This window comes from Carassius auratus, chromosome 9 (genome assembly GCF_003368295.1).
Source record: "Carassius auratus strain Wakin chromosome 9, ASM336829v1, whole genome shotgun sequence".
NCBI classification, from domain to species: Eukaryota; Metazoa; Chordata; class Actinopteri; order Cypriniformes; family Cyprinidae; genus Carassius; species Carassius auratus.
The window spans coordinates 30,089,538-30,233,716 of record NC_039251.1 but is presented as its reverse complement, the minus strand read 5'-3'; the positions used below and the strand labels follow the sequence as shown (position 1 = coordinate 30,233,716).

Here is a 144,179-nt window from a genome sequence, read left to right as displayed (position 1 = left end):
TCAATCATTGGGTTAGCTTATTTTAGGTCATGGCAGGTTTTGACTTAAATGCTTTTGTGTTCAGTCCAGATTTGAACCAGTTAGATAAATGCAAGAAGATTGAACTCCATGACATTGCAGACCATTATGACATCTCTGTGTCCACTTCTCTAGGGAAAGCTGAACTTAAAGCGGTAGTTTTAAACTGACTTATCAGTAAAGGGGTTATCACATTACCGGTAATTATGAGCAACCCTGATCCAGAGCAGAGTGTGGAGGGGGCAACTTTGTAATGGGACTCCTGCTGGTCAACGGGGGGTACAGACAGAGAAGCCCGTAACAATGCCCCAATTTGTGTCATTCTCTGTTGAGTCATCTCCTTGCTCTAAGCAGGATGGCCGGTTAAAAGTTCGTTTGTTGCGGCTACAGATAGAGAAGGAAGAGAGGGAGAGAGATTTTCAACTTCGCTGGGAGCTGGAACTAAAGAAAATAGAAGCAGATACCACACTTAAAATGAGACGACTGGAATTGCAGACAAATACTGACGCTGCTCGTCCCGATACTTCTGCTAGTGTGTTGTCTTCACAGTCTGGCAGTGGGTATGATGTGAGCAAATATATTTCCTTGGTGCCTATTTTTCATGAGGCTGAAGTGGAAGCCTATTTTGGGGCATTTGAACGTGTTGCTGGAGCTTTACGTTGGCCTAAGAAGGTGTGGGCCATTTTACTCCAGTGTAAATTAATGGGTAAGGCCCAGGAAGCGAGCGCAGCACTGTCTGTGGAGGACGGGTTGAATTATGACCGGGTTAAGAGTGCTATTATGAGAGCTTATGAGTTAGTGCCAGAAGCATACCGACAGCGTTTTTGTGGCCTACGGAAAGCTCATGATCAAAAATTTACAGATTTTGCTCGTGAAAAGGGAATCCTCTTTGATAGATGGTGTATAGCATATAAAGCAGATGATGTGGCCTCTGTACGTGAGCTGATCTTGCTTGAGGATTTTAAGAACTGTTTGCCAGAACGTACTGCTGTATATCTGGGTGAACAAAAGATTGTTTCCCTACAGCAGGCAGCCATATTCGCAGACAAGTTTGCGCTTCTGCATAAGGCCACCTTTATTAAGCGGCATTCTCCTCCACGAGTAGGTTTTCAAAAAATTTAACAGCTGGTTCATAAGCCCCAGGACAGTCGTCCCAGTGAAGCTACCATTCAAAAGGCAGACAGAGTATGTTTTTTTTTGTCGTAAGCCGGGACATCTAATTGCTGAGTGTAGAGCTTGGAAGGGTCAGCAACCCAGTCCAAATCAAAAACAACCAAAGGGGGTAGGGTTGATTAAAATGTCTCCCCAGCCCCAGGGGCTAGAGCCTGAGATGTGTGAGTCTGATGATTGTTTTAAACCTTTTATTTTTGAAGGTTTTGTTTCTTTGACAGGGAAAGTAGAAGACCAGCGAAGAGTGAGAATACTGTGGGACACAGCTTGTTCGCAGTCACTAATGCTGTCTGGTACTCTCCCTGTGTGTGACAGTTCTGATGTAAGTGCAGTGGTGAGAGGTATTGAGATGGGTTTTGTACCAGTGCCACTGCACCGGATTTTTATTCATTCTGATCTGGTAACTGGATTTTTCACGGTGGGTGTACGTGCAGGGTTTCCGATAGAGGGCATTGAGGTAATAGTTGGGAACGATATTGCTGGGGGAAAGGTGTTCCCTGTTCCTAGGGTGGTCAGCAATCCTATCCTTGAGTCTGAGCAGGATGGGTTGGGGAAAATCCATCCTCACATTTTTGTAGCCAGTGTGACCAAGGTTACAGTCTCGTAAAAAGACTCAGGAAATTAACCAGTCTGACTCACTTTTTGCCTCTATTTTCTCTGAGGAGGGTGTGACCCATAATGATCCTGTGAGCTGCAAGGTGGACAAGGCTAAAAAGATAGTGAACTCTGTGGGTAAGTTTGATCTTGCACCTTTGCCGCTCACTCCCAGTGCTCTGATAACGGCTCAAAGGAGTGATCCCTCATTGATTAAATGTTTGGCTTCGGTGGTCAAAAAAAAAGAGTGTAACTGCAAACAACCTTTCTTTATGGATAATGGGGTATTGATGCGTAGGTGGGTTTCTCAGGTAGATGAGGCAGGTATAGAACCAGATATCGATTGGAAGGTGGTTTGCCAGGTAATTGCACCGGTTGACTGTCGACAGCAGATATTGTCATTGGCACAAGAGCATTTATGGGCAGGTCATTTGGGCATTAGTAAAACCTACAACTGTGTACTAAAACAGTTTTTTTGGCCAGATCTAAAAACTGATGTGATCCGTTTTTGTAAAACTTGCAGGACTTGTCAAGTTGTCGGCAAACCAAATCAGCCCATTCCACCGGCTCCGTTGCAGCCCATTCCCGTAGTTGGTGATCCATTTGGTGATGTCATGGTTGACTGTGTAGGCCCGTTACCTTAAACTAAAGCCGGTAATCAGTTTCTGCTCCCCATGATGTGTGTTGCCACCTGATTCCCAGAAGCTATTCCCTTACGGAGAATCACAGCCATATCAGTAACCAAGGCACTAGTCAAATTTTTCACTACATATGGGTTGCCAAAGGTGGTACAAACTGATCAGGGAACTAACTTCCTTTCTAAGGTGTTTAAACAAACTCTCAGCTCATTAGGAATCACTCACTCAGTGTCTAGCGCCTATCACCCCGAGTCACAGGGAGCTTTGGAACGCTGGCACCAAACGTTAAAGTCCATGTTAAAAAAATACTGCCATGAGACGTGTAAAGATTGGGATGAAGGAGTCCCTTTTGTACTTTTTGCTGCTCGTGACACAAAGCAAGAGTCTTTAGGTTTTAGTCCAGCCGAGCTTGTGTTTGGCCGTAACATGCGTGGTCCGTTAAAGATGTTGAGAGAAAAGATGGTGTATGATGAGTCTCCTAAAACTAACGTGTTAGATTTTATTTCCCGGTGCAAAGAGCGGTTACATCATGCTGTGGAGCTGGCAAGGGAGTCACTTTCTTCCACACAGACCCGTATGAAGAGACGGTTTGACAAAAAGGCAGTTGAACGGCAGTTCAATGCAGGTGACAAGGTACTGGTCTGGGTGCCCGCCCCTGGGTCTGCCCTCACTGCCAAATTTTCAGGGCCATATGATGTGGAGAGGAAATTTTCAGAGACTGATTATATTATCCGTACACCCGACCGTAGACGAAAAACACGCCTATGTCATGTAAATATGTTGAAGCTTTTTCATTCTAGAGATGGCGATCTGGTGGAACCGGTGCAGCCTCCAACGGTGGCAGTGGTGGGAGTTACATCTCTCGTTAGTGACTGGTCTGAGCCTGATCTAGCAACGCCATGTGAAGACCATATGTGTGGCAGGTTGGCTAACTCTGAATTCATGGCTACTTTAGTTCAGAAATTGTCTTATTTACCCACATCTCAACGACAGGATGTGATTGATTTACTTCGTGCTCACCCTTCCATTTTAAGTAATGTGCCATCCCACACAACGGTGCTGGAGCACGATATTGACGCCAGACCTATTAAGCAGCATGCTTATCGCTCTCTGATAGCCAAACAAAAAGCGATGTAGAGATAAGTCAACTATCTGGTAGAACATGGCCTAGCAAAGACTAGCTACAGTCTGTGGAGCTCACCTTGTCTGTTAACGCCCAAGTCCGACGGAACCTTTCGTTTCTGTACTGATTTTAGAAAGGTGAATGCAGTTACTGTGGCTGATTCTTTTCCGCTGCCTCGCATGGACGACTTAATCGATAGGGTTGGCCCAGCTAAATGTATCACAAAATTAGATTTACTAAAAGGATATTGGCAGGTGCCTTTGACCCAGCGAGCTTCAGATCTCAGCCTTTGTGACACCAGATGCATTTATGCAATATACTGTAATGCCCTTTGGGGTGAAAAATGCTCCTGCCACTTTCCAACGCCTGATGCAACATGTATTGGGGAAAGTACCCAACTGTAGCGTCTATCTTGATGATGTGGTCGTGTACTCTGAGGACTGGGATAGTCACATGTCCAGTCTGGGGACTGTGTGCCAGCGGTTGACCGATGCTTCTCTTACACTGAACTTGGCGAAGTGTGAATTTGGGAAAGCCACGGTTACCTACCTTGGTAAACAGGTTGGTCAGGGGCAGGTCCGTCCTTTAGATGCCAAGGTGGCTGCTATCCTGGCTTTACCGATTCCCACTAGAGCCCTGCACGGGCCTCAAATCTAGGCCCGAGCCCGGCCCTGGCCCGAGACGCTCAGGCCCTAGCCCGACCCGTGTCCGACAGCTCATCAGAATTATCAGCCCGAGTCCGGCCCAAGCCCGTGTTTTTATTTATTTATTTTATTACACAGCGGAAGCCTGCCCTATTTGCAGCAATTAAAAAAGGGGTCAGTTTTGTGTTATGTTACTTTTCATTTCTTTATCAAGTTAGTTTAGAAAAATGTTTGAAGCATTTAAAAAATGACGATTAACGTTAAACAGCTGAGTCGACAGCAAGTAGCCTAAAACATATTTAATCAATTAAGCCTCTCAAATTAACGCTAATACTTTACTTGGCTACAATAAAATCCATAGATCTAAAACACTTCAAGCTTATCACACATACAGTTTATTTATTAAACCACAAAAATTAAATACTGAGGCAGGCTCGCAACAGCGCTCACAAACGAAATGAGAAAAAAGCCTATAATCTAAACAAATTAAATTAATTAAAAACAAACTTGCAGGTTATCTTTCCTCAAAAATGCACCACAGAACATGTCCATTCTTTTTTCCATTAGTTTCCAACAGTTAAACGAAAATAAAGTCCAGTCAAATGAAAAGTTAGAACAGTCTCTTACAGGGCCTCGTGGAGAAAAATAATAGGCTCCAGAGTGGAAGGTTTTAACCCCGTCCTCCTCTCTTCCCGCGGCACTGAAGACACGTTCGCTGCTGCTGCTGGCGGGACAGAGCGAGCCAGTCTTGACAGTCGCGGTAGCAGGGTCTCGTGCTGTTTCCACCACAGCAGCACATCTCGTCCATCACCTTCCATGTTGTGAATGAGGCGCATATATTGCTGTACATCATCGTCGTCATCCTCGTCCTGCTCCACATTGTTTTCAAACTCGGCCAGCACTCTCTTCTTTGCTGCGTGGCCCGCAGCAACAGGTGCAGATGCAGAAATGCATGCTCGCCACTACATGAATAATCATTTTAGAATTATTAGTTGGCCAAGTAGGCAATTATTAATACATTAATTTAGAGGCATGTAATAGCTACTACTACAATATAAGTGAAGTATAATCGTGGGTCGCGCTGACGGAAAAGCGTGCGTGCGTGCGTGAGACTGTCATGTCAGTATGTCAGTTTAATTATAACTGGTTGAATTATCAGATTATGAAAGTTTTGAGGTTATGAAATGTCTTTCTATATTTGTTTTTCTATCGTCGACGTCAACGTCTATTTTTTTTATTTTTATTATTAATGTCTAAAAATATAAATAGAAGGATAACCCAAAAAGGCCCGAGGCCCGGCCCGCATGTGAGCTATAATGTGAATATTGGCCCGAAGCCCGGCCCGAGGGGCCCGTCCGGCTCGGGCTGAAATGCAGGGCTTTAATTCCCACTACTAGACGTGAGCTTAGGAGATTTCTAGGTATGGCTGGATATTATAGGTGTTTCTGCCAAAACTTTTGTGTCCTTTGGTATCCTTTGTGTGGGATGATGTGTGTAATCAGGCTTTTGAGGCTGCCAAGTCTCTTCTTTGCAGTGCACCCGTGCTGATGGCGCCCAATCTTTCCCAATCTGTTTACCTGGAAGTCGATGCTAGTGCCACTGGGGCTGGGGCGGTGCTGATGCACAGGGGGGAAAGAGACGTGTAAATCTGTGTGTTATTTTTCAACTAAATTCAAGAAACACCAGCTGAACTATTCCACCATAGAGAAGGAGACATTAGCCATGCTCCTGGCTCTACAACACTTTGAAGTGTATGTGGGTACAAGTTTCTTGCCAATCACGGTTTACACCGATCATAACCCTCTTGTTTTTCTAGCCCGCATGTACAACAGTAACCAACGTTTGATGCGTTGGGCCCTCCTGGCCCAAGGCTACAACCTCCATATTAAACATAAGAGGGGAGCGGCTGACCTGAGAGGATGACCTGTCCGTGGGTAAGACCGTTTTTAAGGCCTGTGATAATCGCATATAAATGGTAAACTTTTACAGTGGTATACAAACTATGTGATAGGTTTGTTCTTATGGGTGGGGGTGTTACGACCCGTGAAGTCTGTGTGTGTTTTGTGTGTTGGTGTTTTCTGTCTCTATTCAGCAGGTGTCCCATATCTTGAGCTTGACAAGGTGAGAATCCCGCAGTTGAAGTGGATCAGTGGCAATTAGTAAGGGTGTATAACTTGAGCCAGTGAAGTGCTCTCGAGGTGTTCTCTTTTCCTGGGCAGCTCACGTCAAACTGTGTGGACTGCTGTGTGGACAACTGTGTGGATTGCTGTGTGGACTGCTGTGTGGACAACTGTGTGGATTGCTGTGTGGTTTGTGGCGTGATCTGCTGGGTGTTGATCTTGGTTTCTCCCCGTAACGTCTGTCGGGAGATTCTGTGGAGGCGGCTGTCGGACCGAGGTTCCTGATTGGCTGGAAGTCGGCGTGGTGAGCGGCGGGCAATCTCCACGGGTGTTCCAGTAACGCAGTGTGAGCTGTGGAGACCATATATTGTGTTGCACTTTTTCACTGAGTTTTTCTTTTTGTAGTTTACTTTATATAGGGCTGAAATAAATAGATAAATAAATGCATGAATCTGATACATGTGTGATACACACAAAATGTGTATACAATTGTTTTTTTGTTTTTTTTTCACTGAAATTTGTATATTGTTATAAGTTCAACGATCATCTTATTTGTTTATGCAATGTGCAAATTAACGTATGTATATGGTTTACATGGACAAAGAAAAAGGACTCTTATTTTGCTGCGCAGGCTTCCTCATGCCAACAGAGGAGCTGTGAAGGAGCAGACGTGACTCTCCCGGTCTTTTCATTTTATCCTGTTTTTACAGGTACAGTAATCTGTCTGACGGGCCTCCGGAGGCGGGGCCTGCAACAGATTCTTGGGGTCTCGTCCGGGATCCACTCCATGTGACGCTAGGAGGCGGATCCAAAGATTTCAGAACCGTAGGGACCAGGCGGCGTTGGGGCTAGAGGCCGGCGGCTGCTACATCCACGGAGCAACGAGACAAGAGGGCGTGTGCCAGGCAACCTGTGAGTACTGTATTCATCCTGAGGTCCAGGCTACCACAGAAGGGACGACAGGCGGTGACATAATGGCGGATCGTGCAAGTAAACTGGTGTGGGACATCAAAAAAGAGCTAATTTCCTTACCTGCTGACGAACTGTTCCGCATCGCTAAGATTATTGGGTCAACAGCTAAACACAGCACCAGTGAACTGGATCTGGAGGACAGTGGGGTTTGATTTGACCATATCAACGCTTTCATGTCCAGTGAACTTTTGCTAGAGACTGAGGACCAAGGTATGAGTGAACTGTTGTCACTGCAAGAGATGGTAAAATCAGCAAAACAGATTTACACAACTACATCTGATGTTGATAAAAACATGCACCCTACACGTTTTTCATCCACTCACCTCTCATGACACTTATCAGACACCACCACATGTTACACCTGATTCAGGGGATGTTAAGGGGACCACATCTGAAACAAACACAGAAATGCATAAAATGCTGGCACAGTATGAAGAACTTGGCCGAAAAATCCAACAGTGCATGACACCGACCCAGAACACTAACTTGACTCACACTTTAGCACGGGGGGCGCCACTACAGCACATGTAAACCAGACTGAGCAACCCAAACGTGTAGCTCCTGACTTGGCGTTTCCTATGGGGGGTTTTCAGTATATCCAGCCCCGTGAGTTTAAAATACATGGAGGCCAGATTGGAGATCACTCATCAGACATCACGTTCAACAATGTGTGGAGGCAAATAGAAAGCGGCTTAAAGGAGAACTTCAGCAATGCCGATGTTGTTAGAGGTGTGCTGCGAATTATCAAGCCCGGCATTTTTAAAGATATGCTGATGAACAAAGATGACATGACTGTAGCTGAGCTTAAAGGGTTTTTACAATCGCACTTGGGGGACCGAAATAGCACAGAGCTGTTCCAAGAACTGATGTGCACCAAACAGAGTGAACATGAAACCCCTCAGCAGTTCCTATACAGAGTCATGGGATTGAAACAAAAAATACTCTCTGCTGCAAAACAAGCTGATTCAGACCGGAAGTATAGTGCTGCTACTGTACAGGATGTGTTCTTACACACTGTCTACCAAGGACTAAGCCATCGGTGTAAAGATATTCGAAATGCTGAAACCCTTGTTAGCCGATAGTGATGTAACTGATGATGCTATCCTCAGGCACGTTATGAAGATCACAAGTGATGAGAATGAGAGGCTGCGGCGACTGGGTCCACCAACCAGAGCAAAACCATCTATGGCTAGTAGTGCCCAAGTTAGCGGTGAAACAGACAGAGATGTGAAAACTGCAAAGGGTTCTGCTGCACAAAAAGTTAAGGACGATCCGATTAAGCATCTTACTGCCAGGATTGATGCTCTAACCAGCATGGTAGACGCCATACAACATTCCATGCCAGCACGAACTGACGGGGGCTGCCAGTGCTCTGCCAGCCAACCATCCTTTAGCCGGGTGAGCCGTTTGCGATGCTGCCAATGATGTGCAGACGAAGGGCGACAGAACTGTGCACACTGTTTCATCTGTGGAGAGGATGGACACTGGGCAGTGGGTTGCCTACGACGACCTCAGCGGCAGGGAAACGGGAGCCAGCCACTGCAAAGGGGCAACCAGTGACCGCACCGCAAATGCCCCAGCCAGACATAACTCCCCTGAAGCCAGCCAGGCCTAGCGGTGGAGTGTCAGGACAAGAACGCCTGTATCAGAGACAAACAAACAAACCAATAAATGAGATGAAGTCCATGAGTCAAGGAGCAAGCATCCTGGGTTCATACAAAAACAAAAATGACAACATAATCAAACTGATCGGAAGCAAGGCACTGACCCAGTGCAACTTGAATGGCTTGACTGTAAGAGCATTACTTGACACCAGTGCCCAAGTCAGCATGGTGGACCGTGTGTGGAGAGAGAAGTATTTGCCAAGTGTTGAAGTGAGGCCACTTCGAGAGCTTCTCGGATGTCAAGATGATCTGAAAGTCTATGCTGTAAATGGAGACGTTATCCCATTTGATGGTTGGGTAGTCATCACAGTCAACCTGCTGGGAAATGAGGACCCAAGTTTATCTATCAATGTCCCATTCCTGGTGAGTAAAATGCCAATTGAGAGACCACTACTGGGTTTCAACTTAATTGAAGAACTGATTCAGGGGCAGTCTGAGCAACTGATGCCAACACTTACCTCACTACTGGCTGGAGCTTTTCTTATTTTGTCAGGGAGAGTGTGATACACACAAAATGTGAATACAATTGTGTTTTTTTTATTTTTCACTGAAATCTGTATATTGTTATAAGTTCAACGATCATCTTATTTGTTTATGCAATGTGCAAATTAATGTATGTATATGGTTTACATGGACAAAGAAAAAGGACTCTTATTTTGATATTCCGGCCCGGGAGTCGCGAACGGACTGCTAAACTGCGCAGGCTTTCTCATACCAACAGAGGAGCTGTGAAGGAGCAGACGTGACTCTCTCGGTCTTTTCATTTTATCCTGTTTTTACAGGTACAGTAATCTGTCTGACGGGCCTCCGGAGGCGGGGCCTGCAACACATGCTTTGAGTTTTCCTTGGTTTTTCCATCCTGGGTATATATTTGTTTGTTAGTCCCACACCTCTAGACAAGCTGGGGACCTAACACATATTATTGGAAATATTTAAATATATTTATTTCCTGTAAATACATTTATAATATATTAATTTGCAATATATGTGTTTATTAATTTTAATTTTTAACAGTTGTTAACATTAAATTTCTTCACATTCAATTCAATTTTATTTGTATAGCACTTTTTACAATACAAATCGTTGGAAAGCAAATTCACAGAACATTTATGTTTCTATAATATTTATTAATAGCTTTTCAGTGGTGACTCAGTTTATGTAAATATGGCAGAAATGTATGGGGAAAAAATAAATTAAAGATGTAATCAATGTGAAGTTCCCTGCACTTCCGGGAGAGTGGTGATTGTTTTCTGTGCCTACGAATTAGCCTAATGGGTGGTTCACTGACTGCACCTGTCTGGTGTACTCATTTTAAAGGAGACTGTTTAATGTGATAGGTTTGGGGACTTGGGTTGGAGTTGTTTGAGTTTTCTTCGTGTGTGTTTCCTTTTCATTTTTGGGTTATCTCTGTTCTTGTTTTAATTTCTCCAATTTTGCTTTGGTTCTGGGTTGCTTTATACATTTCCCAACACTGCAACAGCACATTTCACACTCATACAGACAATGCATTACAACGCTCAGATGACAAACACTATTAACAGCAATTACTGTATTATGTAATCAAACTTACAGCAAAATTTGGTGGTCCTGTATGTTGTTTCAGGGTTGAGGTCATCTGAGGGGTTGACATAATCTCTTTTCAAGTGTTCTGGATCCAAACTGAAGCTTTTCTAAATCCTATCCCATGGCAAAACAGAGAAACAAATAGACATAATTAGCATAGCTGCTGCTCCAACCAACTAAAATGTATTTGTTTAACCCAAGCTAAAGAATAATAGTGTGCATTTGATCAGGTATAACTGCAGTTCAAGAATATGAGATGGCATTAGTGCTGGGCGGTAAACCGGTTCACACCGAAAACCGGTTTATATTTTCGTTATGATGATGCGCCCGCGCGACACTGTTTCAGACAGACCCTTTACAATGTTGCACTTCTAAGCAGCGACTGCAAGGTGTGGTGAGGGTACATACAGCAGTGCTCTGGTGTTACATTATAACACTTGTTTCACACATAGTCCGTCTGATGTAAGTATTAATGGATTCCAGCTGCACAAGGTTGTGGTCCGTCAGTGCGTTCAAGGAGCGGTGCATCGTCTGCAGCAGTGCTGCGATTGTTAACGTACTGAGTCTATTTTTGCTGTGCCGCATGCGCTGAATTAAAGTGAAAGTGCAGTGTTCGTGGGGAAAAAATGAACATGAAAACTCTACCCTAAATTCTGCATAGGTTCTGTAGTCACTTGCCAGTTCAAGGTGTTGTGAACAAGTGTGGGCAATGGGCCTTCTTGAAAACTCATTCATTTCGGTAAATGTTACCTGAATCGTCTTGGAGAGAAATAAATCAGACCCTATGCAGTATGCTCTGGATCGGCTTAAATGATAGCATGTTACACTACCTGCCAATATCCAATAACTTCGCACAGCCATTGAAGAGGAGTGGACCAACATTCCACAGGCCACAATCAACAACCTGATCAACTTTATGCGAAGGAGATGTGTTGCACTGCGTCCCACCCCAGACCCATCAATACAGTAAAACTGCACATTTAAGAGTGGCCTTTTATTGTGGCCATCCTAAGGCACACCTGTGCCATAATAATGCTGTCTAATCAGCATCTTGATATGCCACACCTGTGAGGTGGATGGATTATCTCGGCAAAGGAGAAGTGCTCACTTACACAGATTTAGACAGATTTGTGAACAATATTTGATAATAGGCCTTTTGTGTACTTATAAAAAGTCTTAGATCTTTGAGTTCGGTTAATGAAAAATGGGGGCAAAAACAAAAGTGTTACGTTTAGAATTTTGTTCAGTGTAATAGGTAGCCAGTGCAGAGACTGTAAAATTGGGGTAATATTGATTTATCGGTAATAAAAATTGGATGCCGATAAATGCAGAAGAACATGGGAATGTAGACAGAAAACAGAAATTGATCAACCGATTGTGAGAAAAAATGAAATTACCAGCAATTCAAAATCAGAAAAAAAAAAGGAGTTGGCAATAAGAATGCTGAAAGCAAGACAAGGAAAATTGAACTTGGGTGGATGAACTACCAAGATAGCAGCTACAAACAAGAAGACCCAAAGGAGGTGGAACACGAGAAATTGTTGTTAAAAAAGGAGACACAGTGTTAAATGTTCTGAACATCGGGAAATAACTTTTTTTCCCTAATGGTAAATCAGTAAAAGGGAATATTGACAATTTCAACTTTATGCTCTGTGTCACTGGCTCTGAAGAACCAATCAAAGAAAATCAGACAGTTGGTGGATTGTACGAGGCAACACGTTACCAACTTCTTAGACTGTATGTGTGCACAAGACTGAAAGATCAGGATTCTGATCAGAGTGATGAAACTGACACAAATTTGACTCTAAAGAGATCCCGGCTTACTTCCACACCAGACGTATCTCCATGTCCTTCAGGATGTAACAATCAGAACAGAAGTCAGACCTTGCACTCCCCGACTGTTACACCTGTCAGATCTAGTGACAATGTACTCCAGTCTTCTGATGATGAAGTGGTGTTCCTGGGTAATGATGTGAACACATCCTTTGACATGGTCTCTGACACACTTGTATACTCACCTGTACATGTTGATTGTGCGGGGAACGAAACATTTACTGAAACAATACCGAAAACAGTTCCATTTGAGCCAGATACAGTCTTTGTTCCAGGTAGCTCATTCTATGAAATCACAGATGCTATAGAAACAGTGGCAGAAGATCCACCTCAGGCAGCTGACACCCAGGAGCCATCAAACAATGACTTGTTCTTTGAAAACCCAAGAAATGTGACTGAAAGTGAAACAGTAGTGATTTCGCAGAGTTCACTGTGTGAATGATATGATTCAGGCTTTCTCAGACAATAACATTCTACATGCCAATGTAACAATTAAACGTGTACTCGAAAATGGTGAGGAGGAAGCTGGCGTCGGGGATGGAGTGTTCCAAGACTGTCTTACTGAATTTTGGGACATATTTTATGCAACAAGAACCTGTGGAACAACGTACAAGATACCAACTCTGCATCATGCTTACCAAGAAAGAGAGTGGGAAGCTGTTGCACAGATTTTTGCCATTGGATGGGTGCGCTTTGGTTACTTGCCAATTCAGCTGGCACCTCCTTTTCTAAAAGAAGCATTGTCCCTTCCTTCACCAGAAACTAGTCTTATAGAGGTGTTTTTCAATTACATTAGTCCAACAGAGAAGGATGTTTTAAATGAAGCACTCCAAGACTTTCAAAGTGCTGACATGGATGAAGTCCTCAGTGTACTCAGCAGTCACAACTGCACAGTGCTTCCAAATGAAAAATGAAATTGCACATAAAGAGATTGTGCAAAAACCAACCAACATAATAAAATGCTGGCAACCCATTCTGCGATCTGTTGGGGAAAACATGACAGCAGAAAGTCTGGACAAGATAACTGAAAATCTTCAACCAAAGGCAAGAAATGTGGCAAAATCCTTCAGATTCCCACAAAGGATGTCCCCTTCTGAAACAACAGTATCAAATCATCTCTTGCGGTTTGTTAAGGAGAGGGACCAGAAGGAGCTTGGTCTTTTTCTCAGATACTGCATAGGGTCTGATTTATTTCTCTCCAAGACGATTCAGGTAACATTTACCGAAATGAATGAGTTTTCAAGAAGGCCCATTGCCCACACTTGTTCACAACACCTTGAACTGGCAAGTGACTACAGCCCCTATGCAGAATTTAGGGTAGAGTTTTGCTTTGTGTTGAACAGTGGAGTGTGGCTAATGGATATGTCATAGACCTGTGAGTGTTAAAGCTAAAGTGCCTGAACAGCATGAAAAAGATGTCTGTTAAATTTGACTGAAAATATATATACTGAAAGGAATGTTCTCATTTTTAAATGTTATGCAGTTCATTAAGTTGAAATAAAAGTTATTTTAAGAACTATTGTGAATGGAATAGTATGGTCGTCAATGGGTTTTCAAGTTTTACACTATTTCTAATAGAGTTTTAGCTCATTTGAGGATAGCTCCGGTTATGTTTACACTTTTTCATTTTTACATCCAACAGTTACTCTAAATAATCTATGGTTAAACAGTACAGTTTCTCTAGAATTTTTATTTGGAGCAACTGATTTATGTATTTTGTAAATAATAGTATACTTCATTATCATTATAAATTGAAAGTCAATTCATGTTATACATAATATCCAGTGCATTAAGTTGAAATGGGAGTAATTTGAAAAATGATTGCTAATGTAATAGTATCATTGTGTATGTATTTTCCAATTTTGCTGTTTCTAATTGAAGTTTATCAGACTGATTTGAATGGGACAGTTTTAGGTTTTCCCATCAGGTATTTCTTCAGGTATGTTCACACCTTTTTTCCATTTATACATAAAGCAGTAAATCTAAGTAATATGTTGTTGCAGTGCAAGCAGTAAATTTGCATTTGAATCGTTTTATTTGCAGCAACTGATTCATATATTTTTGTGAACAAGTGTACTATATTATCATTAGAAATTTAAAGTAATGTCATGTTACACATTACATACAGTTCACAAAGTTGAAAAAAAAGGGAATTATTGTAAAAACTATTGTGACTGGAATAGTATTGTTGTTTATGGGTTTTCCAATTTCACTATTACTAACAGAAGTTTAGTGGTTGGATGGGGCAGTTTTATGTCATCTCATCAGGTATTTGTTCCATGCCTATGCCGTTTTCAATGTATACTATATATCCAATAGTTAATCTAAAAAATTTGTTGTTGAAACAGTACATTTTCACTTGAAATGCTTTATTTGCATCAGCTGATTTATTTTTGTGTAGTACAGATAAACCACATTGTTGCTTTCATATTAAAACAAAGTTCTTTGACTCATACTTTGCTGCTTTTTCCATTGTTAAATTTTTTTCAATAAACATAGTTAAGAACACACACACACACACACATATATAGAACCTGCAACCTAGAAAAAAAGACATTCTTATATTTACACACAAAAAAAATGTTGTGCATTTTTATGATTATGGGATGTTATCTATAAACCTAAAAGTTCCCTAACCAGAGGCCGGATGTTTTTGTAGAGTCTCAATGCCTCTGTGGCTGCTGCAATTGGCTGTAGATTATTCTCCTCCATAACAAGAACACAGAGGTCATGGAGGTCACGATCACAGGGTATGTCTGATTTCCACAGGCAGACATTTTCATGGATAATCACATCCAATCTTTCAGCATCTACAGGATCCAAATAGTCTTTTATTTGATAGAGTTCTGGTAAGTTGTACATGAGGAATGGTTTCCCATGTTGTAAGTCACGACCATTGCTGCGTCGGATTCGGTGGTTATTCCACATGTTTACAACAGTGTCCAGTTCGTCCTAAACAAAGCATATTAGGCATTAGTAGAAGTATAAAGAAGTGAAGCAGTGTTTACTGAAGCAGTAGACGTAAAACATTAATTGTAAATAACTATTAAAAGCACTATTACATAAAAATTGAAAAAAAAAACAAATCTAAATAATAAACAAGTAAAAAATAATATTTTTAAATAGTAAATAAAACTATTGGAAAACTATTCATGTATTTACAGCTATTTAAAAAATAAAATCCAAAACAATTTACAGTTGTAAGTTGTTTTGGATATTTGTTGTAATATATACATGCATAGTTTTCCAGTTGTTTTATTTATAACATTTTATGTTAAGCATTAGTGCTGAATCCCACGGCCGCCTATTGCCAATTTATGTGGACAAGCAATTCAGCATCACATCAAACTGACAGCGACCGAAAATAAATAGCGAGATTAGAAACAATGGCAAGTAACATTTTAACTTCAAAATGTTAAGACCTAAAAAAATATGACATTTTAGAACAAATAACCCTGCATGATTAAGGAAAGGTCCGTGTACCTATATTTTGGTCATTTGATTTTCTATTTAAAAATAAATAAAGATAAATGACAAACAGTTTGATTTTCGTTTTGTTTAAGAAACGGAGAACATTTAGCTGGAATTTTCGTATTTTTGTTTGTGGGTAAAAAATGAGATTATGCTTTAATATTTGTTTGAATGTGTGGGCGGCGCTGAAACGGCCCTTTCATCCCTTCTGTACTGCACCGACAAGTGGCAACCGCAAGCTCAATTCATTTTCACAAGGAGAGAAGCAGCAGACAGCAGAGTTTATTAATCCTGCGGATTCTTTGCTAGTGGTGCTTGCAAGCTTATATATATATATATATTTCTTTTTTTTGACCAAACAGAAATTAATTTATTCAATGACATTTGAATTTTACTGTAGGCCTATATATGATCTACAATGACATGAAATATGCAGATTTTTAGCCTACTAATTTTATTCTATGCCTATTTAAGAAAAACCTCACAGCCTAACATGTTTTCATTTGCTATACAAACTACAGCAACTGAAGCTTTATCTTGTAGAGTGTAGTCTGCAGCACTTCTCCGATCGGCGGATCCCGATCCACAGCTTCCATCCGGATAACTAGAGGAAAGAGCTTCAGCTCCGTCAGTTTGGGTCGTAGACACCCTGAATTACATGAAAACCTTACAAAACTCAACAGGATGTGCTTTCTGTCATCTCGGTCTACATTAACTTCTTTATGAAACGTCAGAAATGAAACAGGCTTATGCATTAGACGAACCATAGCTGGACATGTCTACTTTTAAAATAATCAATTTAAATAGAAAAATAATAATAATAATTTTATATTTAGGCCTATGTAATTTAAATGAAACCAAGGAGAGGTGCAGTGTTTCCGGTCTGAACTCATTATCTGTAATGATGTCACACCATCACTATATTCATACGTCATCTACTGTACATAATTCTAAGTAGCCTATAATTAAAACATTTAAAGTAGACTAATTATGGGTAAAACTTAACTTATTTTAATATAAGTTTTATTATAAATGTGGGTTTGGGTTTTTCCCATTTTATTTTTTTATGAATGGCCTAGAATAAAATAAGTAGGCAAAAAATTATTAGTAGGCCTATATTTTACTCCATGTCGTTGTAGATCACAGGCTAAAGTAAAATTCAAATGGCCTTTTATGAATAAAGTTGTCAAGTCTGCTTTGTCAATAACATGCAGCAGCCGGGAAAATATAATATTATTTTTTATTTTATTATTAATATTATTATTATTATTATTATTTTATCTTGCAAGCACCACTAGCAAAGAATCCGCAGGATCAATAAACTCTGCTGTCTGCCGCTTCTCTCCTGGTGAAAATGAATTGAGCTTGCGGTTGCCACTTGTTGGTGCAGTACAGTTCTGCAGAAGGGATGAAAGGGGCGTTTCAGCGCCGCCCACACATTCAAACAAATATTAAAGCATAATCTCATTTTTTACCCACAAACAAAAATACGAAAAATCCAGCTACATTTTTGGTTTTCCGTTTCTTAAACAAAACGAAAAAACGAAAATCAAACCGTTTCTCATTTATCTTTATTTATTTTTAAATAGAAAATCAAATGACCAAAATACATGGACCAGGTCCTATAGGCAAGAGCATTTTAGCATTTTTCCTCAAAAATTTTTATATGGACAAGCAGATGTGAACTAAATTATACAAACAGATTACAAGTCTAATAATAAGAAAGGGTGATTGAGTTAAGCAAACATGAGTAAACATACCAAAAGAGAAACGCTGCGTTTAATGGTTTTTAATAAATGTTAAACAAATAAGATAATTTTATAGCAGAGTAAAGAACATACAGTTACCTTAATTATGGATAGAAAACAGAACTGTATAAGGCCTTTGTCAGTTGCATCGCCTGTGAAATCACCAGCTGACTGTAGTTCTTTGAACATCAATCCAGTAATCTGCGTTTTGTCGTCTGTAGATACCCCTCCAACTTTCTATTCTCTGGTTTGCTTGGCTTGTTCCTTGAAAGACACACGGCCCATGCACAGTTCCAGTCGAGTCTTCACGAAGAAACTCTTGTAGCCTGTTGACGTGGACATTTTCGGTACCAAAATCGGATCGGATTATTTTAGGGCAACCCCTTCTTTCAGCAACAGCGCGGAAATAATACCCAGCAATTACTCTAGGATTGTTATTTGTGAAGTAGGCTTGCATCCAGATGATGTGCCGCGAAAAACCATCAATGCAGCCGTTAACTGCTATGCCATACGGCTTCAGTTTGTCGTAAGAGTCCATGTGCCATAGATAGTTAGGTCCTGGCACTCCATAATGTCGCCCTACGCAACCTCCTCCCGCTTCTTTCCTCCACACCTGATGGATCCAGACTTATCTGTATCTCTCTAACCATTGCTGTGGTCGGCCGCAAACCATTCAAACGACATCTTTCACGCATCATTCGGTAGCCATGCAGACGTCCCGGTCCCTCCAGCTGACTGGCAATGAAATTGACTACACTTTCAGGGTCGCTATATTGTCTTCGACGATAAAGTTGCAGACCCGACAGCCTCCTTCTCAAGTGTCAAACACTTATGTGTAAATTTCAGTTTGAGTAAGTCCCTGATCAAAGTAAAAGTGAATACGATCATCCATGATGCTGCCTCTATGTTTTTATGCCCATACACAGAAGTCATGATAATGATAAAACGAGAAAATTAAGTCATTATAACGAGAAAACGAACTTCGTTATGTCGAGATAACGAGAAAATTAAGTCGTTATAACGAGAAAACAAGAAGGAAAAAAATTATAATGTATGGCCGCTTAGAACTTCCGTACACGATAGAAAAAGGGTGGAACGCCAAAGTTTCACGTGGAGCATTCGGAGATTTTTTTTTTCTCCATGACAGGCTGCTGGCTCCCACTGTCCCACATTTTTATTTATTTATTTTTTTGGAAACGCACTCTCTGTATTAGCTTAAAGCCCTCAAGTTTACATTGGTTACGGTATTCTTTCAATTGCTCTAAACAAGTATTTTGGGGTGACCTTTTTATTGAATGCTAGACATCAATTTGTTGTTATTTTCATCTGAAAGAAGAACTTTTTTTCAGTAACCTAGGCCCTATGTGTTCAGTAAGCTTGTTTCAGTAAGCTATGCGTTTTCAAGGCTTCAAGGTTTTATTGAATGCTATCTCTATACAAGTGCAAAGTAATGCATTCTTAGTCAGTCTTTTATATTGTAATTTTAAGAGCAATAAACATATATTGCAATGTTAAAGGGGGGGGGGGGGTGAAATTCTCATTTTCACTCAATATCCTGTTAATCTTGAGTACCTATAGAGTAGTACTGCATCCTTCATAACTCCAAAAAGTCTTTATTTTTATTATATTTATAAGAGAAAGATAGTCTGTACCGATTTTTCCCGGAAAAACACGAGCGCCTAGAGGCGTGACGTGTGGGCGGAGCTAAAGAATCACGAGCACCAGTAGGCTTTTGAGTTGAGAGCATGTGGAAGCTGTGACACAGATATCCAGAGGCTGAAATTTAACAAGAGCAGCATCAGCAAAGGCGGTATGCTATGTGGTATGTACTGAAACTGTATATATTTGCTTAGCGGTTTTGGAAAATGACAAAGTTCCACTTTATGTCGTCTTTTTTTTTTAAGCTGTACATGTGGAAAGTGCAGTTTGATGACAACATCGCATGTTGTTTACTTGATGTGCTTACGCGCTGATAGCTAAGTTAACAACACAGAGATATTTGAAGCAGTTTTACTCACCGCATGTGGTTCCAACACACAATCGTGACCCTTTTCCGTTGGGACTGCATTATCCTTAAGAAATAAACGATGTGCAATCCGAAATGCAGGGAACAAACAAAAACACTTGCACAACTCCGTTGATGCTCTGTAAAAATAAACTCCATCCACTGGTCCCTTAATGCTGTTTGTCTTTTGGTAATCTGTGCAGGGTTGTCTTGCCCTGGCAACCAAAAACACACTTCTTTTGTGACTTTTCGCGACGCTCTCGCTCTGATCAGGCTGTGCTCAGCCTCTCAGTGCTCTGCTACACTTCCGGCAGAAGAGCGCGCACTTAGCACCCATATAAGGAAATTCCACTCCATCTAACGTCACACAGAGCCATACTCGAAAAAAACTTTCCGAAACTTGTGACAAACCGGAAGAGCTTTTTTTGGAACAAAAATACTCCTTCAAACGTACAACTTAATTTTTGAAACTTTGTCCATGTTTAGCATGGGAATCCAACTCTTTAACAGTGTAAAAAACTCAGTATGCATGAAATAGCATTTCACCCCCCCTTTAAGGAATTCATGTTTTTTTCATTCAGATATGTAAATCAACATGTATAAATTGTTAGAAGTCAATTAATGGGGAGATAATCGAAATCGAATCAGTCTGAAAAAATTAATCATTAGATTAATCGATGCATCTAAAAAAATAATCGCTAGATTAATTGTTTAAAAAATAATAGTTTATCCCAGCCCTACCTTAAACATTTCTCTATATTTTATGACATTGCATGGCACAGATTAAGGTTAACCAAAATGTAAGTTACCTTTAACAGTCATGTAACGATGACAAGCTATTCAATGTGGAAGAGATGTGGTGAAGTGAAAAACTTACCTTGGAAAAAAACTTTCACCGATATCTTCGGACTGGAGAAACGCATGTACTTCAAATTTCCCATGATTAAAGAGGGAGCTAATACGCATGTGCGAAGAAAAGATCACAGATCAGACAAATTGTGAATGCACTTTAAGGTGTTTCAAATGTACCCCACACACAAAGTATTTTTTTTTCTTACCATCTTTTGGGGGTGTCTTGCTTTTAGACTAGTCGACTAACGCTAGTCGGATACAAAACTTCAGTTTAAACCATAGTCAAATTAGTCGTTGCGCAAATAGTTTCTTGAAGAATGATCACATGACTTTTTACATAAACCCTGTGACCTGTAAATGCGAAAAAATTGTTTCCATTGCAGTTTTGCAAATTATTCCTTTTTCGCATTGCCTGAAAACCACCTCATGCGAGCGTAAAAACTTTCTGATATAGGAGCATTTTTGCAAAATTGACATTTCCATTTCATTTGCGCAATTTGAAAGGTAATAGAAACGCACCAATTGATAAGTCTGCCTGATGCACACGTGAAATGTGAAGGCAATGTTTTTGCATTCAGATGTGGATTTTTAGATTAAATTCAACAAATATTCAAAATTCTCATTTTTAATTGATTGCCCTAGTTTATGGCTTTTTTCTAAGTGTGTGGCATTATTAAGATACTTTGTTTTGTTCTTGAAATAAGCTTAATATACAAACTAATTTATAAATAAGAAACTACCTAGAAAAATGCAACAAAAATACAAACTATTCTTAAATGCAGTATGTACAGTTTTAAATTGCATATGGTTGTCAATAGAATACAAGTCAGTATATCTCATTTATTGTCATTTATACTCATTACTGTACTTTAATAATTAGGTGGGGATGATATTCTGATTTAAGTCAAAATTATTTTATTGTCTAACTCAGAAAATATTTAAGTAAAGCTAATGCTAACAAAGAGAACTCATTACACTGTAGAAAAATAATCATAGTTACAGAAATATAAATAGCACTATAATATTTTATTATACATATATAATTGCAATATAATATATATTATACTGTTTAGACTTGTTGGTCTAGAGACTTTTGTTTTTTTTATAATGTGTGGACTCAGAGGTTTGTGAATTCAAAATATTTAAGATAATATTGTACTGATTGGGTAAGTGGCCTATTGTAATAAAATGACTCTACCCTCAGTACCTGATCTAATGTCAGTACCTAAACTAACGTAGATCTGGTGGCCAGTAATATACTGTAAAATCTTTACTGGTCTTCACTGGGAATTTTCTGTCAAGTTACTCTTAGTTACTATATGAATTCAGCTATGCCTGGATTATTTCATCTGTGGCAAAAGGCCCCTAAGAACCCATTCCGAATCTTCAGTATTAGGCCTATTTGTCTCTAGACCACTACATTCTCTTTCATTTAGTTTTTCTCCAAAGTGCACAATTATCTAGGATTTTTGAGAAAAACCAAATACTAGAATCTTGACAAATTTGTCTTGGCAAAATGTCACCTCCATAGTAGGTGTAATATTCAGTGCCACAGGTGAAAGGTGAAAGTTCGGTCTGCAGTAAAGTGCTGTCTGCTAGCTATTCTCTACAGATGAATGATCTGCTTTTATTTATTCATTTATTTTTTTACTGAAGAGTTGGTTAGTATCTGCCTTCCCTCAAGCTGTTACACAACCTGCCTCCTGATCCTCTGGCTTCCCTCAGTCCAGCTTAAACCACTGATGTTCTAAGATCTGCTCTAACGTCTTGGTTTGAGGCCTGACCAGACACTGCTCTATCAGATCTTGAAACTCTGTACAAGTTTTCAAAGAGGAAAAAGCTGGTTAGTCATGTATGCTCTTTATGAGAGCATAGCACAGGCATGTTGTCATGTATGAATATCTTCTGAAAAACATAGTATTTTGTACTGTATTCAATTTTAAACAGGGACAGTCTCCTGTGTGTTACACTTACTGTACTTTAAATATCAATCATTATGTTTTATATCAATCAGTTTCCCCTTTTATTTTTAGTAGCTGGGAAGTTGAACACTGATATTGTGCCAAAAATGTATGTTTGTATTATTGTTGTGTGCTGTTGTCTCACCACTGGAGAAATTTGGTATCAAAGGATGACGTGCTTTCTGCAAAACACTCATGGGCTGGTCTCCGTTTACTATCTCCAAAAGTACCATAGCCAAAGACCAGACTGTTGATCCAACCGCCTGTTGATGATCTGTATAGGAAGCAAGAGATTAATTGCTCACAGAAGTCTTTAGAAAATGAAATCACAGAGCTCTGTTAGTCTACTTTGAGATAATAAGCTTTGAATCATGTACATTATTTGACATATTATAGCATTACATCAACTCACCTTCAGAGCAAGACATGTTAATACGTTTGCTACAGCTGAAGTCTATTAGTTTGAGCTGCAGTGTCTCTGTGTTGACCAGCATGTTGTCCGTCTTGATGTCATTGTGTAAGATGCCCCGTTCAATGCAGTGTTTGGCTGCAAGCACTGCTTGCCGCATTAAACCACGTGCCACAGATTCATCCAGACAACATCCATGGCACATGGTAAATTCCAGCAAGGTCTGACATGGATGTGGATATTCCATAACTATGATGAACTGATGTGGCTGATCAAACCACTCGATCATTTGTACAATGTAGGGGCTTTTCGGAGGTGCGCACACCATCACATTTATAACCACTTCTGACAGCAGTGGTTCTGTAGATCCAGGCTGGAAAAACAAATTTTGACAAAAGGTTAGCTTGACCTTTCACTTCTGTGTGTAATATTGACATTGAGATACAGCAGAGTCTAAAAGTCTGAGAGCACAATTGAAAATGCTTCTTCTTGTCACTATTTCCCATTATAAACTACACTATAGTCAACACAGTTTTTCTAAATTAACTTACCACATTAATTAAGCTGTTCCAGAGATTCTTAGGTAGAAATTTGATAGCAACCTGCAAAGAGACAAATTGTTTTAAACATGTTTGCAATTATCTATATGTTAATTTTTACATAAAAATAAAAAAATAGTACGGAACAATGATGAAAGTAAAAGAAACAAAGACAAAACTAAAAGTAACTTTTTTTTTTTTTAAATAAAGCAGGAGTAGTTTACCTTCCGTCCACTAAATCTGTGAGTCCCCTTATACACAGAGCCAAAACCTCCCTGTCCCAACTTCCGTCCCACATCATAACGGGAGGAAAATTTTGCTGAAAAAAGAAAACATGCAGAAAGAAGTACTACTATGAGTACTACTTTCTTTTGATTCTCTTACATGAACTCCAAAAGGCAGACAGAAGAGTTATTCAGATAATGTGGCTTTTATAAACTGTATTCCATGCATTAGCTAAGAGCAGACTATAAAGGCAATCAGGGAATCAGGAAAATAATGATATACAAGGAAGTATGTGATTCAAAACAAACTCTGTCAACTAGAATGCCACAGAATTAATTTTGAATACCAAACAAGGAATTAAGATACATGTCAGGAGCATAAATAATTTATACGTTCGGTAGGAACAAATATGAAAAATAAATGGAACAATTTTTTTTTTTTTTTTTTTTACAAAAATACAACAAATAAAACTACAGATGTTATAGAAGTAATGACAGTACACTCACCTGCAGTTGGCCAAAAACCAGATAGGACTGGGACATGTTTTTGTTTAGAATTGTCCAGATCAGTGTCAGGTGTCCGCCTGCAGCTGCATGAACCAGAGGCAGATGACGGCTCGGGATCAATCAGATCCACAGCAGCTGTCAGAACGAGACTGGAACCTGGAATGGGTTTTAGCCCAGGAACATCCAGACCCATGTCAGACCCATAGACTGGCATTATCTCCTGACTGGATGGTCCTGGGACAGGTGCACGTGTTTAGATTTATATATACATAATAAATATACAGAGTGTACACCCATATATTATGTAATAAACAACTTTTATTTTGGATGCGATTAATCATTTGACAGCACTAATAAAAATACAATTACAATAAAAGTAGTGACAGTAGACTAATAATGACAGTAGACTTACCAACAGGTGGCTCATAACCAGACTGATGTGGGGCAGGCATTGGCTCATTATTCAGTTTGGATGGGCCTGGGACTGGTGATGGCTCCAGATATGTTGGCTCAGCATTAAGTGTCAGCCTCTCAAGGCTGAATAAATCTGGCTGGAGATCTGAATTATCCTGTTGAGCCACTGGGTCAATGGCAAATGGATCTGGAGCCACTTTGTTGTCTCTTTGGCCACAGAGAGCAGCACACTTAACAACCCTCCATGTTCGGCGGAAGAATGCACAGATGCCTTTCTTCTTCCTCTTTGTTGATTGTTGTTCTACAACAAAAAAAGAAGAAGAAGAATGAAATAGAAACATAATTAAAAATTAGAAACCGTAAGTCAAATACTGAGTCTAAACATCACGAAGAAGGAAGAACACTGGGTGAATACAGATGTTAGACGAGACAACTGGTAAAATGGACATGTACTGTGTGATTAATGATCTTGTGACTTTCTCATAATGAAAGAATATACATTAAGTTCAGACTAAACTACAAGGGATGATGCAAAGAAAAACTTGTGGTTCTGACATTTTTTTATGTAATCTTGACAAGGTATCATTAAGTTAGGAGCATATTATTAATTGGGCATAAGTGTAAAAGAGCAAACAAGTAGGTAAAATGAAAATCCCAAAAGGAGATAAAAAATGACAGTAGACTTACCAACAGCTGCCTCAAAACCAGATGGACCTGGGACAGATGATGGCTTGGGCTCGGTTAGATCCCTGTCCGGTTTCATCTCAATACTGGATAGACTTGGTACAGGTGTTACATCAAGACTAGATAGTCCTGGGACATTCATTGTCTCAGAAACAAGTTTGGATAGACCTAGATCCAGTGTTAACTTTAAATCGAGGCTGGATGGACCAGGGACAGGTGATGGCTCTGGATCAGCCTGATCACTGTCAGATATCACCTCAAGACTGGATGGTTCTGAGACCAATGACCCATCAGGATCAGCCGGATTGGTGTTAACTGTCAGCTCCAAACCAGATGGACATGGATCAATTGATAACGCCCATTCAAGGCCAGATAAACCTGGCTGGAGATCTGCTGGATCATCGGATGGAAATGGGGACAATATACCGTCCCCGTAGCAGTGTAGGGTGCAAATCTTTAAAGCCTTCCCAATTCGCCGGAAGAATGCATGGATGCCTTTTGTCTTCCTCTTTATGGTTTGTTTTTCTAAAAGAAAAGAAGAAACAAAGAAATAAAAAGGTAAAAAGAAATTACTACGTTACCAGAAAATTCAAGCCAAATTCTGAGGTATAAACCATAGAAAAAAGAACAATATGGATGAATACAATGGAAGTTAATGAAGTGTGACACTTACAGGTGTGCTGTATTAGATTAATTTACAGGTGTGCTGTATTAGATTAAATTACTATATGTCAGAATTTATTTTCACAGTTTTTTTTTACTATTATTAATTCTATTTATTTAGAATAGAGTTTTCATTTATATTTTCTAGACCCCTTAATCGCCTACGTCACTGTGACGTCACCGCTCTAGCTGGAGGCAAAACATAAGGCAGAACTCATAGCAGGTGCGCTAAAAGTTTGAGGTTTTGACTTTAAAATGTCTTCTTGTTGGGGTTTTGTCTGCCAGAATAGAAGGAACAGCACTTTTGCCGGATCCCGGCAGACATTCCTTCACAGAAATCAAGAAGACGGTTGAATGCAATACGGCTTAAAGACTGGACGGAGAATATCATAAATAATGCTCCTGCTTGCAGTGCACACTTTATATCAGGTAAAATAATATATGCATAATATGAACTGGTGTGTTGGTTTTATCTAGCAAATCAGCAATTAAAAAAAAGAGGCTGTCACGGTCCCGCAGAGTCAGGGACTGTACATATTCGGACAGTTTCGATCCCTATTCTGCATCCATGTTTAATAAATCCCTCCTAAAACGTGCTAGTTTACGCTTGTCAACATTGCATCCGCGCCTCTTTTTGTCTCCAGCTAAGCCCCGCCCACCCGGAGACGTTGCAATGTTTACAAACTTTTAAGGGCTCTATACTACCGTTATTCCTAACCTGTTGGGCGGTTCTCCATAGCGGCTGCTGTGGGAGAAGCCTGTTGTTCTGAAGAGCTTTTTCCTCCAGCTGTCTGTGGAGAGTCATTCATCATCAGCTGAACATCTGCTGACACTGAGCTGCTGAAGTAGAACTCCACTGACTCTAACGCAGGAGAAACGCGTGTTGACTGTGTCGCTGTCAAACTTGCTGAATTTTTGTCAACTGTCCGTCTTGATAGACTTCGAGGCTCTGCTCAGGTGAACGTCTTCGCTTCTGCTCGGAGTCTCACTGAACTGAAGTGATCTTCAGAGCGCGCGGGTGTACAGTTTATACCATGTGACGTCATAATATACTGACGTTCTCTCAGGGAGGAGGGGGCGGGGCGTGTTTCAGTGAAGCGCGCCACGCCCCTAGGTCGTTTATTTACTTGTGTTCGACGACTTATAATACTTTCTTTTACTGTCTATGATAATACTGTGTTTTAGCGTCTCGGCACCTCTGTACATTCAGGGGGCAATTATTTAATACTATCGAGTGATGCTCTTTTTAGCGCATAATGTTATGCCTATAACAAAAAGGCTTATAACAAAAGTTTGGCATATAACCAAATTGTTACATAAGTGTAACAGAGAACTTCATAATAATAATAATTAGTTTTAACTATTATTAGTAGTAAAATAAAATTAAAATCTGTAAATTATGGAAAGTGATTAATCCCATAGCCATTAGTCACACACACACACACACACACACACACACACACATATATATATATATATATATATATTAATAATACATAGATTAATATATTAAATATCTTACATTTAAATAGAATAAAATATATTTTATACAATATAGGCTACGTAAATATATTTAGAAATATATAGAATATATTTAAATATTTGATTTTGGCCACTTTTTAATATTTTTCACATATATTAAACATATGTTAATACATATTATTGGAAATATTTAAATATATTTATTTCCTGTAAACATATGTAAATACATTTATAATATATTAATTTGCGATATATGTCAGTTTATTAATCTTAATTTTTAACAGTTGTTAACAGTAAATTTCTTTACATTCAATACAATTTTATTTGTATAGCACTTTTTACAATACAAATCGTTGGAAAGCAACTTCACAGAACATTTATGTTTCTATAATATTTAGTAATAGCTTTTCAGTGGTGACTCAGTTTATGTAAATATGGCAGAAATGTATGGGGGAAAAAATCAATTAAAGATGTAATCAATGTGAAGATCTCTGCACTCATACAGACAATGCATTACAACGCTCAGATGACAAACACTATTAACAGCAATTACTGTATTATGATGTAATCAAACTTATAGCAAAATTTGGTGGTCCTGTATGTTGTTTCAGGGTTGGCATCATCTGAGGTCATCTGAGGGGTTGACATAATCTCTTCTCAAGTGTTCTGGATCCAAACTGAAGCTTTTCTAAATCCTATCCCATGGTAAAACAGAGAAACAAACAGACATAATTATCGTAGCTGCTGCTCCAACCAACTAAAATGTATTTGTTTAACCCAAGCTAAAGAATAATAGTGTGCATTTGATCAGGTATAACTGCAGTTCAAGAATATGAGATGGCATCAGTGGTGTCAAAAGTACTGGCATTCATTACTCAAGTAGAAGTATAGATACTAGGGTTTAAAAAGACTTTTGTAGAAGTTGAAGTATCAACTCAAGCTTTTTACTCAAGTAAAAGTGTAAAAGTACTGGTTTAAAAAACTACTTAAAATATAAAAGTAAAAGTAATGTAAGGGGAAAAAAATGCCATTAAGAACAAAACTTAGGCCGCACCACAGGGGCCTATTGTGCACTACCCCACCGCCTCAAAAAACATTTTTCTAAAGGCCATAGGCCATAATGACTATAATGTTATATTAAAATGTTCATGCTGAAAAATTTGGGATGCACTAGGCTTCCTGTTTCAGCCGCATATATGAAAATACAAAAATGGTGTGCACATCCCAAACATCCAATTAGGACGCAGGTGCAAGACAACTGAATGATATAGACAAATAAAGAAATGAAGTCTGAACACTGAAAACTACTGCTCCAGAGGAATTTAATCAAGCAACGTTTCGACCTTCAGGTCTTCATCAGCCGCATATATGCCCATTTAAAATGAATGCACTTTAGTACAATGCAAATACATTAAAGGACTAGAGATATGATGACTAGTTGCCAATAAGTATTGTTATGGTGCAAAAAGTCAAACTTCAGAGGCTTGTCATCAATAACTTGTGATTAATCAAAAACTAAAACTGAAAAAGAAATCATAATCCTGATACTTTCTTGATTGATAGCTTCTTGTATTTGGTACATATGTCTGCTATGTCCAGTGTTCGGGGGGGAACGAGTTACAAAGTTGGTATAGCCTACTTATCACAACATTGTCAATCACATCGTCAATCGAAATCGCTAATTTATTAAAACGTCTCGCTACCGAACTACCTACAGTAGCTTAATTTGTGGAGGACGAAGAAAAAGCACTCATTTGGTAAATGAGCCAGTGAGAAATAATAAGTTTTAAGTAGGGTCCAGTGCCTTTTCAATACTTTTAAAACGGTACCGGCTCCTAAACGGTGCCTGAACCGATACTTAAAAAAAAAGAACCACAAAAAAACTATGGATAACTTTAAAGAACATTACAAATATTTAAAATAAATCCATAGCTTGTTGTGCAAGTTGTGCTTCACTTAATCTAAGGCTAATAAATGTATTTCACAATCTGGGTCATTATTTAATACAAAACCACACATAATGTTTCTACTGTATCTCTGCCACTCACTCTGATATTTAGTTAAGATGAGTGCTGTCTGTCACTGTCTTAAATCAGTTCTGTGAATTACTGTATGGTCATTCTTTATAAAGTAGCAACAATGTCGTTTTTAAAATACAGTACTGTGCAAAAGTCTTATGGAAAAATTTGTATTTTCTCCCCAAAAAGGGTTTTAAGCCAGTTATTTATATCTTTTGCTGTAGTGTGTCAGTAGGAAATATCAATTTGCCATTAATTTTAATAATAATCTAGTGCGATTTTGAATGCACAAGCAGTCTGACAACGGCAAAATGAATGTTTGGAAATGTAAACTGATATTTTATACTGACAAACTACAACAAAATATATAAATAACTGTCCGAACACCATTCTTTTAAGTGAAAATACTAACGTGTCTAAGACTTTTGCACAGTAGTGTATGTATAAAGTACGTATGATTAAATTAAGTATATTTAAGTAAGTGTAATTAAAGGATGTGTTCGTTCATATGTGTTAAGGGTTAGATTTTCGCTGGAGAAAACGGCTGTGGTGTGATGAGCGAAAACTTTACAGATGAGAAACCGACTGCTACCTCGTGACCTTTTGTAAACTGTATTTATGACAAAGAACTGCACAGATATGGATATTCTAACAATCTATCGATAAACACATACCTTGTGTCCTCTGTTTGTTTAAGTGTGCATGCGCTGCTCCGTTCGCGGTCTGCGCCTCTGTGGATTGAAGAGCGCGCTGAAAGACGGAAGGAGACCGGTCTGATGCTGGTTTCATGTGAAATTTAAGCGGACTGACTCTGAGGCGATCGGATACCGGTTCCATACCCAACCCTACTTTTAAGAAATATATTTTTTGATAAACGAACCCAAAAACTGTCTATGTCCTGGCTGGACTGTGATGTGATTTGTGTCACGTGCAGGTGCGATGGATCGCGTACAGACCAATAGGGTGTCGGAATGGTATATGTTTATACTTCTCATCCAACCACAATCAAATTCACTACATCCGGATGGCTCGATTTATCTGGATAGGTTTTTTTTTTTTTTTTTTTTTTTTTTTTTTTTTTTGAATGATGACAAGCCGGAATGAAAACAAGCCGAAAATTAAATAGCAGTAACAAAGCTATTTTTAAAATGTAAGGAGTAGAAAGTACAGATACTTGCCTGAAAATGTAAGGAGTAGAAGTAAAAAGTCGGCTGAAAAATAATCACTCAAGTAAAGTATAGATACCCCAAATTTCTACTTAAGTACAGTAACGAAGTATTTGTACTTCGTTACTTGACACCTCTGGATGGCATTAGTGCTGGGCGGTAAACCGGTTCACACCGAAAACTGGTTTATATTTTCGTTATGATGTTAATTTTGAATATACTGCCATACTTAATTAAAGTGAAAGTGCAGTGTTCGCGAGGAAAAAATGAACATCGATTGACATGGAAACGCAGTCACATGGGTTTTTGGCTAGGTTTAAAATAAGAAAAAGAGCACTTTTAGAGGGAAAACAAGGAAAAACAATATATATGTTCACTTGTATGGCAGCAGAAAAACAAAGTTCATTAAGACCCTTGGGATTGCTTGTGATAAAGATTTAAATGCAAAATGCATGAGACTGTTTCTGTCTGTGGTGTTTTAATTTTAAATATTTTAACAAGAAAAGTAGGCTAATTATTGTGTTTAAATGTCTTGCCGCTTGCTTGAGCAGCTTATTAAACAAACCTAGAAGTAAAATGCATGAATAATTCATTGTTTATATTTATTAAGTTTAAACTAATGTCTATATGAAAGATTTTTACTGTTCTGTGATAAAAGACTAAACCGGCGCGGATCAGTAGCGGACTGCAAACGCGTCACGTGTGAAAGCACAATGAGTCTGTGCTGCGGACTGCAAAGGCACTGCAGGCAGATTATGTGTGAAACAGGCGTTACAGCCAAAAAGAGGTATCTCGTCTGTTGTTTGGAGGTTTTTTGGTTTCCAAAAATTCGACATCGACCAAACATCCGTTTTATGCAAGTGCTGTCGGGCTAAAGTTGTCGCAAAAGGCGGAAACACGAGCAATTTGTTCCAGCACCTTAGCCGCAACCGCGTCTTGGAATATCAACCAGCAGAAAATGCAATGTACACCTGATTATGCATAAATAAAAAAAAATAAAAAAAACGTCATAAACCAGAAAACTGGTATAAAAAAAACAAAACAAAAAAACATGATATACATTTTTGGTCAAACCTCCCAGCACTAGATGGCATTATTTGAATGCTTGGCCAAAGAGATGTCTTTAATCTAGATTAAAACAGAGAGAGTGTGTCTGAACCACAAACGTTATCAGGAAAGCTATTACAGAGTTCGGAGCCAGATTTGAAAAAGCTCTACCTCTGTTAGTGGACTTTGCTATCCTAGGTAGGAGTTTTGTGACTTTAGGGAGTGTGAAGGATAGAGTGGTAGAAGACTAGTTAGGTACGCAGGAGCTAAACCATAAAGGGCCTTATAGGTAAGTAATAGTATTTTGTAACTGATACGGAACTTACACAGAACAAAATTATAAATGCAACACTTTTGTTTTTGCCTCCATTTTTCATGAGCTGAAATCAAGGATCTAAGACTTTTTCTATGTACACAAAAGGCCTATTTCTCTCAAATATGGTTCACAAATCTGTCTAAATCTATAATAATGAGCACTTCTCCTTTGCAGAGATAATCCATCCACCTCACAGGTGTGGCATATCAAGATGCTGATTAGACAATGATAATTGCACAGGTGTGCCTTAGGTTGGCCACAATAAAAGGTCACTCTAAAATGTGTAGTTTTATCACACAGGACAATGCCACAGATGTTGCAAGTTTTGAGGGAGTGTGCAAATGGCATGCTGAATGCAGGCATGCTGACTGCAGGCATGCTGACTGCAGGAATGTTCACCAGGGCTGTTGCCCGTGAATTGTATGTACATTTCTCTACCATAAGCTGTCTCCAAACACATTTGATAGAATATGGCAGTACATCCAACCAGCCTCACAACCGCAGACCACATGTAACCACACCAGCCCAGGACCTCCACATCCAGCATCTTCACCTCCAAGATTGTTTGAGACCAGCCACCCGACCCGGACCGCTGCTCCAACAATCGGTTTGCATAACCAAATACTTTCTGCACAATCTGTCAGAAACCATCTCAGGGAAGCTCATCTGCATCCTCGTCGTCCTCATCGGGGTCTCGATCTGACTGCAGTTCATCATCATACCCGACTTCAGTGGGCAAATTTTTTTCACTGTACAGGGGAGATGGTAGGCAGCGTGTATAGTATTGTGTGGGTGAGAGGTTTGCTGATATCAACGTTGTGAATCGAGTGTCCCATAGTGGTGGTCAGGGTTATGGTATGGGCAGGTGTATGTTATGGACAATGAACACAGGTGCATTTTAATGATGCCATTTTGAATGCCGTGACGAGATCCTGAGGCCCATTGTTGTGCCATTCATCAACAACCATCATCTCATGTTGCAGCATGATAATGCATGGCCCCATGTTGCAAGGATCTATACACAATTCCTGGAAGCTGAAAACAACCCAGTTCTTGGATGGCAGTATACTCACGAGACATTTTTTGGATGCTCTGGATCGGCTTAAATGATAGCATGTTACACTACCTGCCAATATCCAATAACTTCGCACAGCCATCGAAGAGGAGTGGACCAACATTCCACAGGCCACAATCAACAACCTGATCAACTTTATGCGAAGGAGATGTGTTGCACTGCGTCCCACCCCAGACCCATCAATACAGTAAAACTGCACATTTAAGAGTGGTCTTTTATTGTGGCCATCCTAAGGCACACCTGTGCCATAATCATGCTGTCTTATCAGCATCTTGATATGCCACACCTGTGAGGTGGATGGATTATCTCGGCAAAGGAGAAGTGCTCACTTACACAGATTTAGACAGATTTGTGAACAATATTTGAGAGAAATAGACCTTTTGTGTACTTATAAAAAGTCTTATATCTTTGAGTTCGGTTAATGAAAAATGGGGGCAAAAAAAAAATATACGTTTAGATTTTTGTTCAGTGTAATAGGTAGCCAGTGCAGAGACTGTAAAATTGGGGTAATATGATCATATTTTCTTGACCTAGCTGCTGAATTTTGGACTACTCTTTTTTATTGAAGATGCAGGACAACCCCACAGCAGTGCGTTACTATAGTCCATTCTAGAGGTCATGAATGCATGAACTACATTTTCTGTATCAGAAACATGTAACATGTTTCGTACCTTGGCAATGTTTTGAAAATGGAAAAATGTTGTTTTTGTAACATGGGAAACATGATTTTAAAAAGATAATTTGGTGTCTAATATAATACCTAGGTTTTTGACTGTAGAGGAAGTAACATTACATCCCTCTAGCTACAAATTATAATCTACAAGATTCTGTGTACTGTTTTTTTGGTCCAATAAGTAGTATCTCTGTCTTTTCCGAATTTAATAGGAGAAAAGTATTGGTCATCCAATCTTTTAAATTTTTAATACACTCTGTTAGCTTAGATAATTTTGAGGTTTCATCTGGTCTCGTTGAGATATATAGCTGAGTATCATCAGCATAACAGTGGAAGCTAATTCCGTATTTTCTAATAATATTACCAAGGGGCAACATGTACATTGAAAATAGAAGGGTACCTAGGACGGATCCTTGTGGCACTCCATATTTTACTGATGATAAATGAGATGACTCCCCATTTTAGTAAACAAAATAGTAGCGATCGGACAGGTAGGATCTAAACCATCTTAGAGCCTGCCCTTGAATACCTGAATAGTTTTGTAATCGATCTATCGGTATGTCATGATCTATTGTGTCGAACGCAGCACTAAGATCAAGTAAGACTAGGAATGAGATGCAGCCTTGATCTGATGCGAGAAGCAGGTCATTTGTAATTTTAACAAGTGCAGTTTCTGTGCTATGGTGGGGCCTGAAACCTGACTGAAATTCTTCATACAGATCATTTTTGTGCAGGAAGGTGCTCAATTGAGCAGACACAACTTTTTCTAAAAGTTTAGACATAAATGGAAGATTGGAAATAGGCCTATAATTTGCCAGTTCACTAGTGTTAGGGGAATTTACAGTTAAAACCCAAGGACCAGGTGTTGTTGCAATGAAGACCAGGAGTCAGAGATGAGTTCAATTAATAATAATAATTTTACTTGAAGAAAATAGTTTGCAGTTTCATAAGCAGAAGTCAGCTTCAACACTCTCGAAGGAGTTCGTAGGCCGCTCTGACGTACAATACAAACTCAACCATAGTTATACTCCAGACAGAAGACATTAGTTGCATCAAAGCACTGGTCAGCAGCAATCTGATTGCTTCCAAAACCTAGATAAACTCAGACAATCTTCACATATGGGCATAAACATCTTCAGCATATCTCCAATGATTGTAGCGGGCGTCAGCACGGGTGAAGAAGACACCTCATCTCAGGTCCAGATGTCAGCAATGTCAGCAGAAACTATTCTTCTGTACCGAACATAGGTGCTGACACACACACACACAAAGCCCATATCTACAATTCAAGGTCCTCTTGCACTGGCAAGTCTCTTATCACTACGGTTGGATACACACACATAATAGGCTGACATTAATCTTGAGGAATAGAAATACAGGATATAACAGGATTCTTAATATCTAGTATACATTTAGACATGTAACAGTCTTTTCGTCCCTCGCAGCACACGTAGGGAAGGCCTCCCTCTGACCCTTTTAGCTGACCCTGTGACCCTAGGAGAAAGAATACACTCACATATGTTCCTGTCTTTTAATTCTAAACACTTCTAAAAGGGAAAATATATATATCTGTGCAAGCATGCATTTACCTATACGTATATAGATGGCTTTTTATTAATTTAGTTACATTATACAACAATCTTGGAGGTTAAATACTGATCAAACACTTGATTAATAATTACACAATATTAATGAGATAATATATATATTGAAGAAAGGATATGATCAGCGGCATCCACTCAATCCTCTCCTTCACTAGGATCTAGTTTTGGTTTCTAAATAAGAGGCTTAAGAAACACCAGCTTGAATGGTTTTGGGACGTGTCCTAAAGATAACGACGAGTTAATGATATTGAGAAGCGGTTCTTCGGCTACAGGTAACAACTCTTTCAGTAATTTAGTGGGTACAGGATCTAATCAACGTGTTTTTGGTTTAGATACAGTGATAAGTTTATTTAGCTCTTCCTGTCCTATGGTTGTAAAGCACTGCAGTTTATCTTTGGATGAAACTGAAGTGTTAGATGCTGTAGAATCTACATTCGCTATTGTATTTCTAATGTTATCTATTTTATCAGTGAAGAAATTCATAAAGTCATTACTATTTAAAGTTGGTGAAATATTTGAATCAGGTGGCGTCTGGTAATTTGTTAATTTAGCCACTGTGCTAAATAAAAACGTTGGATTGTTTTGGTTATTTTCTATGAGTTTATGGATATGCTCAGCCCTAGCAGTTTTTAGAGCCTGTCTATAGCTGGACATACTGTTTTTCCATGCAATTCTAAAAGCTAGATTGTTAACTGTCTTTATTGAATGAACTGGCAAATGAACGGAAAATAACTCGGGCTGGCACAGCTTGGCAGAACTACTGTTGTTCTGTAGCATAATGCAGCAAAAATATCTAAGATAAATTGACAGTTTATTCTTAAACCAATCAGCGAGCTCGAATAGTGGAAGCATAGTTACAGTTTAATATTATTTTTTTCTTATTTAATTATATATATGAAATTATGGTATTATGTTATGACAGACATTTTTCCATATATTAATGTTATGAAAAATGTTAATAGTAATCACATATGATAAATGCAGGGAAATAGTTAGGCTGACAGAGAAGATTTCAGAATTAGAGACACACATCCAAACTTTAATTGAGGACAGTAAGAATGTGAGGGCTTTAGATACGGCTTTGGATGCATCTAGCTCAGGGAATCCTGTACATTATTCGGTTCCGGCAACAGAGCCCCCGCAGCAGGGCAACTGGGTGACAGTGATGTGGCATAGACATGGGTCAAAACACTGCTCTTCTGTTCCGATCAAAACATTAAACAGGTTCTCCACACTCAGTGATGCACCCACTGAGAAACCTGATAAAAGTGCTCTAGTTATTGGCGATTCTATTGTATGGAATGTGAATATAAAGAAACCAGCCACCATAGTCAAATGTTTACCGGAAGCCAGAGCGCCTGACATCTTGGCAAATTTAAAAGTGCTGGCTAATGCTAAACGTAATACAGTAAGATTGTTATTCATGCTGGCACTAATAATGTTCGACTTGGCCAGTCGGAGATCACTAAAAATAACATTAAAAAGGGTGTGTGAACTAGCAAGCACGATGTCAGACACTGTAATATGCTCTGGGTCCCTATCGGGCGCCGTTTGTAAATCTGCTCATGCTGAAAATATTAACAACATTTTGTCACATTTAGCTTCAAACAATGTAAAAAAAAAAACGGTATGATTTTTTAGACGGTCACTTTTTAGCACATTTACAACAATATTTGTCAACTTAGAGATATTTTAAATAGTTAAATATAAATATTAAATGTTAAACCTAAATGTTAAATGTTAAATCTAAATGTTAAATCTAAATATAAAATCTAAATGTTAAATATAAATCTAAATGTTAAATCTAAATGTTAAATATAAATCTAAATGTTAAATCTAAATCTAAATGTTGAGTCTAAATGTTTCGGGTGAAACTAAATATTTAGCTAATATGCAAATTCAAAATGCCGGGAGTGCCAAAATAAAAGCTCTTGAGGTCAGTGTGTGTTTATAGCATCATGTTAAATAAGGAACAAATAAAAATCATCTCATCCGAAGAAATTGACTCTTGGACATGGATTATCGTGATAATTACTTTTTTCATAGTTTGGCTTGTCCTATGACTTATCAAAATTAATTTGATATGAACCAAGAGAAAACATGACCGTCAACAGCCACGAGAGGGCGCTCTATACTGCTCAATGCTCCTGTAGTTTTTATATTTTTAACTCAACTAATGTGATTTTTTTTATTTTATATAGAATTTGAAAACCCAAAATCGTTATCTCTATAATATTTTTTAAATTATTTTATGTGATTTTTTTTCTTGTATAGGATCTCATATGTTGAACACGTTAAATTTTTATTTACCGTTTTATGGCGTTATGATTGTTATTGTTAAATACAACCGTCTTACCCTGATCTTTTATGTTATAAGTTTGGCAATAATAACAAAAAGAGGTACAGGTGCACTACCACTTCACAGCATCAGTAACTCCACAGTCCAGGACAGTTTCTCTCAGTGACTCTACAATGTCTGCACACGTCGAACAGCTGCTCGAAGATCTCACCTTTGGAGAAGACTGATGATTTTGTACTCTAAAAATGTAAGTTTTACTACTCAAAAATGAAGATTACCCCATAATGAACTGCATCCTTTGCCCCAACCCAACACTTACATGCAATAATAATGATAAATGCCAACCAATAATTATGTAAATTTTTTCCCTTAAAATTACATTTTAATAAAAGAAGCAAAATGTATTTTCTGTCGTGACATAGCTATACGTGAATATACACTAATGCAGTTGATGTGAATGCATTAGTTTTCAGTCAAGCAATTAATACACAAATGGATAAAATATTTATATTTTATTTACTGATAACAAGAAACATGTTTAAATGTAGGGGTGCTCCGATCACGATCGGCCGATCGTTAATGCGCATCTCGTCAGTAAAGCCGGTTTTCTAATCAGCGGTTAATTCCATCAGGTGCGTGATTTCACATAGAGCAGCTGTTACTACACAGAGCCGTTGTTAACTGAGAAGATGGGCCAATAAACGCTGAAAATTAACGTGATTTGCGCATCTTCTCTATTAACAACGGCTCTGTGTAGTAACAGCTGCTCTATGTGAAATCACGCACCTGATGGAATTAACCGCTGATTAGAAAACCGGCTTTACTGATGAGATACGCATAACGATCGGCCGATCGTGATCGGAGCACCTCTATTTAAATGATTCAAAGAATGTATAAATGATAGCACCACAATAAATGCATACATGTACAAGTCAACAACACATTAAACAAAGCTTCATTCAAACTTACTGTTCTAACAATCATGTATTTACAGATGGTGAACCCCACGTCTTACTATCATCTCAACACAGCTGTGCCAATTCTGCTGCTGCGCTGTGCTTCACAGTCTCACTCTTCTCAACGGGGATGTCATTGAGCAACAGGATGAGGAAAACCATGATGTCAGCTCTCTGAACCACACAACCTTGAAGCGAGAGCAGAAGAACACGTCCAGGACAATCTGACTGCTGTGTCTGCTCCAAACAATCGTGTGCCTGCTCTCCATGAGCACCACTACCTTTAAAACATTTACACATAGTTTACAAGTACATGCATTAATTTATTATTTTTGTGGGCTAAACCACTGAACTGGTTCAAACCAGCAGTATGTCTGTGAGCACGACTCTTTTCTCCAGGTGGATCAGAGGAATGTAGGCGCCGGTAATAAGAGCACTGTCAATGACTTCAGATAAAAGCTCCATCACATTTTTTGATGATGCTTTTTAAGCTTCTGAAAGTCAGCCTTCATTGTATAAACAGCAGTGGTGTCAAAAGTATTGGCATTCATTACTCAAGTAGAAGTATAGATATTAGGCTTTAAAAAGACTTTTGTAGAAGTTGAAGTATCAACTCAAGCTTTTTACTCAAGTAAAAGTGTAAAAGTACAGGTTTAAAAATCTACTTAAAGTATAAAAGTAAAAGTAATGTAAGGGGAAAAAATGCCAATAAAAACAAAAGCTTGGGCCGTGCAACAGGGGCCTATTGTGCACTACCCCACCCCCTCAAAAAAACATTTTTCTAAAGGCCATAATGAATATAATGTTATATTAAAATGTTCATGTTGAAAATTTTGGGATGCACTAGGCTACCTGTTTCAGCCGCATATATGCCCATTGAAAATGAACTCATTTTAGTACAATGCAAATACATTAAAGAGCTAGAGATATGATGACTAGTTGCCAATAAGTATTGTTATGGTGCAAAAAGTCAAACTTCAGAGGCAAGTCATCAATAACCTTTAATGGAATGTAAATGTACATCCAAGCTTAGCTGCAGGTATCTGTGAGGGCAATGGACAAGAACATTGGTGCAGGCTTAGTAACAATTACCCTTGCATGGATGTCTATTTACAATAAACATTATAGTGCTGTCAAAATTAATGATAAATCCAAGTGTTTAATCAAAAACTAAAAATGAAAAATAACTCATAATCCTGATACCTTCTTGATTGATAGCTTCCTGTATTTGGTACATACGTCTGCTATGTCCAGTGTTCGGGGGGTAATGAGTTACAAAGTTGGTAAAGCCTAGTTTTAACAACATTGTCAATCACATCTTCAATCGCAAACGATAATTTATAAAAAAACATATCGCTACCGAACTACCTACAGCAGCTTAATTTGTGGAGGAGGAAGAGAAATATGGAAGGCATTTTCTGCCAAATTTAAATAAATAAATTAAATGATTAAAATGAAAATTAAAACCAGATTAACGATTTCATTACAGAAAACTGTACGCAAAATATGTGACAAAATTGAGAATTAAATTAAATGATTTCATTTTCACAGTTACATCCCTGTCAAATTGAAATATAAAATGCAATTGGTGATTTCACATTTGATTTTCAATACAGTCTCGAGGCAAGACTGCCAATATTAAAATGAAAAGCCAAACGTGAAAAATAAACTACAAATGCAGTTTTTACAAAGCTCTTTATTAACGCTCACGCAATAATGGTGACACAATTCAAATTTAAATGTAAATTTTACTTTTCATTTTAACTCCTCTTTTATTTAAGTTTTCGTTTTCATTTTCAAAGACAACCTGCATGCAAATTATATGTTAATGAGTGGGTGTGGCTCAATTACGCTGTTTCGTGGAGGAGCTCAAATGGCGGTTATGGCCACTAGCAGCAGAATTAAACCAGCTAGCAAACATTTCGGATGATGATGACTTCATTTTGCTACGAGTTGAATCTATATTGGATACACTTGGACATTTTGCAGCTCTCACAAACTCCGATGTCGATCCTCGAGTTATAATAGTCTTAGTGAGGTTGTGCATTTTCCGGGGAGTCTCGTCAGCCAGTTTGGTAAAATTGGCAAGATATTCACAGATTCGACTTTTCCGGATCAATAACTCGCGAGCAAAACGTTTTTGGTACACGAATTATGCCTCTTTTTACTCGTAGTGATGTAGTAAACGAGCTACAAGCGAGTTTGCCTGAAACAAGCTTTCTTCCGCTCTGTACAAAATACGTTGATCTCAATGCGCTGGCGTCTGAGAGACAAGTCCTAAGGGACCGTCTGCAAAGTGCGAAACGCGAAAAAGGTTACTAATAAAATACTCAATAACTTCACAGTAACACACTGTAGTGTCACCAAATTCAGTTCACACATCACTGCTCTCCTGCTGCTTATACTACAATGTTGGTTTTAAAAATAGTTGCTTTTGCACAATTAAAAAAAAAAATTTATTATGAAAACGTCAATAACGTTACTGTAACACACTGTACTTTCACCAAATTCAGTTCACACATCACTGCTCTCCTACTGGTTATACTACAACACTTATATTGAAAATAGTTGCTTTTGCACCATTTATATGATTTTTTTTTATTATGAAAAACAGTTAATAACTTTACTATAACACACTACTTTCACCAAATTCAGTTCATACATCACTGGTCTCCTGCTGGTTATTCTTCAACAATCATTTTGAAATTAAATGATGTTGCACATTTTGTATTATGAAAAATAATTAATAACTTCACCGTTATGGAACATAATAGTTAATAACTTTAATGTAACACACTGTACATTCATCTGATTCAGTTCACACATCACTGCTCCCCTGCTGGTTATACTACAACTTTCATTTTGAAAGTAATTGCTTTGGCACAATTTTCATGCTTTTTTTATTATAAAAAATAGTTAATAAATTCACCATTATTGGACATAATAGTTAATAACTTTAATGTAACACACTGTACATTCATCAAATTCAGTTCACACATCACTGCTCTCCGGCTGTTTATACTACAACTTTCATTTTGAAAGTAATTGCTTTGGCACATTTGTTATTACTTTTTATTAAGAAAAAGGTAAATAACTTTACTGTAACACACTGTACATTCTTTAAAATCAGATCACACATCACCGCTCTCCTGCTGGTTATACTACAACACTCAAATAGAAATTATTGCTTTGACAAATTTGTTTATGATTTTTTTAATTATTAAAAATAGTTAATAACTTTACTGCACTGTATATTCATCAAACTTTTATTAGTGTTTTTATTTTCAAAACAAGTGCTGTAGTATAACCAGCAGGAGAGCCGTAATGTGTGAACTGAATTTGGTGAAAGTACAGTGTGTTACAGTAAATTTATTAACTGTTTTGCATAAAAAATCATAAAAAATGTGCCAAAGCAATTACATTCAAAATGAAAGTTGTAGTATAACCAGCAGGAGAGCAGTGATGTGTGAACTGAATTTGGTTGAAATACAGTGGGTTACAGTAAAGTTATTAACTATTATGTTCAATAATGGTGACTTTATTAACTATTTTCCATAATAAAAATCATAAAAATGTGCCAACGCAATTACTTTCAAAATTAAAAATGTAGCATAACCAGTAGGAGAACCGTTATGTGTGAACTGAATTTGGTGGAAGTACAGTGTGTTACAGTACATTTATTAACTATTGTTCATAATTAAAAAAAAATCATCAAAAGTCTGTCAAAGTAATTCCTTTTAAAATCAAAGTTGTGGTATAAACAGCAGTAGAGCAGTGATGTGTGAACTGAATTTGGTGGAAGTACGGTGTGTTACAGTAAAGTTATTAACTATTATGTTCAATAACAGGTGAAGTAATTAATTATTTTAAATAATAAAAAATCATAAAAAATTTGCAAAAGCAAATACTTTCGAAATGAGTGTTGTAGTATAACCAGTAGGAGAGCAGTGATGTGTGAACTGAATTTGGTGAAAGTACAGTGTGTTACAGTAACGTTGTTGACGTTTTCATAATTAAAAAAAATCGTAAAATTGTGCAAAAGCAACTATTTTTAAAACCAACATTGTAGTATAAGCAGCAGGAGAGCAGTGATGTGTGAACTGAATTTGGTGATACTACAGTGTGTTACTGTGAAGTTGTTGAGTATTTTATTAGTAACCTTTTTCGCGTTTCGCACTTTGCAGACGGTCCCTTAGGACTCGTCTCTCAGACGCCAGCGCATTGAGATCAACGTATTTTGTACAGAGCGGAGGAAAGCTTGTTTTCAGGCAAACTCGCTTGTAGCTCGTTTACTACATCACTACGAGTAAAAAGAGGCATAATTCGTGTACCAAAAACGTTTTGCTCGCGAGTTATTGATCCGGAAAAGTCGAATCTGTGAATATCTTGCCAATTTTACCAAACTGGCCGACGAGACTCCCCGGAAAATGCACAACCTCACTAAGACTATTATAACTCGAGGATCAACATCGGAGTTTGTGACGGCTGCAAAATGTCCAAGTGTATCCAATATAGATTCAACTCGTAGCAAAATGAAGTCATCATCATCCGAAATGTTTGCTAGCTGGTTTAATTCTGCTGCTATACTGGCCATAACCGCCATTTGAGCTCCTCCACAAAACAACGTAATTGAGCCACACTCACTCATTAACATATAATTTGCATGCAGGTTGTCTTTGAAAATGAAAACGAAAATGAAAACTGAAATAAAAGAGGAGTTAAAATGAAAAGTAAAATTTACATTTAAATTTGAATTGTGTCACCATTATTGCGTGAGCGTTAATAAAGAGCTTTGTAAAAACTGTATTTGTAGTTTATTTTTCACGTTTGGCTTTTCATTTTAATATTGGCAGTCTTGCCTCGAAACTGTATTTAAAATCAAATGTGAAATCACCAATTGCATTTTATATTTCAATTTGACAGGGATGTAACTGTGAAAATGAAATCATTTAATTTAATTCTCAATTTTGTCACATATTTTGCGTACAGTTTTCTGTAATGAAATCGTTAATCTGGTTTTAATTTTCATTTTAATCATTTAATTTATTTATTTAAATTTGGCAGAAAATGCCTTCCATAGAGAAAGCACCCATTTGGTAAATGAGCCAGTGAGAAATAATAACTTTTAAGTAGGGTCCAGTGCCTTTCAATACTTTTAAAAGGTACCGGTGCCTGAACCAATACTTAAAAAAAAAAGAACCCCCCAAAAAACTATGGATAACTTTAAAGAACATTTCAAATATTTGAAATAAATCCATAGCTTTCACATTGGATGCTCTCATTTCCCAAGTTGTGCTTCCCTTAATTTAAGGCTAATAAATGTATTTCACAATCTGGGTCATTATTTAATACAAAACCACACATAGGGCCCTATTTTAACGATCTGAAACGCAAGTGTCAAAGCGCGAAGCGCAAGTAACTTTGTGGGCGGGTCTCGGCGCTGTTGCTATTTTCCCGGCGGGATAAATGGCTCTTGCGCCCGGCGCAAACTAAAATGGGTTGGTCTGAAGTAGCTTCATTATTCATAGGTGTGGTTTGGGCGTAACGTGAAATAAACCAATCGGAGCGTCATCCAACATTCCCTTTAAAAGCAGGTGCGCAAGTTCCATTATGGATTGCTATTATTATGGCGTATTTACCAGGCGCACGCCAGGAGCGGTTCACAGCCGAGGAGACTGATGTTCTTGTAAGAGCAGTGAAAGACAGAGAAGTTGTGTTGTATGGGGATGGGAGAAACCCACCCAAAATAGCGTCGGTTAAACAGGCGTGGGAGGAAATAGCCACAATTGTTTCATCGATTTTTTTTTTTTTTTCCTGGTTCTTGACGGACAAACAAATTTGTCAGATGTCCTTATATACATATATGTCTTGCCACTATCGGGCAAACAGGTCTGATCCTTAATTACTACAATTAGCCTGAATAATTTGTAAACAAGACTTCACAATGATTTCCGTCATCTCATGTGTTAATATTTTTTTAGTGTAACAATTTATGATTTGCAAAAATAACTGTTGCATCTGTGTAGATTACATGAGCAAAGTGTATGCACGTTGTGCACGCTATACATTATGGTCAAGCTTGCGCCCTTAAAATAGCATAATGAACAACGCGCAACGCGCCACTGACTTTAGACTAGGTTTTTTCTGGTCAGTGGCGCAATTGTTTAATGGAACAGCAAAATAGCACCAGGGATTGTTTGCGCCGGAACACGCCTCCTTTTTTTGCGCTGAACCGCCCAGGGAGCGCAAGTTCATTCACTAGTTTAGCGACGTGCTTCTGTGGAGGGAAAAGCGCGCTTTGCGCGGGTGCAAAATAGGAATGACACATGCGTCGGTGTACAAAGTCAATTGCGCTGGGTGCAAGATAGGGCCCATAATGTTTCTACTGTATTTCTGTCACTCACTCTGATATTTAGTTAAAATGAGTGCTGTCTCTCAATGTATTTAATCAGTTCTGTGAATTATCTACTGTATGCTCATTCTTTATAAAGTAGCAACAATGTCGTTGTGCAAAAGTCTTATGGAAAAGAAAAAATAGCATTTTCACTCCAAAAAAAGGGTTTCAGTTATGTATATCTTTAGTGTGTCTGTAGGAAATATCAGTTTGCCATTAATTTGAATAATAATCTAGTGCAATTTTGAATGCACAAGCAGTTTGACAATGGCAAAATGAATGTTTGGAAATGTAAACTGATATTTTCTACTGACACACTATAGCAAAATATATAAATAGCCGAACACCGAAAATACTAACGTGCCTAAGACTTTTTCACAGTAGCTAGTGTATGTATAAAGTACGTATGATTAAATTAAGTATATTTAAATAAGTGTAATTAAAGTATGTGTTCGTTCATATGTGTTAAGGGCTAGATTTTCGCTGGAGGAAACGGCTGTTTAGTGATGAGCGGTGAACAACGAAAACTTTACAGTGGATGAGAAAGCGACTGCTCCCTCGTGAACTTTTGTAAACTATATTTATGACAAAGAACTGCACAGATACAGATATTCTAACAATCTATCGATAAACACACACCTTATGTCCTCTGTCTCTGTTTGAGCTCGCGCTGCTCCTCTCGCGGTCTGCGGTTTGAAGAGCGCGCTGAAAAACGGGAGGAGACCGGTCTGACGCCGGTTTCATATGAAATGTAAGCGGACTGACTCTGAGGCGATCGGATACCGGTTCCATACCCAGCCCTACTTTTAAAAAACATATTTTTTGATAAACGAACCCAAAACTGGCTATTTCCTTGCTGGAGTGTGATGTGTCATGTGCAGGTGCGATGGATCGCGTACAATCCAATAGGGTGTCGGGATGGTATCTGTTTATACTTCTCATCCAACCACAATCAAATTCACTCCATCCGGGTGGCGCGATTTATCTGGATAAGTTTTTTTTTTTTTTTTTTTTTTTTTTAATGAAAACAAGCCGGAATGAAATAACAGTAACGAAGCTATTTTTAAAATGTAAGGAGTAGAAAGTACAGATACTTGCGTGAAAATGTAAGGAGTAGAAGTAAAAAGTCGGCTGAAAAATAATTAATCAAGTAAAGTATAGATACCCAAAATTTCTACTTAAGTACAGTAACGAAGTATTTGTACTTCGTTACTTGACACCTCTGAAACAGAAACCAGCAGAACAAACTTAACCAAAATCAAATCCTCAGTGTCTTTTGGTCTTTCTCTAGATGCTCTCGCTGCTCCGGCCACCGATGAGGAAGAGAGCACAGCAGCATCTGGTCCTGGTGAGAGCTGGAGTGATGGAGCATCTCATCCATATCTCTGGACCATTTCCGGATGCTGAAGTGGACTTCTCCATCCTCAGTGCACAAACCAGTCTGCAGACATTTTCATAACCTACACAAATACACACACACACAATACAAAAAGTCATTATTTTATTCTTTTGTTTCAGGTATTTCCTTTTTTCCCCTTTCCTTGCAGGTCTTGCTCCACCACAAAAGATCTGCAGTAAATGAATCAACAATAAGAAAAGTACTGTTATAACTCTTTGAAATTACACTAATGAAATTGTTTCATTTATTTTTGTAGTGTATTTACACAAATCCTTTGATGGCAGCATTCCTTCATCAGTCACTCTACAGCAGATAAACATAATCTGTTCCTGTAACATCCAGACAAGAGTCAGTCTCCTCTGTGATTTATCTGTGATATACTCCATCTGCATGTTGAGTTAGTAAATGATGTAACTCGCTTTTTATCCAACACAAATGTTCCTAAAATTATCAATATTGCAAATGGACAAATAAAAGATAACCGTGTTTAGTTACTGTATGTAGATTTGTTTGATTACATGACTTACACTTATCTAAAGCAGTGTTGACAACAATGAGTGAACTCAGATGCCTGTTTCATGTCTGTTAAATGTGCTCACCTGCAATACTTATCAAAGACTATCCTGTCAGATGATAGACATTTAGTAATAGTCTTCAAGATGTATATATGGTTTATGTAAATCCACTTTTGAGTCGTGTACTTAATGGAGCTCCCCTGTTATTTATTCACTATAAAACGTGTTTTTACAGCACAATCACAAATATGCTATATTATGTAAGTAACAAACAGGGTTTAGATTAAGCCTGGATCAGGCCATGGCTCAATTTAGTCTTGCCTGTGAAACCGGAGGATAGCGTCTTTACACCTTTTGCTTATATGTTGCTGACTTTACACCTTAGAATTTAATAGATTATTAACTCCAAAATCAATACCACTGTATGAAAATAACTTGTACTCTTAAATGTAAATAATTATTTTGTGAAAAAAATATATTCTCACCATTGTAACTCACAGCAAGCCATCATATTCGTCTTCTTTCCAGTTTGACGGCGCTTGGCATCCAGCTTATTGGTGCAATACTGCCCTCTTCTGTTCCGGAGTGTATATGTTGTATATGTATATGTAAATATGTTTTCCTACTAAACGTACACATCACTCAGATTGTTCCCTAACATTAATATCTACATACACTAGCGTACTCTTCAAATACAGTTTCTCCAAACGTGTTTATTATTTTAGGTAGTCATTATCACTATAATCCATGTCAAAGAGTCAATTTCCTCGGATGAGATGATTTTTATTCGTTCCTTATTTAACACAATGCTATGAACACACACTGACCTCATGGAGCTTTTATTTTGCCACTTCCAAATTTGCATATTAGCTAAATATTTAGTTTCAACCGAAACATTTAGATTCAACATTTAGATTTAGATTTAGATTTAACATTTAGATTTAACATTTAGATTTAGATTTAACATTAAGATTTAGATTAAGATTTAACATTTAGATTTAAATTTATATTTAACATTTAGATTTATATTTAACATTTAGATTTTATATTTACATTTACATTTAGATTTAATATTTAGATTTAGATTTAACATTTAGATTTAGATTTTGCATTAAGATTTAGATTTAGCATTTAGATTTAACAATTAACATTTTAGGTGTAACATTTAATATTTATATTTAACTATTTAAAATATCTCTAAGTTGACAAATATTGTTGTAAATGTGCTAAAACAGTTTTTTAAACATTGTTTGAAGCTAAATGTGACAAAATCATTTCATTGTCTGTCTGTATTTCCATACTGGATAAGCCGGCTTTTGTTTCTTTTGTTATTGCCTCCGCCCTCCGAGGGAAGCGGGGCTACTTAGTATGCAGCGCTCTGGCCGGCTCTAGCGAACAAGCGCTCACTGATTCTGAAGACGATCTGAGCGAAGATGAAAGCGGCATAATAAGACTGTATAATATCCCTAATCTACAACTGAGCGAAGATGACGATGAGGAAGAATGTATCGGACTGGCGTCAGACGAGTTGAACCGTAAGATATCAGAGGCTATATCGATAGTAACATTTGATGGCAAACAGAAGCACAGTGCAAACTTCGGATCTGCAAGAATACTTTTCTGTTTCTTATGGGTTGAGTTTCCATAAACCTCAAAGTTTGTTGTTTTGTGTTCATTCTAAGAACACACGTTATCTCATGTTTCGTCCATGTTTAGACCTTCCCATATCTACCTATTGTTATTAGCTAGCTCATCGGTTATCACAGAATCCTGTTAAAAAAGTCCTAATGCTACACAATGAAATCAACTCACCAAGTTTTATGTAGAAAACCAGCAAATAACAAATAAAATTAGCATCAATATGTGCTTTTTGTTTAGATAAACATTAAAATAATAACATTAAAAATAATGGCCACATTTAAAGATTAAAGATTTTTTTATAAAAAGATAAAACTCACATATTTCAGCCTCTAAATCATTTTTATAAAAGTCAAAAAAGATAAATTACTGACATTTACAATGCACATTCTCCTTTATTATTAATCGGTCCGATTTTTCCCGTTGTGTTTGTCTATGCAGGGGGTATGGCTTATCTAAATGAGATGTAAATGAGCCCCATTGTCACTCGCAGCAGTGAGAACTGCACAATCTTCAGAGGCTATTTCTGCTTTTTGAGCTTTTTTGAGTGCCTACCTTCAAATGGCAACAACTTTTCCAAATATTATCAGATTTCCATGTGTTGGAAAGCTTGGAGACTACACTTTCAGAATCTGTGAATAACTCAAAATGCCCCAGAACCGACTTGTGTCCCTACTTTCCGTGATTGGTCACAAATGTCTCAGGACCTACTCACAGTCGAAAACATACTTTAGATTTAATACTGTTACATGGAATTGATGTTGATGGTGTTGAAATTATGCAGCCAAGTGATGATATCTCAGATCATTATTTAGATTTGTGCAAACTTCATATAGCCAAAACTGTAAATTCTACTTCTTGTTACAATTATGGTAGAACCATAACTTCTACCACAAAAGACTGCTTTGTAAGTAATCTTCCTGATGTATCCGAATTCCTTAGCATATCCAAAATCTCAGAACAACTTGATGATGTAACAGAAACTATGGACTCTCTCTTTTCTAGCATTTTAAATACAGTTGCTCCTTTACGCTTAAGGAAGGTTACGGAAAACAGTCTGACACCATGGTATAATAAGCACATTTGCACCCTAAAGAGAGCAGCCTGGAAAATGGAGCGTAGCTGGAGATAAACAAAACTAGAGGCATTTCATATTGCTTGGCAGGAAAGTAACCTATCCTACAGAAAAGTATTAAAAATTGCTAGATCTGGTTACTTTTCATCTCTTTTAGAAGAAAACAAATATAACCCCAGGTATTTATTCAATACAGTGGCTAAATTAACGAAAAATAAAGCGTCATTTTCTTGACATTTCCCTTTATCACAGCAGTAATGATTTTATGAACTACTTTACTTCTTAAATCGATACTATTAGAGATAAAATTGCAACCATTCAGCCGTCAGCTACAGTATCACATCAGACAGTGCACTATAGATCCCCTGAGGAACAGTTCCACTCATTCTTTATTATAGAAGAGGAAGAATTGTATAAACTTGTTAAATCATCTAAACCAACAACATGTATGTCAGACCCTATACCATCTAAGCTCCTAAAAAAAGGTGCTTCCAGAAGTCATAGATCCTCTTCTGACCATTATTAATTCCTCATTGTCATTAGGATATGTCCCCAAAACCTTCAAACTGGCTGTTATTAAGCCTCTCATCAAAAAACCACAACTTGACCCCAAAGGACTAGTTAATTATAGACCAATCTCGAATCTCCCTTTTCTGTCCAAGATACTAGAAAAGGTGGTATCCTCACAATTATATTGCTTCTTAGAGAAAAATGGTATATGTGAGGATTTCCAGTTTTATTGGATCTTAGTGCTGCGTTTGACACAATTGACCACAGCATTCTTTTGCATAGACTTGAACACTTTGTTGGCATCAGTGGAAGTGCATTAGCATGGTTTAAATCGTACTTATATGACCGCCATCAGTTCGTAGCAGTGAATGAAGATGTATCATATCGATCACAAGTGCAGTATGGAGTACCTCAAGGCTCAGTGCTAGGGCCGCTACTCTTCACACTTTATATGTTACCCTTGGGAGATATCATCAGGAAACATGGTGTTAGCTTTCACTGTTATGCTGATGATCAGCTCTATATTTCTTCGCGGCCCGGTGAAACACACTAATTTCAAAAACTAATGGAATGCATAGTCGATATAAAAAACTGGATGACGAGTAATTTCTTACTGCTAAATTCTGAAAAAAAACAGAGGTGTTAATTATAGGACCTAAAAACTCCGCTTGTAATAACCTAGAACACTGTCTAAGACTTGATGGTTGCTCTGTCAATTCTTCGTCATCAGTTAGGAACCTAGGTGTGCTATTTGTTCGCAATCTTTCCTTAGAAAGCCACGTTTCTAACATTTGTAAAACTGCATTTTTCCATCTCAAAAATATATCTAAATTACAACCTATGCTCAATCGGCAATGTCAAATGCAGAAATGTTAATCCATGCATTTATGACCTCAAGGTTAGATTATTGTAATGCTTTATTGGGTGGTTGTTCTGCACGCTTAGTAAACAAACTACAGCTAGTCCAAAATGCAGCAGCAAGAGTTCTTACAAGAACCAGGAAGTATGACCATATTAGCCCGGTCCTGTCAACGCTGCACTGGCTCCCTATCAAACATCGTATAGATTTTAAAATATTGCTTATTACTTATAAAGCCCTTAATGGTTTAGCACCTCAGTATTTGAATGAGCTCCGTTTACATTATAATCCTCTATGTCCGCTACGTTCTCAAAACTCAGGCAATTTGATAATACCTAGAATATCAAAATCAACTGCGGGCGGCAGATCCTTTTCCTATTTGGCGCCTAAACTCTGGAATAACCTACTTAACATTGTTCGGGGAGGCAGACACACTCTTGCAGTTTAAATCTAGATTAAAGACTCATCTCTTTAACCTGACTTACACATAACCTACTAATATGCTTTTAATATCCAAATCCGTTAAAGGATTTTTAGGCTGCATTAATTAGGTAAACCGGAACTGGGAACACTTCCCATAACACCTGATGTACTTGCTACATCATTAGAAGAATGGCATCTACGCTAATATTTGTCTGTTTCTCTCTTATTCCGAAGTAACTGTAGCCACCAGTTCCAGTCTGTAACCAGATCAGAGGGTCATTGCAGTCACCTGGATCCAGATGGTGGATCAGCACCCAGAAAGGACCTCTACATCCCTGAAAGACGAGACCAGGACAACTAGAGCACCAGAAACAGATCCCCTGTAAAGACCTTTTCTCAGACGACCACCGGGACAAGACCACAGGAAACAGATGATTCTTCTACACAATGTGACTTTGCTGCAGTCTGGAATTGAACTGCTGGTTCATCTGATCAGAGGAGAACTGGCCCCCAAACTGAGCCTGGTTTCTTCCATGGTTTTTTCTCCATTCTGTCACCGATGGAGTTTTGGTTCCTTGCCGCTGTCGCCTCTGGCTTGCTTAGTTGTGGTCACTTCATTTACAGGGATATCGTTGACAAATGATTGCACAGACACTATTTCAACTGAACTGAGATGACATCACTGAATTCAATGATGAACTTTAACTGTCATTTTGCATTATCGACACACTGTTTTCCTAATTAATGTTGTTCATGTAGTTTATGGACCAGATCATGATAACACATTTATTCTAATATTCAGAAAGAATTTTAATCTACTGACTGACCTCATGTAAATCACAGCTTAGAGCCTTTGAGTCTGCATCAAACGGTGCCATTAACACCTTTAGGTGCCTGTTTGAGGAACACCTCCACATTCCTAGCTCGGACTCATAAGCTTCAAAGAGATCTTAATCAGTCAATGGCCCAAGCATGCAGAGGAAAAGACCTCCCCATGCCACTCACACACACACACACACACACACACACACACACACAAACCTTCTTGCATTTAACTCAGAATGTAAGCCATTAAAAATGTATATAAAATATCCCTTTGTGTTTGTATGTTGCCCAGCTCATATTAGCATAGTTATGATTCTCCAGTCGTGTTAGTTGACCTCTAAGTGCCTTTAAGTGTATCTTTATGTTTCTAGTTTGATCTTCTGGCAGTTTTCAGCAACTTTGTTGATTCACTTCGAAGCAGTCAACCCATGGATGAAATGATGAAGGTTTCACTCCTAACAGGATTCAACAGGAATCTATGCATTATATATGCACCGGGAAACTTTACTTTTACAGACCAGACACTTTACAGATGCAATGCAAGTGTCTTCTTGTTAACTATTAAGATGCGCTTCTAGGCTTTGACCCCTTTTTATTAAGGTGATGAGATTCTTTGATGGTTCTTAACAGATTGTGATTTGGTTTATGAGTAAATACTGCCATGACTCTCCACGGTCTTGCACATGAGCGCTCTCTTTCTCCCTCTCTCTCACTATCTCACTCTCTCTAACCATGCCTTCCTTCCGTTGGCATCTATGTTTAATGTAAGTTTGTGTGTGATGTTGCATGTTCCCTTGTAGTGTAGTTTAATTAACATCCATATGTATTCACACTTGGTTTGGTTTGGTCTGTGTTCACTGCTCACAGGAAGAGGTCACTTTAATGTTCCGGTTTCGTTACATGCTCTATGAATGAAAAAATGATTTTATTGTATTATTAATGCTATAATGCTACAAGTAATTCCTGAAGATGAATGTAGTTAAAAATAACCTGTTATGATTAATTATGTACACATCACTTTGAGCTAATTTGTTACATTCAGTTGCTTTGATGCAATGTACTTTGTTTAAAGCGTATATAAATAAAGATGACTAGACTTGACTGCTGATCTGACAATTGTCCAGAAGCCAACCCTTCACAAGGAGCCACAAACATTCATTGCTAAAGAAGCAGGCTGTTCACAGAGTGCTGTATCCAAGCATCTTAACAAAAAATTAAGTGGAAGGAAAAAGTGTGGAAGAAAAAGATGCACAACCAATTGAGAGAACCACAGCCCTATGAATACTGTCAAGCGAAATCGATTCAAGAATTTAAGTGAACTACAAGGAATGGACTGAGGCTGGGGTCAATGCATCAAGAGCCACCACACACAGACGTGTCAAGGAATTTGGAAACAGTTGTCATATTCCTCTTGTTAAGTCACTTCTGAGTCGACTTACCTGGACTAAGGAGAAGAAGAACTGCACTGTTGCCCATTGGTCCAAAATTCTCTTTTCAGATGAGAGCATGTTTTGTATCTCATTTGGAAACCAAGGTCCTAGAGTCTGGAGGAAGGGTGGAGAAGCTCATAGTCCAAGTTGCTTGAAGTCCAGTGTTAAGTTTCCACAGTCTGTGATGATTTGGGGTGCAATTTCATCTGCTGGTGTTGGTCTATTGTGCTTTTTGGAAACCAAAGTCACTGCACCCGTTTACAAAGAAATTTTGGAGCACTTTATGCGTCCTTCTGCTGACCAGCAAAATGTCTCAAACGAACTAACATTTTCATAAATGTGGACTATACGGACACAGTTAAAAGGAAGCAAAAAGGATTGTTACCAGAGTTGAGAGCCGCAAGAGAAAGGGGCGATATTGCATTCTTGCATTATGACAAGCTAATAGTTCATCCGGCGAAACAGCACACCAAACCCAGTGTAATCTCCATAACTCTGGTATGTTGAAGCACTTCTTTTCACATGGCCTTTAACAAGTCTACTATAGGAATTTCCGATTTTGAACTTTCATTAAGGAAAATTATTGAATCAAATGCTATGGATTTTGCATACTCAATCAAATCACAATATGATTTACAGAACATTGAGAGTGACATCGACCCTGGAAATAATATCTTTACGAGATCTGTTAATGACTGTCAATATTATACAGAGGATTGTTACAATTGCAAATTCAAAAATGTTAATACATTTTCTGTAATTCTCTTCAATAGTACAAGCCTTTATGCAAACTTTGACCACATTAAGAGCTAATTAACAGTTTTCAAATTCATTTTATTCATTCAGTGTGATTATAATAAAAGAAACATGGATACATAATGATAGAGGAATGGATTTTAGTATCGAAGATTGTGAGTTTATAAGTCAGAACAGACGAAATAAGTATGGTGGGGGTGTATCTATGTTTGTAGACTTAAATTATGGTTATAAAATGTTTGAAAATATGACTATGGATGTGGATGATATACTTGAATGTCTTACAATTTAAATTGTAAGGACAAAAAAGAAAAATATCATTGTAAGTTGTATTTATAGAACACCGGGGTCTAATATAGATGTGTTTAATAATTGGATGGAGGAGCACTTTTCACACTCAAATCAGAAACTCATATGTTTGTTGGCGGTGATCTTAACATCGATCTGCTAAACCCAAATAAACATTAAAAAGACTGAAGAATTTATTAATACCCTATAGGTTTGTTTCATCTAATTACTAAACGGAGTAGAATTACAAACCATAGTACTACTTTAATTGATAATATTTTTTCCAATGAAATGGAAAGTAATACAGTAAGCAGACTAATGATAAATGATATCAGTGATCACCTTCCAGTTTTTGTATTACATAAAAATGAATATCAGAAAAATTAAGAGGATACCATGTACTGGTTTAGAAGGGTAAAAACAGAGAAAACTATTGAAGTATTTAAAAAGGAACTATTAATGCAAGATTGGAGTATTATATATAGAGAGAATGACACAAACAAAGCATATGATGAGTTTGTGTGAGTATTTCAAAAAGTATATGATATAAATTGTCCAATAGTAAAATACAGTAAAATAAGAAAGTGCAAAGAAAACGAATGGATGTCTAATGGATTGCTGAAGGCTTGCAAGAAAAAAGAAAAAAAAAACACTTTATAAAAAATGTATAAATGATAGAACAAAAGAAGCGGGGATAAATATAAGAAATATAAAAGTGAATTGACAGGTATCATAAGAAAATGTAATAAGAATAATAGTGGCTTATGGCTTATGGCATATTTTAAATAGCTTAATTACAAATAAACCTAGAAAGATCAATTGCACACAATATTTCAGAGATGAGGATAAAACTATAAATAATAGGAATGCAGTAGTCAACACATTTAATAAATTATTTGTAGATGTTGGCATTGTTACAGTAATTATAAACAGAGGAGTGATGTTTATTTGACACAAGCAGAGATATCCGTGAACAATGGTGAATAAAACTGAAGATGAAGTGGTGAAGAGTGAGTAAATGGGTGCTGATACTGTTCTTGGTGTCCTGGAGGAGTGAAGATCCGAGAGGTGGTGGCTTGAGACGATGACACACACACACACAATGGAGACAGGAGGTAACTAGAGATCTCTGAAGACAGGTAAGTATATAACACGGTTAGTCCTTGAAGTTAGCAGGTAGGCTTGACCTAGCTGCGAATGAGACTGGACAGTGACTGCATGTTTGTGCGTGTCTTTTGAGTGCTGGGAGATTGGCAAGCTGATGAGTGACAGGTGAGTGTGATCAGTACTCGGGTGATGGCGTGTGCTGTGATTGGGTGGTGTTGGAGCCTGGCGTATCTGTTACAGTACCCCCCTCCTCACGGCCTGCTCCTGAGGGCCGAGGACCCCAACGTCATGGTGGTCTTCCTCTTCCCCGCGGGGCAGGTCTGTTGGGATGATTCGTGTGGAAGGGGTCCAGTAGGTTTGGGTCCAGGATGTTGTTGCATGGAACCCATGAGTGTTCCTCTTTACCGTAACCTTCCCAGTCCACTAGGTACTCAAGTTGTCCTCCACAGCGTCGGGAATCCAAGATCTCGTGAACCTCGTATGCAGCACCATCGTCCAAGGGGGGTTTCGGCTGCAGCTACGCCAGGCTCTGTGGAGAGAGAGACAGAAGGGTGGTGAGGTTTGAGGAGTGACAATTACAAGAATACAGGTACAGTCTTTAGAAGGTTGCAGGCCAGTGATGAAATCCACCTCTAGAGCCCCTTTCACACTGCCATTCCGGCAAATACAGGGGTGAAGTGTTCCTGCAATTGGTCCCTGGTCGCTAGATTTGGCACTTTCACACTGCCAGTCTTGACCCGGTATATGTGCGTGCTTTCACACACTACCCTTGAAGATCCCGTAACGACACGTGACATCAGCTCGTGAGGTGTAATGTACGAGTCGACAACGCTAGGCACGTTATACTTTCACTGAAGCAAGCAAACGATCTCGGCGTCAGTGTGGAAAGTGAGTAACTAACTGATCTGTGCTTCATTACAGTTTGCACATATGTTTTCGTCGCGAATGTTGATTTTCCTTCAAAACAGCCGGTAAAAGAGTCACGCGATAATGCGCGTCATCACTTCGACACGGAATTAGATCTGGCTTTTGTTCACACAGCGCTCATCCCGGGTCGAACCCCCCAATGTTACTAGGTCCCCGACCCGGGTTCAATTCGGTAATCAATTCCGGGACGTGGTTGCTTTCACACGGAAGGCGACACGGCAATGTTCCGGAAATATTGCGGGTCCGACGTGCAGTGTGAAAGGGGCTTAGGTGTGACCAGGGGTTAAAGTGAGGTTTGAGGAGTGACAATTACAAGAATACAGGTGAAGTCTTTAGAAGGTGGCAGGTCAGTGATGAAATCCACCCCTATGTGTGACCAGGGGTTAAAGTGGGTCAGATAAATTAATAAATAAATACATTCATTAATATAAATGATAGAGCGATGGTAGGCTATAGTTAAAAAAATGTTGCGTGTGCACTGTCAAATCTGCAGCTCATCTGTCAAATTGCAGCCTGCCTGGCTGCAGTCTTTACGCATCAAGTAATATCACCTACTGGCCCCGCCTTCACAAACACGCTTCCCATCATGTGTTATGTTCTCAGTCACGGTTCTCCTGTCTGATTTGAGGGCATCGGCGGTTCAACGCAAGTCCTGGTGTTTATAGTTGCTGTTCTAGCCATAGCTAGTGGATGTTACAAGGGGCGCTGCACAAGATCCCGGGCCCTAAGATCCTAAGATCCCAGTCCTAATGCCCCCCCCCCCCCATTGAAAATATATATTACAGTTTTTTTAAGGGCCCTGTCTTCCATTGGGGCCCTGGTAATCAGTACTGGTTTTACCCCCAGTCCGACGCCCCTGGATGTTACAGTGGAGCTAAGTCTAATATGAAGTAGGCTAATGTCAAATTTTCCTAATTTAGACAGGGCAATGAACACAAGTTAAAAAACGAGCAAGGCTCCGAGTTAGACTATTATTTGCAGTGCGGTATGACTCTGTTCATCAGCTAGTAATTCACCAAGGATATTTTTGTAAACAAAAACTGAAACTAAGACTTAAACTATTGGTCAAAGAAAAAGTTTTTTCGTTAACTGGAATAAAAAAAAAAAAAATTGCAATAAATGAAAAACTAAATAAAACTAACAAAAGTTACTGAAGTAAAATATTAATTAGAAAAATCAATAAACGTTTTTGTTATAAATAAGCTCTTTACTGTAGCGGAAAATCTGGCCTGTGGCTGTTTAGGGACATTTGCCCACAATGTAGAGAATACCATGACAACACACACGCATACAGAAATAGACAGTCAAACACTATTTCATCTTTAATATGAATTAATTCGTCTGAATTTTTCATAGTTTCTAGTTGTATGCTTTTAAGTTGCATTTGTTTATTTATTTTTTTTGTTCAATCTCAAACCATTATTTTATTTTTACTATTAAGATGTCTGCACAAGAGTTAACTAATCCGTGCAAAAAAAATTTACTTTGATGAAATTAAATGTCTTGCTTCGGTCTTCACTGGAAGTGTTCTGTTTGTTCTGCTAAACTATAATTACTAATAAAATAATTACTAAAACTGAAACTAAAACTAAATAAAATAAAATAAAAGCTATACAGAAATGTGTTTGGAAAATAATAAAAAATAAAACTATCAAAACCATTGATGAAACTAACTAAAACATCTCGGTTACGTATGTAACCATGGTTCCCTGAATAGGGAACGAGATGCTGCAGTGACGTCACCACGTATGGGAACACCTCCGGTGTGACGAATGTCTGAAGCCCTATACCATCCCGCCAATCCTATTGGCCAAATGGCGCATAGCACCACCCTACGCATGCGCATGCATGATATACCTGGGTGCAGCGCGCCATTTCGCTCAGATTTCATGACTGAAGATGAAGAAATTATCAAGGTACGGAACGGCCAGAACCGCAGCATCTCGTTCCCTATTCAGGGAACCATGGTTACATACGTAACCGAGATGTTCCCTATCATAGGTCACTTCGATGCTGCGGTGACGTCACCACGTATGGGAACGATATACCAAAACGCCTGACGTACCTGATAACTGAGATCCGAGGAAGCATCTGCTCAAGCGGAGAGAACCCGGGAGCCAGGAGCCATCCTCACATCTAGACTGTAGGACTTGATAAAAGTGCTCGGTGAGGACCATCCTGCCGCAGCACAGATATCATCCATAGAAGATCCACTGAGAAAATCTTGAGAAGAAGCCACAGCTCGAGTGGAATGAGCTTTAATTCCTAAGGGCGAAGCGAGTCCGCGCGCCTCATAGGCCAAAGAAATTGCCTCCACCAGCCAATGGGACATGCGCTGCTTTGTAACCGCATGGCCCTTACTTTTATGTCCAAAACAGTAGGGGTGTGATGGTTAGTATATAACCGTGAGACCGGCGGTTATAGTTGAACACCGTCATTAGAACTCTATAACCGCCAAAACCGTGTCATTAAAATATTTTTTACAAACATTTTTTATCAAAAATTATTTTCATTTTTTAGATAGGATCATAAGATGCGCAATATATCGGGAGACATGGTTTTTACCACTTAATGAAGTTTTGTAAATCGTCAGACATGATATTTACCACTTCATAAAATTTTGCTTTGTAGAAAACCTTTCTCAAAAACGAATTTCGTTTTGTACAAATTTTATCTTAATTTTAATAAATGTTTCATCAACCAATTGCATGTATTTTAATAAATAAAAAGCAAATAAAGCAGACAATGATAACCGTGACATGGAAGCACCAGCTCGCCGCGTTCACTTGCACTGTACTGTGAACTAGAGCGCATCTCATCGTAAATGAAACTCAGCGTAGGCCTATGCCTCATACTTTAGCATTAAATATCTTTGCTGCATCCTTTCTAGAACAGACAATGGCTTTTTTTTTTTTGCGGCTCGCATCAGCAAAGCATTGCATCGCCATAGACCGCAAAACAAGCAGCGGATGGCGGGCGGGTGCGGCTTTGAAATTTGCTATATGATTTCCATGAAGCAAAAAACGAGGACGGAATCTCGAAATCCAGTCATGAAAATGAAACTTGCATTTTAATATGGACAGTCATGGAATTTGCCAAAGTTAGCATAAAATAATCAAATCAAATCTCCATATGGACCAGTATCTGTAAATGTTAAGCCGCAAAAGTTGTTTAAAATATAAATCTGTGTTCTGCGCATCTCTGTGTGAATTAATGAATGGCAGAGACGTGCAGGTTTGTTTACTACATAGACTGAAGCGCATGATGCTTGCATTAATTTCAGCATCTGAGCTTCAGAGTTCTCTCTCCTTCAAGCGATCTGAACTTTTCAGCTCATCTCAATGGACACACAGCGCACCTGTATTTGACACTCTGTAAACTCTTTGTGAATGCGCACGACTCACCGTCACTTTACTGATAGCGCTGTTTCTCACACATGCAAAGAGAGAGAGAGCGAGAGTTTTACCACGCTTAAACAACACGCTATATGTAAACTATTCTTTGTTGTCTTCTCCTGTCAAAATAATGGATTTAATTTAGAATTATTCATATTCATTTTCGAACAAGCAGAAGACATACCAGTTTCTCCGGTAGTGGGCGGAGCTAAAGGGCAAATGGCAATGGTTTTTTTTTGCGGCTCGCATCAGCAAAGCATTGCATCGCCATAGACCCCAAAACAATCAGCGGATGGCGGGCGGGTGCGGCTTTGAAATTTGCTCAAAAAACGTTGGCGCGGATGATGAGTTTTGTGACAGATCTCCTTAATAAACAGAGGTCTGAAATCTCTGCCCCTTTACCAATCAGAGCACGCGCTGACACGGAGTTAACCTGCTATCTCCAAGAACAACCAATTGACTTGGACAACCCCCCCCCCCCACCCCCCCACCCCCGGACGGTTATGTTATGAAACGTCACATTTGACTCACGTCATAACCGTCATCACCAATTCTGAAACCGGCACACCCCTACAAAACAGACAAACAGCTGGTCAGATTCATGCCAAGGGGCTGTACGATCCACATAAGTCTTCAAAGCTCTAACAGGGCAAAGACTTAGATCTCCTGACCCAGCCTCAGCAGGTGAAAAAGCTTCCAGGACCACTTGCTGAAAGCGAAAGGGGTTAGATGCGACCTTAGGAACAGTTAGGCCTGGGCCGCAGCAGCACCTTCACAGAGCCCGGTGCAAATTCCATGCATGAGGGTGAAACAGAAAGAGCCTGTAAATCCCCAACTCTCTTGAGGGAGGATAAAGCCATGAGAAGAAGTGTCTTCAGTGTCAAGAATTTATCCGATACGGTCTCCAAGGGCTCAAACGGATGCCCTGATAATCCTAGCAACACAATGGATAAATCCCATGAAGGAACTCGCACAGGGCGGAAAGGCCTCAGCCGTCGCGCACCCTGTATGAAACGAGAAACTAGTGGATGACGCCCCACAGAGGCACCGCCTATGTATTCGTGGTAAGCTGAAATGGCTGCCACGTAAACCTTTAAAGTGGCTGGTGTAACGCCATCCGAAAAACGCTCCTGGAGGAACTCCAGCACTGAAGCCACTGGGCAGTAAACTGGATCCACATTATGATTGCCACACCAGTCAATGTTTGAGCATGGGGACTGCAATGAGAGTGTAGGATGTGCGAAAGCGGTCCGACAGCGCTCTCTAGCGGAGGGCACAGTCCCTGGCAAGCAGCAAAATGATCAGGAGCTGCTATTCGGTACCCGAGAACGAGAGGCCTTTGCCGTCGAGGTCAGGTTCAATCTTTTCCGTTGACGCTGGTGCGCCGGAGGAAAAACCCTAGGGCCCCAGTCCTTACGAGGAGGCGCCATAGGTGTGGGCTCTCTCTAGCGGAGGGCACAGTCCCTGGCAAGCAGCAAAATGATCAGGAGCTGCTATTCGGTACCCGAGAACGAGAGGCCTTTGCCGTCGAGGTCAGGTTCAATCTTTTCCGTTGACGCTGGTGCGCCGGAGGAAAAACCTTAGGGCCCCAGTCCTTACGAGGAGGCGCCATAGGTGTGGGCTCCTCTCGAGAGGCTGCTCGCTGACGGTGAGAGGAGGTTGAGCGAGAACGCGCGGGCGCTTGCCAGCGTTCAACCTCCCTGGGTCTGCGGGGAATCAGCTGGCGGAAAGCGGCTGATTGCTGTTTCGCTGCCCTGAACTTCTCCACTACCGACGTGACAGCCTCACCGAACAACCCATCCCTGGAGACAGGGGCATCCATAAGGAAAGATTTATCCTTCTCCTTAATATCGGTGAGATTAAGCCAGAGGTGGAGCTCAACCGAAATCAAACCGGCCATAGTACGGCCCACTGCACGAGCGGTATGTTTGGTAGCACGTAGCGCCAAATCCGTTGCTCTACGCAGTTCTTTCACTGCCTCCGGCGTGATGCCCTCACCTTCATCCAATTCCTTCAATAACTCCGCTTGGTAGGCCTGAAGGACCGCCATAGAGTGGAGTGAAGCAGCCGCTTGACCAGCCGCCATGTAGGATTTACCCACCAAACTAGACGTGACTCGACACGCCTTCGAAGGAAGAAGGGGGCGAGACTTCCATGCCGCGGCGGAACTAGGCGCAAGGTGTTCGGCGAGAGTCTCTTCCACCGGGGGCATCATTGTGTAGCCATATCAGAAACGGTGGCGAAATCCGCGGCCGCAGCATTAGTGATCCGCGCCAAAAACGGCTGTTTCCAGGACCTCGAAACCTCCTGGTGGAGGTCCAGGAAAAAAGGTAAAGGCCTCCGGGGCTGTGTAGGTGTCCGACTAGTTAGAAAACGGTCGTCCAGCTTAGAAGAAGGTTGGGCCTCGGCCTTGTCAACCTCCCAGTTGTTTGTTGTTGTAGGACAACAATCAACAAAGAGGAAGAAGAAAGGCATCTGTGCATTCTTCCGCCGAACATGGAGGGTTGTTAAGTGTGCTGCTCTCTGTGGCCAAAGGGGCAACAAAGTGGCTCCAGATCCATTTGCCATTGACCCAGTAGCTCAACAGGAAAATTCAGATCTCCAGCCAGATTTATTCAGCCTTGAGTGGCTGACACTTAATGCTGAGCCAACATATCTGGAGCCATCACCTGTCCCAGGCCCATCCAAACTGAATAATGAGCCAATGCCTGCCCCACATCAGTCTGGTTATGAGCCACCTGTTGGTAAGTCTACTGTCATTATTAGTCTACTGTCTACTTGTATTTTTACTAGTGCTGTCAAATGATTAATCGCAATAAATCACATCCAAAATAAAAGTTTTTGTTTACATAATATAATATATGTATGTAGTGTACACTGTGTATATCATGTATACAAACACATGCATGTATATATTCAAGAAAAATGTTGTTTATATATTAAATGTATTTATATAAAATAAGAATATACATGTATATACATGGACATATTTTCAAAATACATACTGCATGTGTGTGTATTTTTATATTTTATTAATATACACAGTACACCTACATACACTATGTAAAAAAAAAAATATTTATGTTCCTGAAATTTATCAGTATTTGCATGTACAGTAGCATGTGAGGATCTAGTACTGCTTTTATAAGTAAATTAATAGAGCCTGATGTTTATTTCTAAGGGAAAAAATACAAAATCATAGCATGACATGCCACTAATGTCAGAGCTAAAACATCCCATACAAGTTTAGAATTAATTTAATGTGGATCTTTAGCAAAATGATCGAGTTTAAGTGTACAACTTTACAAAGTGTCCCGCCAAACTTTATTCACCCAGTGTTCTTCTTTGTTCATGATGTCTAACCTCAGTAATGGACATACAGTTTCTGGTTGAAATTTCTAGTTCTTTTTTTTTAGAAAAACAAAGAAAAATCAGGATGAAGAAAGACATCCGAGCATTCTTCCAGCGAACATGGAGGACTGTTAAGTTTCCCTCCTTGGCCCCAGATTCATGTCGAGTTGAGCCAGTAGTTCATTGGGATCAAGTGGACCTCAAGCCAGGTCTATCTGGTCCCTTGTGGTTGTTAAGGAATGATCCAGGTCCATCTTGTTTCAAGGTGACAGTCATGGCCAACCAAAATCCACCTGATTCTAAGCCAGATCCATTCAGCCTCCAGTCACACTCAACACTTGACCCAGGCCCAGCTGGTCTTGTAGTTGAGTTGACGTCTGTCCCAGGACCATCCAGTCAGGAGATAATGCCAGTCTATGGGTCTGACATGGGTCTGGATGTTCCTGAGATAAAACCCATTCCAGGTTCCAGTCTCGTTCTGACAGCTGCTGTGGATCTGATTGATCCCGAGCCGTCATCTGCCTCTGGTTCATGCAGCTGCAGGCGGACACCTGACACTGATCTGGACAATTCTAAACAAAAACATGTCCCAGTCCTATCTGGTTTTTGGCCAACTGCAGGTGAGTCTACTGTCACTACTTCTATAATAGCTGTAGTTTTATTTGTTGTATTTTTGTAAATTTTTTATTTTCCATTACTTTTTCATATTTGTTCCTACCGAACGTATAAATTATTTATGCTCCTGACATGTATCTTAATTCCTCGTTTGGTATTCAAAATTAATTCTGTGGTATTCTAGTGGACAGAGTTTGTTTTGAACCACATACTTCGTTGTATGTCATTATTTTCCTGGTTCCCTGATTGCCTTTATAGTCTGCTCTTAGCTAATGCATGGAATACAGTTTATAAAAGCCACATTATCTGAATAACTTCTCTGTCTGCTGAGTTAGTGTAAGATAATCAAAACAAAGTAGTTCTCATCTTTTCTTTCTGCATGTTTTCTTTTTTTTCAGCATCATTTTCCTCCCGTTATGATATGGGAGTGAAGTTGGGACAGGGAGCCTTTGGTTCTGTGTATAAGGGGACTCACAGATTTAGTGGCCAGAAGGTAAACTACTCCTGCTTAATTTATTTTTTAAACATTTTGTGTATTTTAGTTTTGTCTTTTTCCTTTCGTCTCTGTTTTGTACTCATTTTATATTCCATACTTTTTTTTTACGAAAAATTAACATAATTGCATAATTGCAGATTATTTTGATCAAACATGTTTAAAACGATTTTGTCTCTTCGCAGGTTGCTATCAAATGTATACGTAAGAAGCCCTGGAACAGCTTTATTAATGTGGTAAGTTGGCAAGACAATATATTAATAAGTACTGTATACTTACATTTATTGCACATTTGGGTTCAAAACTTTGTGAACAGATTGAAAAAAAAAAAGATATACAAATTTAGAAAAACTGTTGACTAGTGTAGTTTGTAATGGAAAATAGTGACAAGAAAAAGCATTTTCGGACTTTTAGACTCTGCTGTATCTCAATGTGAATATTACACACAGAAGTGAAAGGTCAAGCTAACCTTTTGTCAAAACTTGTTTTTCCAGCCTGGATCTACAGAACCTCTGCTGTCAGAAGTGGTTATAAATGTGATGGTGTGCGCACCTCCGAAAAGCCCCTACATTGTACAAATGATCGAGTGGTTTGATCAGACACATCAGTTCATCATAGTTATGGAATATCCACATCCATGTCAGACCTTGCTGGAATTTACCATGTGCCATGGATGTTGTCTGGATGAATCTGTGGCACGTGGTTTAATGCGGCAAGCGGTGCTTGCAGCCAAACACTGCATTGAACGGGGCATCTTACACAATGACATCAAGACGGACAACATGCTGGTCAACACAGAGACACTGCAGCTCAAACTAATAGACTTTAGCTGTAGCAAACGTATTAACATGTCTTGCTCTGAAGGTGAGTTGATGTAATGCCATAATATGTCAAAAAATGTACATGATTCAAAGCTTTTTATCTCAAAGTAGACTAATTGCTCACAGATGACTTTAGCAACTGAAATGACAGAGCTCTGTTAATCTCTTGCTTCCTATACAGATTATCAAGAGGCGGTTGAATCAACAGTCTGGTCTTTGGCTATGGTACTTTTGGAGATAGTAAGCGGAGACCAGCCCATAAGTGTTTTTCTCTCCAAAGCACGTCATCCTTTGATACCAAGTTTCTCCAGTGGTGAGACAACAGCACACAACATTAATACAAACATACATTTTTGGCACAATATCAGAGTGTTCAACTTCCCAGCTATTAAAAATAAAAGGGAAAACTGATAGACAGAATACATAATAATTGATATTTAAAGTACAGTAAGTGTAAAATAATTATGCAGTACGAAAAACTATGTTTTTCAGAAGCTTTTCATACATGACAACATGCATGTGCTATGCTGCCATAAAGAGCATACATGACTAACCAGCTTTTTCCTCTTTGAAAACTTGTACAGAGTTTCAAGATCTGATAGAGCAGTGTCTGGTCAGGCCTCAAACCAAGACGTTAGAGCAGATTTTAGAACATCAGTGGTTTAAGCTGGACTGAGGGAAGCCAGAGGCTCAGGAGGCAGGTTGTGTAACAGATCGAGGGAAGGCAGATACTAACCACCTCCTCAATGCATCCTGTAAATGTTTTCATACTCTCTTAAAAATAAAGGTGCTTCATGATACCATAGTAGAACCTTTTTTTACTGTCTAAATGGTTTCATAAAGAACCTTTAACATTTGAAGACAATAACAGATTATGAAAAGGTCAGAAAGAGATTGTTCTTCAAAGAGCCTTTGACTGAATGGTTCATTGTGGAACCAAAATTGTTCTGTGAAGAACCTTTTAAGCTCCTTTATTTTTAAGAGTTCATGTCTTTCACACTTTTAGTCTGTTTTTCTTAATTTGTAAAATTCGATTTTATATGAGGAGTTGAATCATGTAGACAACAGGATAAGTAAAAATATTAAAATTCAATAGCTCATAAATATAGCAAAATGCTCCTCTTTATAGTTATTTTTCTAGCTGACTGATGAGCTAATGGACACCGAAAGGCTGAGGTTAATATTATGTTGCAATGTTTACAAGCTTTAAACGTTTTCCGCAATTTGAAAGTGTTGTACTGTATAATCTCTTATAAAATAGCCTACCTTTTGATGTTAATTCTTGTTCATTATGTACTATGGTAGTAAAGAGCAAGGTATGATAGGTTCACGTGCTGCTTGAACTGAGGCACTACTCGCGAGCACGCCTGCCACATTAGGGGCCGTTCACATGATGCGTCTTTTGTGCGCTCAAGTTTATTATTTCAAATTTAGGTGCGCGGCATGCGTGCGTGCACATAATGGAAGTGACGCGCTCGTTTTTTTCCAGGCGCGTCCGCACCGCATCGAGTTAAAAACATCTAAACTTTTCAGAATCCCGCAAGCACACTGCAGGTCATGTGACAAAACCAACCAATCAGCTCCACCTTTCCAGTACCAACGAAAGCTCAGCCAAGATTAAGGAACAGCTGATCAGAGCTGTATATGGATAGCCATTTTTAAATAAATTTAGAAACAGAGCTACTACAAGTGATTTTTATTGCTGCAAATCCATTTATCCTTTTGCTGAAATTTACGCGCCTTCATGGAGAGAGCAGGTCATGGTTGCTTAGCAAAGGCAGACGCCTCAGGAGCGCAAGAGCCCGAAGGCTTTTGGAAAAAAATCAGAAAGCAGCACACCTAGCGTTTTCCACGCGTTTTTAGGTGCGATATGTGAACGGCCCCTTAAAGAGCACCAAAACTGTATTTATTGTTTGAATTTTGTTATGAATTTGGAATAATTTTAAAGCTGATACTTTGTAAATTAAAAAGTAACTAAGCACAAAGCTTTTACTGGACGACAAGTGCACTTCAAATAATGAAGTTCATGCATTAACAGAACACAGCATGGACTAAGATCTTGTTAAGAAGAAGCCTTATGATTATAAACGAGAACTTTTAACGATATTGCCAATATCCACACAGATGATAGCTTTACCTGTTGTATTTTGTTCAAGTTATGAACGAAAGAGACGCTGTTTTTCTGCACTTTCTCTTCAAGTCTCCATCATTTCTCTCTCTCGCGCGTTTATCAGGTGTGTGTCAGCGCTGCTGTGCGGCAGATCAGGACTGTTTAAAACTCTTTTTCCCACTAAAACTTCAATGCGCATTCTCTCAATGCACGAATATAACAAAAGATGTGAATGCAAAACAATCAGGAAAAAAGGCATTACATGCAATTTTTTAAGAGATAACATGTAAATATATATGCCTAGTCCCCAGTGGCGACCTCAGCAAAAACTTCACTTGCATTTTAATATTTATGGTCGCAAATGCGACCGTTTTAGTCGCAGTTTGCAGCCCTGAAGAGTGGAAAGCCATGTTTGTTACATAGGAAAGCCTTCCATTGACGCGCTATGAAGTGAATTTGTTGAGAAGTCCCTCCCTAAAGTAGAAAAAAAAAAGACATCAGCAACTATTTTCAGTGGGTTATTTTTTTTTTTTTTAGGTAAACATGGTAAAAAGATGCCCGAACTAATTAATAATTTAATAGTAGTAGACTAGTAGTATAGTAGTTCGAGTGCAAACAAACAGTGAGAATACAAAGGCAGAAAACACAGCTAAACAGGACACACAAGTGAGACATGAAGTCAAACTTTTGCATCATCTGCCAGAGTTCTGCCTCCAAATAAATGGTGATATTTTGGTACATGTAATTCAGAGAACAAGTAATCATTGTTAATTTACATATATTACCAAAACTGTAACAGTGTAATAGAAAGCTGGTTAACAATCTGTGGACTTACTTTTTAGAACAATGATCTCAATAGAAGGATAATATTTGACAGACTTGTATGTTCATTTTTAGTTGTCATCATCTGAAGTCATCGTGAATCTTAGCATCTTCTGAAGTCATTGTGAGTCTTAGCATCTGCTGAAGGCTGGATCCAAATTGGAACTGGCGTAATGTCTAGTAACTTTGAGATGGGCATCCCAAGATAGAAACAGGAAACCAAAAGGAGAAAGATTAGCATAGCTGCTGTTCGTATTATTTCATAAAAAAGATTATTTATTTCTTCACATAAAACTGTAGTGCACGGTTATGAGATGTGTTATGTGTGAATTATGTTAAAATGTAATTGATCACTGTGATCTAAGCTGAATTTTCTGAATAGCGGTCTTGTGTGTGAATATAGTAAAATGTAACTTATTTCTATTTTAAATAGACCCAAAACCTTTGAATGGTAGTGTACACTAAAAGTTTATGTGGCGAAGTGGTGTATGGTTCAGTAAGGTCTACAGCGGACAGCTGGACAGATATTTGGGAGACGAACACTGAGTAAAGTGCAAAATGATAAACTCCTGTGTCTGATTGCAGTAACTGGTGTGGAGAGATCGGATAAAAAGCCACCGGAGAACGCAAGGTGGAAAAACAGATTGGACTGAGAGCTTGTGCATGCTTCTCCCAATAACATGTGGATGAACCACGGACGCTCACTACAGCTTAATAGTTTAGTTAAAAAGAAAAGAAAAAACATTTTTATTCAGCAATGATGCATTAAATCGATGAAAAGTTACTGTCACTTTTTTTTTTGTTTCAGATAAATGCTGTTCTTTTGAATTTTTTTCCTGAAAAACAAAAAAGCTTTGGTGAGCATGAGATGTCTTTTCAAAAACGTATCTTACTGAATTTAGAACAATAGTGTATATTTGTGGTTATTAACTCTATGGCAATTTGTCACAGAGACAACCATATTTAGTGTACAATACCAGTTTTATTACAAGGAACCAAGCTAAAGCAGAGAGGAAAAGAAAATTATTTCTTAACTTAACAGAATTTGTTTCTAGGTTTTCTTATTTAATATTGCTTACTTATGGATGTCAAAGCCTTCTTAAAAATTTAAGAAGCTTTTCCAGTTCTTCTGCCTTCAGAAATTGTTAAATCTTGGAGCTTCCCCTGTTGCTGAGGTTTTTTCCTCTCCTTAAAGGCTGAAATCAATAGTTTTTGTCAATATTTGTTTACCATGAGAGATCAAAACACATGATTCACTTTATTGTCGCGCTGATGTAAGTGATGTCACCGATTAACGGTTAAGTTACAGTTTAGATGTTTAACTTTAGGTTAAATAAATTAGCCTATTTCCAATCACCCATTTAAAATAAATAAATAAAACGCAGCAAACCTTTCACAGACCTGTAAAAATCCCAAACTTTAATAAAGAGCTCCGTCTATGGAGTTAGCCTAATGTTACCTCCATTGAAACGGGTAACTTAAGATGCTAACGGACTGATTCGAAGACATTAACCATTTCTATGAAATAAATTCTACAGAAGCAAGTCAAAAAAAAGCAGGAGAAGTATCAGGAACAATTGTATGTAATATCTGTGTGATTTTAGGGACTAAACTTACCGAAAGCTTTGAAAACATCAGCAAAAGTCAGTGATTCTCTGCTTGTCAGTTGTTGTGTTGGCGCTCCGTTTCTATGACAACTCCCTCCGCTCCAGTGTTTGAATGAAACTCGAATGTTCAGCACGCACGCCCATTTAAACACGTCACAGTCACGCAGAATTTACATGAATAAACATTTAAAATTAGAACATAACTTAAATTACTTAATTAAATAATTATTAAATCATCTATTATTTTTAATAATTTATCACATTATGGGGATCAAATGTAAATATAGTAAGTATACCCAGATAGCATACATATCCGGGCCTCATCTGGGCCAACTATGGCACATCTGGCTCAGTTCTGGCAGCGGCAGAGGTTATATGGACCATCTCTGGCCCACACACATCAAGCCGGTTTTAGTTTGAGTTGTGGCTTGCTGTTTATGGGCCAGATCTGGCCCGTGTGCAACAAACCGGCTTTAGATTGAGTCGTGGCTTGCTGTGTGTGGGCCAGATCTGGCCCGTGTGCAACAAACCGGCTTTAATTTGAGTCGTGGTTTGCTGTGTGTGGGCCAGATCTGGCCCGTGTGTGACAAACCGGCTTTAATTTGAGTCGTGGCTTGCTGTGTGTGGGCCAGATCTGGCCCGTGTGTGACAAACCGGCTTTAATTTGAGTCGTGGCTTGCTGTGTGTGGGCCAGATCTGGCCCGTGTGTGACAAACCGGTTCTAGGTTGAGTTCTGGCTTGTTGTATGTGGGCCAGATATGGCCTATACCAGGTGACCAGATGTGCCATTTTCTGAAGACACGTCCTGGCAGATCACCTTTCTTTACCAGTCAGTGGTTCTAAAACTATTTTGAGTACTGGACGCCCATAATATTTTAGGACACGTAATATAAATACATACACACATTTATTTGACCTACACGGACCTGTTATGAAGCTGCAATGTAATTCGATTTTTTTACATTTTTGTACCATGTCCTCTGGTGTGACACCATGTGCTTTGAACTTTTTTGGAACCACTACAAATTTTTTATGCTTTGTTGTGCATTAATATGACACCCCTAAATTATATATATATATTTTTTAATTAAAAAATGCATGTTAAGCTACATAATCCTAGAAAATTTTGCAAATGTGTCTTGCTTGCCACTAATGACAGGTAAGCTTGGAATAGCAAGGTCATTAATTGACAGAAAAGGCTGAAACGTCCTTTGGTGTAATAAAAAAAAAGTCCTCCATTGTAACACCTGTACTGTCACACCACATAAAAAATCATTTTAAATAATTAAATAATATTTGTTTAACTCCTTTTTTATACTTTTAATTGCAATAATTACATTCATTAAATTAAGCTCTAATCATCCAAAAAAAAAAAAAAAAAAAATTATGAATCTTTAGAATATATGAAAATTTCACTTTTTAATAAAAAAAGTTACAAAAAAATGAACTTTTTTCATAATATTCACATTTCTTCAATATGCACCTTACACACACACACACACACACACACACATATATATATAAATATATATATACACACACACACACATACATACATATATGAGTGTTCGTAAAAGCAACAATACAAAATCTTAAACTATAAAAGTGCCACTTTGTCCCACTATTATGTGCAGGCCTGGCATTTTGCACTGGGCTATAGAACTACAAAATGAATTTTAAATTAGCAATATCATAACTGAATGACATTTTGAATTGTGTAGTGATCTTATTCTATCCACCAAGCAATTGTATTCAATTCAATTCAATTCAATTCAATTCAATTCAAGTTTATTTGTATAGCGCTTTTTACAAAATAAATCGTTACAAAGCAACTTTACAGAAAATTATGTTTCTACAATATTTAGTAGTAGCTAGTAGTTTGTGCACATTTGACAGGATTTTAGAAAAAATAATAATAATAATAATACAAGACGTAGTCAGCTAGACGATGAACTATCAATATTATTAATTAAGTTATTATATGATTCAGTCACACATTTAGCAATAATTGTTAGTTCTGTTTGTTGATTCAAGGTAGCATCATCTGGGGTCCTCTGAGGGTCAGCATCATCTCTTCTCAGGTGTTCTGGATTCAGACTGGAGCTTGTTTAAATCCTAGTTACCACGGGATGTAAATCCCGTGGCGAAACATAGAAACAAAATACAGACATCATTAGCATAGCTGCTGATCCAACAAAGTAAAATTAGTTTAACCCAAGCTAATGAATAAAAATGCAACTTTGAACAGATGCAACTACACTCTTTGCAATTGTATGTGAATGTGTGAGACTTATGGTCATGGTTATAGGGAAATAACAAGAAGAACAAAGTGCAGTAAACGGTAAAACTGTTTGCACTACAAACCAGTTCGTTCATAATTAAGACAATACATTAAAAATAACATAGTAAGATACAGCAGTTTGCAACAGTACAGCAGTTTGTACAGCTAATATAGCTGGAATGACACAGAGAGCCAGACACATTAAATTTACAAATGTCCGCGCCCCCTCTTACAGAAAAAAATAAGGGGCATATGTTTATTCATATGTTTATTTATGTAACGTAAGCGTGTGACTTTTAATTCGTGACGTGCTTTCATGGGCGTGCGCGCGGACCGGATGGAGTTGCCATGGAAACGGAGCACAACACTGCAAATGTCACGAGGAAACACCCCGTTTCTCGCTGATTTCACTGTTTTCAGGTGAGTTAAGTCCATAAAATCACACAAATATTACTTATAACTGTTGTTGACACTTCTCTTACTTGTATTTGACTCGCTTCTGTTGTTTATTTACTTTATAGGAATGGTTTAATGTCTTCGAAAAGTCCGTTAGCATTTCTACCGTTTTCAGACGACGTATCGTCAGGTATGATAACTCTATTGTGCTCTTATTTATTAAAGTTTGGGCTTTTAATCAAATCTTCATCTGTAGATGATAGCTTTTGACTGTTTTGTTGGTAATCTTTCAATGGATGATTGGAAATTGCTTAATTTATTTATTAACATTTACACTTTACTGTTTATCGATGACGTCACATAACGTTATCAAGGAGCGCGAAAATTGGCAGAAAACTAAAGTTGTTTTGATCTTTTATGGTAAACATAAAACTGTTCTGCGATTTCAAGAGTGACAAAATAAACCTTCTACAACAGAAGGGAGTGTCCAAGATTTTAATATTTCTGAAGGGAGCTGCTGGCAGAGATGTAGGAAGCGCTGAAAAGGTTAAGTAATCTAATATGCATGTTTTTCACAACATATATCGCAATGAATTTGTTATTTTATTTATTTATTTTTTGCATTTCACCTGCTCTAGCTGTTTCCATCTAATAAACCTGGAACTGCAGACTAAATATTGTTGGCTCTATGTCAAATTGCTTGTTTTGTTCCTAGATTCTCCAGTGCTGATGGCCTGCTGCATCCAGCAGAGTCGGAGTGAACCTACTGTAAGACAACATCTCCAAGATGCTATTGACCACAAGACTAGTACAGTAAGTCAAACCTCAAATATACAGTACACTAGTGTTCAAAAGCTTGAAGTTGATACAATTTGAAATAATTATCTTCTGCTCACCTCTGTAGTAATTATTTGATTAAAATATGTAAAAAGAGTAATATTGTGAAATATTATTACAATTTAAAATAGCTGTTTTCTATGTGAATACATTATAAACTAATTTATTCCTGTGATGTGCAGCTGTATTTTCAGCATCATTCCTACAGTCTTCAGTGTCACATGGATCCCTCAGAAATGCTGATTTGCTGCTCAAGAAACTTATTATCAGCGTTGAAACAGTTGTGCTGCTTCATTTTTTTTGTGGAAACCGTGATGCACTTTATTTTTCAGAATTCACAGATGAATACAAAGTTCAAAAGACCTGCATTTATTTATCCATTTATGCAGACACTTTTATCCAAAGCGACTTACAGTGCATTCAGGCTATCAGTTTTTACATATCATGTGTTCCCGGGGAATCGAACCCCCAACCTTGGGTTTGCTTGCTTGCTAATACAGTGCTCTACCAGTTGAGCCACAGGAAGACTATTTGAAACAGATGATTTTGAACAATTTGATGCATGTAACAGCAACATTCAAATGTTTGGAGTCTATGTAACAACGAATCCAACAAAAAAAAAATTCAGCACATCTGTATTTTAACATTGATCATAATCAGAAATGTTCCTTGAGCAGTAAATCATCATATTAGAATGATTTCTGAAGATGTTTCACTGAAGACTGGAGTAATGATGCTCAAAATTCAGCTTTGATCAAAGGAATAAATTACATTTTAACGATATTCACATAGAAAAGAGTTGTTTTGAATTGTAATAGTCACAGTGTTACTATTTTACTGTAATTTGATTCAATAAATGGAGCCGTGGTGAGCATAAGAGATTATTTATAAAGGCATAAAATATTTTACAGACCCCAAACTCTTGAATGGTTGTGTAAATTACAGTTATGATGTTCCTCCCAGTTAAATTTTATTAAAATGTATTAAATGTTACTCTGGCATATGCAGTCCATTTTATAGAGACTGTGTCTGTTCCCCAAAAAAAGACAACAAATAATATGTTTATTAAGGGATCTAGAAAAATTATTTCAGTTTAAACCTACTAGATTAAAAATAGTACTCAATGTACTCCATTGATGAAATAGTAAAAAGTGCACATTGCCTGAAATGATATGAACAGCAGCTATGCTAATCTTTCTCCCTTTGCCTTCCTGTTTCTGCAGATGTCCATCCCAGGGTTATTAGGCACATGACTTGCAGGACGTGTGAGGACTTCAGATTATACCAGTACTCAAAAGACCTTAGATGATGGCAACTATAGATGGACATACAAACTACCGCCACTGCAAAAAAGGTAATGTTAATTTGAAAGAGCTGTCTCACAGTATCAAGGGCTCCCTTATCAGTTCTGCTTTCAGTACTGGAGAGTAAAATATTTTTATTTTTTTTTTGATGTTTTTTGTTTGTTTTTATTAGTACATATACGTTATCTTGCACATTTTATCTCCCCAACAGATTCTAATTTGAAAGAAGTTTATAATGCATGTTCGCTACTCCCAATTCAGAAGACTGAATCAGGCTGTGTATCTGAATGTTTCTCATACTCTCTCCTCTCTGCCGCGGCTGAATTTGGGATTTTCCTTAGCTGTCAGTTATAAACGTCAAAATTAAAAGAAATAAACATTTGAAATGTATCAGTCTGTGTGTAATGAATAAATATAATATACAAGTTTCACTTTTTGAATGGAATTAGTGAAATAAATCAACTTTTTGATGATATTCTAATTATATGACCAGCACCTGTATATCATTGCTCTTTTGTTGATTTTGATTGCTTCCATTGTCCTAATTTGTAAGTTGCTTTGGACAGAAAAGTGTCTGCTAAATGTAAATGTAATGTTAATGTGTATTTAACTATATTTATAAATATTTATCTGTATTTTTTATTTTGTAATAATGTAAATGTATTTGTTTTATATCTATACATGCAGTTGTATTCATGTATGTATATTTATTTGTCTAATTTTTATATTTTAATAAAGCAGTTTACATGAGTGTTTTCTTTATTCTGGATGAATTACATATTCTTTTGTGTCTAGAAAGGGTAAATATGGGCCATATCTAACCCAGAAGTCAGCCACAACTGGGACGGATCTGGGCCACATCTCAGAAATGGCGTGGTTGACATCTGGGCCAGGTGTCGCCTATGCCATTTGTGAGATGCGGCATGGATCTGGTACAGTTGTGGCTGACTTCTGTCAGACAAAACTGGGCCAGATCTGGCCCAGATGTCACCCACACCATTTCTGAGATGTGGCCCAGATCTGGTTCAGTTGTGGCTGACATATGTCAGCCACATATGAAACAAGCTTATAAATCACACATAATGGAGTGTATTGTTTTTCATATAAGGGGTAGGTTTAGTTGTAGGGCGATAGAAAATATAGTAAAAATTAGAGACCAGCTAAAACCAGCTTAACCAGCCTGGCCAAGCTGGGAGACCAGCTAAAACCATCTTAAACAGCCCCAGATAGCACAGGTACGTCGCGGGGACGTCTGTGCGATGTATGCGTTTGCATCTGGGAGACGTCATTTTTAGGGCATTTGATCATCTGGAAGACGTCGCATAGACGTCCTTTTCCGATGTTCCAGCGATCTCCGGAAGACGTATTACAGACGTTTAATATTTGAATGTTACGTCTATTAGACATCTGATTTACATAGCATAGATGTCGTTCTTAATTGTACGAGTTTATATGTTCCTTCATATTTACTTTTATTAATCACAGCTTTAGTTACACTGATTATGCATGCGTCTTCACATATGAGAAAAGTATGATAACTAAACCCAAGTATTTTCCACTCAGAATGAAAGAACACAACATGCTGTTGAATGATTTGTATCCTTTAATTAACGGTGAATGAAAATAAGCAGTTGTTTATGTTATTATTATTATTATTTTAATCCTGAACCAAACAAACAAACAACAAAAAAGCAAGTTGACTAACAAGGCATTCTCCCTGGGGCCAAGCGGAGATAATCCTTAATGTGTTTTTCAGCCTCTGCTTCAGTTGGCGACGGAAGCACGGGATTCTTCATAGCTGCTCCTGCATGTTAAAAGGTAAAACTTAAATAAGTTTAACAAATAAAACTTTTTTCACTTATTGTTTAATTAAATCCTCAAAATATGTTTTTTTTTTTTTAACTTGGCTCTTATGAATTTAGACAATAAGCAAACTATAAAAAATGATTGCAACATCCGTCCTTCCCTAAAGCTATAATGTCTGTATCAATTAAATTATTAATTATTCTATTAGTCATGTAAGATAAATGCATGCCGATCCAAACAAATCCATTGAGGAATTATGCATTAACTGCGCAAAATAATGTAAAATAAGACATTTATTTAGTCTTATGTCTGTTTAATTGTTCATATGATCCCGATGCGAGTTACTAGCTGAGAATGATTTGCCTGCCTCAATAAAATCTAATTAATATAGATAATTGATGTGCAGTTAATGCTTGTCTACTGTTTTTAATGCCACTCAGCGTGATGTAATATAACATACAAGCAGTGATGGGAATAACAGCGAGAGGCAAATACTTTTTTTACTGTTCTTCCTTGGTTAGTGGGCAGAGCACGAGACAAGCGCATAAATGCTGACGATTGGCTGAGGTAGAAGAAAATTTCATTGTAATCCAATCAGAGGTAGAGTTGGGCGGGTGTTCAAAAGCATGCATAGTAGTGATGGGCATTCGGCTCTTTTGACTCAGCTCACTGAAAAGAGCCGGCTCTTTAAATGACTTTGACTATAATATTTCATAATTTCTATAGGTTACATTTGTAAAAATAGAGTCGGCTCTTCAGATATGCGAGCCAGCTCCCGACGTTCACCTAAAAAGAGCCGGCTCTTAGAGTCGGCTCATTCGCAAATCGCGAACGACTCATCAAAAGCTCATTCGCGAACGAGTCGATCCATCATCACTAACGCTCATGAATTGCGAACGACCCTTCACAATACATAGTCGGACAGGACAGGACACACAAGGAACAACACAAGCCAGTCAGTCAACGAGAGACAGGTATGGCGACGAGCCCAAATAATCCAAAAGTAGCCTTCTCTAAATGGAAGTATAGACATTACTTTTTCCTTCAAGAAATTAAAGGAACGAATTTAATCGTGAAATGCAAATTATGCCCTGGGCAAAAGTGCCTATCCACGTCAGTGTCAAGTAATTCAAACTTACTCAAACATCTTTCAACGTTGCATGCTTCCACGAAATTAGTGGCCATGACCACCGAAGGAGAAGGAGACAGTGCCACAAAACGTCCGGGGGACGTCCTGGGGACCTTTTTTTGTTAGCTGGGTTTTAGTCCGTCTGTCCAAACAAACAGATTTAAATGTTATTCACTTAAATGAACTCTGGTGTATCAACTGTACCCATTTACCACCTTGCATACTTTACGATATGCCCTAATATCCTTATCTACATGTTAGAAAATATGTCAATAAGACGTAAGCAGTTTAATATCACAAATATCAAATGTTGGTTTAATTTGCTTTGTACATTGTCTGAATGTGACTATTAATTTTTGATCTTACGTTGTGCAACTAAACTGCATGTGCCGCAATAGGATTCTAGTGCGGGTACATTTGATACATCCTGTCTCAAATGTACCCCGCTGACCACCTCAAACTAGGGCTGGGACAACACGTCGAGGTCATCGATGACGTCGACGCAAAATATGCGCATCGATTCGTCGACCTGTTTTTATTTCTCTAAAAAAACGTTTGCAAAACGTTTAACTTATGTGCGCTGAATATACGCGATGGCAGGATCAACATTCGGTCCAACGTTATATAACCAATCCAGGGGTTTTCTGCATTTATCTTTTTTTTTTTTTGGTGGCTGTCAAAGCCTTATTTGATCGCTGTGCCTGACGGCGCATACGAGAGAGAGCCTCGGCTGCGCGCGCACACTCATAGTCTTCAAACAACACGAGCACTTCTTGCCTTCTCTCTCCCTTGTGCATATTAATCAAAATCATTAAACACAATATAAAATGGGCGAAACACCGAAGTTTCACGCGCGCTCGCTCACAGTCTTCAAACTACACGAGCGCTTTCTTGCTCTCTCTCTCTCTCTCTCTCTCCCTCGTGTATATTAACCAAAATCATTAGACACGATAGAAAAAGGGTGGAACGCCAAAGTTTCACGTGGAGGATTCAGAGATTTTTTTTTTCTCCATGATAGGCTGCTGGCTCCCACTGTCCCACATTTTTATTTCATTTATTTTTTTGGAAACGCACTCTCTGTATTAGCTTAAAGCCCTCAAGTTTACATTGGTTACGGTATTTTTTAAATTGCTCTAAACAAGTATTTTGGGTGACCTTTTTATTGAATGCTAGACATCAATTTGTTGTTATTTTCATCTGAAAGAAGAACTTTTTTTCAGTAACCTAGGCCCTATGTGTTCAGTAAGCTTGTTTCAGTAAGCTATGTGTTTTCAAGGCTTCAAGGTTTTATTGAATGGTATCTCTATACAAGTGCAAAGTAATGCATTCTTAGTCAGTCTTTTATATTGTAATTTTAAGAGCAATAAACATATATTGCAGTGTTAAAGAATTCATGTTTTTTTCATTCAGATATGTAAATCAACATGTATAAATTGTTAGAAGTCAATTAATGGGGAGATAATCGAAATCGAATCAGTCTGAAAAAATTAATCATTAGATTAATCGATGCATCTAAAAAAATAATCGCTAGATTAATAGTTTAAAAAATAATCGTTTATCCCACCCCTACCTCAAACATTTCTCTAGATTTTATGACATTGCATGGCACAGATTAAGGTTTACCAAAATGTAAGTTACCTTTAACAGTCATGTAAGGATGACAAGCTATTCATTGTGGAAGAGATGTGGTGAAGTGAAAAACTTACCTTGGGAAAAAACTTTCACCGATATCTTCGGACTGGAGAAGCGCATGTACTTCAAATTTCCCATGATTAAAGAGGGAGCTAATACGCATGTGCGATGAAAATATCACAGATCAGACAAGTTGTGAACGCACTTTAAGGTGTTTCAAATGTACCCCACACACAAAGTATTTTTTTTTCTTACCATCTTTTGGGGGTGTCTTGCTTTTAGACTAGTCGACTAACGCTAGTCTGATACAAAGCTTTAGTTTAAACCAGTCAAATTAGTCGTTGCGCAAATAGTTTCTTGAAGAATGATCATATGACTCTTTACATAAACCCTGTGACCTGTAAATGCGAAAAAATTGTTTCCATTGCAATTTTGCTAATTATTCCTTTTTCGCATTGCCTGAAAACCACCTCATGCGAGCGTAAAAACTTTCTGATATATGAGCATTTTTGCAAAATTGACATTTCCATTTCATTTGCGCAATTTGAAAGGTAATAGAAACGCACCAATTGATAAGTCTGTCTGATGCACACGTGAAATGTGAAGGCAATGTTTTTGCATTCAGATGTGGATTTTTAGATTAAATTCAACAAATATTCAAAATTCTCATTTTTAATTGATTGCCCTAGTTTATGGCTTTTTTCTAAGTGTGTGGCATTATAAAGATACTTTGTTTTGTTCTTGAAATAAGCTTAATATATAAATTAAATTGCATATGGTTGTCAATAGAATACAAGTCAGTATATCTCATTTATTGTCATTTATACTCATTACTGTACTTTAATAATTAGGTGGGGATGATATTCTGATTTAAGTCAAAAATATTTTGTCTAACTCAGGAAGTATTCAAGTAAAGCTAAGAGAACTCATTACACTGTAGAAAAATAGTCATAGTTACAGAAATATAAATAGCACTATTATATTTTATTATATAATTGCAATATAATATAAATTATACAGTTTAGACTTGTTGGTCTAGAGACTTTTGTTTTTTTATAATGTGTGGACTCAGAGGTTTGTGAATTCAAAATATTTAAGATAATATTGTACTGGTTGGGTAAGTGGCCTATTGTAATAAAATGACTCTACCCTCAGTACCTGATCTAATGTCAGTACCTAAACTAACGTAGATCTGGTGGCCCGTAATATACTGTAAAATCTTTACTGGTCTTCACTGGGAATTTTCTGTCAAGTTACTCTTAGTTACTATTTGAATTCAGCTATGCCTGGTTTATTTCATCTGTGGCAAAAGGCCCCTAAGAACCCATTCCGAATCTTCAGTATTAGGCCTATTTGTCTCTAGACCACTACATTCTCTTTCATTTAGTTTTTCTCCAAAGTGCACAATTATCTAGGATTTTTGAGAAAAACTAAATACTAGAATCTTGACAAATTTGTCTTGGCAAAATGTCACCTCCATAGTAGGTGTAATATTCAGTGCCACAGGTGAAAGGTGAAAGTTCGGTCTGCAGTAAAGTGCTGTCTGCTAGCTATTCTCTACAGATGAATGATCTGCTTTTATTTATTTATTTTATTTTTTTACTGAAGAGTTGGTTAGTATCTGCCTTCCCTCAAGCTGTTACACAACCTGCCTCCTGATCCTCTGGCTTCCCTCAGTCCAGCTTAAACCACTGATGTTCTAAGATCTGCTCTAACGTCTTGGTTTGAGGCCTGACCAGACACTGCTCTATCAGATCTTTAAACTCTGTACAAGTTTTCAAAGTGGAAAAAGCTGGTTAGTCATGTATGCTCTTTATGAGAGCATAGCACAGGCATGTTGTCATGTATGAAAAGCTTCTGAAAAACATAGTATTTTGTACTGTATTCAATTTTAAACAGGGACAATCTCCTGTGTGTTACACTTACTGTACTTTAAATATCAATCATTATGTTTTATATCAATCAGTTTCCCCTTTTATTTTTAGTAGCTGGGAAGTTGAACACTGATATTGTGCCAAAAATGTATGTTTGTATTATTGTTGTGTGCTGTTGTCTCACCACTGGAGAAATTTGGTATCAAAGGATGACGTGCTTTCTGCAAAACACTCATGGGCTGGTCTCCGTTTACTATCTCCAAAAGTACCATAGCCAAAGACCAGACTGTTGATCCAACCGCCTGTTGATGATCTGTATAGGAAGCAAGAGATTAATTGCTCACAGAAGTCTTTAGAAAATGAAATCACAGAGCTCTGTTAGTCTACTTTGAGATAATAAGCTTTGAATCATGTACATTTTTTGACATATTATAGCATTACATCAACTCACCTTCAGAGCAAGACATGTTAATACGTTTGCTACAGCTGAAGTCTATTAGTTTGAGCTGCAGTGTCTCTGTGTTGACCAGCATGTTGTCCGTCTTGATGTCATTGTGTAAGATGCCCCGTTCAATGCAGTGTTTGGCTGCAAGCACCGCTTGCCGCATTAAACCACGTGCCACAGATTCATCCAGACAACATCCATGGCACATGGTAAATTCCAGCAAGGTCTGACATGGATGTGGATATTCCATAACTATGACGAACTGATGTGTCTGATCAAACCACTCGATCATTTGTACAATGTAGGGGCTTTTCGGAGGTGCGCACACCATCACATTCATAACCACTTCTGACAGCAGAGGTTCTGTAGATCCAGGCTGGAAAAACAAATTTTGACAAAAGGTTAGCTTGACGTTTCACTTCTGTGTGTAATATTCACATTGAGATACAGCAGAGTCTAAAAGTCTGAGAGCACAATTGAAAATGCTTCTTCTTGTCACTATTTCCCATTATAAACTACACTATAGTCAACACAGTTTTTCTAAATTAACTTACCACATTAATTAAGCTGTTCCAGAGATTCTTAGGTAGAAATTTGATAGCAACCTGCAAAGAGACAAATTGTTTTAAACATGTTTGCAATTATCTATATGTTAATTTTTACATAAAAATAAAAAATAGTACGGAACAATGATGAAAGTAAAAGAAACAAAGACAAAAATAAAAGTAACGTTTATTTTTTTTAAATAAAGCAGGAGTAGTTTACCTTCCGTCCACTAAATCTGTGAGTCCCCTTATACACAGAGCCAAAACCTCCCTGTCCCAACTTCCGTCCCACATCATAACGGGAGGAAAATTTTGCTGAAAAAAGAAAACATGCAGAAAGAACAGATGAGCACTACTTTCTTTTGATTCTCTTACATGAACTCCAAAAGGCAGACAGAAGAGTTATTCAGATAATGTGGCTTTTATAAACTGTATTCCATGCATTAGCTAAGAGCAGACTATAAAGGCAATCAGGGAACCAGGAAAATAATGATATACAAGGAAGTATGTGATTCAAAACAAACTCTGTCCACTAGAATACCACAGGATTAATTTTGAATACCAAACAAGGAATTAAGATACATGTCAGGAGCATAAATAATTTATATGTTCAGTAGGAACAAATATTAAAATTATGAAAAAGTAATGGAACATTATTATAGAAGTAGTGACAGTAGACTCACCTGCAGTTGGCCAAAAACCAGATAGGACTGGGACATGTTTTTGTTTAGAATTGTCCAGATCAGTGTCAGGTGTCCGCCTGCAGCTGCATGAACCAGAGGCAGATGACGGCTCGGGATCAATCAGATCCACAGCAGCTGTCAGAACGAGACTGGAACCTGGAATGGGTTTTAGCTCAGGAACATCCAGACCCATGTCAGACCCATAGACTGGCATTATCTCCTGACTGGATGGTCCTGGGACAGACGTCAACTCAACTACAAGACCAGCTGGGCCTGGGTCAAGTGTTAAGTAGGGATGCACGATATTGGATTTTGGCCGATATTCGATATGCCGATATTTTCAAAATAATTTTGGCCGATGCCGATACCGATATATATATAAATATATACTGATATATTTAAACTTTAATTTTACTGAAGAGAAATCCATGTATCTCTTCTGTACTGATTCTACCATAAATGTATTATTTTACAAATGTAGACAGACATTCACATCTGAAAAACAGGTCAATTATTTCACTTGGAGAATATCGGTTTGGCTCATCGGCAGAAATATTCATATCGGCCGATACCGATAATGGTCATTTTAAGCTTTTATCGTCCGATACCGATATTGTGCCGATATTATCGTGCATCCCTAGTGTTAAGTGTGACTGGAGGCTGAATGGATCTGGCTTAGAATCAGGTGGATTTTGGTTGGCCATGACTGTCACCTCGAAACAAGAAGGACCTGGATCATTCCTTGACAACCACAAGGGACCAGATAGACCTGGCTGGAGGTCCACTTGATCCCAATGAACTACTGGCTCAACTCGACATGAATCTGGGGCCAAGGAGGGAAACTTAACAGTCCTCCATGTTCGCTGGAAGAATGCTCGGATGTCTTTCTTCATCCTGATTTTTCTTTGTTTTTCTAAAAAAAAAGAACTAGAAATTTCAACCAGAAACTGTATGTCCATTACTGAGGTTAGACATCATGAACAAAGAAGAACACTGGGTGAATAAAGTTTGGCGTGAATAAAGTTGTACACTTAAACTCGATCATTTTGCTAAAGATCCACATTAAATTAATTCTAAACTTGTATGGGATGTTTTAGCTCTGACATTAGTGGCATGTCATGCTATGATTTTGTATTTTTTCCCTTAGAAATAAACATCAGGCTCTATTAATTTACTTATAAAAGCAGTACTAGATCCTCACATGCTACTGTACATGCAAATACTGATAAATTTCAGGAACATAAATATTTTTTTTTTACATAGTGTATGTAGGTGTACTGTGTATATTAATAAAATATAAAAATACACACACATGCAGTATGTATTTTGAAAATATGTCCATGTATATACATGTATATTCTTATTTTATATAAATACATTTAATATATAAACAACATTTTTCTTGAATATATACATGCATGTGTTTGTATACATGATATACACAGTGTACACTACATACATATATTATATTATGTAAACAAAAACTTTTATTTTGGATGTGATTTATTGCGATTAATCATTTGACAGCACTAGTAAAAATACAAGTAGACAGTAGACTAATAATGACAGTAGACTTACCAACAGGTGGCTCATAACCAGACTGATGTGGGGCAGGCATTGGCTCATTATTCAGTTTGGATGGGCCTGGGACAGGTGATGGCTCCAGATATGTTGGCTCAGCATTAAGTGTCAGCCACTCAAGTCTGAATAAATCTGGCTGGAGATCTGAATTTTCCTGTTGAGCCACTGGGTCAATGGCAAATGGATCTGGAGCCACTTTGTTGCCCCTTTGGCCACAGAGAGCAGCACACTTAACAACCCTCCATGTTCGGCGGAAGAATGCACAGATGCCTTTCTTCTTCCTCTTTGTTGATTGTTGTTCTACAACAAAAAGAAGAAGAAGAAGAATGAAATAGAAACATAATTAAAAATTAGAAACTGTAAGTCAAATACTGAGTCTAAACATCACGAAGAAGGAAGAACACTGGGTGAATACAGATGTTAGATGAGACAACTGGTAAAATGGACATGTACTGTGTGATTAATCATCTTGTGACTTTCTCATAATGAAAGAATATAGATTAAGTTCAATCTAAATCACAAGGGATAATGCAAAGAAAAATGTGTGGTTCTGCCATTTTTTGATGTAATCTTGACAAGGTATCATTAAGTTAGGAGCATATTATTAATTGGGCATAAGTGTAAAAGAGCAGACAAGTAGGTAAAATGAAAATCCAAAAGGAGATAAAAAATGACAGTAGACTTACCAATAGCTGCCTCAAAACCAGATGGACCTGGGACAGATGATGGCTTGGGCTCGGTTAGATCCATGTCCGGTTTCATCTCAATACTGGATAGACTTGGTTCAGGTGTTACATCAAGACTAGATAGTCCTGGGACATTCATTGTCTCAGAAACCAGTTTGGATAGACCTGGATCCAGTGTTAACTTTAAATCGAGGCTGGATTGACCTGGGACAGGTGATGGCTCTGGATCAGCCTGATCACTGTCAGATATCACCTCAAGACTGGATGGTTCTGAGACCAATGACCCATCAGGATCAGCCGGATTGGTGTTAACTGTCAGCTCCAAACCAGATGGACATGGATCGATTGATAACGCCCATTCAAGGCCAGATAAACGTGGCTGGAGATCTGCTGGATCATCGGATGGAAATGGGGACAATATATCGTCCCCGTAGCAGTGTAGGGTGCAAAGCTTTAAAGTCTTCCCAATTCGCCGGAAGAATGCATGGATGCGTTTTGTCTTCCTCTTTCTGGTTTGTTTTTCTAAAAGAAAAGAAGAAACAAATACATAAAAAGGTATGAAGAAATTACTACGTTATCAGAAAATTCAAGCCAAATTCTGAGGTATAAACCATAGAAAGAAGAACAATGGATGAATACAACTAAGTTAATGGAAGTGTGACACTTACAGGTGTGCTGTATTAGATTAAATTACTATATGTCAGAATTTCTTTTCACAGTTTTTACTATTATTAATTCTATTTATTTAGAATAGAGTTTTCATTTATATTTTATAGACCCCTTAATCGGCTACGTCACTGTGACGTCACCGCTCTAGCTGGAGGCAAAACATAAGGCAGAAAAAGTTTGTTTTTCGACAAGCAAAAATAATAAGGCTATACGTTCCCTTTTTCAAAAAGAACTTGTAAGTAAACCACGTTATTTCCTATTGGTCAAGGTTTATTGGAACTATTAAATGGAATAAGGTCTAGTTGTTACCTAATAAATATATTCTTACAAATAAGGTCAAGGAAATTTCGTTCAAGATACTGCAAAAATTTTACCCTGCTAAACATTTTCTATCCAAATTTAACAAAGACATTAATGTAAATTGTCATTTTGTTTTTTGCAGCCAGAAACTGTACCCCATATTTTCTGGCACTGTCGGTATACCAAAAGGCTGTGGTGGGAAGTTTCTAAATTTATAAATAACAAATTAGATTGTAATTTTCTTTTGTTATACGAACATGTAATATTTGGTTTTTTACAATATGAAAAGAGTATGGAAAAGGAAGCGTATATTATTAATCTTTTGATTATTTTAGTTAAGTTTCATATTCATAGGTGCAAATTTACTAATCAGAAACCTTTATTTTCTGTGGTATTGAAAGATTTAGAAAATTATATGGTTTCCATTAAGGACAGTACAAACAAAAAAGCTGTTAAAACCATGTATTTGTTGAATAATTTTAAGATTTTGTGAAATGTCAAAGCCTTTAATTTTTTGTTTGGTCTATTGAGTTTTATTTTTATTCAATTTTTGTATTTTACATTTGTGTATCTTTAACCCTGGCATTTTATTTTATTTTCTATTTTTAATTTCTATTTTTATTATTTTTCTGTGTGTGTGTGTTCATTTTCTGTAATTGTTATTCATGCAATTGAAAAAAAATAAAAAAATAAGGCAGAACTTATAGCAGGTGCGCTAAAAGTTTGAGGTTTTGACTTTAAAATGTCTTCTTGTTGGGTTTTTGTCTGCCAGAATAGAAGGAACAGCACTTGTTGGACGGAGAATATCATAAATAATGCTCCTGTTTGCAGTGCACACTTCATATCAGGTAAAATAATATATGCATAATATGAACTGGTGTGTTGGTTTTATCTAGCAAATCAGCAATAAAAAAAAAAAGCTGTCACGGTCCCGCAGAGTCAGGGACTGTACTTATTCGGACAGTTTCGATCCTTATTCAGCATCCATGTTTAATAAATCCCTCTTAAAACGTGCTAGTTTACGCTTGTCAACATTGCGTCCGCGCCTCTTTTTGCCTCCAGCTAAGCCCCGCCCACCCGGAGAAGTTGCAACGTTTACAAACTTTTAAGGGCTCTACCGTTATTCCTAACCTGTTGAGCGGTTCTCCATAGCGGCTGCTGTGGGAGAAGCCTGTTGTTCTGAAGAGCTTTTTCCTCCAGCTGTCTGTGGAGAGTCACTCAATATCAGCTGAACATCTGCTGACACTGAGCTGCTGAAGTAGAGCTCCACTGACTCAAAAGCAGGAGAAACGCGTGTTGACTGTGTCGCTGTCAAACTTGCTGAATTTTTGTCAACTGTCCGTCTTGATAGACTTCGAGGCTCTGCTCAGGTGAACGTCTTCGCTTCTGCTCGGAGTCTCACTGAACTGAAGTGATCTTCAGAGCGCGCGGGTGTACAGTTTATACCATGTGACGTCATAATATACTGACGTTCTCTCGGGGAGGAGGGGGCGGGGCGTGTTTCAGTGAAGCGCGCCACGCCCCTAGGTCGTTTATTTACTCGTGTTCGGCTTATTATACGGTGTTTTAGCGTTTCGACACCTCTGTACATTCAGGGGGCAATTATTTAATACTATTGAGTGATGCTCTTTTTAGCGCATGATGTTATTTATGCCGCAGCATGTGTGTGTGTGTGTGTTCACAGTGTGTGTGTGTGGTCACTGCTCTGTGTGTGTGCTCTTAGAATGGGTTAAATGCAGAGCACAAATTCTGAGTATGGGTAACCATACTTGGCTGAATGTCACGTCACTTTCACTTTCATGTAAATATATTTAGAAATATATGGAATATATTTAAATATTTGATTTTGGTTACTTTTTAATATTTTTCACATATATTAAACATATGTTAATATATATTATTGGAAATATTTAAATCTATTTATTTCCTGTAAACATATGTAAATACATTTATAATATATTAATTTGCAATATATGTCAGTTTATTAATTTTAATTTTTAACAGTTGTTAACATTACATTTCTTTACATTCAATTAAATTTCATTTGTATAGCACTTTTTACAATATCGACAATATTTTACAATACAAATCGTTGGAAAGCAACTTCACAGAACATTTATGTTTCTATAATATGTAGTAATAGCTTTTCAGTGGTGACTCTGTAAATATGGCAGAAATGTATGGGGAAAAAATCAATTAAAGATGTAATCAATGTGAAGATCCCTGCATTTCCGGGAGAGTGGTGATTGTTTTCTGTGCCTACGAACAGGCACATGCACACATAGACATCAAAGGGGGCTTGAGCACCTGCCCTTTTTATTCCTGGAGAGAAAGTGCCCTTTTTTTTTTTTTTTTTTTTTTTTGGAAAAAATAATATATATTCCTGTTTGCGCACAGCTTCCCTGTCAAACAAATATATTTATTGAAGAATAGTATATCTAAATATCAGGTCAGGAGTTCTGAAGCGCTCATTGACCCCCAACCAAAGTTAATAAGTTAATAAAATAAGAACGTCCCCAGTTAGTTAATGACTTGCATCAAGAGTCTTTCCCCCTGAAATTTAGAAATCTAAATTGGTGAATCTAGAAGAAATCTACAGATGCAAACAGATGGAGGATAGGCTACACTCTAAAAAATGTAGTAAATCTGAGTAACTGCATCTTTACATTAATAAATAAAACTGAGTAGAAATAAGTTAACATTAAACATTAAAAATAACAATATTTATAAATTAACTTTTTATTTATGAACTTTTTTTAATTTCCTCTAAACCTTTATAAAATAGTATTACATACAACCACAAATACATACATGACATTGGCTTTTATTTAATTTTTACTCAATTATTTTGGTAAGTTTAATTCAAACAATCAAGTAAGATTTAAATTAAACAATTAATTTTAATCATGCTTGCAGTGCAGGGCCAGGCAGGCAGCGTAATGCAAAGTTAACAAAATAGCAGCAACAACCCTCTTCAGTTTAGAATATTTGTGTTGATTTAAAAGTGTTATGTGTTCTGATAACACCAAAATAATTAAAATGATGTAGTGCCTTGTGCAAAAAAATAAACAAATTATTAGTAAAACACACCCCTCTGCTTGATGCAGTTTTTTTGGTTATTCTTGAAACTAGTAGCATAGAAAATGTTTTCAAAACATGCACATTGTGGGATGGTTTCCTTTGCTGCTCTATAAACCTAGTGAATACTAAGGAGACCATGGTTTCTGTGTGAACTGATTATTTTGTAGACATCTTTTGAAAATTAGAGTTTGAGGAAGATAAAATTAATTAACTTTTTTTATTTTTTTTAAAAGGAAGTCAGTGTTGCGTTAATATATATATACTTTTATGAGAAGTGCCCTTTATTTCACTTGAGCCCCTGCCCCTCAAAATGTCTGTGCACGTCCCTGCCTACGAATTAGCCTAATGGGTGGTTCATTGACTGCACCTGTCTGGTGTACTCATTTTAAAGGAGACTGTTTAATGTGATAGTGTTGGGGGACTTGGGTTGGAGCTGTTTGAGTTTTCTTTGTGTGTGTTTCAGCATTTTTTTTCCTTTTCATTTTTGGGTTATCTCTGTTCTTGTTTTAATTTCTCCAATTTTGCTTTGGTTCTGGGTTGCTTTATACATTTCCCAACACTGCAACAGCACATTTCACACTCATACAGACAATGCATTACAACGCTCAGATGACAAACACTATTAACAACAATTACTGTATTATGATGTAATCAAACTTATAGCAGAATTTGGTGGTCCTATATGTTGTTTCAGGGTTGGCATCATCTGAGGTCATCTGAGGGGTTGACATAATCTCTTTTCAAGTGTTCTGGATCCAAACTGAAGCTTTTCTAAATCCTATCCCATGGCAAAACAGAGAAACAAATAGACATAATTAGCGTAGCTGCTGCTCCAACCAACTAAAATGTATTTGTTTAACCCAAGCTAAAGAATAATAGTGTGCATTTGATCAGGTATAACTGCAGTTCAAGAATATGAGATGGCATTAGTGTTGGGCGGTAAACCGGTTCACACCGAAAACCGGTTTATATTTTCGTTATGATGTTAATTTTGAATATACTGCCATACCGGTGTATTTAATTACTCAGCCTTCGGAACGAGCGTTATGCTGCACCGTGGCCGTGCGACACTGTTTCAGACAGACCCTTTACAATGTTGCACTTCTAAGCAGCGACTGCGAGGTGTGGTGAGGGTACACACAGCAGTGCTCTGGTGTTACATTATAACACCTGTTTCACACATAGTCCGTCTGCAGTAAGTATTAACGGATTCCAGCTGCACAAGGCTGAAAACAACCCAGTTCTTGGATGGCCAGTATACTCACGAGACATGTCACCCACTGAGCATTTTTAGGATGCTCTGGATCGGCTTAAATGATAGCATGTTCCACTACCTGCCAATATCCAATACCTTCGCACAGCCATCGAAGAGGAGTGGACCAACATTCCACAGGCCACAATCAACAACCTGATCAACTTTATGCGAAGGAGATGTGTTGCACTGCGTCCCACCCCAGACCCATCAATACAGTAAAACTGCACATTTAAGAGTGGCCTTTTATTGTGGCCATCCTAAGGCACACCTGTGCCATAATCATGCTGTCTTATCAGCATCTTGATATGCCACACCTGTGAGGTGGATGGATTATCTCGGCAAAGGAGAAGTGCTCACTTACACAGATTTAGACAGATTTGTGAACAATATTTGAGAGAAATAGGCCTTTTGTGTACTTATAAAAAGTCTTAGATCTTTGAGTTCGGTTAATGAAAAATGGGGGCAAAAAAAAAAAAAAAAAGTTTAGATTTTTGTTCAGTTAGTCTATATGGAAATAGGGGTCCACACACACCCCCCGGTTTTTTTATGCCACCAGATTTTTTTAAATCCTTAAAGTGTCTATTTTCATAATCTGCCAGGTACCAAGCTGAAATAATGTCCCAAAGGGTTCTTTTTTAACCCTTTGCTGTACCCGACCGGAACCCGAAAAATCTAAAAGTGAAATAGAAAGTGGCATAACATTAGAAGTAAACAACATACAGAGACAAATGAACACATTTTCCCATACATTTCTGACCCCAGGAATTTAATGGAATGGTTATTTTTGACATTTGACAACATATTGACCTTATTTCTGGACAAAAATAGCAAATAATGGCCAAAGATGTGTAAAGGATCAACTATTTTTTAGTTTTCTCGAGCGTATAGGGAGATTTTTTTCCCACAACATATTATTTCTTTATCATTTAAGTGTCTATTATAAGATTAAATTGGGTACCAATCTGAAATAATGTCAAAAATGCTTGATTTTTAACCCTTTGCACCAAACCCGAAAAATCTAAATATTTAAAGTGGCATAACTTTTGATGTAAACAACTCACAGAGACAAATGGACACATTTTTCAATACAATTCTGACCCCAGAAATTGTTTTTTGTCATGTTTTATAACATTTTGACCATCTGTTGTCAAAAAAAAAGCAAAAAAAGTTCATTCGACAGCGTTTTTATTCAATCAATCAATCACCTTTATTTATAAAGTGCTTTAAACAAAATACATTGTGTCAAAGCACTGAACAACATTCATTTGGAAAACAGTATCTCAATAATGCAAAATGATAGTTAAGGCAGTTCATCATTGAATTTAGTGATGTCATCTCTGTTCAGTTAAATAGTGTCTGTGCATTTATTTGCAATCAAGTCAATGATATCGCTGTAGATGAAGTGACCCCAACTAAGCAAGCCAGAGGTGACAGCGGCAAGGAACCGAAACTCCATCGATGACAGAATGGAGAAAAAAACCTTGGGAGAAACCAGGCTCAGTTGGGGGGCCAGTTCTCCTCTGACCAGACGAAACCAGCAGTTCAATTCCAGGCTGCAGCAAAGTCAGATTGTGCAGAAGAATCATCTGTTTCCTGTGGTCTTGTCCTGGTGGTCCTCTGAGACAAGGTCTTTACAGGGGATCTGTATCTGGGGCTCTAGTTGTCCTGGTCTCCGCTGTCTTTCTGGGCAGTAGAGGTCCTTTCTAGGTGCCGATCCACCATCTGGTCTGGATACGTACTGGATCCGGTGACTGCAGTGACCCTCTGATCTGGATACAGACTGGATCTGGTGGCCACGGTGACCTCGGAACAAGAGAGAAACAGACAAATATTAGCGTAGATGCCATTCTTCTAATGATGTAGAAGGTACATGTTATGTGAACTGTTTCCGGTTCCGGTTTACCTAATTAATTCAGCCTAAAAATCCTTTAACAGATTTGGATATTAAAAGCATATTAGTATGTTATGTGTATGCCAGGTTAAAGAGATGGGTCTTTAATCTAGATTTAAACTGCAAGAGTGTGTCTGCCTCCCGAACAATGTTAGGTAGGTTATTCCAGAGTTTAGGCGCCAAATAGGAAAAGGATCTGCCGCCCGCAGTTGATTTTGATATTCTAGGTATTATCAAATTGCCTGAGTTTTGAGAACGTAGCGGACGTAGAGGAGTATAATGTAAAAGGAGCTCATTCAAATACTGAGGTGCTAAACCATTCAGGGCTTTATAAGTATTAAGCAATATTTTAAAATCTATACGATGTTTGATAGGGAGCCAGTGCAGTGTGGACAGGACCGGGCTAATATGGTCATACTTCCTGGTTCTATTAAGAACTCTTGCTGCTGCATTTTGGACTAGCTGTAGTTTGTTTACTAAGCGTGCAGAACAACCACCCAATAAAGCATTACAATAGTCTAACCTTGAAGATATAAATGCATGGATTAACATTTCTGCATTTGACATTGAGAGCATAGGCCGTAATTTAGATATATTTTTGAGATGGAAAAATGCAGTTTTACAAATGCTAGAAACGTGGCTTTCTAAGGAAAGATTGCGATCAAGTAGCACACCTAGGTTCCTAACTGATGACGAAGAAATGACAGAGCAACCATCAAATTTTAGACAGTGTTCTAGGTTATTACAAGCAGAGTTTTTAGGCCCTACAATTAACACCTCTGTTTTTTCTGAATTTAGCAGTAAGAAATTACTCATAAGTCATCCAATTTTTTATATCGACTATGCATTCCATTAGTTTTTCAAATTGGTGTGTTTCACCGGGCCGTGAAGAAATATAGAGCTGAGTATCATCAGCATAACAGTGAAAGCTAACACCATGTTTCCTGATGATATCTCCCAAGGGTAACATATAAAGCGTGAAGAGTAGCGGCCCTAGTACTGAGCCTTGAGGTACTCCATACTGCACTTGTGATCGATATGATACATCTTCATTCACTGCTACGAACTGATGGCGGTCATATAAGTACGATTTAAACCATGCTAATGAACTTCCACTGATGCAAACAAAGTGTTCAAGTCTATGCAAAAGAATGCTGTGGTCAATTGTGTCAAACGCAGCACTAAGATCCAATAAAACTAATAGAGAGATACACCCACGATCAGATGATAAGAGCAGATCATTTGTAACTCTAAGGAGAGCAGTCTCAGTACTATGATACGTTCTAAATCCTGACTGGAAATCCTCACATATACCATTTTTCTCTAAGAAGGAATATAATTGTGAAGATACCACCTTTTCTAGTATCTTGGACAGAAAAGGGAGATTCGAGATTGGTCTATAATTAACAAGTTCTTTGGGGTCAAGTTGTGTTTTTTTGATGAGAGGCTTAATAACAGCCAGTTTGAAGGTTTTGGGGACATATCCTAATGACAATGAGGAATTAATAATAGTCAGAAGAGGACCTATGACTTCTGGAAGCACCTCTTTTAGGAGCTTAGATGGTATAGGGTCTAACATACATGTTGTAAGTTTAGATGATTTAACAAGTTTATAAAATTCTTCCTCTCCTATAGTAGAGAATGAGTGGAACTGTTCCTCAGGGGATCTATAGTGCAGTTTCTGATGTGATACTGTAGCTGACGGCTGAATGGTTGCAATTGTATCTCTAATAGTATCGATTTTAGAAGTAAAGTAGTTCATAAAGTCATTACTGTTGTGGTGTTGGGAAATGTTAACACTTGTTGAGGCTTTATTTTTCGTTAATTTAGCCACTGTATTGAATAAATAACTGGGGTTATGTTTGTTTTCTTTTAAAAGAGAAGAAAAGTAATCAGATCTAGCAGTTTATAATGCTTTTCTGTAGGATATGCTACTTTCCCCCCAAGCAATACGAAATACCTCTAGTTTTGTTTTCCTCAAGCTGCGCTCCATTTTTCGGGCTACTCTCTTTAGGGTGCAAATGTGCTCATTATACCATGGTGTCAAACTGTTTTCCTTAACCTTCCTTAAGCGTAAAGGAGCAACTGTATTTAAAGTGCTAGAAAAGAGAGAGTCCATAGTTTCTGTTACATCATCAAGTTGTTCTGAGGTTTTGGATATGCTAAGGAATTTGGATACATCAGGAAGATTACTTAAAAAGCAGTCTTTTGTGGTAGAAGTGATGGTTCTTCAATACTTGTAACAAGAAGTAGAATTTACAATATTTGGCTATATGAAGTTTGCACAGAACTAAATAATGATCTGAGATATCATCACTTGGCTGAATAATTTCAACACTATCAACATCAATTAAATCGAATCTGTATTCTTGACTAGCAGTGTTGGTAGCTTAGTTGGGTGGGGGATATGAGATATGAGACTGTGAAGACGTCAGTTCACCATACCACATGAGGGATATTTGTGAACAGATTCCATTGAAATTAGAGGACTTGTCTTTGGATACAATTGGCTATCACCAATATTGCTATAAAAGCTTTACAGGGAAAATAAATCGTTTACAAGTGTCAAAGGCTTCTACATCTGGTGAATCATTATCATTGAAAAGGGACTCTCTGCGCCATGTCAAATCATGGTCAGTTCAATCTGAAGGAGCTCCAAGAAGATGTTCCTTCTTGTTTCCCAATCAGTGCATTTTCTTTGACAAAGCAAAGTCCAAGTTCAAGGGGAAGACTGAAGAGCTTACAAAGTTTCAGAGTTGGAAACACAAGGAATCAGGTGGGAAAGTTATTGAACCTAGGGCACAGGAATTAAAGAAAGAGGCTCTTTATTGCAAGGTGCAGGGCAAGGACCTATTTGTAATGGAAGCTAAGTATCATCCATCATGCAGAAACAACTTCAACACAGAGTACCAAACCCATGAGCGTGGAAGGGAGAGAGTAGAAAAGGCAGCAGACAACACTGACAGCCTGCAGGCACAGAAGATAGCAGCACATAACAAGTCATATTGTGTGTGTTATAAAGTATTACATTCTTAGGAATGTGATTGAATGCAAAGAGGTTGTCCAGCTAAGATCCATGTGCAACTTGTACATGAAGACATTGGAAAATCTTCATGTAAGACATTGGAAAATCCAAATGGAAGGTTTTCCTAATCCTTAATACCGCAGTGAGAAATTGGCAAGACAGTTACAGGGAGACAAAGACATCTCTCATGAACTCACATTCTCCAAGGTGCGACAACATGAGTGTATTAAGTCGAACCTCATATACAGCATGGACCCCTATTTCCATCTAGACTAAGTGTAATAGGTAGCCAGTGCAGAGACTGTAAAATTGGGGTAATATGATCATATTTTCTTGACCTGGTAAGAACCCTTTTTATTGAAGATGCAGGACAACCCCACAGCAGTGTATTACAATAGTCCATTCTAGAGATCATGAATGCATGAACTACATTTTCTGTATCAGAAACATGTAACATGTTTCGTACCTTGGCAATGTTTTGAAAATGGAAAAATTTTGTTTTTGTAACATGGGAAATATGATTTTTAAAAGATAATTTGGTGTCTAATATAATACCTAGGTATTTGACTGTAGAGGAAGTAACATTACATCCCTCTAGCAGCAAATTGTAATCTACAAGATTCTGTGTACTGTTTTTTTGGTCCAATAAGTATCTCTGTCTTTTCCGAATTTAATAGGAGAAACGTATTGGTCATCCAATCTTTTAAATTTTTAATACACTCTGTTAGCTTAGATAATTAAGAGGTTTCATCTGGTCTTGATGAAATATATAGCTGAGTATTATCAGCATAACAGTGGAAGCTAATTCCGTATTTTCTAATAATATTACCAAGGGGAACATATATATTGAAAATAGAAGGGGACCTAGGACGGATCCTTGTGGCACTCCATATTTTACTGATGATAAATGAGATGACTCCCCATTTTAGTAAACAAAATGGTAGCGATCGGACAGGTAGGATCTAAACCATCTTAGAGCCTGCCCTTGAATACCTGAATAGTTTTGTAACAGGGTTCCCGCGGGGTCTTAAAAAGCCTTAAAAGCATTGAATTTATTAATTTGGAAATAATACCTTAAAAAGACTTTAAAAAGTCTTGAATTTTGATGTCTGGGTCTTAAAAATTGTGCTGTATGTAACTTCTATGTATTGTAATTTTCCTCAAAAGTTTCATTTGTTTTTTTTTTTTGTTTTTTTATTATTATTATTATTGATAGCATTAGCAGTTACAAACAAAACTTACAAATCATACACATAAATAAATTATACACAAATAAATAAAGTACATACATAAATTAAACATATTCAATGGGGTCTGCAAAGTCCAGCAAGGCTAAATAACAAGCAGTCCAATTCATAGCATCATAACAGTTATGAGTTACAATTTCATTCAGTCACGTGGTGTCACAAGTTTTGAGTATATCTGCACAGTCTTTATAGCTTTACAGTTCTTTGAATATCTTATGGAGTCCAAGTATTCATCGATTTCACTCTCAAACACAAGAAAGAATGGTTTAGAGCCCCTGAACTTACATTTATGGATGTGGTATTTAGCGAGTAGAAATAAAAGATTAATAATGAAATACTTTCCTTCCTTGTCCATCTCAAGGTCAACCACACCAAAGAAAACATCTTTAAAGCAAAATGAAAAATCCATAATGAAAAAGGTTTGAATAAATTCAAGGACATCTGACCAGAATTTTTCTGTGTATGAACATTTCCAAAATAAATGATAAATATCCTCATCTGACTTTTTACAGAAAGAGCATTTAGATTCAATATCTGGTTTATACCGCTTCAGCACACACTTTGCTGGGTAGAATCTGTGAATTAATTTAAACGTAACTTCTCTCACTTTATTAGTAAGCATATATTTGAAAGGTAAAGACCAAACATTTTTCCAAGGGACATTCTCTATTAACCTGTTCCAATATGGGATTATATAAGGTATAGTAACAATGTCTTTTTGGTATAAATTCCTAATAGTTTTATTTTTCATCTGGTGCACCGCAGAAAAGCATAAACTCCCCACAGCAGTATCAGATAAATCAATATTGTGAGTCAGTGGCCATGGGAAATTAATGCCTCCCAGCAGCATTCTGATACCAGAAGGAATTGCATCAAAGACAATTGCATACTCCTTAACCGAAACAGGAATTTGAAATTTCTGCAAAAAATCTGAATAACTGTACAATCTGCCATTTGTGTCATAGAGTTGGCCAACAAGTATAATATTATTCCTGTACCAATTTTCAAAAAATAAAGATTTGTTTTTGTAGAGAATGTCCTTATTGTTCCAAATGTAATATCGATGAGGTGAGAAGTTATGTTTAAATAAGAGAGACCAAGCCAAAAGCATGTGTTTATGAACTGGACAGTTTGATTGGGATTTTGCTAATATTATAATTGCATAATAACAGAAATTTTAAGCCACCAATTTTAGAGAAAATATAGTTTGGAATAAAGTTCCAAAGTGATGTTGGGTTGTTAATAAATTGTCTGAGCCAGTTGATTTTGAAGGTATTGCTTAAAGTTGTAAAGTCCAAAAAATTTAAGCCCCCACACTGATTTGTGTTCATTATTACAGACTTTTTGACATAATGAGTTTTGTTTTTCCACACGAAATTAAGCAACATATCATCAATTCTTTTCGATACCCCACAATCAACATCTAAAGAGGCCGCCAAATAAGCAAGTCTGGAAATTCCCTCCGCTTTTGTCAGTAACACTCTTCCTCTCAAGGATAAATCTCTTTGTAGCCAAGAGTTTAACTTTTTTTTTTTTTTTTCAATGATAGGGCTAAAATTTAATGGACTTCTTATATTTTGGTCTTTAGTAATTATTGTTCCCAAGTATGTTACCTGATCCTTCACAGGAATGTCATATATATTTGAAACATCACAATCTTTAACTGCCAATAGTTCACATTTTTTTAAGTTTAATTTGAGACCTGAAGCTTGTGAAAATCCTCTGATCAACTCTATCACGAGGGGAATCTGAGAGGCATTTCTCAGGAAGATGGTGGTGTCATCAGCTAGCTGACTAAGGATGATACTTCTTTCAGCCAATGTTATCCCTTCCAAGGCACTGTTAGAGACATGTAGAGCTAAGAGTTGAGAGGCGATCAAAAACAAGTAGGGAGAGATTGGGCACCCTTGTTTTATTCCACGTGACACTTTGAATCTAGGGGAAGTACCAAATTTCAATTGTATTGCACTACTACCATTTGTATACAGGGTCCTGACAGTTCTGCAAAATTCTTCTCCAAATCCACATTTTTTTAGTGCTTGCAGGATAAAACCATGTTCAAGCGAGTCAAACGCCTTATAAAAATCAAGGAACAGAATGAAGCTGTTGTCATTGATAAGATAATTATAATCTAATAAATCTAGCACTAATCTAATGTTGTTTGCAATATGTCGTTTCCTCATGAACCCAGATTGTGATTCATCTATAATAGTGTCTAATTTTTCTTTAAGTCTATTAGCGAAAACTAGTGCAAAAATTTTGTAATCGTTATTCAAGAGAGTGATAGGACGCCAATTCTCTAGACAGTTTCTGTCCTTTTCTGGTTTTGGAATCAATGTGATGACACCCTGTGTCATAGTTGTTGGAAGAGCTTCTTTCTCTAAGCTCTCTGAGAAAACTTTTACTAGAAAGGGGGTAAGTAATTTATCAAACATTTTGTATAATTCAGCAGTTATACCATCACACCCTGGGCTCTTGTTGTTTTTTAGATTTGTGATCGCCTTCAACACCTCCTCTTGGGCAATGCTATCGTCACAATAGTCTCTGTCTTCTGGGGATATAGTTTTACAATGGCTAACAGAGGTCATAAATGATTTAGTTGTTTCCTCACAGTAATTAGATGTGTATAAATTGTTATAGAAGTTATAGCAGTGAATGGCTAACTCTTTTGATCTTCAATAATTTTTCCCTCCACTTTAATTTGATCTACAGTTGCCAGTACATTTTTACTTTTTTTCAAGTCTAAAGAAGTAAGCCGAGTTTTGTTTGCCCTCTTCTATCCATTGTTTCCTTGATCTTATATATGCTCCCTTAGCTTTCGATTTATAAATGTCATCTAATTTATTTTGTAATTTCGTATACTCACATCTTTCCTCATTACATAGAGACTCTTTTTGAGAAAGAAATGCTAGCTTCTCAATAACCTCGTCTTCCACTGCTTGTCTATTCTTGGCCAAATCACCTCCAAACTTCCTGAGAAACTTTCCCAATTCATATTTTAGAAGCTCCCAATTTGTCCCATAATCTTTCTGAGAGTCTGCTTTAATCCAAAAGTTTTCATTCAGTTCTTTAACTCTTTGTTTGACCTGATTATGTTCAAGGAGGGAACTATTAAGTTTCCAAAATGAGCCTTTTGGGCCAGAGTACTGATTCGAGGACAGAGCTATTGAGAGGTAAATCGCTTTATGATCGGTCAAGGGAGTATTACTTATATTGACTGAAATGCTGTTCCTCATTAAACATCTGGAAACTAACCAGTAGTCAATTCTGGATTGTCTTGAGCAGTCCTTATTGGACCAGGTATACTGTCTGTCATTTGGGAACTGTTCCCTCCAAACATCAACCAGGTCAAATTTATCCATGAGACAATTTAACACGGAGTTAGGAGACTCTGACCTCCTTGGTGGCCCTCTGTCTAATATATTATTCATCGCTATATTAAAATCCCCTCCCACAACTAAAGAGGCATAAGGGTATTTGTTCAACCAATGTGATATTTTATGTTCTATGGTATCAAGAAGCATGTTATTCTCCACAGAAGAGTTGTATCCATATATGTTTATAATGATCATGGTATGATTGTTTTTAGTAATTACCATTATGAGAAAATGCCCTGAAGAATTTAAATCGGTATTTTGAATAATCCCATTAAAATTGTATCTAAAGATTCCTACACCAGCTGAGTGTTCCGATCCATGTGCTAACCAGATGTTGTCTCCCCACTGTGACCTCCAAAAATTACAGTCATTGGCTGTTGAGTGACATTCTTGAAAAAAGCAAAAATCTGTTTTATTTTTCTTTGCAAACAAAAACAAAGCCTTGCGTTTCACACTATTTTTAAGACCCCTGGCATTAATAGACATTAAAGACAAAGACATAAAATAATATCAGGTATAACCTGAAAGCTGAAAAAAAGAAATACACAAGATTCTCTCTAAACAATTAATTAGAAAGTTGTTGTAAACTCTGCAATACAAAAAAAAAAAAAAAAAAAAAACACCCCATGCAAAAGACAATGGGCATGTAGTAAATTCTGTATACATATGATAAATCTACCCCAAAAATAAAGCTATGTCCTTTGAAGAAAACTTTTAAAGATATTTTCTCTCCATGTAGGCTATATAAGAGTCGTATTAACCTTACAATGAACTGATTTTTTATCTTGTGCTTTTTATCTGTACCCTTACATGTTTTGTTCTACCCACCTTTTCTGTAGTCCTTAACAAAAGATGATATTCAGCATTGAGATCATGTCTATATTTGAAAATAAAACGGTTTTATATCCATCTACTGAGGAACCATATTAAAGTCATCCAATCAGTAGGAAGTTGCTACCATTTATATGACTCATAGTAGGTTCTAGCAGCTCTACAACAGAGGTACTATGTGAATTATTCACACTAGCAAAAGTAGAAAATAAATACATTGGGTGACTTTGTAAATACATTTGATAACCCTTTGAAAATACTTTTTTGTAAATCCTTTTATATACTTTTTTTTATTATTATTTATTATTTTTTGGATCACATTTTGGTTGTAGTTTAATATTTACTGTAGAACTTGGAAGGAAGGATTTTTTTTTTTTTTAATGTTAATCCTGTGATTAATAATCCATCCAGCAGTAGAGCAGACAAAATTTAAAGTCATTTCAACTGAAAATATGTTATCCAAACAAACCTGCTCATATCTTAGTTCAGATTTACATGTGCAAGCTTAAGGCATATAGAGCAGTTGAGAGGCCTGGCTCACATATCATTCACCGTGACCCTTTTACCATCAATATGCGTGAAATGCCCTCTGAAACCTGCTTTCTTCCCCTCCTTCCTCGCCTGTTCCACCAGCGGCCACAATTTGTTCCTGGCATCCTTGGCATCTTGTGTCAGGTCTTCGAAGATTTTGATTTTTCTTTCCTTGAGTATGGTCGATGTTCTGGCGTCTTTCCAAATCTTGTCCCTGTGGGTTCGCGATAGAAACTGCACAATGATACGGCGGTTGGAACGTGCCTCTCCCGAGCGGGGTCCCAGTCTGTGAGCGATGTCCACGGAAAAGGCCAGTTGGTCTGCGATATCTGGTGAGACCTGGCTGAATAGGTCCACCATCATTTTTTTTTCACATTCTCTCCCGCTTGTTCCTTTACCCCGGCGACGCGTAGATTCCATCTCCTCTTGTAATTATCAAGTTCATTGCACCTGTCACGGAGCACGCCGTTTTCTTTCTCCAGGTATCCAACTTTTTTCTCTAGGGTTTCAACTTTGTCTGTTGCTTCTTTTATTTGTTTCCCCATATATTCCATAGCTTCAGTGACACTTTTTATGGAGTAAGTATTATCTTTAACTGTCGCCTCCAATGACTGCAACCTCCTCAGCGACTCTTCTTGCATTTTTTCAACTCTCTCCATTACTAATAGCAGAACAGAATTGGGTACAGACTGACCTTCATTATCATCAACTGTTTTACTTCTTTTGGCGGCTCGCAGCTTCAGCGCATTTTGCAGCGGTTGCGTCGAGTCCGAGCCCTCCTGCTCCGGCAAAGTTACCTCCATCTCACCTTCTTCATGCTGCGGAGTGTTCTTGGCGTATGAGTGCATAATGCTGCTAATATCTTCCTCTTTGTCCATTTCTCAAAAAATATAAGGGTCAACTGAGTGCAACTGGTCGAGTAGAAAAAGTGACAGTCCGTTTGTAAAGCCGAAAAAATAAGGAAACACGTAGATAAATATCTTCTTCAAAAAGTCTCCAATTTGTCAAGTGTTAGGATGGCATTTGAAAGCCCTCAGTTTGTTTTAATAATTCAAAAAACACGAGGTTTGCTTCTTCACATTGCAGAGCGACAACAGAGTGATGTTACCTCGACGCCATCTCGCCGTACCTCCACCCGTCACTTATCTTCTTCATCTTCATTGACTATTTTGTTTGAAGCGTGCATCTGAGAAATGACTAGAACGGTAAGAGCGATCTATTATTGTTATCATGGCATCCACTAGCAAGTAGGGGTGGGCATTTTGGGAAATTTCTCATTTCGATAATCGATAGGTTTCAAAAACGATTCATCGATTAATCGGGGGTGGGGCTTAATGTGAGGGGGCGGGGCATGGCCATAATGTATATAATGAAAAAATCTGAAGATTGTTATGAAAATGAAAAAATAAAAAAATAAAAATAAAAATCTGACATGAAAATCTGTCTATGAAAACATGAACACCAACACATGATTAGGACAGGTTAGATTATGATTATGATGAAGCAATGTTACTAATAAAGGACCACGAAATATCTGCCTGGGGTGAAGAGTGTACCAATAAACGGAAGCTAATTCTATGACACATTCTATGGTAAATCACATAACATATCAGACGTAACATTACTACTTGTATCAGCACAATAGGATGATAAGTTATACGTTAGACAGAGAGAGAGAGAAAGCGCGCGCGAGCTCCCTCTGATGCGTTTTCATGACAGCGCGCTGAAAGATGGGCAAGGACAGATTTTACTATAAATGCCTATAAAGTTCTCATTATAAATGTATGGCAGATTTGTGCTATATTTTCATCTACGTTATTAAGTGTAATAGTTGTAATAAAGCTGTATTTTTAAGTTAAGTTTTATTTTCCATAAACCACCTGCGCGTTTTCGAAGCCATATGAATTGAATTATGCCCACAAATATATGGAATAAAATCACTTTCAAAAAGAATCGTACGTAATTCAAAACATTTGTGTGTAATTTTAATATACTCGTGCGTAATTTAAAACTATTGTATGTAATTCTGTTTTTTGTCAGAGTTGGATTCCAAAATCTACGGCCACGACAGTTTACAAATACGCAATTTTGTGTGTTTTTAGAGTACAACTTTAAAATGTACAACTGTGACAGTTTACAGACACGGCGCTTTTTTTCACAATAGCTCTGTTACACACACGACATGCGAAATTACGACCACGAAATGCAGTGTTACTTTCGAAAGTACCTTCAAAACGGCTTACTGACGTAATCACCACCGCACTTTTAGGTCTTAGTTTATCAATAATCAAAAACAGATTACAATTATTTTTATTGGTTAGTCGCACTTGATGTTCTTAAGTTAAAGTAATTTAAAGTCAGCTGTATTTGTTAACATTAGTGAACTAAGAAGAACAACGTACACCTGTATTTTTATAAACTAACAAAGTTTAATAAATACTGTATCAAATGCATTATTCATAGCTAATGTTAGTTAATACATCAGTCAACAAATGAAACTTTATTGTAAAGTGTTACACTAGAAAACTAGGTTTTGCCTGATAGAGAAAAATTTGTAAAAAAAAAAAAAAACTAATAAATTTAAAAATTAGTCAGAAGAGTTTAGTAACCTTGTTTTAAGTGACATTAACCAATTAAACAAACAGACACAGGTTTATCCACTAAAACATTTATTTAGCTTTCAGTTTCAGTCCCCAATTCAAGCAAAAAGATAGATAGATAGATAGATAGATAGATGGATAGATAGACCACTCAAACGTTCACAAACTATACTAGCTACTACTAAATATTGTAGAAACATAATTTTCTGTAAAGTTGCTTTGTAACGATTTGTATTATAAAAAGCGCTATACAAATAAACTTGAATTGAATTCCTTCATTAATTCATTCTGTAGTAGCAGTCCATAGAACAGAATCCAGCAAACTCTTTGAATAGAAAGCTGTGAAGATGCCCTTCTTTCCAAGACCACAGTATCTACCCCATCACACATCTGCTGAGCTCCAGCTCCACTCTGTGTCTTCCTCACATCTGGACTGACAGACTTCCAGTCAACCATACCTACACAAGAGAAAAACAAATGTTGAGAGATTCAAACAATAAGTAACCAGTAAGTAGAATAAAATATCCAATAAAAAATAGAATCGCAAGTGTCTGAAAGTGCAAGTCTGCAGCCAGACCCTTCTCCATTATATTATAATACAACTGTACTACTGACTATTCACTGAGTAACAAAAGTACATATGCTCCCTGTGCATGGTTTCTAAAAGAATGGAATCAGGAATAAGTTGACTGGCACTCATCTATACCACAGGTTATACTAATATTTACATTTATTCATTTAGTAGATGCTTTTGTTCAAATCGACTTACAAATGAGGACAGAGTTGAAGCAATCAAAAAACAAAAAGAGCAATGACATATAAGAGCTATAACAAGTCTCTGTCACCACACTGAGCCCTCCTCCTGTGATTGCCATTTTACAGTCAGTATCCATCAGGTGTATGGTAGGAAAGGTGTAGACGGGTCCCCCTTTCATAAAATAAATAAAAAGAATAATAACAACAATAATAACAACAAAAATAAAGAGAAAAAAAGAAAACACTTTTCAGATTCATCAGATTCTGTTGCATCCTCTTTGGCTCAGACAGTGGAGCTACATACACTGCAGAACTGCAGCAACAATCAGAAGCTAATGTATAAGGTTCACAATATACGATGCTTTTCATGTTCTTGTCTAGACTGATAAATCTTACATTGTTTTCTAAAACTATTGCTTTTAATTTTTAACAGATGGGCTAAAATGGTACAGAAGAATATTACCTGAAAAGATTTGAAACAAGATATTTTACAGTTGACGAGTCACTCAGCAGGTGTCCTAAAGTATGTGTATTTTTTGAGTACATCCTCCACAGAGATTCCTTCAATGCTTTCTCAGCGTCTCCAGGAGCATGTTCCTGTTGCGTGGTCTTTGACAGTCCATGTGTATGGGATGTGTTTTCTGATACTCACTTTATAACACATTCACATGTGCCTCAGCAGACATTGAATCCTCCCCAACACAAGTTTCCTTCATCAGAACAACAGAAACAGATCATGCTTAGACCGTGACAGATATGAAAAACATCTAAATACTTACTGAACAAGGTTCTTTAGATATAAAAAAATAATAAAAACATTGAACTGCATAAACATTAAGATGATGGTCTGGCAGTGAAGAAGTGGAGTACATACAAAAAGGATTTAAATATCTGTAGTACATTATCTTCCTTACATTAACCTGCACTAAGTGAAAATGTAAAATTGATTAACAGTGCAAAAATAAATTATGCATATGGCAGTGTGCTTACATATTCTACAATAACCTGCAAGTGGAGCTCGTTCTGCTTTACATTTCAGGTGTAGGGATGTGTCAGATGTGCTTAAAACACAAACTTTACTGATTGTCATTTTCCAGCAAATAAAGACTACAACATCTTGTTACTACAATATTGTGTGTGATTATGTTGATAGAGATAAATCAATGGTTTAAAAACAATTTAACTTACACAGTCATTTCTTTCTGTATTTATGTGCTAATTTGCATAAATACCACAACAGATCTAAACATTGGGTATAGCCAGGTTAAAATGTCTTGTTCGATCTTGTTGATAACAGTAAAATACTTAATATTAAGGTTTGAATGGAACCAGTTTAGGCTACCCATGAGCATTAATACAGAGAGGCAGGAAGAAGTACTTAGAAGAAGTAGAAACCAGCCTTTATTAGTTTGGTCCGTGGGACTGTTTCTGGAAATTTACTTTTTATTTTGCCTACCTTTTGTCTTTTGCATTCTCCTTACTATTGTCTCATGTTCTTGCCTCAGACTCGTCCCCCAGAAACAGCCCCAAATATAATCTCTTAAAAATAGGGGTGCTCCGATCACGATGGGCCGATCGTTATGCGCATCCCGTCAGTAAAGCCGGTTTTCTAATCAGCGGTTAATTCCATCAGGTGCGTGATTTCACATAGAGCAGCTGTTACTACACAGAGCCGTTGTTAATAGAGAAGATGCGCAAATCACGTTAATTTTCAGCGTTTTTTGGTGCATCTTTGCAGTTAACAACGGCTCTGTGTAGTAACAGCTGCTCTATGTGAAATCACGCACCTGATGGAATTAACCGCTGATTAGAGAACCGGCTTTACTGACGAGATGCGCATTAACGAACCCCTACTTAAAAATTAATAAAGGAACCAGCCTAAGTAGGAACCAAAGTACTTCTTCCTGCCTCTCTGTATTAATGCTCATGGGTAGCCTAAATGGGTTCCACTCAGATCTTAATATTAAGTATTTTACTGTTATTTGTCAACAAAATTTAACAAGACATTTTCACCTGGCTAAACCCATTGTTTAGATCTGTTGTGGTATTTATGCAAATTAGCACATATTTAATTAGACCATGCACCATTTGTCCATGTTAACAAACGATTACTATCTCTGTAATATTGATACTCTCTGTTATTAGTTATAACTAACGTTAACCCTTAAACACAGGGGTCGTCAAGTTCAGTCCAAGTTCGGTCCCATAGACAGTAAAAGAAATGGACACAGCGACCCCATTGGAACTCAATTGAGACAAGTGAAGCCCATTTTTAGCGTTTTTTAGCACTTCCGTTTCTGACGCGCAGACTCAGACGAAGCTTGACAACGTCAGCAATCTGTCTGACGGATGTAAATCTTCTAATTGGCTGTGCGTGCAAACTGCCATCGTTAATCTTGCAGATACGGCGAGCTTGAGCGGGGAGTTCTTTGGTGTGAGTGAGCAGGAGTAAGTATTCTGATTAATTATTTTGTATACACTGTAATGAATTGCTGTAAAAATAACAGCATTATTTTACAGCCGCGGACTGTTTTTTAATAATACAGCATATTGCTGTAAACTGCAATGCATTCTGGGGTCACGTGTAGGTCTGACTCAAATTTACAGAATTTTGCTGTAAATTTCAAATCTTCGGAGCCGCATCGTCAACGGTCGAGGAGATTAACGTTAAAGACAAGAGGAGTGATTCACAACTGTGGTAAGTGACTTCAGTTTTTTATATTTCTTGTTTGGTAGTTTATAGTATATGAATGCATCTACATTCGCGGATTATATTGGTAACCCCAGATTCAAGCATCATCCGTCCGCGGGGCGCGAGGCAGAATTGCGCGGGGTTTCAGTAGCGCGGTCGCGGTAGGATTTCACACATCCCCCGGCGCTATAGCAGCCATGGACAGAAAATCTCTGGAATCCTTCGTTATGAATGACATGTTTCAGTGCTAATAGTTTATATTCACTGTAACTTAGTGTTTATCAGCACACTTCGTCGTGATTATTTTATGATGTAAAACAACTTTGCACATGCAGTCATCTGTTAACACGGGCGCCGAAATAAAACGCGTTTCTAAAGCCTCGCGGTCAGTCAGGGTCGCTCACGGAGGATGTGTCAGTGGTGCTTTTCTAAGAGGTTAACGTAACCAGTGAGATGTAGATTTTTTTTGAGCATTTGCTAACTTCAGGTAACGTTAATGTGAAAACTTTAACAAATCTGTTTGATATAAAGTCTGCTTTGTATAGTTAGCCTTATTTATTACCTTAGGGCGACCAAATACGTTTTCCTTGAAATTATTAAATATGCTATTTATATATATGTGTCTATATTTATGTCGGCCGGCAAATCTTGTGTGTATTTTGGCACAGGGTGCACAAATGCTCCTTATCAGTGCGGTGACACTTGAACAAATGAACTGATCATGCGCGACACTGACCAATAAACAAACGAGTTGTTTTATTGCGTCTATGACTTGAATCTTATCATCAGTTGTAGTGATGGGAAGTTCGGATCATTTTACCGAATCGGACTTTTGAGTCTCGTTCAGCAAAATGAACGAATCTTTTTTCGAGTCATTTCAAATGAACGAACAACCAGAAGGTTCAGGAAGAAAAAAACAAAGTGATTGCAGTCTGTTTCACATTAGGAGGCATTTTGCTACTTAATCGATCCACCACAAACCATATGCAACTATGGAAGCTCAACTTCCATTAAATGGACTGAAAACGCTCAAGTAACGTTATAGGTCTCAAAACGCTTGCTCTGCGCCAGTGGATACACACCATAGACAGTAAAAGAAATATGTGCATGTCACAGACTGTCTGGGCATGCACTTCCGCGTTTCAGAGATCCGCCTTTTACTTTCCGTCAACATTACATTAATTAACGTTTAGAAAATTTATTTTTGACATTTGTGAATCAGTTCAGAATCGTCTGCTTATGCATTGCGATACATTTAAGAATCACATTTTTATCCCACCCCTACTAAATATAGTATGTAATGTAAATGTAAAAATCTGAAATACAAAAAAAAAAAAAAAAAAAAATGGTATAGGTATTAATTACTATTGTGATATTGATTGTTTTAGGAGACACTTTGACAAGTGGGCACTGGATGCTGAGTATTGAAGGCGAGGTGGTGTGTGAGGGCACTCAGCCCAGTTTCCTGTCCGGCCTTGCCACTCTGTTTGCTGCTTATTACTAGTTTAATCTTGAGTATCAGGAGGAAGCAGTGTGTACCTTGGAGTTCATTCAAAGGTAATGGTTGAATTCTAACAACTTCAGAACCAGCATTTTATAGATAAGTTATATCAGAACATTCCTTTTAATAATGTTATGTTATCAGTGTTATTTCTGTTGATGCCTTTAAAACAATGTGTCTTAACTCGAGAAGAGAATATATTTGTCTCCCTATTTAACACCAGCAAGCTATTGAGTTAAATATGTTTTTTTTTTTATTATTAGTGGACATCTCCAACTTTCTTGGAGGTCCTAAAACCGCTCTTAATTACATATTGTCTGTTTCATGACCCTTTAGGTGCTTTGTGGGCATAAATCCAGAGAGAGGACCCAAAGCCAAGGGAAAAGTGCCATCGAAATAAAAACAGGACAAGTGATACAGAAGAAAATGTGTGGCAGTCAACCCACATGTTGCCACTCTTCTGTGCAAATTCCAATGGAATTTTTGAAATGTAAGGATACACACACACCAAGATTGCGTCTTCCTTTTATTGTTCTCTATCTGCCTTTGACTGTACCTCTCATCCCTCTGTCTCTCTCTGACTGTACCTCTCATCCCCCTATTTGTTTCTGAAAGTATTATTATGTTTTGTAATATATCTAATGTATTGTCCTCTTTACTCTTTTCAATATTTCTAGTCACACTTTGAATCCTGGGATGGAACTTCATCTGGAGCATAATTGTTATTTGGTTGATTTTTATCTGTTTGATGGAAAGTTTGTATGACTTCTGCAAGTGCGCGGCTCCTTCCGGTCAGTCATGCATCACTTTTTTTTGTATGACTTGTTTGGCAATATTGGTCTATTCCTTAATGATGATAGCTATCTGAAAATGTCTTTGTGGTTTTTAAAGGATTAGTTCACCCAAAAATGAAAATTAAGTCAATAATTACTTATGTCGTTTCACACCCGTAAGATCTTCGTTCATCCTCACAACACATAATAAGATGTGGCTCAGTGAAGCGTGCATTTCTAGCAAGATCATTTCTTTTTTTCAATGCCCAGAAAGCCTCTAAAACATTTAAAACAATTCATGTGACTACAGTTGTTCAACCTAAATATTATAAAGCGACGAGAATACTTTTTTTGCCAACCCCCCCCCCCCCCCCACCCCCATCTCCCAAAACAACGATTTTATTCAACTATATCTAGTGATGGGCGATCTCAAAACACTGCTTCATGAAGCTTAGAAGCTTTACGAATCTTTTGTTTCAAATCATTTGCTCAGAACGTGTATCAAACTGCAAAAGTCACACGAACCATTGAAATTTCAAAACACTTATGACGTAACGAAGCCTCATTTACTGAAATCATGTGACTTTGGCAGTTTGATATGCTCTGATTTGAACTGAAAGATTAATAAAGCTTTGAAGCTTCATGAAGCAGTGTCATCCATCACGAGATACTGTTGAATAGTCATTATTTAGTTTTTTGGCACACAAAAAGTATTTTCATTGCTTCATTACACTAAGGTTGAACCACTGTAGTCACATAAACTGTTTTAAATATGTTTTTAGTACCTTTCTGGGCATTGGAAAGGGAAATGATCTTGCTAGCAATGTAGGCATCACTGGGCCATCAGGTTTTATAAAAAATATCTTAATGTGTGTTGTGAAGATGAACAAAGGTTTTAAGGGTGTGGAATGACATGAGGGTGAGAAATGACAGAATTTTCACTTTTGGGTGAACTGTTTTAATATGACCATGTTGGTCATGTTTCGGTTATAACGCAGTTTGAATATTTCTTTGTGTCAAGGTCCATGATGGCCATTATGTTCCAAGTAATAAAAAAGAAATCATGCCAAAATTTCATATCCATTTAAAAAAAAATGAAATAATTTTTAAATAAATAAAAATGAGTTCAAAATAATATACTTTTTATGTCATTTTTTTATGTAAATTTGAAAGTGATATATAACATTTTGACCTGTTTTTTTTTAGATTTTAAAAATGTTATTTTTTTATATTTTTTTGGTGAATTAAGTTATGCATTATATAACACTTTATGCAGTTAAAGTTAAGTCAGCAATAGGGAAAATATATTGTATGCTATCATTTTACATACTTTAAATATAGCAAATACACATATGCTTTTTTTCAAAGAATTGCTTTGCACAGTAAACTACTTGAAAGTGTGCATTTGCTATTTAAATAATTGTTAAATGCCATATACAATGTATTAAAAATGCAGTATATAATATATTTTTTTGTAAAAATGCAGTATACAAAATATAAAAAAATTACTGTAAATTTTACAGTAAAATACTGGCAGCAGGGTTGCCAGCCAGTTACTGTAAATTTTACAGTAGTCTTACTGTAATTTAATTTACAGAATTTTACTGTAATTGAGAATACAGGAAAAATCTGTAAATTAAATTACAGTACGACTACTGTAAAATTTACAGTACCTGGCTGGCAACCCTGCTGCCAGTATTTTACTGTAAAATTTACAGTAATTTTTTAACAGTGTAGTATTTTCAAATGTAACGCCAGTACGCCATATTAAGTTAATTGCCTGCGAGCTTCTCCTCCTGTCTGTACGGTAATGCGACAGAGAGTCAAGTGGTTATGACGCAATCGTTAGCCTATTTTTTTACAAAAACTGTTTATATGGGGCCATAATGTAACATAGAAGGTAATGGAGCCCTTTATACATTGTCATGTATCTTTAGAAAGAAATAACGGACAAACGGAGTCTTTAAACGCCTCAGATGTAAAGTTATTCGCTGTCAAAGTGACGCCGAAATGAATGGGAGTCAATGGGAATGCTAACGCAAGTGAATTTCTGCTAAAAGATGGCAGCCCCCACCTGACTTCAACTTCCGGTCGAGTTCCTTGCCGCCTGGGTGTGAGCGCTTGGCTGCTGATCCGCCATTTCGGCGTCAGTAGTTTAAAACTTTGGTGGGGCGCATGCGCACTTCGTTGAATCGATTCATCTTCCCTCGGATTAATGCCTGTGACCTTGATGATGTATTTTTGACAGCCGTTTCGCACACTGCATTTCGTGGTCGTAATTTCGCATGTTGTGTGTGCAACAGACCTATTGTGAAAAAAAGCGCCGTGTCTGTAAAATGTCACAGTCGTACATTTTAAAGTTGTACTCTAAAAAACACACAAAATCGCGTATCTGCAAACTGTCATGGCCGTAAATTTTGGAATCCAACTCTGACAAAAAACAGAATTACGTACAATAGTTTTAAATTACGCACGAGTATATTAAAATTACACACAAATGTTTTGAATTACGTACGATTATTTTTGACAGTGATTTTATTCCATACAAATATGACGGAAAAAAAGCTCAGCTGCATTATTATAACATCAGTAATAAAATAATAACAATAATATTAGGAAAAAAAAACATTTAAGAGCAATATCATTATCGTGCATTGCTTATATGAGCATGAAACGAATCGCTGATATGCAGCGATTTCAGCATAATTGTTAATGTTAATTAATCAGATATAGACTAGCTCTTGCAACTTTTATCTGAAAAAAAGAAATTTGCCGATGCAGATGTGAAATTGACCAAAAGTGAAACTGGGATTGAATAAGATTTAAAATATATTTAAGATAAAAACTATTAAAAACAAATAATTTTCGTCATCTCTACGAATATGTTTAATGTAATTAGGGTACAAATATATCCAGTGCATTTTTATTTTATAAAGACCATTTCATTATTTGTCTGTGATTTAAAAATTAACACACAAAGATACTTTTTTTTTTTTTGGTACTTTATTCAACTGCATTTTTTTTTTAACAAAACATTGTCTTCCAATATAACTTTAGCAGCATATTTTGATCCAGCGGTGAAACGTAGTTTTTAAAAAATAAAGAAAAAAGTTCACCAAGTTTAACCAAACAACTATTATAAGGTATAAAACAGAGACCAATAGCCTAGATATTTTAACTATGGCTAAAGCTCAAAACTAAAATAATAATATTATTTAAAAAAAATGGATATTATATTTACCACGACCGGTGAAACATTAAAATGTCTATTCAAAAAGATAAGTCGGTCTACGTGCTCCGATGAGAGCCGAGTGCACAGCCTGTTCACATTTAGTGGAATAAATTCGCTCCGCTGGAACAGATGTTGCAGGAACAGCCAGGTACCACTGGACAAGTAAACCTTCTCTGTCCCTGAAACTAATGGGCAGCAAATCTTTCACCACCATTTCAGCGAACAGCTTTGTCGTCTTCTCGGTTCTGCCTGCGTTGCATTTAGGTCTTACGGCAAGTGATTCAATGCTCGTCTGAGTTGCCGCTCTGTTATCGCCAAATATTTTATGTACACATTTTAGATGATAGCGGATTATATTTGTTGTAGATGTGTGTGACAGCTTGGCGCTGCACAGCTTACCCTGAACTGTATTTTCATCGTTCTTCTCAAAGGGAAACCAGCCATCACTTACGTGATTTTGAGGCCATGATTATCTGTCTTCTAACGTCTTTTGAGGTATCAAGTGGGAAGCTAACCAATCAGAGATCAGGGCGCCGCCCAACGTGCTGCCATAACCAATAATAAAAAAGAAAATAATAATTTCGTTCATCGTTTATGAGATCGATCATCGCTGTCGCGGTCGAGTACTCGATCACTGTTGCACATCCCTACTAGCAAGGCGTTTAAACAGTGTGTGCATCCATGTCATCGATATTTGACACCTGATGACACACACACAGTCGTTGCATCTCTTGTTTGGGCGAAGAGCAGGCACGGGATGTCCTTGAGGGGGGCAATCTGTGCACACTGCGAGCGTTTTTCTATGAAAAAGCTCCGCTCTCGTTTGTCTCACTTTTTTCGTGGAAAGAGGGACAGCCATCTGGATCTCGCGGCTCAGGACCCACCATTGCCGAGGCACGGAGGAGAATGAGCTCGTGGGGATCACAGGTGGATCTCGCTGAGGAGTGTAGAGAGGGACTTTTCCTCTCACACTCTCCGGCGGCAAACGAGAGCGAACTTCGGGAGGAAGATGCGTTGTCATTAACCCATTCTGACACTGAAGTTAGTGCTCTGCTGGGTTCTACCCAGAAAAAAAGGAGATATTTGAGAGTGGCGAAGAAGCTGAGGCTGAGCCGCTCTTTTCTTCTGCTCTGTGTATGGGGAGCTGCTAGAGGTTAAGGATCGCGCCATGGCAAAAAAAAAAAAAAGCTTGCCATGGAAGCGTGCCAGAAAGGTAACATCGCGAGGTCGCCTCGATGAGCGTTATTTGTCTGACCGTAGCCCGCCAGCCCAGGTGAGCCTTCCATTCTTGCCTGACCTACAGGCAGAAGTCGAAAAGGAATGGAAGAGGCTGTTTTTCTCCCGCATCCATCGGTTTCAGCATACGACATATGCTGATATCGATGGCATGCACAAGAACGGCTATGAGAGGATGCCCCCTGTAGAAGAGATGCTAGATAGCTATCTCTCAGTGGGGGAAAATCCTCTCTAAAATCTCCCTCTTTGCCATCTAAGCCCTTCCAGGATACATCCCGCTTAAATGGTAAATCATACGCAGCAGCAGAGCCCGAACAACAAAGGGGTCCTGGCCCATCTCGATCTGAGGATCGAAGACGGGCGCAGAAGGCTAGTGTCAGGCAAGAGGAATCACGGGTCAAGAAGAGGTAAGCAAGGTCTGAGGGATGTGATTCAGACGAGGCAGCGTTCTCGTCCGGATCGGAGCGATACCTAGGAGTTAGTCACTTCCTGTTGGATGTTTTTAACTTCTGTTTTATTTCTCCCCTGCCTAATTCCCCTGTAGCCACCAGCGCTCCCCCTGATCGGGGTTAGGTGGAAAGTTTCTCACATAACAGTCTCCTATCCTGGACCTGTTATGTTTTGGTCGATCCTATTTTCATAGTGACCACCTTACTGACGGTACGGACCAAAAGGGGACGTGAGGTGGGTGAGTATGTAAACCTTTCTGCTTATGGGTGTTATGTTGCTGGTGGTTATATGTCTACTAACAAACTCTGGGACTTTCCTTTACAGTGCTCAGTTCCAGCCTTGTGCTCTGGCCACGATCACAGGCTTTCGGCAGGCAGCCGTGGTACATGGGTTCGGGCGCGACACCCACTGCGGAGCGAGTCCCGCGTGTGGGAACCAAGCGCTCTGCGGTTGCTCATCCCACACCCCCTCCCGAGGAGCCTGGCTGATTGTCAGAACTGGCACAGCACTGCAGGGAATTTCATGGATGTCCGGCCAGGTCACCCTGAGGGGCCGCCTGGCCGCTTGGCGCATCCGGGGAGATGGTAGTTACGGAGTCCTTCTGAAGATGATTAGCCCTGGGGTCCATGGGCTTCATTCAACCAGTGTGTATTTGTTATACACCCCAAGCATCCCTTCCCTCAACATGAGGGGCTGTGTGGACTCCCAAATATTGTGGTTATCAGGTAGTAGGCTTCATCAGGCCTCTCAGATGGTGAGCTCCCACATACTGTGGTTGTCAGGTAGTAGGCCTCACCAGGCCTCCCTGGAGATTTAGCTCCCACATACTGTGCGTTTCCACTAAAAAACGAGCTCCTACGGTTTGTGGTTGTCAGGTAGTAGGCCTTACCAGGCCTCCCTGGAGTCGAGTTCCATATTACCTTCCACTGAGGTGGTTATCTGGTAACAGGTAGTAGGCCGCTCTAGGCCTCTCTGTAGGTGAACTCCCACATATTGTGGTTATCAGATAGTAGGCTTCATAGGTCTCTCTGAAGGTGAGCTCCCACATACTGTGGTTGTCAGGTAACCTTTCAGTACACACGCTAAGCCTGTGTACTTTCTCAAAACCACATGGTGGTCAGTGTGCACGTTAATGCTTTGCACACTTTCTGAAATCCACATAAGTGGTAAGTGTGCACGCAATTCTCGTGGTAGTTAGCAGCGCTCCCCTTTTCTGAAAGGGTCGCCTATGAGCATGCTACTCGGAGCTCAGACTCCTCCTCTCAGCGGGAGACTGAATTCTCGTTTTTTTCATCGGATCACTCCAGTACTACATACTGTTTTGAGACGCACTGTGAGAGCAGGCATCCTGCTGAGGCAGGGGCTGAGGCTCGGGAATGGCGCATTCGCACCAAGGTGTTGAACCAGAGTTGGAAAGGTCGGCCAGATTTGGGTGGATCAGTTTTGCGGCACAGTTTTGGTACAGGCGTGGCCGAGGCTTCATCTGTACGTTCCGTCCTCCAATTGCTCTTCTCCCGGGCCATTCCATTTACGAGCTGCAGGTAAGTTGGCTATGTAGCTTAGGCCTTTGGCCATAAGGGATAATGTTATGGACAGCCATCGAACCGTCCCAGGGGCGACTCCCGGTGAAATGGTAGAGTTGGTACTTAGTGTTTGCCATGATTCTGGCCTGCACTCCCCTCAGCATGGCGGTGTGGGTATACTGTTCCCCATAGTGTCCCTTCAGAGGATGCAGTTCGAAGTTCCCTTGACAGGGAACGTCTCAGGTTACGAATGTAACCATGGTTCCCTGAGAGGGAACGAGACACTGCATCCTCTAGCTCCCTGCCATGCTTCGGACGCAAGCTTCACGAAGAAGATAAGTGACGGGTCCTACGGGTGTGTATTTATAGTTGCGCCGGTAGCGACGTCAGAGGCTGTCGCCGGCCAACACGTTGCCGTTTTTCAAAGTATGCTTCAGACACGGGTCACGATGAGGTGTTCCCCATAGTGTCCCTTCAGAGGACGCAGTGTCTTGTTCCCCCTCAGGGAACCATGGTTACATTCGTAACCTGAGACGTTTTCTGTTTTTAAAGGTTTACAAGCTAATTTAATGAACAGACCAATCAACTGACAAAGCCAAAATAAAAATAAAACCGATTGAGCTGAAAATTTGAGTCACCCATGTGTCCTTTGGAACTTGAACAAGAGAAGGGCTTGACACTAACAAAATAGCTGTATTTGAAAAAATAATAAAACCAATAATCCATTTTAAAGAAACAAAGACACATGGTTTTCATAAACACTTGACCTGTTATTACAATTACTTTCTATTCGGTCTGTTTTTCTTTTTCTATATATATATATATATATATATATATATATATATATGTGTGTGTGTGTGTGTGTGTGTGTGTGTATATGTCCTTCTCAAAAAATTAGCATATTGTGAAAAAGTTAATTATTTTCCGTAATGATAAAAATTTAACTTTCATATATTTTAGATTCATTGCACACCAAATGAAATATTTCAGGTCTTTTATTGTTTTAATACTGATGATTTTGGCATACAGCTCTAGAAAACCCCAAATTCCTATCTCAAAAAATTTGCATATCATGAAAAGGTTCTCTAAACGAGCTATTAACCTAATCATCTGAATCAACTAATTAACTCTAAACACCTGCAAAAGATTCCTGAGGCTTTTAAAAACTCCCAGCCTGGTTCATTACTCAAAACCGCAATCATAGGTAAGACTGCCGACCTGACTGCTGTCCAGAAGGCCATCATTGACACCCTCAAGAGAGAGGGTAAGACACAGAAAGAAATTTCTGAACGAATAGGCTGTTCCCAGAGTGCTGTATCAAGGCACCTCAGTGGGAAGTCTGTGGGAAGGAAAAAGTGTGGCAAAAAAACGCTGCACAACGAGAAGAGGTGACAGGACCCTGAGGAAGATTGTGGACTGAGTCTGGAGTAGAAACATCCAGAGCCACCGTGCACAGGCGTGTGCAGGAAATGGGCTACAGGTGCCGCATTCCCCAGGTCAAGCCACTTTTGAACCAGAAAAAGCGGCAGAAGTGCCTGACCTGGGCTACAGAGAAGCAACACTGGACTGTTGCTCAGTGGTCCAAAGTACTTTTTTCGGATAAAAGCAAATTTTGCATGTCATTCGGAAATCAAGGTGCCAGAGTCTGGAGGAAGACTGGGGAGAAGGAAATGCCAAAATGCCTGAAGTCCAGTGTCAAGTACCCACAGTCAGTGATGGTCTGGGGTGCCATGTCAGCTGCTGGTGTTGGTCCACTGTGTTTTATCAAGGGCAGGGTCAATGCAGCTAGTTACCGGGAGATTTTGGAGCACTTCATGCTTCCATCTGCTGAAAAGCTTTATGGAGATGAAGATTTCGTTTTTCAGCACAACCTGGCACCTGCTCACAGTGCCAAAACCACTGGTAAATGGTTTACTGACCATGGTATTACTGTGCTTAATTGGCCTGCCAACTCTCCTGACCTGAACCCCATAGAGAATCTGTGGGATATTGTGAAGAGAAAGTTGAGAGACCCAACACTCTGGATGAGCTTAAGGCCGCTATATCAAAGCATCCTGGGCATCCATAACACCTCAGCAGTGCCACAGGCTGATTGCCTCCATGCCACGCTGCATTGAAAAAGGATTCCCGACCAAGTATTGAGTGCATAACCAAACATAATTATTTGAAGGTTGACTTTTTTTTTTTTTTTGTATTTAAAAACCCTTTTCTTTTATTGTTTGGATGAAATATACTAATTTTTTGAAATAGGAATTTTGGGTTTTCATGAGCTGTATGCCAAAATCATCAGTATTTAAACAATAAAAGACCTGAAATATTTCAGTTGGTGTGCAATGAGTATAAAATATATGAAAGTTTAATTTTTATCCTTACATTATGGAAAATAATGAACTTTTTCACAATATGCTAATTTTTTGAGAAGGACCTGTGTGTGTGTGTTAGTGTGTGTGTGTTATATATATATATTCAGCTCAGCCTTGCTACATATACTGTTTTAGGCTAACTAGGACTTGTCATAGCACTAACAAATTGATGAATTTTTGTTGGTTTGATTGATTGTTATTCTCATAATAAGTAATTTCATATACGTGTCCGCTAAACAAATAAATGTAAATGCACTACCGAATGCATTCTCCTTTAGGCCATGTTAAAAGTTCTTTAGATTTGTAAACTCTGGTATTCAAGTTATCCCCAAGTTTCTCAATCACAGTTCCTACTCTGAAGATGCACCTGGATGCCTCCTGAAGTTGTATTTATGAAAATGTCAATAGCACATGAAGGCACATTTTATTCCATTCAGATTGACACAAAAATTAAGTTAATGCAATGTTTTATTTTAACATAAAAATAAATTAGTTTTATGTTAAAATAAAACATTGCATTCACTTAATTCCCAATTCAGAAGAGAATTCACTGTGTCTCTGAATGCTTCTCATACTCGCCCCTCTCTTTCCTTCGCTGCACGAATCCCGTGTCACGGACAAGCCGTTCACACTTGCCGCCATCACGCAGTCAGTTTTGTAACGCTCTGTTATATTCTCGCGTGGCCCTGCCACGCAAATCTCCACGAGCGCATCTGGCAGTATGGATGAGGCTCGATGCAGGTTCGCCCCTGGCTCTCGTTTAAAACGAAAATTAGTATTGGGTAGATCAACAGTAATTCCTATTGCATTCCTAATTTTGTAATGGTTGGCATTTCATGGAAACTGTAATGGTTGGCATTTCATGGAAAATGTAAGAATTAATTTTTTCAGCAGGGTAATGATAATCATACTGTGTAATCATACTGTGCTGCACATTATTGACAATATTAAGCTGAAGATTGACTTTGTAAATATAAAAATCACAAATCAAATCGCAATATCTGTCAAAAAAAAAAACGCAATTAGATATTTTCCCTATATCGCACAGCCCTACCTGCTTTCATCTGATGACACTGGCTGCTCTGGTGATGACCCTGGCTGCTTTCTTCCTGCCACAGAAGGGTTCTCTGAAATGCATGAGGCAATTAAAATTAAAGATGTTATTGAGGGTTTAGACCAAATTACCTCATGCGTGTCAGCAAACCACTTCCATGAGATCGCTGTGTCACCTCATTCCTCCGTGGATACTCCAGATTGGGGAGTTTTCAATTCCTTTGAAAAACATTGTGACTTATCATAGGTTAAGTTTCAAAGTTTGTTATTTTCTCAGTTTTCTAATTGAAGGTTGTAAAAACAATAACGAAAGTGTTTATATATATGGGTCATTATACGAAAACATGCCATTTTGTGTCCCTCAGAAAAAAAAGCTCTGTAAATCTTAATAAACCATAAAACAAATAAAATCTTTTATAATTTAGTTTCCATAATATGTCTCATAATATAAGAATAAATTAATTTCTGTTTCTTTTGTTTTTAAAGGATTTTAATCACATTTTTGTGCAAAGCATCTTGCAGAAATGTTGAAAATGGCCTGTCCCTTAGTATGATTTTTTTTAATTCTACTTGCTATCAGGGCCAAAAAAGTCAAACCATCATAAAAAAATATATAGTAGTATAAAGCCTTAAATGTCAGTTCATTAGCCATGAATGGATTTTATTCTTCACATGTGTCAAAAAAAACAAAAAAACAATTTAGTCGGGTCCCTAGGTTCTCGTCAACCCTGTTACTTTTTCTGAAAACACCTCTTTAAAGATAATGGACTGTTCCAAAAGTTACATCAGTTCCAGGAAGTGACATCATCTGCCTTTCATGAAGTTGATGGTAGAAGACAAGTGTTCTCTTCTTTTTAATGAATTTTCTTTGAGTTTATGTAATGTCTAAAAGACAGGGACATGCTCATTGTGTCAGCCCTGTTACCAGAAAAGTATAAGTTAAAAAGTAATTTGGACATATCTAAAAATTTACATATATAACAATGTTTAAGCCTCTCATTAAGGCACATAATGTGGTGTCTTTACCGATACCTCATGGCTAGTAATGGCTGCCAATAACCTTTTTCGTCAACCCTGTTACCATTCCAGGGTAACAGGGATGACGCACGTATGCTTTTGTGTGTCTTACCCATGTTGTATACATTTAGATTTATTCATTTAACAGACGCTTTTATCCAAAGCGACTTCCAGATGAAGACAGTTGAAGCAATCAAAAACAACAAAAAGAGCAATGATATATAAGTGCTATAACAAGTCTCAGTTAGGTTAACACAGTACACGTAGCATGGGATTTTAAATAATATAATAAATAAAAAGAAAACAGATAGAGTAAAAAAAATAGAGCAAGCTAGTGTTAGAGGTCTTTACACATACACACGAACACATATACAATAGCATAATAAATGAAAAGAAAATAGAATACAAAAAGATTAGAAAAGGTAGTTAGATTTTTCTTTTAAGAATAGAATTAGAATAGTGAGTGTTAAAGTTAGAGGGTCAAATAAAGATGGAAGAGATGAGTTTTAAGCCGATTCTTGAAGATGGCTAAGGACTCAGCTGCTCGGATTGATTTGGGGAAGTCATTCCACCAGGAGGGAACATTTAATTTAAAAGTCTGTAAAAGTGACTTTCAAGCAACGTTCACTTGCAGAACGCAAACTTCTAGAGGGCACATAAGTCTGAAGTAACAAATTTAGGTAAATTGGTGCAGAGCCAGTGGTAGTTTTGTAGGCAAAACATCAATGCCTTGAATTTTATGCGAGCAGCTATTGGAAGCCAGTGCAAATTGATAAAAATGATAAACAGAGGTGTGACGTGTCTTCTTTTTGGCTCATTAAAATTTTATCTAGCTGCCGCGTTCTGAATTAATTGCAAAGGTTTGATAGGAGAGCAAGGCCGTGTCAGTTGAATGTCCACTTCTGAAGCCAGATTGGTTGCTGTCAAGGAGGTTCTTGTGTGTGAGAAATGTAGAGACTTGGTTGAACACAGCTCGTTCAAGTGTTTTTGTCTTGTATACCCAAGAAGGGTTAAATCAAAGGCAACTGGACTTGTTACTTACATATTTGAAGATTTTTCCTCTCATCCAAGGGCTTTCTTCAGTTTTGAATGACTGATGGGGGATGCCAGGTATTTAACCTCTGTGGGGTTGTCACCCCTGAGCCAACCCTTCTTGGATAACTTTGACCTGGATGACTGAGAATTTTAACAGACGTACTTTTCTTACTACAGTAATAGTATTTACATCATGAAGTCAATAAATTAACAAGGTTGCTGTTAAAGTGTTTTTTGTATTTTTATTTGATTTGATTTTGTTAGGATGCCTCTTTCTTCAGCTGAGAAACAGACAACGTAGAGATGCTGATCCTGAGAGATGAGAAGCATATTTAGGAAATGTGAGGGCAAAATGGAGAAAGGACAGAGACACAGGGAAAAAGCAGTCAGTTAGTGAACTAAATGAGAGAGAAGGGAGAGCGGAGTGGAACTGGAGAGCAGCACAAGTGAAAAGCAGAACAGCCAAAGCAGCAAGTGCGTGTGTGTGTGTTCACTGCTCACTGCTCTGTGTGTGTCACCATACTTGGCTGAAAGTCACGTCACTTCATTTTTTTCACATCCATTTTAAAGTTAAAGTTCATGCAAACAGATTTTAATAGACAAGTTTTGGTTTTTCATCATTTATATGCTAAAATATCTCAATAGAGCCGTCTACAAAATATGCTGATTAGTCATGCTGAATTAAAGGTTTATGAAACCCTGTTTCTTGTATATTCTAATATTCTAATATAATTTAAAAAATAAAAATGTAATCAACTAATTGTAAATGTTTAGTTAGAGAGGCTAATAATCCACTCAAAATTGAATTGAGGTGTTTTATTTTTGTTTACATACATTTTTCTTAAAACAGAAGATCCTGGGAGAGTGTCATTTGGAAATGAACGTATTCATCCACTAAAAACAATAAAACTTTCAATATTCTCAATTCACAAACACTCTTAATGTAACAAGGGGGGGGGGGGTTATCTTTCACAGTATATCAGATTTGTTCTATATATGTATTTAAAACCTTTTCAGAAAGTAATGAATATGTCGCTAACAGGGTTGACCAAGCACACACATTTAAATTAGTTATATGTAAAAATAATAATAATAATAATAATTTAGCCTGAGATGGCACGGCACATTTTACTGAGAGGTAAGGATCTACTTCATCCAAAAAGAGGCTTAAAGATTTACAAAACAGTACTTTGAAAATCAAACATTAAAAGTGGGAAATGGCACGTTTTCGTATAATGACCCATATATAAACATATTGCAATCACTCAGATAAAAATCACACTAAAATTATCAGCTTGGACTAAAACGGGTATGAAATTGTGGAAGATGTCAAGATGACGTTTTTGCCATGGTTAACAAACCTCAACATTCCTAAAAAATGCAAGCAGACTTTAATTACTGTAAATATGGTTGTTTATTGATAATGTTACTTTCAGCCATCTCTGGCGTTATTGCGGCTGCCAGTAAGCAGTCGTTTGTGCGCTACCCTTAGGCAAATAAATATTCGTACATCCTCATCAGTCACTGTAAAAACAGCAAAATATAACATTTAATGTTTGTAAATTTGTTAGCTTTCTCAAACATGTTTCAGTTTTGGTACTGTAAGCAACATCGTATACTGGCTAATAGATTTTTAAAATATTTAAAACTTAAAAGCTGTTAGGCTCAAACAAACCATGTAAAGAACGTCATATAAAGTTTAAAATCTCTAACTTAACCCTCTGAGGTCTAAGGGGGTTTGTCATGCCCTGACATTTGTGCTTTTTTCTGTGGCTTATAAACATCTAAATGGTTTAAGTCTAATATTACTGTTATCTAAATATTGCTATAATAATTTGTGACCAGCATGTATATACATGATCGTGTTTTTGAGACAACAATGTTTATGCGTGAATAGCAACTTGAATCACTTGAATAAGGCCATAAAACACATACAGAAAATTGGTTCACGGGACTTTTGAGAACTGGATATTGTAGCCTAGAATTTTTCTTTCTAAATGATGTGAAAATCTTTTTTACTCACTCACAGAAAACAATTTTTCTAGTTTTCTACACTTTTTTTTTGTGTAGAAAGGGTCTATGCGAGAGGGGGTGAACTATCATGCATTATATTGTGATTTACATCTGAGAAGACAAAGGCCCACATAATGAGCTGCATAATGAGCCTTTCAGTCAGGTGTGTGACTGAGAGGGGAGAGTTATAAGAAAAAATGTGAGGACAAAATAAATCTATATATTTTTATGTTTGTAGTTTATTTAGAATATATTTAATTATCCCACAAAATAATTTAATATTCACTTGCAAGTGCAGTTAAACTGTTTATTAGGAACAACCAAAGCTGAATTTTTAGCTTCATTACTCCAGTCACACGATCCTTCAGAAATTCTTCTAATATTTAGATTTTCTACTAAAAAAATAAATAAAACAATATTAATGTTGAAAAGAGAAGATAATATTTTTTTTAGTTTTTTTTTTCATATAAATTTAAAGAACAGCATTGTTTGTTACATTTGTTATATTTACATTTATTTATTACATTTATATTTACATCAAGCTTTTGAATGGTATCGAGTATATTGTTCTTGAACCTTCAAGTTTCACTTGATTATACATTTAGTCATGAATTATAGTTTGGAAAATGTCTAACTAGTAAAATGTTTACACGTTATGTGAAAACAAGTACAAGAATATAAATAAATAAATAAAAAGAGACATACTCATGTTTATGATCTCTGCTGAATAAAGCGCTTCATTCTTTTTTCTGAGGAAATCCAAAACTCAAATCCTGAGGTAATCCTCAGCACTTCTTCTTGGGATGAATTATGTCTTATTCATCTCAGCGCTAAGCAAACTGTAAAATAAAATAAAAAACTTGAAGAACGGTCTCGCTGCTTTGTTTTCTGTATGGGCCTTTACAAGCCGCAAGCTTCAAGTGAAATATTATAATCTCAATACCGCGTTCAGAGCGTGGGTGTGGTCGCATTAGATATATTGAAGGGAGACGTGAAAGACGGACATCGCATTGTTTTCATATGGATTACTTTATCACAGAATATTTGTTTTCGGTAGCACTTATTTAGTTTAAAAGTGGACATCAAGCTTTCTATAGATATATCTCTCATGTCTCTTCGTTGCGTAATCACTGAGTTACAGTTGATGCGTTTCTAAATTAAGATCACCGCATATTCGAGCTGGACGTATGCTAGCAGGCTGCCTGCTCATAGGAGGACTTAATAAAGGCAGGTATCAACCGAGATGTGGTGATACACATGAATTCAGAGGTACCCAGCCCTCAGGGTAGAAGTTTCAGAAAGAAGGTTTTTCCTCAATGGAATTGGATAGGGAGGGGCTGTTGCGAGAATAACAAGTTTGGGGAACCTAGGGCTGGGTACCGAACTTCGATGCCTTTATGGTATAGAACGAAAAACTTCGATACTATGAGTATCGAAAAATTATTTATCTTTCGGTTGCAAAAGCCAAGCGGGCGTGTTTTTTTTTTTGTCAAGCGGCTGTGTCTGTGTGAGCTTGTAGCATACGTGCATTTAAGGACCTAAATTCGCCGTGATTGGCTGTCCACCATCACTTGACGTGACGGGGAGGATTTCTGAAGATACTCGCAGTCACACAACAACTTTGAATGAGTGAGCGCAAGCTCTGAATGCGCGCAAATTGTTTAAAACGCTTGAATCAGCAATATTTAGAAACAAGTGCAAACAATCAGCTACGATCCGTTTCACCCAATCAAACGAGTGAACAACGCGAATCCACTTAGGAATTTTACATCACTACTCACGATAGCCCATTGGACTGGAAAACACAATAGGCCCAGGGACAGAAAATCAAGGGCAACTTTTTGGTCCCAGTCCGCCCCTGAATGGCGCACCCCTATCCAAAAAACACAACCAGTTGTATCAATAATGTTATCCTGAGTGAGTTTTTAATTAAGGTGAAAAATAAAAGTTTTGTGTTTAATGTATTTGTGTTGATGTTGAAATGGATTTTAAAACATATGGTATAGAAAAAAAGTATTGTTAGGAACCAGTATCGAAACAACTGAGGTATCGAACTTGGTACCAGATCGAAAGATTTTGAACAATACCCAGCCCTAGGGGAACCAGTTCGGGCCGGGCCAAAAAGGCACAACCATGTGGACCTGCTTCTCATCCTCCCTGATCTTGCACAATGTCTGTGCAAGAAGGCTCACTGGGGAAATGCATACTTGCGGCCCACAGCAGGCCAGTCCAGGAACCCGACGCAGCATGCCCGTTGCACATGGCACCCCAGCCTGTGGCAAAGGCATCTGTTGACACCACAACATGTCTGGACACTGGTTCTAGGGGAACACCAGCCCGTAGAAATGAGAGGTCCAACCATGGGGTGAAGGTTCGGATGCAGACCAGAGTGACAGACACTCAGATCGTGCATTGTTGCCATGCCCATCTCAGGACTCGGTCGTGAAGCTATTGCTGAAGCGGTCTATTATGGAGCAACCCAAGTGATATAACTGCCGCTGCGGATGCCATATGCCCCAGGAGTCTCTAAAAACAGTTTCAGTGGAGCGCATGCTAATTCGTAAGCTGCCTGAACATGGCAACCGAGTCTATTTCCATAACGAGAAAAGAGATCCTCTGCACAGGGGAGTTTGCTCTTTTCCCAGTTGTCCCGAAAACCAGTTGCTTGATGGCCTCAGACTGGTTCTGAGCGGCAGAGAACTGCTGGGCAAAAATTTCCCCCATATAGCCGAAGAGGCCAGCCTGGGAGTTCGATCAGACTCCCTCATGTCTGCCAGGTTTAGCCATTGGTGGCGCATCTGAACCACCAAAGTGGACATCACCTGACCCAAGGAGCGCGCAGTAACCTTCGTCGCCGGAGAGCGAGGTCGGAAGCAGAGTGTGCCTCTTGCAAAACCCCTGGGTCAGCACTGCCCCAATAGAGCTCATTCACCACCTTGACCTGGTAGACCTGAAGGGTGGCCATGGATGCAGGGCAGAAGTGGCCTGACCCACAGCTCTGGAAGCCTTGGCCACAAACATGGATGAGAACTTACAGGCCTTGAAGGGAAGCTTGGGGCCACCACACCATGTGGAGGTGCTCTGTGGACACAGTTGCATCGCAGCAGAACGCTCAACTGGGGGTATCCCAGCATACCCATTGGCCGCTCCGCCATCGAGGGCAGTGAAGGCGAAGGAAGCACCAGAACGGTCTCATGCAGTTATGAACTGTTCACTTCCTGGTGCACCTCCGGGAAGAAAGAAACCAGAGGGTTAGAACCCAGGAACCAATCATCCAGCCTTGAGTGCTCGACACAGGGTGGAGGATTCCACTTAAGCTAGATTCTCTTTGCTGCCCAGGAAAGCGCAGCTGTCAGCTCGAGACTTGGGCAACAATCTCTCGAGGACTCAAGCCTGGCTTGTGATGTGGCGATGGACATTAGGTCTTCCTACCAAGCCCCGAATGAGATGTCAGGAGCCTGAGAGGGTCTAGCAAACTCATCAAGAAACTCAAGGGGCTGTGACGTGTGAGGGGGTGTGGCCCGAGGAGCCTGGCTCATTGGGGAAGCCCACACGGTAACACTCAGATCACCCTGGCCACCAGCCGAAATAGCCTTCTAACGAGAAGAGGAGCTAGCAGGGTGTGGTAGAGGGAACTCTATACCTTTTTAAGGTAATCAAGTCCTGATCTTAATGCAGAGATGGTCATGTCCCCACAATGTGAACATGAGTTATCCATGAACACAGTCTCAGCGTGCTGAAAGCCCAGACACGTGACACAGCGATCATGGCCGTCACGAAGAGCCAAATATCGACACACAGGTGAAATGACATCTTTACCACAGAAAAGACAAAGCTCTTTCAGTGGCACTGAAGCACTCTGAAGCAGACTGACTCGTTCAGTTAACAGCTTAAGTCATTTGTGGATTAATGCTTAATGGAGACGAGAACCATTTCAGACGATTCAGTTTGATTTGGTGAACTGGTTCAAGAAAGATCCGGTTACATCGAGTGATTCGTTCGCAAACCGGATATCATTGAACTGTTGTGTTTTGAACTCGCTCACAACAGACATGGAAGAGAAGACAATGCTGAATAAAGTCGTAGTTTTTGCTATTTTTGTACCAAAATGTATTTGGGATGCTTCATAAAATTCTAACTGACCCTCTGATGTCACATGGACTACTTTGAAGATGTTTTTATTATCTTTCTGGACTTGGACAGTATACCGTGCACACAGTTTCAATGGAGGGACTGAGAGCTCTCGGACTAAATCTAAAATATCTTAATCTGTGTTCCGAAGATGAACGGAGGTTTTACGGGTTTGGAACAACATGAGTTATTAATTACATAATTTTCATTTTTCGGTGAACTAACCCTTTAATATCCATTGATATTGTCGACTCGAAAATTGCATTAAAAAATCAATGTTGCTGAGTGGCACCTGGCAGCTAGTTTTGGTATAACGCCTAAAATAAATTATATGAACCTCATTTTTTTTATATATCACCTTCAAATTTGGAACACAACTTATTTAGACATGTTCATGGCCCTAAATGAGAAAAACTTTTTAAAAATTCTGAAAGAAAAAAATAACTTAAATAGCATTTCATGTACACTGAAAATAGAAATGATAGCTCACTTTTAACATCTGGGACAGAGAAAGTCTTTTTCAGCACTGAAAATAATGAGAAAAAGCTCCTTCTTGCCCATTCCAGGGTAGTAAAACACCAACATAACAACATATACCCAATAAATATATGTAATCTTGGTCTGTAGAACCAGAATTAAAAACTCCCGATTTATGCCATATGTGACCCTGGACCACAAAACCAACAAGATTGTTTACATCTCAGTTTCATTTCAAATTACCAATTCTTTGCTGTGGGCCTCTTTTTTTTTTTTTTTTTTTTGGGTTGAAGGTTGAAGGCAAACAACATTTCAAACTTCAAAAAAAATGTCTTCAACTACTAGTTTTTACTGTGATATAAGGTGAAAGAAGGTTCTTTTACTTTTTTTATGAAAATGTGTTTTAAGTTGTGATTTACCACCACTGGCACATCATCGGACCTGTGGTCATCGTGACCCCTAGAGGTGTACCCCCACTTAACACTGACATAGCCTGAGTGTTATGTGGCAAACTTTTAATTCTGATGTCCTTTTATTATTATATTACTCACAATGTGTGAAATATCCTTGCCCAGTGTAACTGACAAATTGTTTAGCTCTAGGTATTCTTGTTGATTTACAACTGCACTATAGTGTAAACACACAAAAAGTATGATACTGTGCATTCATGTAGTCTGTTTAATGTTAAACAGCATTTTGTATACCAACAATGCGATTATTTCTAATAATCAGATTAAGGACTAACTTGCGGTAAGAAATTTAGAAACAAATCTCTACACTCCCATTCCCATACCATTTACATTATTTTGATTATTCGTTATCTTTACCCATACCCCACAAGCACAAATGATAAACAGTTGTCAATACAAAATAAGCTAAGTGGGTAGATCTCATCATCTATTGTCATTTATACTCCTCACTGTACTTCAGATAATTAGGTGAGAATGATATTCTGGTTTAAGTCAAAAACATTGTATTTTTTAACACAGGAAAGTCATTAAAACAATAATACAATGTAAATATTATTATATTTTATTAAACATGTATAATTTTAATATATATATTATACTGTTTAGATTTGTTGGTCTAGAGGTTTTTTCTTTTTATAATGTGAAGAATCATGGGTTTATGAATCCAAAATATTTAAGATAATAATTGTTGGGTAAGTGGTCTATTGTAATAAAATGACTCCACCCTCAGTACCTGATCTAATGTCAGCACCTAAACTAATGTACATCTGGTGGCCAGTAATATACTGTAAAATGTTTACTGGGTCCTCCCTCGAAATTTTCTGTCAAATTCCTTTAAATTACTGTTTAAATTAAGCTATGCCTGGATTATTTCATCTGTGGCAAAAGGCCCCTAAGGATTCACCCCGAACCTTCAGTATTAGGCCTATTTGTCTCTAGACTGCTAGATTCTCTTATTCTCGATTTAGTTTTTCTCCAAAGTGCACAATTATCTATGATTTTTGAGAAAAACCAAATACTAGAATCTTGAAAAATGTGTCTTGGCAACATGTATAGTATAGTCTACATAGTAGGTTTAATATTCAATGCCATGGGTGAAAGGTGAAAGTCCGGTCTGCAGTAAAGTGCTGTCTGCCAGCTATTCTCTACAGATGAATGATCTGTTGTTGTTTTTTAATGAAGAGGTGATTAGTATCTGCCTTCCCTCAATCTGTTACACAACCTGCCTCCTGAGCCTCTGGCTTCTCTCAGTCCAGCTTAAACCACTGATGTTCTAAAATCTGCTCTAACGTTGGTCTCTTAGTTTGATGCCAGACCAGACACTGATCTATCAGATCTTGAAACTCTGTACAAGTTTTCAAAGAGGAAAAAGCTGGTTAGTCATGTATGCTCTTTATGAAAACATAGCAAAGGCATGTAGTCATGTATGAAAAGCTTCTGAAAAACATAGTATTTCATACTGTATTCAATTCTAAGCAGGGACAATCTCCTGTGTGTTACACTTTTTGCACTTTAAATACAAATTTTTAGGTATTCTATCTATCAGTTTTCCCTTTAATATTTAGTAGCTGAGAAGTTGAACACCCTGATATGGTGCCAAGAATTTATGTGTGTATTATTGTTGTGTGCTGTTGTCTCACCACTGGAGAAACTTGGTATCAAAGGATGACGTGATTTGGAGAGAAAAACACTTATGGGCTGGTCTCTGCTAACTATCTCCAAAAGTACCATAGCCAAAGACCAGACTGTTGATTCAACCGCCTCTTGATAATCTGTATAGGAAGCAAGAGATTAACAGAGCTCTGTCATTTCATTTGCTATGAGCAATTAGTCTACTTTGAGATAATAAGCTTTGAATCACATTTTTTGACATATTATAGCATTACATCAACTCACCTTCAGAGCAAGACATGTTAATACGTTTGCTACAGCTGAAGTCTATTAGTTTGAGCTGCAGTGTCTCTGTGTTGACCAGCATGTTGTCCGTCTTGATGTCATTGTGTAAGATGCCCCGTTCAATGCAGTGTTTGGCTGCAAGCACCGCTTGCCGCATTAAACCACGTGCCACAGATTCATCCAGATGTCTTTCATGGCACATGGTAAATTCCAGCAAGGTCTGACATGGATGTGGATATTCCATAACTATGACGAACTGATGTGTCTGATCAAACCACTCGATCATTTGTACAATGTAGGGGCTTTTCGGAGGTGCACACACCATCACATTCATAACCACTTCTGACAGCAGAGGTTCTGTAGATCCAGGCTGGAAAAACAAATTTTGACAAAAAGTTAGCTTGACCTTTCACTTCTGTGTGTAATATTCACATTGAGATACAGCAGAGTCTAAAAGTCTGAGAACACCATTGAAAATGCTTCTTCTTGTCACTATTTCCCATTATAAACTACACTATAGTCAACAGTTTTTCAAAAAAAAAAATTTGTTTCAATCTGTTCACAGAGTTTTTTAACCCAAATGTGCAATAAATTTAAGTATACAGTACTTCTTAATATATTGTCTTGCCAACTTACCACATTAATAAAGCTGTTCCATGGCTTCTTACGTATGCATTTGATAGCAACCTGCAAAGAGACAAAATCGTTTTAAACATGTTTGATCAAAATAATCTGCAATTAACTCTGTTAATTTTTCCTTAAAAATAAAAATATGGAATATAAAATGAGTACAAAATAAAGATGAAGTAAAGAGACAAAGACAAAACTAAAATACACAAAATGGTAAAAAAAAAAAAAAAAATCAGGAGTAGTTTACCTTCTGGCCACTAAATCTGTGAGTCCCCTTATACACAGAACCAAAGGCTCCCTGTCCCAACTTCACTCCCATATCATAACGGGAGGAAAATGATGCTGAAAAAGAAAACATGCAGAAAGAACAGATGAGCACTACTTTGTTTTGATTATCTTACACTAACTCAGCAGACAGAGAAGTTATTCAGATAATGTGGCTTTTATAAACTGTATTCCATGCATTAGCTAAGAGCAGACTATAAAGGCAATCAGGGAACCAGGAAAATAATGACATACAACGAAGTATGTGGTTCAAAACAAACTCTGTCCACTAGAATGCCACAGGATTAATTTTGAATACCAAACAAGAAATTAAGATACATGTCAGGAGCATAAATAATTTATACGTTCGGTAGGAACAAATATGAAAAAGTAATGGAAAATAAAAATTTTACAAAAATACAACAAATAAAACTACAGCTATTATAGAAGTAATGACAGTAGACTCACCTGCAGTTGGCCAAAAATCAGATAGGACTGGGACATGTTTTTGTTTAGAATTGTCCAGATCAGTGTCAGGTGTCCGCCTGCAGCTGCATGAACCAGAGGCAGATGACGGCTCGGGATCAATCAGATCCACAGCAGCTGTCAGAACGAGACTGGAACCTGGAATGGGTTTTAGCTCAGGAACATCCAGACCCATGTCAGACCCATAGACTGGCATTATCTCCTGACTGGATGGTCCTGGGACAGATGTCAACTCAACTACAAGACCAGCTGGGCCTGGGTCAAGTGTTGAGTGTGACTGGAGGCTGAATGGATCTGGCTTAGAATCAGGTGGATTTTGGTTGGCCATGACTGTCACCTCGAAACAAGATGGACCTGGATCATTCCTTGACAACCACAAGGGACCAGATAGACCTGGCTGGAGGTCCACTTGATCCCAATGAACTACTGGCTCAACTCGACATGAATCTGGGGCCAAGGAGGGAAACTTAACAGTCCTCCATGTTCGCTGAAAGAATGCTTGAATCTCTTTCTTCATCCTGATTTTTCTTTGTTTTTCTGCATACAAAGAAAAAAGAAAAAGAACAAGAAATTTCCACCAGAAACTGTACGTCCATTACTGAGGTTAGACATCATGAACAAAGAAGAACACTGAGTGAATAAAGTTCGGTGGGAACCTTGGTAAAGTTGTACACTTTAACTCGATCATTTTGCTAAAGATCCACATTAAATTAATTCTAAACTTGTATGGGATGTTTAAGCTCTGACATTGGTGGCATGTCATACTATGTTTTTGTATTTTGTCCCTTAGAAATAAACATCAGGCTCTATTAATTTAATTATAAAAGCAGTACTAGATCCTCACATCCTACTGTACATGCAAATACTGATCAATTTCATGAACATAAATACAAACTAGACAGAAATGAAAAAAATTGTAAGATTTGACAGAAAAAAAAAAGTTACAAATAAGTGCTGTCAAACGATTAATCATATCCAATATGTATATATATATATTTACATAGTATATGTTTGTGTACTGTGTATATTAATTATGTATATATAAATACACACACATACAGTATGTATTTTTAAAATATGTCCATATATATACATGTATATTCTTATTTTATATAAATACATTTAATATATAAACAACATTTTTCTTGAATATATACATGCTTGTGTTTGTATACATGATATACACAGTGTACACTACATAAATATATTATATTATGTAAACAAAAACTTTTATTTTGGTTGTGATTTATTGCGATTAATCATTTAACAGCACTAGTAAAAATACAAGTAGACAGTAGACTAATAATGACAGTAGACTTACCAACAGGTGGCTCATAACCAGACTGATGTGGGGCAGGCATTGGCTCATTATTCAGTTTGGATGGGCCTGGGACAGGTGATGGCTCCAGATATGTTGGCTCAGCATTAAGTGTCAGCCTCTCAAGGCTGAATAAATCTGGCTGGAGATCTGAATTTTCCTGTTGAGCCACTGGGTCAATGGCAAATGGATCTGGAGCCACTTTGTTGTCTCTTTGGCAACAGAGAGCAGCACACTTAACAACCCTCCATGTTCGGCGGAAGAATGCACAGATGCCTTTCTTCTTCCTCTTTGTTGATTGTTGTTCTACAACAAATAAAAAATTAAATAAAAAAAAGAAGAAGAAAGAAATAGAAACGTAAATGAAAATTAGAAACCGTAAGTCAAATACTGAGTATAGACATCATGAACAAGGAAGAACACTGGGTGAATACAGATGTTAGATGAGATAACTGCTAAAATGGACATGTACTGTATGTTTAATCATATTGTGACTTTCTCATAATGAAAGAATATACATTAAGTTCAATCTAAACTACAAGGGATGATGCAAAAAAAACTTGTGGTTTTTCGTGCAATCTTGACACTAAATTTCACTTGTCCTTTAAAAGTACAATACAAGATAAATATACTGAATACTAGTAAAACCACATCCTAAACTAGAATTAAACTAGAACTATATCCATCAATTCCCCGTGCTACATGTTGAATATTATAAAAGGTATTATACATTAAGTTAGGAGCATATTATTAATTGGGCATAAGTGTAAAAGACCAGACAAGTAGGTGAAATGAAAATCCCAAATGGAGACGAAAAATGACAGTAGACTTACCAACAGCTGCCTCAAAACCAGATAGACCTGGGACAGATGATGGCTTGGGCTCGGTTAGATCCATGTCCGGTTTCATCTCAATACTGGTTAGACTTGGTTCAGGTGTTACATCAAGACTAGATAGTCCTGGGATATTCATTGTCTCAGAAACCAGTTTGGATAGACCTGGATCCAGTGTTAACTTTAAATCGAGGCTGGATGGACCTGGGACAGGTGATGGCTCTGGATCAGCCTGATCACTGTCAGATATCACCTCAAGACTGGATGGTTCTGAGACCAATGACCCATCAGGATCAGCCGGATTGGTGTTAACTGTCAGCTCCAAACCAGATGGACATGGATCGATTGATAACGCCCATTCAAGGCCAGATAAACCTGGCTGGAGATCTGCTGGATCATCGGATGGAAATGGGGACAATATTTCTTCCCTGTAGCAGTGTAGGGTGCAAAGCTTTAAAGCCTTCCCAATTCGCCGGAAGAATGCATGGATGCGTTTTGTCTTCCTCTTTCTGGTTTGTTTTTCTAAAAGAAAAGAAGAAACAAATAAATAAAAAGGTAAAAAGAAATTACTACGTTACCAGAAAATTCAAGCCAAATTCTGAGGTATAAACCATAGAAAGAAGAACAATGGATGAATACAATGGAAGTTAATGAAGTGTGACACTTACAGGTGTGCTGTATTAGATTAAATTACTATATGTCAGAATTTATTTTCAGTTTTTTTTACTATTATTAATTCTATTTATTTAGAATAGAGTTTTCATTTATATTTTCTAGACCCCTTAATCGCCTACGTCACTATGACGTCACCGCTCTAGCTGGAGGCAAAACATAAGGCAGAACTCATAGCAGGTGCGCTAAAAGTTTGAGGTTTTGACTTTAACATGTCTTCTTGTTGGGTTTTTGTCTGCCAGAATAGAAGGAACAGCACTTTTGCCGGATCCCGGCAGACATTCCTTCACAGAAATCAAGAAGACGGTTGAATGCAATACGGCTTAAAGACTGGACGGAGAATATCATAAATAATGCTCCTGCTTGCAGTGCATACTTCATATCATGTAAAATAATATATGCATAATATGAACTAGTGTGTTGGTTTTATCTAGCAAATCAGCAATTAAAAAAAAGAGGCTGTCACGGTCCCGCAGAGTCAGGGACTGTACATATTCGGACAGTTTCGATCCTTATTCTGCATCCATGTTTAATAAATGCCTCCTAAAACGTGCTAGTTTACGCTTGTCAACATTGCATCCGCGCCTCTTTTTGTCTCCAACTAAGCCACGCCCACCCGGAGACGTTGCAATGTTTACAAACTTTTAAGGGCTCTACCGTTATTCCTAACCTGTTGGGCGGTTCTCCATAGCGGCTGCTGTGGGAGAAGCCTGTTGTTCTGAAGAGCTTTTTCCTCCAGCTGTCTGTGGAGAGTCACTCATCATCAGCTGAACATCTGCTGACACTGAGCTGCTGAAGTAGAACTCCACTGACTCTAACGCAGGAGAAACGCGTGTTGACTGTGTCGCTGTCAAACTTGCTGAATTTTTTGTCAACTGTCCGTCTGGATAGACTTCGAGTCTCTGCTCAGGTGAACGTCTTCGCTTCTGCTCGGAATCTCACTGAACTGAAGTGATCTTCAGAGCGCGCGGGTGTACAGTTTATACCATGTGACGTCATAATATAGTGACGTTCTCTCGGGGAGGAGGGGGCGGGGCGTGTTTCACTGAAGCGCGCCACGCCCCTAGGTCGTTTATTTACTCGTGTTCGACTTATAATACTGTGTTTTAGCGTCTCGGCACCTCTGTACATTCAGGGGGCAATTATTTAATACTATCGAGTGATGCTCTTTTTAGCGCATAAAGGCCTATAACAAAAGTTTGGCATATAACCAAATTGTTACATAAGTGTAACAGAGAACTTCATAATAATAATTAGTTTTAACTATTTTTAGTATTAAAATAAAATTTAAATCTGTAAATTATTGAAAGTGATTATTCCCATAGCCATTAGTCACATAGATTTATATATATATATATAGAATATATTTAAATATTTGATTTGATTGGCCACTTTTTAATATTTTTCACATATATTAAACATATGTTAATACATATTGTTACAACCCGTGAGGTCTGTGTGTGTTTTGTGTGTTGGTGTTTTCTGTCTCTATTCAGCAGGTGTCCCATATCTTGAGGTTGACGAGGTGAGAATCCCGCAGCTGAAGTGGATCAGTGGCAATTAGTAAGGGTGTATAACTTGAGCCAGTGAAGTGCTCTCGAGGTGTTCTCTTTTCCTGGGCAGCTCACGTCAAACTGTGTGGACTGCTGGGTGGACTGCTGGGTGTTGATCTTGGTTTCTCCCTGTAACGTCTGTCAGGGGATTCTGTGGAGGCGGCTGTCGGACCGAGGTTCCTGATTAGCTGGAAGTCGGCGTGGTGAGCGGCGGGCAATCTCCACGGGTGTTCCAGTAACGCAGTGGGAGCTGTGGAGACCATATATTGTGTTGCACTTTTTCACTGAGTTTTTCTTTTTGTAGTTTACTTTATATAGGGCTGAAATAAATAAATAAATAAATACATGAATCTGATACATGCTTTGAGTTTTCCTTGGTTTTTCCGTCCTGGGTATATATTTGTTTGTTAGTCCTACACCTCTAGACAAGCTGGGGACCTAACAAAGTGGGGGCTCGTCCGAGATATTTTTGGAAAACCAGGATGCTTGTTTCATGTTGTATGTATGGTGATTAAGCTTTATAATATATTTGTGATTAGTTTTTTTTTATATATACTGTTGTTTATGGTAATGTAATCATTGATGTTGCCCGAGTGAATTTCCACTTGAACTGCTTCCTCAGCTTAGCCCAGGGTAGTGTCCAGCTGGGCTGAAACAGCCTTTCCATCGGACACTAGTTTATTATTTTGCCTTTTTTGTTTTTGGAAGTAAATCCTGGACGGAGACTATGGTTCTCCAAAGGGGGCTGGCGTTTCAGGGTTTCGACCGCTGATGTACTGCCTGTAAGTCGCCTCGAGCCTGGCACGCTTCTGAAGATAGATAGGTAAGTTTGGTGAGGCAGGTGCTGAGGAGGTTTGTTCTGTGGAGGGAGGCGGTTTGCCTGTTAGAGGGGTTAATATCAATCATTGGGTTAGCTTATTTTAGGTCATGGCAGGTTTTGACTTAAATACTTTTGTGTTCAGTCCAGATTTGAACCAGTTAGATAAATGCAAGAAGATTGAACTCCATGACTTTGCAGACCATTATGACATCTGTGTCCACTTCTCTAGGGAAAGCTAAACTTAAAGCGGTAGTTTTAAATGGACTTCTCAGTAAAGGGGTTACAAGGTCTCCGCGGATCCTTAAAAAGTATTAAAACGTCTTAAATAAAATATACGTTTTTTAAGGTCTTAATGTATTAAAATCAAATTTTTGAAAAGTGGCATTAAATTTCATCTGGGCAGAATGAAAGAAAGATATCGGAAAAAACAATTTTCCATGCTAACGTAATTTCACCAGCGCACGTCCCTGTCTAAAGACAGAAAAAAGTAAGTAGCGTGTGCCTATAGCACAGGCATCATACTTCATTTAGGGGGCAGTGTTTTCCCCGTAGGCCTGTCATAGAAACAGACGAAGAAGTGTTTCAGCTATGAGCGTGACAGACGCAAGCCAAGATGGGGAAGTGTAGGTTTAATGATAACTGGCTCGATGATGAGAAATATCGCGGCTGGTTACAAAAAATGTCGGAATACGAAGTGCGGTGCAGACTTTGCAAAAAGATGATACAATTGGGAACAATGGGCTGCAGAGCCCTTGATGCACATATGAAAGGGGAGAAGCACAAGCGCTATGCCGACAGTCAGGCATCAACTGTCCCCATTCAGTTGTTTGCAGAATCGGTATCTACTTCAAAGGCTAACGTTACACCCGCGTTGGTGTCTTTGGGTCCCAGTACAAGTAATGCCTTCGGTACATTCTCCCCAACCACTACACTGAAGGCCGAAATGCTGTGGGTTTTGCACACGATTAGCCGACATCACTCCTATACGTCCAATGAAGCACCGTCTTCAGGGCAATGTTCCCTGACTCGGAATGTGCAAAAACATTTAGTTGTGGCAAGGACAAAACCTCTTATCTTGCTTGATTTGGACTTGTTCCGTACATAAAAAGGGAACTTCTGTCAAGTGTGAATCAAGGCAGCTTCGTTCTCATGTTTGACGAAAGTATGAATAGGACCACCAAAAGCAAACAACTGGATTTGCATGTCAGGTATTGGGCGAATGACGAGAATGGTTCTCGAGTGCAGTCCCGGTATCTGGGATCACAGTATATGGGTCACTCCACTGCTGAAGACTTACTGGAAAAGTTCAAGGTAAGCCATTCAACAATCTAACAAATTAAGACAAGCACGTGATTTAAAATGTCAGTTTAATGTTTGTAAATGGGATAATAATTGTGTGTGTGTGTGTGTGTGTGTCATAAGGCAATTTTTCTGTATGTTTATGTTTGCACACCTTATCTTATGGTAAACTTACTTTATTTAAATATTTGACAGACATAGGCTATCTTAATACAATTCTCTTGGTTTCATTGCTTTAGGAATAAGTTGGCAGTTTTTATAATGTTTGTGTTTTTCATATTTTTAGGAATGTGCAAAGGAACTAAATCTCAGGAATATGCTCTCCTTGTCAATGGATGGACCGTATGTCAATTGGAAATTTGTGAATCTCCTGCAAAAAGAGCATGCTGAGCAATTTGCTGGGACACAAATTGAAATTGTCTGAAGCTGTGGTTTACACACCCTTCATAATGCATTTAAGGGTGGTTTTGAATTGTGGATGGTGGAAAAAGTGCTTAAAGCACTTCATTTTCTCTTCCACTGCGCACCAGCCAGAAGAGATTTCGCTTCTGCAACAGCAACCTCAAAATTCCCCTTGCCTTTCTGTGGGCATAGGTGGTTAGAAAATTTGCCTGCTGTAGAAAGAGCTTTCGAAGTTTGGCCCGCCATTGTGAAGTATGTAGACCTTGTGAAGTCAAAGAAGGTGAAGAATCCAGGGACATCATCATTTGACAGCATTTGTGAAGCCCAAATGGATCCCCTTCTACTGGCCAAATTCCATTTTTTCATGTCGGTATCACGAGCCTTTCAGCCATTTCTGGCGAAATATCAGACGGATGTGCCTATGATGCCCTTCCTTTGGGAGGACTTGGAAAATTTGATCCGGGTAATCATTCACAACAACAGTAACAACAACACCACATGTCAAACACACACACAAATTAACTGAATTAAATTTTATTTTCAGAATCTCCTTAAACGCTTTATCAAGCGAGATGCCCTGCCTCTCACTCCGTACAAACTTGTTAGGCTTGATATTACGGATCAAAAACTCTGGCTGAGTCCAAAGGAAGTGGACATTGGAATGGGTGCAACAGCTGTCATCAAGGTGGGACTTCATGTACATTCACTGATATCTTTAGATAGAAATGTGTCAAACAAATGTGACTAACTTTGAGTGTGAGCTGTTTTGATATGTACAATTGAGGTATTGTTAATCTTCTGCTTAGTGTTTGGAGAGATCATAGAAATTTGACAAGCCATGTTTTGTTGTTAGGAGCTGTCAGGGGCCAAAGGCAGAGTTAGTGACCATGGTCTGCTTCAGTTCAGAAAAGACTGCCAGATTGTTCTTTCGAACATCTGCAAGAAGGCGCTGGATAAGTGCCCTCTGAAGTATTCCATTGTGCACAATATGATGTGTTTGGACCCAAAGAAAATGCACTCAAAGCCAGATGACTGTCTGCAGAAGATAAAAGCACTAATCCAGAAGTTTGTGCAGGACAAATAAGAATGGATAAGATAATAAGAAGGAATAAGAATAGATTAGAATAGAATGGAATATTAAATTGTGTTTTCATTTTGTTTTCAACAAGAATATTTTTAACACATGAATTTTAAAACCTTTTATCAACCAACTCTTTTGGTTTGAAGTATTAGCCTGGGGTGTGTTCCCCAAAACCATAGTTGCTAACTAAATTAGCTACTTTGTCAGTTGCAATTTCCCATTGCCAACCAACTAAGTTGTTAACTGGATAGCAACTATTGTTAACTGGGAAACGCAACCCAGCTTAACATATACCCAGAGATTTTATTGCACATTTCTGGTATCATGGGATTATTGGATTACAAGCTACTTTCTCATTGTTATCCTGTGTTGACATTTTTCTTCTGCATCAAATCTAATTACAGGTGATGTAATATCTCAGCAGTTCGAAAATGTCCTGCACACTGATGCCAAAGGATTGGACTTCATCTGCTTCAGTCCTTCTGAAGAATGCAGAGTTGATGTATTTTTGCATCAGAGAATGGGTTGATCTTATCCTGACCTCTGGGCATTCTGCAAAAATCTGCTGCTCTTGTCCCATGGGCAAGCTGAAGTTGAACGTGGGTTTTCAACAAATAAAGAGGTGGAGACCTGCAACCTAACTGAGGAAGGAATCGTTGCACAGAGATTTATATGTGACCATGTCAGAGTGTGTGGATGAGTGACCAAAGTACCTCTGACCAAAGAGATGATCGGTTACTGTGCCACAGCACGCACCAGGTACAGAGCATACCTGGATGAGGAGAGGAGTAAAAAGGAAAAAGATGACCGAAAGAAAAAAAGAAAGAATGTGATGGAGGAACTGGAGGATCTCAAAAGGCAGAGGAGATCATTGGAAGGTGTATGTGAGAGTCTTCAAACCGATGCTGCCCAAATAACAAAGTCAAACACCCTGAGACGACGAGCTAAGGAAAAAAGAGAGCAGTTGGTGGTCCTGAATGCTGACATTGAAAAGAAGGCTACTGAACTGAGATGCGTAACGGATCAACAGTAAAAATTGTGCAAGAATATTGGGGTTCTTTGCTGTTGTTTGGACACTAATTCCTTTTTTTTACTCCATCGATTTTTTGGACTGTGTTTAACTTGTCATTTTCAATTTGATTTGTTTACACACTGTTTGTACGTTATTTACAGCAGTATTGTTGTAGTATTGAGAAGGCAGTTGCCTGACGTGCACTTTATGTACAGCAGTATTGTTGTAGTATTGAGAAGGCAGTTGCCTGACGTGCACTTTATGTTGCTAAATATGCACTGTTTATTTGCACTGTGGCTCAAATACAAATGTGCTTTGTTAACCTGAACAGCTTTGTCGAGTGTCCTTTTATATATATATTTTTGCCGTGGTAATGGTCTTAATTTTAATTCTTGAAGGTCTTAAAGGGACAATAAGTAACTTTTTAGGTATTTTATTATCTAAAATCAATATTTTTATTCATAAATATGCCCTCAATGGTGTACAAATACCTATGCCAATGTTTAAACTAATCCTTGTAAATGAAGAATTTATTATCTTTATGTACATGGGACGGGTAGGTTGACGGAGGCTTCCATGTAGTTCCGCCATCTTGCAAAACTATAATAGCAGAGAGGGACAAAAAGTACTAAGCCAACGCGTTTCCACAGCGCGTTTTCGGTCAGAGCCAGAAACGCAGGTGCAGAGCAGTGAGAGACGCTTGAAACTGCACCGGCAAGTTTAAAAGTCTGGATTGCATTCTTATTATGGACCATACATATGCCGCGCCACAGGAGAAGAAAACATCGTCGCCAAAACAGTCAAAAATAGAACGTAAAAGGAAACGTGACCGTAGATTACAGAAAACAAGAGTTAATGTCGGGGAAGCTTTTTCTAGGTGGAAAGAGCTAATGCTGGATAAAGATTTCAAAAGAGACGCTGAAGTGGCCAGTTTTCTTCTCGACAGGTAAGTCAGTGTTACAGTCTATATTATTATATTTTTTTTATATCTAACAATGCATATAATTCAGAAAATATAACGAATAAATTAGACATAACTACTAATTACAATATTTCATGTTTTCCACAGTCAGTAATTCATACTGTAACATTCGTTTGTTAGTTGTCATGTTGCAGTTTGTTTGAAATAACACACCTGTTCACCTGAAGGAAAACTCGATGAAGTGCTATTAGAAGACATCCTGTCAAAGCTTTTTGGTACATATCGCCTACCGTAGATGCAACGCGCATTTGAAAAAGCGAGGCGCTGGAGAGCAAAATTAGTTTGAATGCAAAATACAATTTCACCACTAGATGGGAGTAATTCCTACTCAGTGTCCCTTTAAAAAGGTCTTAAAAGTCATTAAATTTGTTGATCAAAAATGTGCAGATACCCTGGGTTATCACATTACCGGTAATTATGAGCAACCCTGATTTAGAGCAGAGTGTGTGTGTGGGGGGGGGGCAACTTGGTAATGGGACTCCTGCTGGTCAACGGGGGGGTACAGACAGAGAAGCCCGTAACAATGCCCCAATTTGTGTCATTCTCAGTTGAGTCATCTCCTGGCTCTAAGCAGGATGGCCGGTTAAAAGTTTGTTTGTTGCGGCTACAGATAAGCCCCTTTCACACTGCACGTCGGACCCGCAATATTCCCGTAACATTGCCTGGTCGCCTTCTGTGTGAAAGCAACCACGTCCCGGAATTGATTACCGAATCGAACCCGGGTCGGGGACATAGTAACATTGCGGTAATCGATCCGGAACGAGCGCTGTGTGAACAAAAGCCAGATCTAATTCGGTATCGAAGTGATGACGCGCGTTATCGCGCGACTCTTTTACCGGCTGTTTTGGAGGAAGATCAACATTTGCGACGAAAACATATGTGCAAACTGTAATGAAGCAGAGATCAGTTAGTTCCTCACTTTCCGCGCTGACGCAGAGATCGTTTGCTTGCTTCAGTTAAAGTATAACGTGCCAAGCATTGTCGACTCGTACATTACACGTCACGCGCTGATGTCACGTGTCGTTACGGGATCTTCAGGGGTTGTGTGTGAAAGCACGCACATATACCGGGTCATCACTGGCAGTGTGAAAGTGCCAAATCTAGCGACCAGGGAACAATTACAGGAACACTTTACCCCTGTATTTGCCGGAATGGCAGTGTGAAAGTGGCTATAGAGAAGGAAGAGAGGGAGAGAGATTTTCAACTTCGCTGGTAGCTGGAACTAAAGAAAATAGAAGCAGATACCACACTTAAAATGAGACGACTGGAATTGCAGACAAATACTGACGCTGCTCGTCCCGATACTTCTGCTAGTGTGTTGTCTTCACAGTCTGGCAGTGGGTATGATGTGAGCAAATATATTTCCTTGGTGCCTATTTTTCATGAGGCTGAAGTGGAAGCCTATTTTGGGGCATTTGAACGTGTTGCTGGAGCTTTACGTTGGCCTAAGGAGGTGTGGGCCATTTTACTCCAGTGTAAATTAACGGGTAAGGCCCAGGAAGCGTGCGCAGCACTGTCTGTGGAGGACGGGTTGAATTATGACCGGGTTAAGAGTGCTATTATGAGAGCTTATGAGTTAGTGCCAGAAGCATACCGACAGCGTTTTTGTGGCCTACGGAAAGCTCATGATCAAAAATTTACAGATTTTGCTCGTGAAAAGGGAATCCTCTTTGATAGATGGTGTATAGCATGTAAAGCAGATGATGTGGCCTCTGTACGTGAGCTGATCTTGCTTGAGGATTTTAAGAACTGTTTGCCAGAACGTACTGCTGTATATCTGGGTGAACAAAAGATTGTTTCCCTACAGCAGGCAGCCATATTCGCAGACGAGTTTTCACTTCTGCATAAGGCCACCTTTATTAAGCGGCATGCTCCTCCACGAGTAGGTTTTCAAAAAATTTAACCGCTGGTTCATAAGCCCCAGGACAGTCGTCCCAGTGTAGCTACCATTCAAAAGGCAGACAGAGTATGTTTTTTTTGTCGTAAGCCGGGACATCTAATTGCTGAGTGTAGAGCTTGGAAGGGTCAGCAACCCAGTCCAAATCAAAAACAACCAAAAGGGGGAAGGGTTGATTAAAATGTCTCCCAAGCCCCAGGGGCAAGAGCCTGAGATGTGTGAGTCTGATGATTGTTTTAAACCTTTTATTTTTGAAGGTTTTGTTTCTTTGACAGGGAAAGTAGAAGACCAGCGAAGAGTGAGAATACTGCGGGACACAGCTTGTTCGCAGTCACTAATGCTGTCTGGTACTCTCCCTGTGTGTGACAGTTCTGATGTAAGTGCAGTGGTGAGAGGTATTGAGATGGGTTTTGTACCAGTGCCACTGCACCGGATTTTTATTCATTCTGATCTGGTAACTGGATTTTTCACGGTGGGTGTACGTGCAGGGTTTC

General features: G+C 38.3%; 5 protein-coding genes and 2 long non-coding RNA genes across 10 annotated transcripts; 3 read left to right on the top strand and 4 right to left on the bottom strand.

Annotated features, from left to right (window-relative positions):
* Nucleotides 1-14,859: 14,859 nt before the first annotated feature.
* Nucleotides 14,860-26,842, bottom strand: LOC113109001 (aurora kinase A). Of its 3 annotated transcripts, XM_026272459.1 has the most exons (10): nucleotides 26,535-26,842; nucleotides 25,157-25,678; nucleotides 24,468-24,770; nucleotides 24,056-24,289; nucleotides 23,549-23,643; nucleotides 23,337-23,387; nucleotides 22,789-23,158; nucleotides 22,522-22,650; nucleotides 20,441-20,518; nucleotides 17,590-17,884 (listed from the first exon to the last, which is right to left on the bottom strand). In XM_026272459.1, the coding sequence occupies exons 1-10, from the start codon at nucleotides 26,626-26,628 to the stop codon at nucleotides 17,796-17,798; spliced, it is 1,965 nt and encodes a 654-aa protein (XP_026128244.1). In that variant the 5' UTR covers nucleotides 26,629-26,842; the 3' UTR covers nucleotides 17,590-17,795. The 3 variants fall into 3 exon arrangements, with proteins under 3 accessions (XP_026128246.1, XP_026128244.1, XP_026128245.1); XM_026272461.1 differs by lacking the exons at nucleotides 17,590-17,884; nucleotides 20,441-20,518 and adding an exon at nucleotides 14,860-15,291; XM_026272460.1 differs by lacking the exons at nucleotides 17,590-17,884; nucleotides 20,441-20,518 and adding an exon at nucleotides 22,041-22,228.
* A 29,018-nt stretch (nucleotides 26,843-55,860) lies between these two features.
* On the top strand, nucleotides 55,861-66,087 carry LOC113108080 (uncharacterized). Its single transcript, XM_026270899.1, has 7 exons — nucleotides 55,861-55,989; nucleotides 56,099-56,225; nucleotides 62,435-62,737; nucleotides 63,410-63,964; nucleotides 64,358-64,452; nucleotides 64,638-64,688; nucleotides 64,947-66,087. The coding sequence occupies exons 1-7, from the start codon at nucleotides 55,861-55,863 to the stop codon at nucleotides 65,328-65,330; spliced, it is 1,644 nt and encodes a 547-aa protein (XP_026126684.1). The 3' UTR covers nucleotides 65,331-66,087.
* A 1,107-nt stretch (nucleotides 66,088-67,194) lies between these two features.
* LOC113108997 (uncharacterized) lies at nucleotides 67,195-69,973 on the bottom strand. The gene is made up of 4 exons (XR_003292834.1): nucleotides 69,823-69,973; nucleotides 69,285-69,401; nucleotides 68,219-68,389; nucleotides 67,195-67,857 (listed from the first exon to the last, which is right to left on the bottom strand). It is a non-coding gene; the product is annotated as an uncharacterized LOC113108997 (long non-coding RNA).
* A 3,277-nt stretch (nucleotides 69,974-73,250) lies between these two features.
* On the top strand, nucleotides 73,251-74,897 carry LOC113109390 (uncharacterized). The gene is made up of 3 exons (XR_003292958.1): nucleotides 73,251-73,302; nucleotides 74,550-74,680; nucleotides 74,842-74,897. It is a non-coding gene; the product is annotated as an uncharacterized LOC113109390 (long non-coding RNA).
* A 1,340-nt stretch (nucleotides 74,898-76,237) lies between these two features.
* On the bottom strand, nucleotides 76,238-87,466 carry LOC113108996 (uncharacterized). Its single transcript, XM_026272453.1, has 12 exons — nucleotides 87,112-87,466; nucleotides 85,012-85,533; nucleotides 84,323-84,625; nucleotides 83,392-83,657; nucleotides 82,745-83,033; nucleotides 82,282-82,376; nucleotides 82,071-82,121; nucleotides 81,523-81,892; nucleotides 81,256-81,384; nucleotides 79,136-79,349; nucleotides 77,576-78,019; nucleotides 76,238-76,434 (listed from the first exon to the last, which is right to left on the bottom strand). Exons 1-10 carry the CDS (start codon nucleotides 87,128-87,130, stop codon nucleotides 79,231-79,233), a joined length of 2,163 nt encoding a protein of 720 aa, XP_026128238.1. The 5' UTR covers nucleotides 87,131-87,466; the 3' UTR covers nucleotides 76,238-76,434; nucleotides 77,576-78,019; nucleotides 79,136-79,230.
* Nucleotides 87,467-104,691: 17,225 nt separating this feature from the next.
* Nucleotides 104,692-135,768, bottom strand: LOC113108995 (uncharacterized). 2 transcript variants are annotated; one of them, XM_026272451.1, is made up of 10 exons: nucleotides 135,310-135,768; nucleotides 133,968-134,489; nucleotides 133,138-133,440; nucleotides 131,799-132,353; nucleotides 131,314-131,408; nucleotides 131,073-131,123; nucleotides 130,437-130,806; nucleotides 130,181-130,312; nucleotides 119,399-119,471; nucleotides 104,692-105,284 (listed from the first exon to the last, which is right to left on the bottom strand). In XM_026272451.1, the coding sequence occupies exons 1-10, from the start codon at nucleotides 135,401-135,403 to the stop codon at nucleotides 105,239-105,241; spliced, it is 2,241 nt and encodes a 746-aa protein (XP_026128236.1). In that variant the 5' UTR covers nucleotides 135,404-135,768; the 3' UTR covers nucleotides 104,692-105,238. The 2 variants fall into 2 exon arrangements, with proteins under 2 accessions (XP_026128236.1, XP_026128237.1); XM_026272452.1 differs by lacking the exon at nucleotides 119,399-119,471 and having other exon boundaries at nucleotides 135,310-135,652.
* A 1,523-nt stretch (nucleotides 135,769-137,291) lies between these two features.
* Nucleotides 137,292-139,817, top strand: LOC113109389 (uncharacterized). Its single transcript, XM_026272994.1, has 4 exons — nucleotides 137,292-138,323; nucleotides 138,598-139,176; nucleotides 139,258-139,398; nucleotides 139,567-139,817. The coding sequence occupies exons 2-4, from the start codon at nucleotides 138,790-138,792 to the stop codon at nucleotides 139,795-139,797; spliced, it is 759 nt and encodes a 252-aa protein (XP_026128779.1). The 5' UTR covers nucleotides 137,292-138,323; nucleotides 138,598-138,789; the 3' UTR covers nucleotides 139,798-139,817.
* The last annotated feature ends 4,362 nt before the right edge of the window (nucleotides 139,818-144,179 follow it).

Bases quoted from the DNA above. Each gene is read 5' to 3' on its own strand.
- LOC113108080 (XM_026270899.1), top strand. From the start codon at position 55,861: ATGGCGTGTGCTGTGATTGGGTGGTGTTGGAGCCTGGCGTATCTGTTA. The intron at 55,990-56,098 runs GTCTGTTGGGAT...CCAGTCCACTAG, and splicing joins TCCTCTTCCCCGCGGGGCAG to GTACTCAAGTTGTCCTCCAC. The intron at 64,453-64,637 runs GTAAACTACTCC...GTCTCTTCGCAG, and splicing joins ACAGATTTAGTGGCCAGAAG to GTTGCTATCAAATGTATACG.
- LOC113108996 (XM_026272453.1), bottom strand. The intron at 82,122-82,281 runs GTAAACTACTCC...GTCTCTTTGCAG, and splicing joins ACAGATTTAGTGGACGGAAG to GTTGCTATCAAATTTCTACC. The intron at 81,893-82,070 runs GTAAGTTAATTT...TTGTTTTTCCAG, and splicing joins GGAACAGCTTAATTAATGTG to CCTGGATCTACAGAACCTCT.
- LOC113108995 (XM_026272451.1), bottom strand. From the start codon at position 135,403: ATGATGAGTGACTCTCCACAGACAGCTGGAGGAAAAAGCTCTTCAGAA. The intron at 131,409-131,798 runs GTGAGTCTACTG...TTTCTTTTTCAG, and splicing joins TGATTTTTGGCCAACTGCAG to CATCATTTTCCTCCCGTTAT. The intron at 131,124-131,313 runs GTAAACTACTCC...GTCTCTTTGCAG, and splicing joins ACAGATTTAGTGGCCAGAAG to GTTGCTATCAAATGCATACG.
- LOC113109001 (XM_026272459.1), bottom strand. From the start codon at position 26,628: ATGATGAATGACTCTCCACAGACAGCTGGAGGAAAAAGCTCTTCAGAA. The intron at 23,644-24,055 runs GTGAGTGTACTG...TTCTTTTTTCAG, and splicing joins TGGTTTTTGGCCAACTGCAG to CAAAATTTTCCTCCCGTTAT. The intron at 20,519-22,521 runs GTGAGACAACAG...CATGCGTATTAG, and splicing joins GATACCAAATTTCTCCAGTG to CTCCCTCTTTAATCATGGGA.
- LOC113109389 (XM_026272994.1), top strand. From the start codon at position 138,790: ATGGTGGAAAAAGTGCTTAAAGCACTTCATTTTCTCTTCCACTGCGCA. The intron at 139,177-139,257 runs GTAATCATTCAC...TTTTATTTTCAG, and splicing joins ACTTGGAAAATTTGATCCGG to AATCTCCTTAAACGCTTTAT. The intron at 139,399-139,566 runs GTGGGACTTCAT...TTTTGTTGTTAG, and splicing joins GTGCAACAGCTGTCATCAAG to GAGCTGTCAGGGGCCAAAGG.